Source organism: Mchenga conophoros, linkage group LG11 (genome assembly GCF_057382185.1).
Source record: "Mchenga conophoros isolate Kocher_MC1m ecotype Shallow Benthic linkage group LG11, M_conophoros_male_GT1.1, whole genome shotgun sequence".
Lineage (NCBI taxonomy): Eukaryota > Metazoa > Chordata > Actinopteri > Cichliformes > Cichlidae > Mchenga > Mchenga conophoros.
This window is the reverse complement of record NC_140536.1, coordinates 22,750,145-22,894,323: the sequence shown is the minus strand read 5'-3', so window position 1 is coordinate 22,894,323 and position 144,179 is coordinate 22,750,145. Positions and strand designations below refer to the sequence as shown.

Sequence of the window (144,179 nt, the reverse complement as noted above, 5' to 3'; positions counted from 1 at the left end):
AAGTGATGGGATATTTTCCTGGAGTACTGTCTCTTAGCCTCTCTGATGCCACGGGAAAGGTTGGCCCTAGCTGTGCTCAGGCTCGCCTCGTCTCCATCTCTGAAGGCAACATTCCGAGCTTTCAGCAGCCTGTAGACCTCTCCTGTCATCCATGGTTTTTGATTGGCCCGGACAGTTATGGTTTTCGTGACTGTTACATCCTCAATGCACTTGTTGATGTAGGCTGTAACAGTCTCTGCGTACTCCTGGAGGTCAGTGGTGTTGTTGTAGGTGGCAGCCTGCTTAAACATGTTCCAGTCTGTGGTGTTAAAGCAGTCCTGTAAAGCCTCTGAAGACCCTTCTGGCCACACTTGTATCTGCTTACGAACCGGTTTGGTGGTTTTAACGAGCGGTCTGTAAGCAGGCATTAGCATGACAGTGATGTGGTCTGAGGCGCCGAGGTGGGGGAGGGGAAAAGCTTTGTAAGCTCCTCTCTGGGTGGTGTAAACAAAGTCCAGTGTGTTATTTCCCCTTGTTGGAAAGTCTATGTGTTGTTGTATTTTTGGAAACACGCACTTTAAGTCTGCATGATTGAAATCCCCAGCCAGGATGAGAAAAGCATCAGGATGGGCTGTCTGCTGCTCACTGATGTGCTGGTACAGTTCATTCAGTGCCTCGCTCCTGTTGTTGACATTGGAGGAGGGAGGGATGTACACAGCGCACAGTAGTATGGCTGTATATTCCCTCGGTAGATAGAATGGCCGGCACTTAATAACCATAAACTCCAGCACTGGTGAGCAGTGTTTCCAGACCGCAACAGCATCGCGACACCAGGCGTCATTGATGTAAACACAAAGTCCTCCCCCGCGGGTCTTACCTCCCGCGACGATGACTCTGTCAGCACGGTAGCATGTTAGCTGGTCGAGCTGAATGGCGCGGTCCGGGACACTGTCGCTAAGCCATGTTTCCGTGAACACAAAAGCACAGCAGTCCTTTACATTCCTTTGAGATGAACGTAGCAGTCGGATGTCGTCCAGTTTATTTTCTAGCGAGCGTACGTTGGCCAGAACGATAGAGGGGATGGCGGGTTTGTGTGGGCTAGCCGCTAGCCTAGCTTGGATGCCACCGCGCTTACCCCTCTTCTGCTTCCTCTCACACCGCTTGAGGCGCATCCATTGTGGGCGACGTGCAGGAGTGGGGGTCGGTGATTGAGTAGGCCTTCGGAGCAAACCCAGATCTTTCAGCTTCTCGATGTCCACAGAGTTTAACTTAAAAAGTTTGTTTCTGCCGATGTCGAGAAGAAGTGTTCGGGCATATCCTCGCTTGCACACAGATAGACGCGACAAAGACTTACAAAAACACTGCAACTTACAGGACGAAAAACACGAAAAAGTAGTTTGTTCGGGAGAGAGAGAAGCCGCTGCGTGTGCACGCGCCGCCATCTGAGGCTTTCTGGGAGTTTGTTCCAGATATAAGGAGCATAAAAGCTGAATGCAGCTTCTCCGTGTCTGGTTCTGACTCTGGGAACTGATAAAAGACCGGATCCAGATGACCTGAGGGATCTGGAAGGTTCATACTGGGTCAGGAGGTCATTGATGTATTTTGGTCCTAAACCATTCAGAGCTTTATAGGCCAGCATCAGAACTTTAAAGTCTATCCTCTGACGGACAGGCAGCCAGTGTAAAGACCTCAGAGCAGGACTGATGTGGTCCACTTTTTTGGTCTTAGTGAGGACTCGAGCAGCAGAGTTCTGAATGAGCTGTAGTTGTCTGACTGATTTTTTAGGTAGACCTGTAAAGATGCTGTTACAGTAATCAAGCCTACTAAAAATGAATGCATGGACTAGTTTTTCCAGGTCCTGTTGAGACATCAGATCTTTTATCCTTCAAATATTCTTGAGGTGATAGTAAGCTGACTTTGTTATTGTCTTAATGTGTTTTTCTAAGTTTAGGTCTGCATCCATCACTACACCCAAATTTCTCGCCTGGTTTGTGGTTTTTAGATGTATAGATTGAAGTTCTCTGGTGACCTGTAATCGTTTTTCTTTGGCGCCAAAGACTATTACTTCAGTTTTGTTTTTGTTTAGTTGGAGAAAATTGTGGCACAACCAGTCATTAATTTCCTCAATGCATTTACCAAGAGCCTGTACAGGGCCTCGGTCTCCTGGTGACATTGTGATATATATTTGTGTGTCATCTGCATAGCTGTGGTAGTTTATTTTGTTGTTCTTTATAATCTGTGCCAGTGGGAGCATGTAAATGTTAAACAGAGGGGGTCCCAAGATGGAACCTTGGGGAACTCCACATGTGATACTTGTCTGCTCGGATGTGAAGTTACCTATTGATACAAAGTATTTCCTGTTTTCTAAGTATGTTTTGAACCAGTTTAGTACAGTTCCTGAAAGACCTGCCCAGTTCTCCAGTCGTTTGAGTAATATGTTGTGGTCAACTGTATCAAATGCTGCACTGAGATCCAGTAAAACTAGGACTGACATTTTTCCACTGTCTGTGTTCAGACATATGTCATTAAACACTTTTGTCAGAGCGGTTTCAGTGCTGTGGTTCTGTCTAAAACCTGACTGGAAGGCATCGTAGCAGTTATTCTGTTTTAAGAAGTAATTGAGCTGTTGAGAAACTGCTTTTTCAATGATCTTACTTAAAAATGGGAGATTTGAGATCGGCCTGTAGTTTTTCATTTGTGTCTTGTCAAGATTGTCATTTTTCAGTATAGGTTTGATTACAGCAGTTTTTAGTGATTCTGGAAACACACCTGACATTAAGGAAAAGTTGACGATCTGTATCAGGTCTGACTCCAAAGTCTTTGAGACCTTTTTGAAAAAACTTGTTGGCAGGACATCTAAACAGCAAGAGGAGGAGATCAGTTGACCTAAGATGTCCTCCAGGTCTTTGCTGTTAATCGGGTGAAACTGTTTGTGTTTAAACAGTTTTTCGGTGGACACAGTACATATCCTGGATCTGCTGTTGATGTACCATATGTAAATATGGTCACATTTCCTGTTATGCAGGTCCTGATGCTTTCTGGTGTGTAAGCTGTGTGTGTGTGTGTGTGTGTGTGTGTGTGTGTGTGTGTGTGTGTGTGTGTGTGTGTGTCAAGTCAATTTCTAAGAATAATAAAGATAATGCGAGTCAACTTCTGCGGATGTGTATTTCTGTGCTGATCTCTTGTGGTAAATGTCACAGGGTGAACTTTCTGTTTCTGCAGAGTTGGTACATTGTATCTGGTGAAATATGTGAACATAAGCAGAACATAACATTTGAAGCATAATCAAATAAAACAGTAAAAACTCTATAACATTACGTGTGCAATTGATAGATGACCTAAGGTACTATATTATCTTTCCTCTGTCTCTGATGTGAAACAAATATTTTGTTGTGGGAGTTGGCTGTGGATATGGATCTCAGTCGACTACTTCATCAAATCTTCTGTTTTCTTTTATTTGTAAAAATGTTTGAAAAGAGGACTGATCAATGAAATCTCTCACCTTTGACTGTTTTCAGTTGTATAACAAGGCTTTGTCTGTCAGGCTTGGATGCTGCGATATTGTTCCATAATGGCCAACTCATTTCCCTGATGATGATACTTGAATACAAAGTCTACAAAGATCTTTTCAGCTCCAGTTTTTGCTGACTTGTTGGGTGAAATGATTCATAGCAACTACAATGTACTTATATCCTCCATTACAAACTTCCAGATCCAGATCCAGTGATGCTCTATTCGACTTGTTTGGAGGTTTCTGTTCCAGGCAGCTAATGATCACCTAATAATCCATATCTCTTTGCATATGTGTTATTGATCACGCTGAGTGTCTGTTCTACTCTAAGATGACACTGTGGATTTTATTCGCTTGTGTTCTACATCCAGGGCTTCCAGAATATTACATCTCCTGGAAGTCACAATATACCAGTCACAATATTCAAAAATGGAAGTTAACAAAATTAATTATCAATATAATCCACAGTTGCTTGTTGTATTTAAAAGTTAAACTTTAAAGTGTTGATTGTGATCATGAGTTACTGCTATGATAAAGACTATTTAACTTAGACAGTAGGACGTTATTTCAAGGATTTTCCAGGATTGCTTACTATCATAATGTCACACTCCATTAAATCCAGGCCTGAAGGAAGATGCAGTATTACAATTGTACTACAACAACAACAACAACAACAACAACAACAACAAACTCTTGCTCCCGACTCTCAGTCTGATGCTTGGTCAGGAATCCCCCCCCCCCCCCCCCCCCCAAAAAAAAAAAAAAAAAAAAACCAAAACCAAAAAAACAACAACAAAACCTGATCACTTTTTGGTTTAAAATACACAGTATGTGATGATAAAAATGTTTAAGCAGTAATAGACAAAACCAGCTCATTTTTCTGATTTGTAATCTACTTCAAGCATGGCAAATTAACAGGGTGTAAAAAGTAAACAGTAAACGTTAGAGCAATCAGCACACAAAATAACTTGTTAATTATAGTCTGACAAAGATAATACAAGAAGTTTCCTTGTATGTTATGATAAAAGGATAAAACCATTTGCCACACACTGAGTAAGGACATGTTCAGCCTGGACAGTTGTTCTGTGAGGAAGCATTCAGAAATCGGCTGCTTTATCACAGTTCTGCTTTGTAAAATTGAAATGTGTCTAAAAGACAATCAAACACAATTTTTTTACTGCCAGATTCTGACTAATCTATTACTGGCAAGAATCTAAACCACAACTGGCTGTTGGCAAAAACAGAAAAACAGAAAAATTCAAGCAGTATTCTAACACTTTTTAGATTCAACAAATAACACGGTTAATAACAAGGCTTTTTTTTCTTCAAGAACTTGTAAAAAAGATACAAGTCTGTGCCTATAAATGTCCTGCTGACTAATGTACTGTGACACAATCTCTGTGCAGAAATGCAATGATAAACCAGAAATATTGGAAACTACAACGTAAAGGGTGCTTTTCTATTCTTTATGCCTGTAAGATGCTTACATAAATCCAAGAGCTGGCCAATCCCTTTTTTTCAGTCTGTATGCCTCAAGCCTTTTGCTTTGTTACATTATCGAGGACCCAAATGTGGTTCTAAACATTTGGAATCAGGACTCAAACATGTGCTTAGAAGTAAAGTATACATAGATCATAAAAAATGAACTTATATGTGACTGTGAATTTTCCCAAATACAAATAAAAATCCTTTGATTGTTTTTAATCAGATCTTTTGATTTGTCTTTACAAGTGTTTCCTGCTGGATTAAGAAGACTAACATAATGGTATAGCTTGAATACGTTTCACCTCTCATCCGAGAAGCTTCTTCAGTTCTAAGGTCAAATACCATTTGACCTTAGAACTGAAGAAGCTTCTCGGATGAGAGGTGAAACATCTTCAAGTAACTTAAAGAAGTCCAGACGCTTTTCTTTGCAAGCTCCTTTGACTACGATGACCTGGATGACTGAGAACCTTCAGAGACATAATGGTATAGTATTCACAGTAGCAGCTGCCATGACACCGTATAATAACAAAAACCAATGATGCGTGTGACAGTGGTCTGTTCAACTTTCTGACACCTAAAGGAAATAATTTTATCTTGTTTTGAAACCAAGCTGTTCCACATTCTTTGAAGCAACATCCTCATTTTCACTTGTTTTGTTTTTTGCTTTTTTTGTTGTTTTTCTTCCCTTTTAGTTAAGGCATTGTATGGTAAATGGCCTGCATTTGTATAGTGCTTTTCTAGTCCCTAAGGACCCCAAAGCGCTTCACACTACATTCAGTCATTCACCCATTCACACACACATTCACACACTGGCGATGGCAGCTACATTGTAGGCACAGCTGCCCTGGGGCGCACTGACAGAGGCGAGGCTGTATGTCTGTCTGCTTTAGAGCCACATGATTTAGACTATCCCACATGTTAATAGAGTTTAACATAGGTGCAAGTGCCTATGCTTGACCCCACTCCCCGAAAACAAACAGAATACAAGGACAGACCACTGGCTGTAAAAATGTGAAAGGAATGAGAGATGTGCATCAGAGATAAATAAAGGCTCATGTCCATATGTGGGTTCCTGGAAAGGGGGATAATGGTAAGTGTTAATGCTGGTAATTTGCACAAACATCTCTGATGTGGTGGATGATTGTCATTACCCAGAAAAACACTGTTGAAACACCCAGATAAAATTATTTCCCTTTGTTAGAGCAAAGATAGGCATTGTTCTAGAACAGAAAGAACCCATCTGCAAACATACAAAGAGGCGACCGACTTTATTGCTTAACACAGAATAGATCTAATAGGCAAGGCCTTATTCTGGCTTTTGGTATAATTTTGAATAATAGAAATTAGAGGTAATGTTGATATGGTGAACTACCATCATTGCAAGCATTGAAATAAGTTTTCTTTTTATTTGCTGCCATTTTATTTTGTCCGCACACATTCAGTTCCAATAATCTCTGCCTATTTTCTGTGCATTCAAAATGATGTTCAAAAGAAATTATTATTATCCACTGACAAAATGTTTTACTTTTTACTTTTTAATTAACATTACAGCTTTATTCTTTGTAAATTTGATAAATTTAACTTGTTGTACTTGTTATCATCTAACTTAGTACAGCAACATGTGTGTGCATCTTAACCTGACCTAACTGCAGTCCAGAAATTTGAACCACTAAAAACATTATTTTATTTACATTTTACAATAACAACAAATTTGTATAACATTTAGTAAATAATGGTTTATTTGCTCAATAAAATTATTAAAAGGATAAAATAAGCTTTTATTAATAATTATTAATGATCCAATAAAATAATGCTTCATATCAACATCATGTGCACTTATGGTGATGCAGCTTGACTCGGGCCTATTTTCCACTCTGAAGAATAAGGAAAAGATTTTTTTTGCAGTCAAACTACCAGCATTTACGCATTCTTTTGTTCAGCACAGTCCCCAACAGTGTTGCCAGCAAAGCACCCCCACAAATCATCACACCTCCTCCTCGATGCTTCACTGTGGGAGCCATGCATGTAGACCATCCATTCACCTTTTCTGCATCCCACAAAGACATGGCGGGTGGAACTAAAGATCTCAAATTTGGACTGATCAGACCAAAGTGCACATTTCCACTGGTCTAATGTCCATTTCTTGAGTTTTTTGGCTCAAACAAATATCTTCTGCTTGTTGCTTTTCCTTAGTAGTGGTTTCCTATCAGCTGACCATAAATGCCTGATTCACACAGTCTCCTCTGATCAGTTGATATAGAGATGTGTCTGCTACTAGAACTCTGTGTGGCATTTATCTGGGCACTGCTAACTTGTGATATCTGACGCTGGTGACTCTGATGAATTTATCCTCAGCAGCAGAGGTGATTCCTGGTGTTCCTTTCCTCGGGTGGTCCTCATTGTGAGCCAGTTTCGTCGTAGTGCTGAATGAATCTTAGGACTGCACTTGGGGACACATTCAAAGTTTTAGCAATTTTCTGGACTGACTGACCTTCAGTTCTTAAAGTAATGATGGACTGTTGTTTCTCGTTACTTAGCTGATTGGTTCTTACCATAATATGAATTCTAACAGTTGTCAAATAGGGCTGTCAGCTGTGTACCAACCTGACTTCTGCAAAACACAATTGATGGTCCCAAACCCATTAAGAAGACAAGAAATTCCACAAATGAACCCTGACAAGGCTGAGCTGTAAAGTTGAAACCATTTCAGGTGACTACATCATAAAGCTCATTGAGAGAAAGCCAAGGGTTTGCAGCAATGCCAAAAAAGCAAATGGCATCTACTTTGAGGAATCTAAAATATAAAACATATTTATAGTTATTTATAAATTTTTTCTTTGGTACAATTCATATAATTGATGTCATCAGTATGTATCTACAGTGTAGAAAGCAGTGAAAATAAAGAAAAAACATTATATGAGAACGTGTGTCCAAACCTTACCACTCGATGGCAGTGTAACCTTGTTTTAGGACAGAAAACCTTCATGTTTACAGTGTCACGTGGGGCATTGTAGTTGCTTGGAAAAGCTGTTGTTGTTGTTTTTTTCTTTTAGAATTCACAAATTAACATGACCTAAAAAAGTAATATGTAACAATGTAACAAAAGTATTAGACTTCAAAGTTTTTTAAGGAAAATGACCAAGTATGAGGTACATCTGTATGTATTTGAGTATTATATCTGTAGGCTAAGCATTTAAGCCTGTAGGAGTAATTTTAACAAATAGAATGACAGTCATGTAGAAAAGTTGTACTATTGATATTCATACATATTCTGATTTTAATAGCAGAAAATGAATTATGAACAAACCATGAACAAATAAGATTTATTACCATACCATAACAGCTTTATTTATAAAGCACTTTAACATAAAACCAGGGTTCACAAACTGCTGTACATATACAAATAGCATAAACACAATAAAAGAAAAATAAGATAAAATACAATAAATAACTAAATGAATAAAATGAAATAAAACATGTTAAAACAAATTGAGCCACCCCCTTAAAGATAGCCAAAGGCTTCAGCAAATTAATATGTTTTAAGAAGATTTTTAAAGTCAGAAAGATAAGTTTTCACAAATTACCTGAGGGGAGTCAACACCAACAGTCTGTACAGCATGAAGGACCATGTCAATAGTTTTAAATAAGGCTTGAGGCTTACAGGAATTAGCCTGCATAATAGCAGCAAAATGTTTTCTCTTAACAGTTTTCTGATATGAATTCCAGTAATACTGTAATATTTGGTATGAAAGCTGAAGTTTATCCTTCTTCCATTTACGTTCAGCTCTCCTACACTTTCTTCTGACAGCACGGGTGGCTTCATTCAGACCTGAACCCTTCAGCTTAAAGGGGGCCACCGACTGAGTAAAACCATGAGCTGAGCTCTTCTGGATCATTACATATAGAATCAGGAAGGCTGCTGTTCTGATGAAAAACAACAGAGAACTGACCAGCAGTGGATGGGTTAAAAATACCACCGCTCTGAGCAACAGCAGGAGGATTAACTTGAGTACAAGGAAGGGAAACCTCAAACAAGACAGGCTTATGGTCCAGCCATACAGCATCACAGACCTCTAAGTTAAAGACCGGTAAACCGCAAGTTAAAACAAAATCCCATATTTTTGTGTAGGCACAGACACAGGTTTTGCGAGTGTACACTAAAAGAGAGTAAACTCTAGCACACAAAAAATAGCACACTGGTGCCATCTTGGGCACAGGACCAAGATACTTGATAGCCATCACGTGGGAACGGCAAAGCTAGACTGTGTACAAAGGGAGGAAATTCAAGATAGAAAGTGGGCCATACAATAAGACAACATCCTCTTGGAGCAAAGAAAACTAAAAGTCAGTGCTTTGAAATGTTCTGGTCAAAACCATGACCTGAAGGGTTCTGGACGAGCTGCCCATGTCAGGAAAACACCAGCATGGCAGAATCGAATGTGTTCCTCTAGGCTGGTGACTAGGACTGGTCAATATAAATGTTTAGTTGCATTTACTGCTTCACAAAGTGGTAAATCAAATATTTAAATAATTGATCATTGCCTCAATTATTTAAAAAAAAATCCACATTTAGTTAGTTTTGCTTAATATACTATGAAAACTTGCAGAAAATGAAAAAGAAAACCCACAAAAACATACGAGGTTGTTTTATGATGTATTTATAGGGGACTCTGAAAACTTCCAGAGCTGTAACAAAACATTTCCAGTAGAGGTACAGTTGGAGGTTTAAACACTGGCATGGAAAATGTGAACATGATGATATGCTGCATACAACAGTTTTCTCATGGCAATTTCAAATTATTCTAAATTCCAAGTACTAGGTGAAATTGTTGTGTTACATTTTTCTTTCTTGTCAAGAACGTCTCTTCATAACAACCCTGCTCTAAAGCATGGCCATATTCATATGATTGAGAAACAAACGCCATGACCTGAGATCATTTCTAATGATCCAATGACATGCGATACTTATCTTATCACTGCTTGTCAAGCAGAGAAGAAAAGGTCTAGTAACAACCTGTTATCTACATCAAAACAAAATCAGATCGCCGTTTGCTTTCGTGGTGTGCAAGGCAAGATGTGTCTTGTTCGGGGGAAAAAAAGAAAAAAAGAACCTAGTGGACTGTGTTGTAGAGTTTAATGGCAGCAGATACCAGCAAAAGCTCCTTAACAATACCTTTTGGCCATTTGACTGATAAGAGAATCTGAATAGTCCTTTTTGCTTCCCACACAAGTGCTAATGAGGTATAAAGACAGGCTGAAACACAAACATTTGTAATCAGATTTGCATTTCAAAAGTCTCACAGAGCTTTTAGAGCAATTTGAGGAGCGTGTCTCTCATTGAATGCAATCCTTATCACTAACTGCATTTAGGGAAGAATGGATGCTAAGGATTTAGATTTATTTATGTAGGACAGACCTTTAGACATACAAGTAAATTACCCATTGAATCAGTCAAAAAAAAAAAGCAGAGCAGTAGTAAATAATCAGGAAACAGATGTTTTGTGTGTGTTGTGTGTGCATGTGAATGCGTTGTTATTGTTATTGGACTCTAACCCTCCACGTTGGATGCTGGCACTGTCAGTAGGGGCAAGATAAGAGGGATAAGACCAGGCGTTATACAGTTACAACAACAGGGGTGGGGGGTTCAATAAATGCAAAATATGTCAAATTTCATGACAATGTAAAATCCTAAATTCTTTGAATCGAAGGGATTAACTTCTTAGTCTCTTGGATTACATTGGTCAGCTTTTTTTTTCAGTTTTGCTGTTGATATATGTAATGTGTAGTTTTAATGGCAAGCACTGAGAAGAACAAAAGTGCCTCTGGAAAAACTACAAGCCGAAACTCTTGCAGAAGCCAGGACATGTTAAGACATTGGAGTCAAAATACTTTTTGCCTCCTGGGGGAAAAAAAGAAAGAAAGAAAAAGCAAACACATGCATGAACAGACACACACACACACACACACTACTGTTTCTTGTGACCCCGTGTGGTCCCTCCATCTATCTGTGCATCACTCAAACACATGGAAGAATTCACTGTTGTGTGCTTTCAGAACCACTTCTCATCATACTTTGTCATAGTTTGTGTTGAAACAAGATGTTTCGCGATGAGATTTCTTTCTAGAGTTTCACTTTATGTAAAAGAGAGAAGTCGATTCAAAAGTTAGCCAGATGAATAATTTCCAGATTTTTGTATTTATTTCAGATAACTTAGTGAAATTACAAAAGGGTCACAGTTTCAAACTTCACAACACAATAAAAATGGAATATTTACATTTTTGATAAGTGCAGGGATTTGTTTTAATATGTTTGCACTTATCCATAAATAATGCGGTGGAGGGTGGGGTGCAAACACAATATTGTTTACAGTACAAGACAGATATTCAATTATTGTATTTCTTCAAAACAGAGGTAGACCAGCAAGTCCGGTATCTTTGAAAATGATATAGTAGATGGAGGGTGACTTAGTTTGTGTTGACAAAGGACTGGTAGAGGGACATGAGTTGGGCCTGGAGGTCTTGGGCATAGGGGTCAAGCTTTTCCTTAAGGTCTTCTGCATAAGGGGCAACCATTTGTTTCACCAGGTGCGCTCTGTGAGTGAGCTCTACATGGACTTTTTCAGTCATAGGGGCAACACGTTTTTGGAAGTCCCGCAGGTGCTGGTCCACCTTCTGCTTCAGGTCATCTGTGTAGGGACCCAGTTGAGACTGCAGATCCTTTACACTCTGCTCCAAGCTGGTCTTTAGCTCCTCACTCTTCTGCATCAGGGTGGTCCTTAGGGCTTCAGAGTCCAGGGAATCTGCATAAGTAACCAACTCTTGCTTGAGCTGCTCCACTCTCTGATGAACCTGGGTCTGCATGTTCTCAGTGTAGGGCTGGAGCTTCTCCTTGACTGTGTTTAGTTCCTGCGTGACACGTTCTCTCAACACATCAGCCTCTGTGGTAACTTTGGTGATCAGGTCCTGGGCTGCAGGCTGAAGCTGTTCCTGGAGGGTGACTGCATACTTGCTGGCTAAGTCAGCGCTTTCTGTCAGCCGGGCACTAGAGGACAGATAGTGATTGCCAGATCATCAGTGGCTTGAATGACCCCATAACAGTCATGAGGCATATGCCCATCATAGGGCCAGTCATGCTAGTGCAGTGTGTCAAAGAACTTACTTGACTTCTTGTCCAATTGGAGAGTTTCTTATCATCTGGAGTGTATCATCAGCTGTCTGTGTGGCCTTGGCAATGTAATCCCAGAAAACATCGGTCAGCACTTCCAACTGTGGCTTGGGAGCATCAGCATAGAAAAGGTTGGCATGGCAGCCTGTTGGATGGAAACACGCGTGGTGTGAGAACAGTACAGATGTTCAGTTAATTATTGCCATTGCCATTAACGTTGAACTATAATCAGAAAGTCTTGATGCATGCTCAATCATCCAGGTAAGGAAATCACAAAAAGTTGATTCTGTTCATCTGGACGTAGCGTTTTCAGTGAGAAAAAGGTTTTGTCATTCATCCAAGTGACTTCTTTAGTCTCTGTGAGAGACTCATCCAACTGACTGACACTTGGATTCTTTCAGTGAAAATGCTACGTCCAGATCAACAGAATCACATTTTTGGGATATAATTAAGAAGCTTGGAAATTACCAGAGAGCGCTGCGACGACTAGTACCATAAACACCTTCATGACTGCAACTAGCTGAAAAACAATAACAGTCTGATTAAGTTTTAAGTAGTCTTAAAAAGGTCATAACTTTTAGATTTGCCTGTTAAAATATTGTTTAAAATGTAGTGAGATTCTCACCTGCTTTGGGCTTGTGTATCTCTTGAGGTTTAGTGTATGTGTGTTGGAACAGTGCTTCCGTGTATATATACTGATGTCAGATGACAGTAATAGTTAAGAGCACAAAGTCCAGAAGTCCTTGCCGTGTTGTAACACCACTCCCCCCCCCCCCCCGGTTACTATTGTGGTAGCACTTCTGGATTTTAGTATTCTCCTAATGTGAATACATTTATCACTCAACAATAAATCTTGTAGTAGTTCTTCTCTCACCCCTCTCTATAAAGTCTTTAGGGTATCATCGGCTTATTAACTGCCCACATTGCTGTTCAGCAGTACCAGCCTCTAGATAACTTCAGATAACTTTGGTATGCTAAGATTAGTGGACTTTGTATGAGGGTCAGTGTGACTTAAGTAGTATGAGATGCTTAAATGGTTTCTTAAATTGAAAACTGTGGTTTAAAAAGACCTCAAAATAATCATGTATAATAAGATTTTCTTTCACTTCTACTGAACACTTCATAGGTACATTATTTTTTAGCTACTGACATAGTGGTACCTTATTCCTTTGATTGGCATAGATACTAGGGCATGTTAAGTTATTAAAAGAAACTGTTAGAAGAAAGAGTAAGTAAATGTTATTTCCAACTCTCTGGAATGACTTAAAATTTTCATCATAACGACAAGCAATCATTAAGGGTGGAAGCATATCTGACATATTTACATGAAGCACGCAAAAAGCAATTTTCTGTAAATAAGACCTGTCTATGAGATGTATGCATAATGTTGTACATCATGAATTGTGCAAAATGAATTGACCTGCAGGAGTATTGAAAAACAATAAGGTTTAAAAAGAGAAATGTACTGCTTTTAGTGTCAAAAACAGGTAGAAACGGTTTGATATTTGAATTCCCTAATGGTATATTAAGGTAGAGGTTAAAAATCTACATTCAGTTACAATACAATATGCCAAATGTCACTATCCATAGTAAAAATGTTTTATTTTCTATAGCTTAGAAAAGTAAGTGACACCTGTGAAAGTAACTATTCTCCCACAGGTAGTTTCAGTTGATGCTGATATTGTTTATATTGTTGGTAAGACCTGAGCCCTTTATATCAGGCAGGGACAGCTCAGTAGGTAGCGTGGTGGCCCCATGATCAGAAGGTCAGTGGTTTGAATCCACTGAATGGCTAACCTGAGGTACCCCTGAGCAAGGTACCGTCCCTACACACTGCTCCCCGGGCGCCCAATGGCTGCCCACTGCTTCACAGCGTGAATGGGTTAAATGCAGAGAGGAATTTCTCCATTGGGATCAATAAAGTATACTTTCTTTCTATTACTATTATATGACTTCTCTGTGCAGACTTCTAGGTCTGCACAGATAAGACCTAGAAGACAATGACATAGGTATCACCAACAAATCACAATATACTGTTTAAGTAGCTGTTATACGTTCACCAGTAGTTTTATTGGTTACCCAATTTCTAGTACTAGATTGGATTCTATTGTACCTACAGAACTGTCTTAATTCCTCATGGCATATATTCAACTGCTGGAAACATTCCTCTGAGATTCTGGTCCATACTGACATGAAAGCATCACACAGTTTCTCCAGATTTGTTGGTTGTGCTTCCATGATGCAAATCTCATGTTTGACCATTTTCAAAAATTGATCTATTGGATTTTTGGACGGAAACGTTAATTTGTACTTTTGTCGGACAATTTTTTCAGCTTTATAAATAGTCAAACTGCACTCACAGTACTTTATAGAGGTACCATTTTCAAAAAAAAAAATTCTGGTAAAATTGAGATTCAAGTTTCATACACATACACTTGAGAAAAAGAGAAGAACAACAGGGAAAAATGAAATAATTAATACTCGGGACTCCAAAGTGGTTTCTGGCAATTGGACTATGGCATGTCTGACGTGAAACAGCAGTTACTTTGGCCTTCACAAGCTGACAGTGCTCAAGTCTGCTAACCTTTGGTCAGACTTACACATAGGCCTGCTGAACACTGCCCTGACACAGAAGCAGTGTTGCTGGCAAAATGTAAAACTAAGAGAGACAATAAAATACCTACTGTACACGTAATCAAGTAGGACAACAAAGACATTAAAGCAATAGACTCTATCTGTCTTGGCAGAGAGTTATCACTGACTTGGAAAAAACCTATCAGCTAAGTGATTACAGACTAGCCTGTGTGGGTCGGTTGAGGTTAGACTTATGGATTTTGTATCACTCTAACAGTGGTCAATCATCAAAATACAGCATTCGAGTAGTTTTTAAATTTAAGACAATAGGTGTTCTTGGTTTTTTCTTGTTTTTTAATGGACAACTCACAAATGATGACTAATGTGTACTTGTGTATATTGGGGTATACGCTCAGTGTGTATTTGTGTCAAAGAGGCGTGCTGCATGGATTATCTGGCACAAGATGTCAGCAAAGATAGCTGAGTGAGGCAAGGTGACAGCAAAGCACTAATGTTTGGACTTTGTGATCATTGCTGTCTGCCTTGCTATATAAGCCTCAGTTCCTCACCAGTTTAATACAAGCACTACCAAGTGGACTTACAGATACACTAACAAACTCAGGTAAGATGGAGAGCTAAAAGAATCTTTCTTTGACTGTTAACTGTGTTGTTAACATGCTGTGGTAACTAACTGGTCTTTTCTTGTTACAGTGTCTAAGAACCATGAAGGTCCTTGCTGTGCTCGTCCTAGCTGTTTTCACTGGTGAGTATAAGAAAAATCATTATTCTACTATAAATTTTGGCTCATGAGAACATATATACATAATTAGCAACTATTCCGCTCAAGATAAAGAAAAACGTTGGTGATCAGTGAATATGACCTGTATAAATGTCAAATCCCAGTGAATATACAAAGCTGAAATATCTGCACTACTCTGAATTTCTTCATGTCTCCATTAAACAGGCTGCAATGCCAACCTTTTTTATGCTGATGCACCCAAGCCACAGCTGGAGGTGGTGACTGATGCCTTCTGGGATTATGTTGCCAAAGCTACACAGACAGCTGAAGAAACCGTGAGGATGATTAGATCATCTCAGTTCGGACAGGATGTCAGGTAGATCATACAAAACTTGCTAATTATGTTAACAGACAACAAATTATAGTATTGCCTAAAATATTCAGGATAAGCTAGAAATATAACTGCGCTGCCTTGTATTCACTAGCTTTTTTTTTCTTCTTATTTTAATCTAGTGCCCGCCTGACAGAAAGTGTTGATGCTGCCAACAAGTATGCCGTCACCCTCCAGGAGCAGCTTCCACCTACAGCCCAGGACCTGATCACCAAAGTCACAACAGAGGCTGATGTGTTGAGAGATCGTGTGATCCAAGAGCTGAGCACAGTCAGAGAGAGGCTCGAGCCTTACACTGACAACATTCAGACACAGGTCCAGCAGAAGGTTGAGCAGCTCAAACAGGAGGTGGCCACCTACACAGATTCCCTGGACACTGAGGCCCTGAGGACCACCCTGACGCAGAAGAGCGAAGAGCTAAAGACCAGCCTGGAGCAGAGCATGAAAGACCTGCAGACTCAGCTTGGTCCCTACACTGATGACCTGAAGCAGAAGGTGGACCAGCATCTGCAAGACTTCAAGGAAAAAGTGGCCCCCTTGACTGAGCGGGTGCAGAGTCAGATTGCACAGAGAGCCCAGCAGGTGAAAGAAATGGCCACCCCCTACGTTGATGAGCTGAGGGAAAGGCTGGACCCATATGCTCAGGACCTCCAGTCTCGTCTCACCTCCCTTTATAAATCCTTTGTTAAAGCCAATTAAGTTAACATCCACCTCACATGAAACAGAAAAAAGTGCATCTAAAGTGCATCTAAAGAATTCCAAATACCAAGGACATGTTCCTGGTATCTGGAATTTAAAAAAAAATCAGATGTTGTTTGATATATTTACAGTTTTAAAAAAACAGTTGATACATACAAAAAATATGTGTTGGTCTGTGACCACAAACAGTTTTCATATGTTATAGAAAATAAAGTGAAAGCAAAACTATAATTTCTGAGCCTGTTGTCTTATTTGAGTCAAGGTGATGTTAGATAAGTGTGGGTACCTGGAAAATATATTTCTTTAAACTTTAACACAAGAAGTAACTAGACAAAATTAAAAAAAAAAAGATTTGTATCATGACCTAAGAGATTTGCGGTTTGTTCATGTTAGTTGGCTTTAAAAGCACTTTTTTCAGGACTGGTGATTTGATGACTCGTTAGTAGCTATTATAGAAAAGTTTTCATGCTATAAAGTACATAGATCTGTATGAGGTTTTACTTGTAGATTTGGGCAACTTGGACAGCTGGAAGGAAGCTTGTACATTGTCATTTAGCAAAAATCACTGGTTAAGCTTTCTTGTTTGTTCAGTAGCTGCTTGCAAAGGTTTGGCCCACCGGCACACCCCTGTTAGATAAAATTGTGGGTATTGGACAGGGCATGTTCAGGTTTGTTTCTGCAAGTCTGGAAGTTCATAAACATCTCCAGCTCCCACTTTGTTTTCGCTTTTGTGCCTCCATCCCCGCTGCCAGATTGCTCCCACGCTGCCTTACCCAGTGGCAAACAACATTCCTCTGCTCTGCCCCAAGCTGTCACAGACTCTCCACAATGTTACTCTCCAAGATCAGCTAAAGTTTACAATATTATTCTTACTATTATTAAAACATAATATCTTGGTTTAAGAAAAACTGTATGACAGTGGAAGAAAAAAATAGGAGAAAACAAAAAAATGTTTTGAGCTCCTGGCTCACTTTTAATTTTGTTCACTTTGACACAGAATTCGGTTGAAAAAAAAATACAACATAGACAAAAAAAAGGCTGTGTCATTCTGAAAAGCACATGCTGGTACATTTCACATGAAGTGCTTTCAGAATTAAATATGAGGGGGGGTTAACCCCTCTCTGAAGAACTGCACTGGCAAATTGTTCAAAAGTGCAAGAATGACTTTTCTCAGTGTAAAGCTCCAAGAATTACTTCAATAACTCATTTATTTAATCAGTAGAGGTAATTAGTGATTGGCAGCATGAAAGTATGAAAATGTAATTATCTTTCTAGTGATAAATAAATAAACAAATAAATAAATAAACCTATTTCCCAATAATATCAACTGACTTTGTTGGTGACCAAGGATGAACATGTTGCTGTATGATCTCTGTTGCTGGATCCACATATGAGGCTTTATTAATTTAACCTGAAACACTGAATGCAATGTTGGCTTACACTTTCACTCTCAGAAGTCTGCAGTGTAACTTTTGGTTATGGAAATTCTGCTGTTGCAAGCATTTGATTCGAGTCAGCATGCTACAGTCATGCCACTCCCCCTATCAGGGATTCAAACCACAGATGTTGAGGTTGTGTGGGTTGTGTGGTTTTATAGCTTTTAACGTGAAAACAGGCATTAACTGCAGTAACCTCACTGACTCATCTAAACAGATGACTGCCTATTTAATGGAGTGAGATCATCCCAACCAAAAAGTCAAATTCCTTAAACTTTATTCAAGTGAACAACATCAGGGTTACTTTTGTTCAAACTGTCTGTTGCTGTGAAACAAAAAAGGAGAAGCCGTTACAGTAGGGATGAATGTGCCAGATGTTTTATTGTATTACCTCATAGTTCCTCTTGTTTCTCTCTCTTTCACTTCTCCGTCTGTCTTGTTGATCTTTGTCCTGATGGCATGGCAAAGTTAGGATGAGACTGAGTTCCTGCAGTCTGGCCACTTGTTACACGCATAGTCAAGATGGTCTATTTTTTTCTGCAAGAATAGTCACAAAGCCTCTTGTCTGTATTTGTAATCACCAAGATGAAAATAAGTCTTAGTAGCTAATGTTGGAGACTGTTGCATACAAACTGTTGAACATGCTCCTCATGGAAATAAGATCCCAAATGTTGCATGACAATGTTTTTGGTAGTAAGTTGTAATTACTTTGTGTTTGAACAAATGAACTGTAGTTGAACATACAGTATTTTAGCTTGTGACTCCTGCAGTGACATACACTATACCCGTTTTTGTCTTGGAATAAGGATCAAAAGGTCTTTACTTTAGCACAGCTGTACCTAAACCTTGACTTCATGACTTCTTTCTTCTCATTGTTCTCCCCTTTTAAGGAGAACAAAGGATTTTTCAAATACCTCTATACAGACTGACCTCTTTGGGTTATCATGTTGTAATGTTATCACGTAAACATGTTAATTACCTGACCAAACCCATTTGAACTTTGGCCCTAATTACAAAAGAGAAAAACCAAATGGGCTGACAACAAAAAAGACAAGGCCCGAAGGGCAAATGTCATTATACGTGGGCAAGAGTGAACTCATCCTGCAACTTGTTCGGCAGAAATATGTGAATTTTATCAAATGTAACAATAATAATTCACAGCCAATGCAACAACAAACCTTTAAAGCTTTTAAAGCAATGTAAATGCAGGAAAAATATGCACAATGTCCCATGACTGTTCTGTCCTGCTGCTAAACAAATATTTGGTGTTTAACAAGCAGGGGTAAGTAACTTCTTTCTACACCAAACTTCCTCTGACTTACACCAGTTTCAAAATCCTGGAAATTTTCAGAATACAATTGGTTGTGAAAGCCTTCAACATAAAACCCATGTTTTATTTTTTTCCTCTGTCACATCTGTATAATTTAGATCTTTTGCTCAATATGTTCACTTTGTTCATTGGATTTATTACCTGTAATCCTTCTTTTGTACAGCGGGCATGTTGAGGGTTACCTAATGTGTCCCCGAGTCTGAACATGCTCATCATGTTGGGGTAACGCCTTCTGGCACTTACTGGATATTTGCTTTATTTTATGTCTGCACGAAAAAAAAAAAAAAAGATTTAGAAACTAGAAAGTGGAAAATACATGGAGGTGCATATGATATGCAAACAGTAAAACCACTCATACTATATTCAGTTGAATGTGAGAGCAGGATTGTCATGCAAATGTGCCATGTGTTTGGGGGTTGCATGTCTATATGGGGTGAAAAGGTGAGGTGTCAATACTGTCTGTGTATTTAGATTGAAATGCATCTGTGAAAGGCTGCTTTACATCCTGGAGCCGAAACATGAGGATTTGTATTCAGGGAGCACATGGTGATAACATCAAAGAAAACATGCAAAGTTGTGAACAGCCTCCTAAGTTATTCAAGCATCTGTAACAAACCTACAATGAGCACTAGAGGGGGGGGGGGACTATTTGCCAAATGGCAATACTGCAATAAAAAGGTTAGAAAAAGGAAAAACATACAAGTGATTTGCGAAATAAACTCCGATGACGCTATCTAAAACTTGTGTTTCTGCATGCTCACAAACGGTTTAATTGTTTTGGCAACTGTTCAAAACAATTAAAAACGTATACTTTAATAGATTGTGTAGGTTATGGCTTTATTTCTATTTCATTTTGCACTAATAATCTATACGTCAATAAGGGCATTAAATCTCTGACGGAGAAACTTTTACTCTAAAGTTTTTATTTTTTATTTCTTCAGATACTGCTTTTGCTAATAAATCTAAGAATAAAAACGTGAAAACTGAATAATGTGACGAATATTTGTCGTTGCGTTGAACGTGGAACTTTTACCCCGTTTGTTCTCGTGACAACCAGATTGCTCAATTCCCCCTCCAACAAAGCACACCGTTTAGGTTTCGGTGGCACGTTAGGCAGAAGAAAACATGATTATCTGCAGACAAATCAACATCATCATCACCATCGCGCGAGCGTGCCCGCGCGATCGCTCTCTGCGCAACACGCGCAGAGACAGCCTCCCAGGGCTATAAAAAACCCCAGTCACCAACTAAAGAGCACGGAGGAATCTCAACCTCACAGGTGAGTGAAAGACGATAGAAAGAACGGAGAAACACGCTGTCCTCTTTTGTTTGATGCCAAGTCTTAGAAATTATGAAGTTTCACTTTAGTTATTGGCTGAGTTTACTTTTGCACATATGTGTTAAACGTAAAACTCGCGTTGTTTTTTTTTTGTTTTTTTTTTTTGTTTTTTAATTTCCAGTCCATATCGTAGTTTATAAAAACACAGTAAATAGTGTGGAAGATGCAAATGTAAATGTTATTGTATTGCTGATTTTCTGAGCGTTCCTTATGCTTTTCATAGGTGTATCTGACTGTCTAACAACCATGAAGGCTGTAGCCCTGATCCTTGCTCTGGCAGTCATCACTGGTAGGTGGATTTACTTGCTGGTTTAGTATTTATCAGTCACACTTTATTATATTTGAGTTACTTTATTTATCCATGCTTTCTATGTGTGCCCATTATAGGCTGCAATGGCCGTGCTGTTCGCCAGGCTGAAGCCACTAAAAATCCATGGGAGGAAAGTGTGGATCGCTTCTGGGAGTACATTGCCAAGCTGGGCCAAAATGCTGATGGAGTTGTGGAGAACCTCAAGGCCTCTCAGCTCAGCAGGGAGTTAGAGTAAGTGAAGCTGAGCAATTAATCAGTACTTTCCTTTGTTTTTTCTTGCACTGAACTTACATTGATTAGTGTTTCTTGTTCTTCTGCTTCTAGCACTCTGATCACTGACACCATGGCAGAGCTTGAAACATACAAAAATAACATTCAGACCAAGCTGGTTCCCTACACTGAGACCTCCACTGCCCAGCTTTCTCAAGACGTTCAGCTTCTGATCAACAGACTGCAGAAGGACATGCTGGATGCCAAAGAGCGCGGCACTGAGTATCACAGTGAGCTCCAGGCTGTGGTGGACCATAACACTGGTGATCTCGAAAGCCGCATGAACAACTTCATCCATAAACTGCAGAAGCGCCTCAATAAGGACATTGAGGAGATTCGCAAGTAAGTTGGGCAGAAACTTTTAGAATTCTCTCTTGCGTTTAGAAATATAAACTTTAATCGAACCATTCCTTTCTTATTTTAGCACTGTGGCCACCTACATAGGTGAGATCCAGTCCCGTGCCTCCCAGAACCTGGATACAGTGAAGGAGCATGTTGAGCCCTATGTCCAGCAGGCCAATGACAACACCAATAAGAAGCTGAGTGACATCACTGCTATGTTGCAGACACAGGCTGAGGGCCTGGGTCAGCAGCTGGAGACCCAGGCTGAGGGCATCAGGACCCAGCTGGAGGCCACTGCAGAGGAACTGCGCACCTCAGTTCAGGGGAAGATTGAAGAGATGACAGAATTGTTCTCCCCCTATGCCACCAAGATCCGTGAGCAGTTTGAGGAGATTGTAGACAAGATCAAGGAGTCAACCACTGCCTAAAGAGAGACTCTGAAAGTGGTAGATGGTTGGTGAAATGGCTACACTGCTGATTTCTTTACACCCAGGTAAAATGAGAAAAGGAGAAAGTTGCTGATGATCTTTACACTGAGTGTTCTAGTGTTCAGGATATGGGGGTTGAATAGAGAGACAAGGGAGGATAAGGTGCAGAACAGTCAGCAGGTGTGTTCTTCCTTCTGCACAGTCACCCTTTCTTATTTTCTCATTGACTCCCTTAATCAGTGAACACAAGCACCACAGTCAATAACAACCTTTCTTATGCAAAAAGACAACAATTATTTGTAATATCCTTTGCTTTTCTACTTTGAATTAACTGTTATATCGGTCTATTCCCACAAGTTTTTGTATTCAATTTCTACATTTTGTTTGGTTATTACCGCAGAGTTTCAGCTTGAGCTTGAGATTTCATCCCGTTATCCTCCGATGCACATAACAACAATGTCTTTCATTTCAATAAATGCAGTGAACAACGATCTCGTTTCTTCTAGAAGTGATACCGAACCAACAAAAATGAGTCCTGTTTATTGTTGTTTCTGTGTTGCACTTCACAGAGAAATGGATCGTAAAATTACTTGATGCAAATAATCAGTGAGTAAAATGTAACACCTGTCTGTACTTCACAAGTGTGGTTAACATGTTGTATGCCCACCATGCTGCTCTCTGTAAGTGCACTTTCTTTAACTGCAGTGTGCTGAACAGTGCTGAGTAAATAAAGAACCTAGAAAAAAATAGTTCCTTTCACTGTTTTTCTTATCAAACATTAATGAGCAATCTATTATTTAACTTTGGGTTCAGTTACACCTGATGAGTGGAAACAGCTGATGCTGTTGGTGACTATTTTAAATAATTACATTACTGCTTTATAATGTAGATGAGATGCAATTAATGCTTGGAAACTGGATTATTTTGCATAATGATGCTATGGCATTATAAAGTATAACATGTCTAAAATCATCTATAAAAGAATAGCGGTCTTGATGGCTTTTACTAGTAAGATTATCAAGCCATTTAAAAAACGTAGCGCCCCTGTGCTGCTGTCACATTGTTACATTTGGCAGTGGTTACATAAGACCATGTGAGTATTTATATAATGGCTTATATAAAGCAGGGGTTAGCACTGTTGCCTCATGTTAAAAAGGTTCTGAGTTCAAAGACCAGCTGGGTCATACTGTGTTGCTTTTCCTTGTAGTTAAGTTTCTTCTGGGTGCTTCAGTTTCCTCCCACAGTGGAAAAACATGCTTATTAGGTTACTTGACTAATCTAAATTGCTCATTGGTGGAACGCATAAAACATGATGACTTATATGTCTCTACTTGTCCATTTTGTGATTGACAGGTGACTTCTTCCTGGTGTAAAAGTGTTAAAAGGGATGGGTTCAGTTCCAAATCCCCCCACCTACATCCTCCATAGCAATCATAATGGATAAGTGCAATAACAAGAACATTTGAAATTAAAGCCAGGCTCCCTGTCTGTTCCTCTACTCCACCATAAGCATCAGGATTCTTTTGGTTTGCCTTCCTTGTTCAGCCACCCCCTTACATCCCTTAGTTTACCCTTTTCTAGTCCAAACTTGTTAAAATCTCCCTTGAGATTCCTTTCTCTTGATCCCAGCAGGCATTTGGGAACATTCTGTGCCACAGATTAAATTACCATTGAGGTGATGGTTATCTTGCCTAAAATTTATTTTATAAGTAAACCACCACCAATATAGAATAAGAGACTTTGACATATATAGAAAACTGCTTATTTTTTCCCATCTTTCCCCGTATTTTGTCCAAAACCTTTTTCAACTAGCGGTTTTAGTAGTGTAAGAGGATTTTAAGAACAAAATTATGTTTTTTTAACTTCAGTTCAAAGGCACCATTCACAGGAAAAAAGGTGGCTTTGGCTGTCATACGCTGGAAATGGTCCTTTAAATGAAAAAGGGTAAAAATGGCTGTTTAAACACAGCATGATTTTCTCTTTGAAGTTTGAGCCCGAGGCCAGTAGGGGACACCATTTGTCCCCTGTTCAGATTTTCTTCTCCACTTGAATCCAGGAAACACAAAGATGCAGCTGTGTTTTCTTTATTGGGAGAATAAGTAAACTATATGTACCACATAAAGAAACATAAACGGTGCTTCGAGAGCACACATTTTTGAGGATTAAGTTTCTGCAGTCGCGACACAAAATGACTTTAGAAATTTCACATTATTTGATAAAAATACAAATTATTGTGAATACAACCTGAAATTAAAAGCAATACAAGAATAGTGAAACACAATAAAAGGATTCTTGATGAGAAGTATAAGACTTGTCCATGTTCCTGCCACACCAAACGTTGGATTCTAATGGAAAAACTTTGATAACACTCTACTTACTTTCCCTGACTTTCTACTTTACTTTTTTTTTTTTCAAAATAATCATCAGGTCTCTCTGATACAGAAAGTTATATCTATTTTATTCTGTGTTTTTTTCCCTGAATTGACTAGATTTAATCCGTTTCTTTTCTCTTCAAAACATGTTTACCCTTTCTACCAGTGCTAAAGGGCATTGAAGAGTGACTAATGATATGACTACGTGTTTATCCTCGGTGAAATCACTTCTTTCAGGAACCAGGGTTTATTTGGAACAGACAAGTGAAACTCCTACAGTACACAGTCAACTGTGTTAAAGGATCAGTCATGGATGGTAAAAACAGGAAAACCACAAGCATCCTGCTACCTCAGCAATTCGGCTCTGTCTGCACTCTAAGTGCTAAGAATTAAAGGAAAAGAAGAAGGGAAAAAAAGCAGGTGCTATCTAGCCCATGACTGCTAGTAACCCCAAAAACATCCCTGCAGAGATTTTACCTCCTTTTAAAACCCCCACTCTTCTCACCATCCTTTTCACCTTCTTCAGAGCTGGCACACAACATCAGTCACCACAGGGGCCTTGGCCAAACACAAAAACAGCCCTCCTGTAAGCTTGTTATTCCAAATTGTGAGCACACAAGACATGCACTTTCACGCCCTATGCCTCCTACAATTATTCAAGAGGAGTTTCTGTGCACGCAAGCTCAAGCTCATAAATAAGCCCACCAGCCACTCCATTACAAAAGAGATGGAGATGCTGAGGCATGTTAAGTCGTATTTAAGTCAATTAGACCAGTCATCATAGCAGTAACACCTTATAGGCCAAGTCATCAGCAACAAATGGACATTGGCCTTTTGCATCAGACTGCTTGCTGTGAAAATAAAATGTTAAGCAATGAGGTCTTTGAATTGGTAGATGCAGACTTCCTGGCTCTAACTCGGCTCATAATAGGGATTACTGCAGTTCATTCAACTGTACTGTTTTTCCGGTGCAAACTGACAAATTGGAGCATGTATAGTTTTGTCCACTTACTCCTCTTATAAGCAAGGGGAGGTTTGTATAAGACAGATATGAAAAGAAGAACTTTATCTGCTGCTTTTGACTTTCTAAAACCAAACAAATAACAAATGATGTCATGTTACATCAATGTTAATGTTCATTAGGGTTGAGCTATTATGACACTATCCGTAGGAGTAGAGGTGGAAAAAAAGTTGCTGAACAGTTATTTAATGATAGCAGTTAAGGTTTGCTCCAACCTCTAAAATATTATGTAATATGCAAGAAAAGAAAGAAAAAAGGACATTTCAGAGAAAGTTTGTGTTAAAAAACGTGCACCATGTATCAAAAGCAGGCAGATTTAACCAGTATTCATTGCAGTCTAGTCACCCCACATTAAAAAGTATTAAAGGCAAAGTGTTTGATACAATTAAACATTTAGCCAGAGCTTCAGGTCCAAAGGAGGTTCCAAATGGTCAGTTGGTGATGATTATATCACTATTGAACTATTGTTCTTCTACATCATATCTCACCTTATCTACTAAGCTGCTGTTTCTGCCATGAATGCACATATCTTCATATCCTTGTGATTTGATTTTTTCAAAAGTATATATACACATACTTATATTGTCTTTATGCTTTTCAATGTCTCTCATGCTTTTTTTCTGAGTACTACCTGTAAATAATAATTACACATAATACATCACTTCATGACTGTAATCTAGAGTCTCTCTCTCTCTCTCTCTTCCTCTCTCTCTCTTCCTCGCTCTCTCTCTTTTATCACCGTGGTGGATATCACACAATCTTGCTGCATAATAAATTTGAGCACGTCTCTATTACAATCAACATATCTTCATGTAACTCATGTGCTGGTCAATAAAAGGGGCAGAGACGACTCAAGGTCACCACTCGTACGTGTTGTCTGGTGTTTGCGTCACTCTCCTAAAACCAAGCGCTTATAAAGAGGGACGCACATAGGCTTTTAAAGGCACTTGATTTTTTTCTCTTCTGAGACAAAAAACAGGTATGTATATTTTTTTAATTTATATATATATATATATATATATATATATATATATATATATATATATATATATATATATATATATATATATATATATATATAGTATTTTATAGGACTAAAAAAGAATCTTTTGAAAGTTTATTAAAGATTGCAGAGACATGCACTTTAGTAGACAAAGAGCATGAAATAATTCAAAACCTTTGTTTGTTTGTTTGTGTTTTGCGTGTGTGTGTCTGTGGTTCTTTTTGTTTTGTTTTGTTTTCTTTAATAAAAATATCATGACCAAATGTGCTTTATCGGTAAAATGGTCAGTTTTTTAAACTCAAAGTAGAGAAATAACGGACGAAAAGTAAAAGGAGCTGTCCAGTCACCTTGGTGCTGACATGCAGAGGCGCAATTTTTAAAGAAAGATAAACGTTAACTGTTTTCCACTTTCATTAGTGATCCTCAGCAAATGTGTGAAAAAAGACAAAAATCTGTCCCTTTTATATTCTCAGTCATTTACAGCAAAAATGAGACTGTACCTTGCAGTTGCCGTGCTGATGCTGGCTTTTGTGGCATACACAGGTAGGCTACTTGGCCTTAAACATATCCTGTTCCAGTCATACTGTTCTTATTTCACATGATGCAAATTTCCCTCTCTTTGAATATGCCTCCATCTACAGAGGCCCAAGACGATACCAGCTTTACGGACAAATTTGACAGGTTTGGTCAGAAATTGACTGAAATTGGCCAGTCCATCGCTGAAAAAACTAAGACTGCCTTCGATGATATACACAACAGCGAATTTGGAACCAGCACCAGGTACTCTAACATACAGGGAATAAGAAGATTTATTCATATAGGCACACACACAATTCAACGTCATCTAACTCGTGTTTATTTTGCCCAGGAACTGGTTCTCAGATGCCTTTGAGAAGATGAAAGCCAAATTCGGGGAAATGAGTCAGTAGAAAAGCGGACAGGAACCTGTCGCTAGCCAGCAACCAGCCTAAGATACTCACTCTGCTCGTGGGTGGCCGATATTTCACGTCATGTTGCTCTACACAGACTAAATAATTATGTTACCTGTAAAGAGTGTAATCTTTTATTTTTTTTTTTTTTTGAAAAGTGCAATAAATAAATTGCAAATATTTTAAAACATAAATTGTGGGTGATCCTCAATTTGTGGCCATGCAAAGCAAGAAAACATGACATGACGTGTGTGTGTGAGTGTGTGTGTGTGTATGTATTGTTGTATTCACTGATTAAAAGAGTTCTTGATTGTACTGTGGCATGATAGCAGTAGCATCTTGTAGGTCAAGTCAACAGCAACAAATGGACATTGGCCTTTTGCATCAGACGGCTTGCTGTGAAAACAAAATGTTGAGAAATTAGATCTTTGACTTCCTGGCTCTAACTCAGGTCACAGTTACTATAGGTTATTGTTGTAGTTCATTCTCCTTTTTTCATTGCAACTATCTGACAAAATGGACCACATAAAGTTTTGCCCACTTACTCCTCTTTTAAATGAGGACAGGAATGTTTAAACCGCAAAGAAGGAATAAAAGTCTAAAGAAGGTAGGATGTGAAAAAAAGGGAAACAAGACAAAAAGGACAGTTTGAGCAAAGGAAACAAAAAAACATTCACGTCTGTTAGATAAACTGCTCAGCATTGTAGTAAGCACTCAGTTAATTTAAAAGCAATCATCTAACATGTAAGTAATGGGGATTGCATATTTCAGCAGAATGATTTTTTTTCCCATTAAAGTTTTACTGTTGCTGATGCATAAAAATAAAACTTACTTTCCCCTTTTATTAAGTATGTGTGTGGTACAATGAGACTTTTAAGTTAAAAAAAAAAAAATTATACAATTGCAAATGTTTTTAAGTCAGACTTCTCAATTCTTGAATCAATGAACAACAGAAGTTACAATAATGCAAACAAACAAACAAAAAAATATTTTCAGATACAGTCTGATCTTAACAATTTACATAATCTTTACAAAGACAAATTTTTATTCAGTATTCAGTGCAGTCTAGTCATTAATTATTCAAAAGCAGTAAATCACTTTTTCTTTTTACACAGTTTGAAATCTTGGCCACCACTCCAGATTTTAAGGAGCTCCCAAATAGCTTGCGTCAATTGTTAATAATTATATCACTACTGAAATATGTTATTTTACGTAATGAACTGATCCCTTAGGAAAGTACATATCTAAATATATTCAATATACAATTTAAATTTGATAAATATTTCTGTTTTTTTAATCAATGCATACATTAGAATACATTTCATTACAATTAATGTCGTTCAGAAAGTGCTGTAACTAAGTTCATAGATTTAATTCCTCCACTGTTGCCATGTGCCAACACAAGCTACGTAAACACTATTCCCAAAGACATTGATTATTTTATTAGTACAGTTACATCCTTGCTGCATATGACCCTGGATACTCTGGATACTCCTCTGAAAAAGAAAACCTAAAATCAGAAGTAAAATCAGAAGTAAAATCAGAAGTACTTGTCAGCCTTAAATGAGAACCCAAAGCTGAAGATGAAATTCTGTCTCATTAATGTAGATCCTCACTTATCCTGGAAAAAGAGTTTGTTGCTCTATAAGTAAGCACCTGTAAAGCTAGACCATCTTTCTGCTTGTCACTGATTGAAGACAATAAGGACAACCTTGGGTTTTTTGTTGTTAGGCTGACAAAAAGTCATAGCTCTGTTTAGCTAATGATCAATAAAGCCAGTAGTTAATTCCTCTAATGACTTCACGAATTCCCACACAAATACAATCCTAAAACTATTAGAAACACGGATTTAAGATCTTAGTTTTGTTTGGCTTTTCTCTTTATTATTGTTGTGTTTACCTCACAAGATAAAATATCTACAGCCAACAACTGTTGAGATTTTTTGACATACTTGTGACTATCACTTGTAAATGATAATTAAACAAGTAGTGGTTTTTGAATTCTCATCTAAGAGTTATTTTTCAGCACACAGTCTTGCTGAATAAAATTGAACTCGTCTCTATCCAGCATTCTGCATTTTGCATTCTTTGTCTAACATTTAGATTTGTGTGATGATCTGAAACATCTAAATGTGACAAACATAGAAAGAAATAGGACATCGGGAAGGGGCAAACACTTTTTCCACACTACTGTAACTACATCAGTGCTGACCACTAAAGTGGGCAGAGACGCCTCAAGGTCACCACTTGTCCATGTTGCATGGTGTTTGGGCCACCCTCCTGAAACGCAGCGTGCTTACAAAGTGAGATGCACATAGATTTTTTTAAAGACACTTCTAAGATTGAAAACAGGTATGTTTTTCATTTTTATGACTAATACTGATTTATTTTTATTAAAACAGATTTTGATTGATGATTGATTGGTTATTTATTTCAACATGTGAACAATTTACAGGTACATTTAGAAAATAAAATAAGAGAGAAAAAAAATACTATACAAAATACATACAAAAAAATGTTCTGATTAATTTACATGTTGAAAGGGAGTGGGAAGAAGTAAACACTTATTTAATCCCACCCCTTTGACATAAATTATAAAGCTGATTTTATTATTAAAGCTGAAAGCTTTTTAATTTATGTATTAGTTTATTAAAACTTTATATACTGGCATGGAGACTTGCAGGTCAATGATGAAGAGAATGAGCTTTTCTCAGGAAACTAATGTACTCAAAACATCAACTTTTGGTTTGTTTGTTTGTTTGCTTTACAATTATTCATATAGTAAACTTTGATATTTTAAAACTCAAAGTAAACATACACAGGTAGGCCACTCTTGGCTTTAAACATATCCTGTCTCAGGCGTTCCTTTCTTTGCACTCCTTGTAAATTTTCCTCTCTGTGATTATCAGATTATCACCTCCATCTGCAGAGGCTTTTCCAGTTAAAAGTTAAGAAATATCAATTTGGTTTGATTGAAAGTAGAAAAGATGACAAGATCCTATCACTAGCCTGCAGCTAGCCCTTCACCAACAAGATGCTCACTCTCACGCATGAAGGCTGATATTTCAGATAACATGTTGCTCTGCACACATAAGTCTGTAATCTTTGAAGATTTTTTTTTTCAAGTTTTATTTTTTTAAGTTATCCTCAGTTTTTAACCATACAATAATAATAACAATGTATATTTTATTGATCCATGTGGGGAAATTCCTCTATGCATTTAACCCATTCACTCAGTGAAGCAGTGGGCAGCCATTGGGCACCCGGGGAGCAGTGTGTAGGACGGTACCTCAGGGTAGCCGATTAGTGCATTTGATCCACCGATCTTCCGATTATGGGACCACCACTCAACTGAGCTATCCTTGCCCTAGGAAATTCTGTAATAAATTTAAGCACTAATTAAATGCTTCCTGTCTATTACAGAAGACCATCCATATGCTTTGCACACCTTTGGATCCTAACTGGATTGAAGTTTTTAAACTCTCACTTGTTGCTTAAACTCCATGGAAAATCAATAACAACCTGAGAGGTGTGATTCATTTTAACAGATGAAATTATTATTTATTATTATTATTATTATTATTACATTTTTAAAAATTTATTAGCAATTAAAACTTAAATCAAATAGCAATTTGTACGTATGATTTACAAATTAAATTGATTTCAGAGTTGTGATTTATTGCTCAGATTTACATACAAGCGGCAGAAATGAGCTTTTTCCCAAGGTTGGCTGTCCCCTCCATTAGTGATTGGGTAAGGATCTCTACTTCATTAGGGAGTGGATTCCGAGCTGCTACTCCTCCACATTAAAAGGAGTTGGTTGGGGTGTTTCGGGCATCTGACAAGAATTCCCCTTGGGTGCCTCCTGGGTGAGGTGTTCTGGGCATGTCCCACCGGCAGGAGGCCCCGGAGCCGACCCAGGACACGCTGGAGATTGTATCTTTTGGCTGGTCTGGGAACTGAGAACATTGTTCCTTGGTACTCCCCTGGACAAGCAAGGGAAGAGGGAGGTCTGGGCTTCTCTGCTTAGGCTGCTGCCCCCGGATAAGGAGAAGAAAATGGATGGATGGATGGATGGATACATAGATGGATTATTGCTCACACTCTATTTATTTTCCATCCATCTATCCATTCACTTCCGCTTATCCTTTTCAGGGTCGCGGGGGGCGCTGGAACCTATCCCAGCTGTCATAGGGCGAGAGGCGGGGTACACCCTGGACAGTTCGCCAGTCTTTCACAGGGTAACACAGAGACAGACAACCAGCCACGCTCACATTCACTCCCGCATTCACACCTATGGGCAATTTGGATTAATCAATTAACCGAACCCCACAAACTGCATGTCTTTGGACGGTGGGAGGATGCCGGAGTACCCGGAGGGAACCCAAGCAAACACAGGGAGAACATGCAAACTCCACACAGAAAGACCCCGGCCTGAGGGTGGAATTGAACTCAGGACCTTCTTGCTGTGCAGCAACAGTGCTAACCACCGTGCCCTGTTTATCTAAAATATATCTCAATCAAGTGCCAGAGACTGTCAACTTCATTAAAATAAATAAATAGATAAATGGAAAAAAAAACTGGTTGGAGTATCAAGTGACTAAAGGCAATATTGTTTTGATACATCATTTCAAAGTGTCTGCTCAGATTATTTTTGTTTTTTATAGAAACACATAACTACGCTATTCCAATTTTGTCCACTCTAAAAACAACAAAAGGTCTGTGAACCACCTTTGAAGTACTTCCAGAATCCAGGCCTAAACACTGTTATATGAACTTCTTTAATTACCTACTATTAACATATGTGGAATGTCTAAGTAAATTTGGAGAATTATGTATTTGTCTACCAATGGCCACTAAAAATCTGACTAGTTTTTTCAAAGGCTACCAAGTAACATCTAATAGATATTAATCCATTTGTGTCAGTAATTTGAAGCAAAGGTCAAGTGCCAACATGGCTTTGTGCATTTCACAACACCTGGGATAAAGCCACTGTTTATGATGAGTTAATAATCAGCAAGTTGTTCCAGTTCATTGATTTCTGTTTCCCTGAAGAGAACAACCTGACAGAGGTCAGCTGCTGGTGCAGACATGGGCACGCAATTGATATCACCTGTTTGAAATTGTTGTGAAATTAGTTTCACTTTAAGGTAATGTCAGGTAAAGTTTCAAAGCTTTGATGTTCTTGAAGGTGAGATCTTTTGCAATGCTGTTTATACATCACTTTTATCTTGGTGTACCTTATGAACAGGCATTTTCTGCATTGTAATAGTTTTTCTTCTGTTTTTTTGCTAAGTTGCAGCCTTTTCAGGGACACACATACACAATGTTTTCTTTGTACTGTCCAGATGTTTAACATAAAGCAGTTTAAAGACAAGGGCAACAGAATTTTGATCCAGCATATTTAGACAGCTGCAAGACCAGGTTTGTGAGTACAGTGCTCTTATGAAACATAATCTGAACATTAGTGCTGAGCTGTTTCCATATGGAAGAGCAGACTCTGAGGACTGCGACACAAAATCAATTTTATGGTGGACTCTGCCCACAGAAATGCTTCGCTTAGCTGAAAATGTTTGTCTATCGGAACCTTTTGCTCCAGATTTTTACTTAAAATCTGTGGTGCTGTAAGACAGACTTTGACTTCTCTGTAAATACAGCGCATATCAACGTCTGCCAAAAATAGAGATACCTAAACCAAAGTGTATTTGCTCAGTGGTGGAACTCAGCTTTGGTTGATTAGTAAAAGATCCCAAGAGTTTGGGACTTTATTTTAAAAAATTAGATTTTACTAACATTCATATTGTAACACAGTGATACTTAACATGAAAGACAAATCATAACACATTGTAAATGGTAGATCTGTGTTAAATGGATTAAACCAATTTTTCCTAAACAAGTAAAAGTTCCATCTTTCAAAAAGGTATAAAACTAACTACCTCAACTAAAACTTAACTCAAATGTCTTTGAATGCCCTGTCAGATGTGAGTGTTTTTTTTTTTAGCTAAGACAACAAAACTTTTCAAAGTCAAATTAGGGAGAAAATAAAACCACAATAAGACTTGTTGATTTGCTACCGGTGAATCAAAGAAAAAAAAAAAACCTGATGAATGATCATCCGATCAGGACCAATGTTCACATTGCCAAGGTTACCAAATACAAATAAAGTGGCTAGATAACATTTGGTTCATTTAACTCCTGCTGACCAGAGCCAGAGGAAATGGTAAAATATATTCTTTTGATCATGGTAGTTTTAATGACAATGCACAAACTGACAAATTTTATTTTGAAATCTGTGTTTTTCTTGTAGCTGTCAAAGACAAAGAACCAGTATGTTTTGATATAATCTGCTGAGAACTTTGTTGTTTTTGCATCCAATGTGAACTGCATATGGACTGTGCGGACAAAGAGTTCTGTTATATTAATAACAATATCATGAAGTGTTATGATGTATGTTTTTTTTTAATTCTCCATGACAGCCCCATACGAAAGCACTTCTTTTCAGTCTTTTCTTACTAATGCAAGGTATGACTTTATACTATCTTCAGTATTGATTCTGTCATTTCTGATCACGTTTTGTTTTGTTCTAATTGACTGACAAGCATCTTTCTTTGCAGCATGTGGGCCACTTCTGGCCCAAATAGAGCCCACAAAAGAACCTGACTCACCAGGACTGCTGCAGAAGCTGGCAGAGAGGGTCAGGTATTTCAGAAAAAAAAACCCTGTTGACCACTGAATGCAGTTCATTCATAAGTTCAGACTAGAACTCTTTGTAAATGATCAGTAAATTATCAGAATTGTTAAAATATTTAGTTTGATTTCACTTATTGTGTCAAAATGTTTGCACAATAACATATTTATTTGTGTATTATATGTACTTTGCTGCTTTTATCTCACAGGGCAGCCAAAAATAAAATCCTGGCGCTTGGGGCACTAACACAAGGCTTTGCTGGTGCTTATTATGAAGACCACATTCAACCGGTGACTGACAGCTATGTTGAATGGGCCTCTGGTGTCAAAAGCTCAGTGTGGGAGAGGATTCAGACTACCATCGGCCACTACACACCGTTTAACACAACTCAAGTTGATTAACTCACTCAACTGAGTAAATCAGTATTCTTACTAAACGTCATGGCTTTACTGCTGAAGTGATCATAATTTAATGTTTATCATTAGGCTTGTACTAATGTATGATGCATAAAAAAATCAAATGAGTTGTTAATAAATATCCGTACAACATATCTGTTTGCCTCTGCTGCAGGTTTTAGAGTTTTTGTATTTGTTTGGTTGTTATTAAACAAAGAGCACACCAACTGAATCCGATTAACCAACATTTTGGTTTTGGTTTTAATCGAAGCTGAAAAGCTTGTCTTCTTGATTACGTGAGTACAAGTCACACACAGGTGCATTAATCGACAAGTAAAACAAATCTCAAGCATTAAATGGATGCATGTGGATATGTGAAAAATAAGGTTAAAAAGAAAAAGAAAACAGTGAGATGAAGATATACAGAGGAGAAACCTTTTTAAAACACTATTGAAAAGAGAACTGATCACATTGCTGGCAGGGTATTAGGGTGAAAGGTGAGGGCAGAATGCCCAGCAGCCATTGCTCAGTACAATGCGTTGGGGCAGGTTCTGAATGTTTGACCTGTTGACCATTTGACACCAATATCTGAGTACACACTATAAAATCTGCTGTTAAAAAAGTGCTGATTATCAAGAGCCAATACAGTTAACATTATCTTTTGTCATAACAGATACAGACACACGAGCTGCTTTAGTTTTTTCTATAAAATGAGGTGTAATTGTTATGACATTCTGCAAACATGCAACTTCCACAGTGCCACAGTGCATCCTGCCATATGGATAAGGATAAACGTACATTTCAGAAAGATTACATAACAACTAAGCCATATTTCCACATTCTGTATTTAAAGAATGTCACATACACTGGACTTTGTGTAGGTGTATGTGTGTGTGTGTTTGCGTGCATGTGCATGCAAGCATGTGTGTGTATGCTCATCAGATGACGTTTGTTTGCAGTCCCCCCCTATATCTTCCTGTCCAGATGTGCGCTCTGAGTTACAGACAACTCGGTTTGAGAGAAGACTGTCACTTCTCGGATCTGTGCATCCAACGCAACAGCAGGTAATCCCTTTTTCTTCCTGCAGCTGCCCTTGCAGCTTCTCTTCTGCAACTACAGAGTAGATTTCACTAAAACAGCTTTTCGTGAAATATTTAGGAAATGCAGTTTTGCTTTAAATGTTAGCAATTTAATCACCTTGTTCATGATCTTAAGTTGATAAAATATGAAAACAATTCAATAAGTTGAAATGTGAATTTCATTTGCTTTTTCTTCTTTTGTCTTTCAGAAATGAATGCAAAATATGTTTTTGCACTGATCTTGGTGCTGCAGGGTAAGTCACCCTGTAAACCTTAAATGTTCTGTAACAGTTAAGTTAAATTGAGTTTGATGTGACTGTTTTTAATGATGTTTGATTGGCCCAGTCTAACATGCTTTTATTGCACTCAGGGATTTAATGAACACTGCGCCATGGATGAATATTGCGTGTATTTATATGTAGCTGACATGCAACACAAGTGCTTAATTTTATAATATAGTGAGCTGCTGTAGCAGAAAAATTTCAAATGTAAATACTGACCAAGGAACTCTGATACTGAGAGTGAGGTGCCAAGATATGTGGGACAGTTTTTATTTGGCTTTTAAATAAAAATTTACACACTAACCCCCAAACAGTTTAGTGAAATTTCCCAGTGCAACAATTAATCTTTTTTGTTGTCTCTTTTTAACATGTGTATACACCAGTAATTATTGAATTTACTTGCAACTGTTTTAATAGTACTAGTTCTCATCTCTCTCTCTAAAAATCTCAACTCTGTTGCCTTCCAGTCTCTATGAGCCTGTGTGCACTTCCCGAACCATCGCCAGAAATGGTTGAGTTATATAACACCCACAAAGCCACATTCATGAAGAGACTGATGAATTTTTACAACAAGGTGCACGCTGCTGCCACTCCCGTTGTGGAGGGCTTACGTGACAATGAGCGTTCACAGGATGTCAGGGAATTTGCTGAAAATCTGCAGAGCAAGCCTGAGTACCAAGCCTTTGTGAAAGTTGCCTCGTAAGTTTTCACCTATAACTATCCTAGTAACGCTTAATGTTTCACAGGCGGCTCCAAAAGAAAATAAACCTTTGTAAGCTGCTAATGTCATTACTTGAAACATAATTTGCTATTAGATGCTACTTAATTAACGTTTAGATTTCACAATTTCAGCACAAACACATACAGACAGTTTTTATGGTTTTGTTGATTTATTTGGTAAATTCTTTAATCATGGATACTTTTAAAATCATCCATTTTTCCTCTTTTCATCAGTGCTATCGGTCAGGAAGCAATTCCCTTAGTGGACAAGGCTCGTACAGCAGCACTGGGTGTCTATGAACACTACCTGCGCCCCCACATTGGCATCACCCTGGGCAGGGGCATTGACCACGCTAAATCAGTCCTGGACGAAGTCCTGCCCGCTGAGTAAAGAAGACCAACTGGAGCAAACTGCCTCTCAGCAGCCCTTGTTAGATGATAGGTCATAGTAACTACACCGGAGAAGAAGAATACAAATACTATTCTTTGCCTCTTTTAAATCAAAATACTTGTCCAAACATGCAGAGTTAAAACCATGAAAAACATGTCAACACCACATATGCAAATTGTGCATGTACAGTATTTTATGTTTGAAACACTAACCAGAGTTTGTGTGTGACTGTGTATGTAATGTGGGCGTGTTCAATAAAATGAAGTGAAAACTCTGTGAAATATGTTTCTTCATATACACTCAGATCCTCTCCTGTTATAATACAAGGAAAAAGTTCTAGGCTTTGATAATTCTGTTATTTCATAATCTTCTAATGTATCTTTTAAAGTATGTATAGAGTTTTTTCATACATTTCATACTTTTAATTATGAAGAAAACACATTATTTATTACAACATAAATTTAAAAAGAAAACTCAATTAAACACCATGGGTTTATTTTTTACTCACTGTGGTTTTGCAGTGAGCTGTCCCCTTGATAAAACTGGAAATATAATGAAAAGCTGGTGCTTTAAACACAAGCTAATAATATCATTAATACCCTGAAATAAGTCAAACTCTGTCCCCTGAGTAGTGAATTTGTATAATCCCATATGAAAACTTTTTTTAGTGCCAGAAATACTGAAAACACATTATTAATGTGTCTTTTGTATCTTTACATAAATTGATTGTTAACCTAAAATTACTAAAGAGAACTGTACAATAATCTCAGACGTTTTTATTTGAATTAACTTTCCATAATTTGAATATTGATACAGGTTTCCTGTTGAATAGCACTTTGCAAGAACATGTGGAATATCTGCCTTATTCTACTCATATGAGCAGCAAACAAATACTCTTCCTGCGTTCACGGCATGATAGCAGAAATCACTGATTGAATTTATAATGCAATGATACACCAACGTTATTTTCAGCTACAGCAATAACCATGCCGAGATGAGCCATCACAGCGTTTATTCAGTTGGATTGAATCAAAAGTGCAAATTCTCAAACAGTTTGAACCCCACTGCTGCCCACAGCTGCACTCAACTGACCTGAGTTCTTGGGGTCGCACACAACATGACATGTGAGACTGGAACACATGATTGGATTGAATGTTTACTTAGGCCTCCATCAACATGTAGACATCGCAGGAGACAGCTCTTAACTCAGTTTTTTTTTGTCACATTAACAATTATTCCCAGCACAAACTGAAATGTTTTTAAACCTGTCCCCTCGTGAATTCTGGCAAATTCTGTCTTCTCCAAAAAGAGATCTAAACATCTCACAAATATTTCCGTAGGTCAGAATTTTATTTGAAATTGTTTCCTCATAAAATTGTTTTTACTCTGGCTAAAAAAAAAAAAAAAAAAAAAAAAAAAAAGAAGCATGTGACTGATATTGACAAAGCTGTCTGGACTCTGAATTCTGTTCACCAAATGTTCACCGATGGCAAGCAAGAAACTGTCACTTATTACCCAGAGCCACAATATTTACTTTAATATATAACCACAGCCTCAAGGCTAAAAAGACAGATTTTGTCTCAAGAATGAATATTATAATTATGTTATAATTATTAGGGAAAATAGGAAATAAAGAGCACATGAGAACAAAACAACATAACATGAACAGCCGGCTTTAGACTTGTATTTTCATTTCAAATTGAGAAGAATCAAGACGGGGATTCAATGTTTTCCGCATGTAACTGTGACCAAACTTCTCCTTTCCTGAAGGTTTTTGAAGAGACGAGTGGAAAGAGATTGTTTTTTGTTCTAAAAAAAACCTAAAATAAATAAATTCTTAAGAGTTTTCAATGCAACACCATATATTCATTAATGCGGCCTAACTGTTTCATAACCAGAATCAGTGTGGGTGACGTGTTCAGCACACTTTAGACTTTGGACCATTTTAAAAGGACTTGGGACTGTTGCAGTGTGTCATGAATGACTGAGTCTTGTTATACAAATCTAAAGTGCCTCCTTATGTAGACTGTGAACAGCGCAAGGAGTAACAGTCTGCTGATACTGACCTTATCAATGGAAAAGAATTGACTGGGCCACATTTATTTGTCAGTATTCTTCTACAATGCTGTTTTCAGTCTATACTATGAAAGTCACTCCTAAGCACAGCTGTGCTACCACTGTTATAAGTACCTTGTCATGCTTTATTCACTATCCTTGTATTTGCATTATCCCAATATCTGCTTTATCAAGACACAATGATGAACCACTCCAAAAAAACGCACAGCTGACAGCAGTCCAGGTTTATCTCCCACAGAGTGCACTTTGGCTCTGAGAGCAACAAGTCACCACTTTTACACTCCTATATAAACAAGCTGGGCCGGCACTACCTCTTACTTTTTTTCTTTTCACAGTCACTTCTGAAGAGGAATAGAGTGAGTACCAACACTTTTGATTCATTTACTGAGCAGTTTTAAAATAGACGCATGCTGTTTCACTGTATATGAGAAAAAGCCAAAAGATGACCTAACCGTTTGGGAGATTTGGGGAGATCTTCTGTGTTTTAATGTTAGAAGTGGACTAAAACAACATATATGCACAGTTAATGTAACAAACACATCGGCTGGATGAGTGGGTAAATCTTGGACAATGTCTCACCCTAGTGGATGGAAAGAAGGAAGCTTCAAATGTTTTTTTTCCTCACAGATCCAAGGACCATGAATAAGCTGCTGGTCATCACTGTGCTTGTTGCACTTTTTGCACTCAGTAAGTTTGTCCTCAGAGAGTAAAACCAACAACACAAATATATAATATACCAGGAGGTTTTTATGAATCAGTGATAATAAAACTTTAAGCTTTTCAATCCTAACCTGTTTGTAACATAAGCGAGATCTCTACAGAGTAATAATGAGCACATTCAGTTCAAGAAAATGGATACAAACCAGATGACTAAATGATATGTTTTTGTTTTTCATTTTGGTTAAAACTGAAATTCACATCACATATTCTGATATAGAAAAGCTATTGAATGCATTGACATACCATCTTTAGCAGGAAATGAAGTTTTGTTTTAAGTGAAGACATTAGGGTGAAAGACTTTTCTTCTTCTCTGTCTTTTTTGCCTCTCGTGTCTTTAACCCTCTAACTAATGTGGCCTGTTTTTGCATAGGTGCTGAAAGCTTCCGTGTGCCGAGGCAGGTTGATGAGGAAGAGCAAGGGACCATCACAAAAATAACAGATACTGTCAAGTCCTATTATGCAGGTGCGGTCAACACTGCCAGTGATTACCTGGAACAGATCAAAGGCCTGAAGCTGGAGGAGAAGGCAAAGTAAGACATTTTGATATTAAGATGAATTCAAAAAAACTTTCATTTTAATCTATAACTGCTCTCATTCTGTGTTTTTACCACAGGAATCTTTACACTGAAACTTCCAACATTATGAGCACCTATCTTGGCATTGCACAGGACCAGCTTTACCATATTTTTCACCATTAATAGTGAAAAAAAAGTTATCCAATGACCTCCACAACGTTACATGGTTGTGTAAGGACTTTCAACCTACACAAGAAAGGTTCAGAATTCATTTTACATTCTGTCCTTGGCGATACTCTCCCCACACGCAAGTGTCAAACTCTCTAACACAATGGACGAGGTGCATTTTGTAGCACTTTCTCAATCCACTGCATTGGAGGTAAATAATGATAACCACCCAATGGGGACTTTAGCCCTTTGAAAAACAACTAAGAGCTTGGAATGAGAAAATGGACATGAGAATTTGGCAAGCACAAGAAAGGGAGCATTTTAAGATCTGCTACCACCTGCTGATATGCTGATATTTCCTCACAGTACCATGGCATCTCTGAATAAATTTCAGTTTGTTATATCTTGAAATAAAATATTTATACTGAAAAAAACATAAACAGGTGTCTGTGGTTGGTACATGGTATTTTTGTGAAGTGTTTGATGTAGTAAATTCAGCCCATTTTGCCCCCGTCTGTTTGTGTAAGATCGGTGTCATCTTTCAACTCAGTGATGCAAAAGGTCGTGATTTTGTCTGAACGAATCTGCAGTGAGACACGAGACTTTTATCGGCTCAGGCAGCACAAGAACAGAGGCTTCTGTTGTAATTAATAATGGATGAAAAGAAACAACATGCAAAATGTGAGCGGCGGGAAATTGACAGAGATGAATAAACAACAAAGACTCTGAAGTTTGTTTTATGGATACTGACAATCAGTGATGCAAGAGCAAGTGATTTTTAATTAATGCACAAATCTACAACATGCGGCTTCTTCTGAAGCTATTACCAACAGAAACAAACCAAGCAAAAAAAAATCTGCTTTAAAGAATCTTGTCTTGTGTAGTCGTTGCAAAGGATCTAAACTGCATCAGAGAAGCACAGAACAAATTACACATTTGTGTGGGTTTTAAGGACTACAGTGATCCAACACTACCACTCCTGGTTCATCTACAATGACTATAATCACTGGAACAAAAAGAATAGACAAATATTAATATTAAAATAATGGTTTCAGATCCTTGAGTTGCAACTGAACATGCATACAGAGTGGATGAGCTTGAAAGGAGCTGCATTCTGCAGTGTTTTCTCCCCTATCCATTAGTTTTCTTAACCTTCTTGTCCAATTGAGGCTCACATAATGGGAGCAGCCTATCATAGGTGACATAAGGTGAAGGCAGGTGACAGTCTGGACAGGTTGCCAGTCAATTGCAGGGTTATTAACACATAGAAACGAGCAGTGATTCCCAGCAGAATTTACAATCTCCAATTAGCCTAACACACATGTCTCTGGACTGTGCAAGGAAGCTGAAGTACTCAATGAGAATTCATGCAGGCACAGGCAGAACATGCAAACTCCTCACAGAAAGGCCCCGGCTGGCTGGTGGCTTCAAATGCAGGAACTTCAATTCCAGCTTTTATTTGGAAAAAATCTGTTTCCACTTGCTTTAAACATGTATTGATAATTAAAATGCATATCAAATGTTTGTATGTCAAACAAAAAAAAAAGTCAACTGTACCTATTAATTAAACATCAGACAGCTGAATAACACTGACCATATTGAATACCTCTAAAGCTGTTTTATAATGTCTGCAAAACATACATTCACATTTCATCAGTCAGTGATTTGCTTGCCTGGAATGTTGATTTTTTTCCACAAAACAAAGTTCATGAAACATTAACAAGCTGTGTGAGATCTCCATCTTTTAGATTTTTATAAATATCTACACATGATCATGTTATTAACTGATAAAACAAATCTGATATCTTTTTATAGACTTAAAGGACAAAATAAAATTATAAACACATTTTGTTTTCCCAAGAGGCCATGCAGTATTTTAAGGGTTTTGAAATGATATGATAAATATTCCATTTATAAACAGAAGCGGGAATCCAGTCATATTGTCTTTTTTTTTTTTTTTTACTTTTTCTTTTTTTATTACTTCTTGTACTATTGCAAAAGCTTTTCCCATTTATCTATGACACCACTGACCGCTATAGAGTCCACTTAGCATGGCCTAACCTTAAAAAATGGCTTTAATATTGCCCACTGAGCCAAAAGAGCCTGTCCTGCAGGTCTTGTATGTTATAAAAGATATTAACTTGACCAAAGAACACAAAAACTGTAACTAGAATCTGTTACATCTGAATAAAAAATGTGATAAACCACAGGCAAGAGTCTTTTTATGGTTTTCAGGAAAGCAACAAATTGGCACAGGAAGGAAAGTATATCACCCTAAATGAACTGATAACATTGTTACAAAGGTTACAGCTGAGCAGGAAGTGGTGCTGGAAAGTGATAAAGCAGTCTGTTCCTCCAACTGAACCCTAAAAAGCTTGCAGATATATAAAAAAATAAAATAAGGACTGATCAAAGTGCCTTTACAGACTATACAGGAGAAAACTGCAAAGAATATGTATAGCATGAATCTTCCCTTGTGGTCATTATATCCATATATTCAGGCTCACAGGTAGATATTTCCAATTTTGTGTCTATAATAAAGGGAATAAATATTATAAAGGACATTTCTATTTTCTCTTTGATCTTTTTGACGGGTTACAGAAGCTCCCCTGAGGGACAGCAAGATGTCCCAGCCTCTGTCTAGACCCTGCCATGTCTATTGATCTGACAAATATCCTGCATAGTAACCTTGGGTGATTGTGAAGCCACATATTTATTAGTGAATGATTTTGCCAAATAAAACCTTAAAATTAAAAAGATAATTTTTGGTTTATTGGTCGGATTTGTTAAGAAATTATCGTCACTAATCGAAGTCATTCATGGCAGTGAATGAATTCAGCGGCATTTCACCAAACAATTATATTTGATGAAATGGGAAAGTAATTTTAAGAGGACGTGTAATCTGTCTGTGTCAGATGAGTCAATCAGTCATTGTATTCAGCTTTGTCATTTTGGTTTTACGTAGTCAGTGTTAGAAAGCCTCAATAATGCTGACAGAACTGCTGCAAATCCCAATTGGGATTTTGCTTAATTAAATCACATTCATCAGCCTGCTGTTCATGTCTGATTAAAGCTCACTGTTCTTCAGTCACAGGCCTATTCCTGCCAGTGGCCTAAGAAGTCTGCCTGAGCATAATAAATTGGATTTTCTCTTCTGTCCTTTGCACATCCTACCAAACCGCTGCATGTCTTGGGGAACATGACAAAGGCACAGAGCAGAACATTTATGTTACTTTGGGATCATTCACAGTCCCTACCATTCAACTCTCCAGAGTCTAAGTTGTTGTACATCTGGCTGAACCTGCCTATTTGCAGCCTATTTCTCTGACCTGTTGCTTGCCTGGGGAGACTTGCCATGGCAGTGGTTAGGGCTCCACTATCGCAAATCAGTGTAAGTGGATTTAAAAGTGATACTGTTGCTTTTATCCCTCATTAAGAATTTAGCATAGCTGCAGATAAGCTGTTTTTTCCCCTTTTAATCTGGTCCTCAAATATGCTTTTTAGCTAAATGTCCCAGGAGTTTCCTTTTTTTAAACAATTTGGGAAATGAGCTTCTATATACTTTTTTACTGAGAGTGAGATAAGAACTCTTGATTAGGTAAACAAGACATATTAACTAATTGGTGTTTCTTTCTGTAATCAGACTATGAAGGGAAGCCAGCTGCTAGACCCCACTGGTCTATTCAGTGTCCAAATCTGACTCATATATATGGAACATGATCCTGATCTGTGAATGAATTAACAGTGTCAGTACTTTGTTTCAATCCAGCCTCCTCATACAATCGATGTGCAACAGTTTAATCCTCTCTGTAGCTGTATATTATGTTACATAGGGTTTCAGTTGGTTCAAAAGTAAACAGTACTCATTTTAGGCCCATGGCTTGTTACCATAAACTGTAGTGAAGAAAAACTGCCATAAACAGACACAGCAAGATATGAGACTGAGGAGCTCTCAGCCGCTGGTGTCTTTGATTTCAGACAAACAGGAAAATATTTGGGGAAATGTATTTTTTACCTTCTTGAAAAGATATACAGTAAAAGACTCTTAAGCTCCTAAGCGTGTCCACTTAGTATAAAGCAACAGCCAGCTTACATCAGCTTAGCATCAAATAAAGAAATAGCTTCTGTCTGAAGGTCACAAAAACCACCTACTGACACACTTAAAGCTTCCTAATCATCATGTGATTTCTTATCTGTCTATTTCATGCAAAAAGCTGAATTTTTAAAAAATGACGTATGCTTTTACAAGTGTAGAGCAAGTGATGTCCCTGTAACTTGTAACTCAGTGATTCTCTGAACTCTTTACTTTCTATTCTACTTGAGCTTTGTAAACCTGTCTTCAAAATAAGTACACCAGAGAACAAGCAGTACCTTCAGAGCAGAAAGCACAAAATTTGGGCTTAATCTGGAGAGATACACAATTCAGTGGGTATATTTTGGGGGAATGTTGGGTTCATCAGCAGGTGGGAATGTATGTGTTATGAAGCTCATTATTATTCTGGTCATCGCTGCTTTAACAAGGCATGAACATTCTATTTTAATCATGGCTTTCTTTAATCAGGGGAGTTTATAATTGCCTGCCAAAATGCCCAGTCAGTGATCAGGACTAATTAAAAGAGGTAGACCTTGAAAATAGTATTTACTCAAGGTTTAGACCTCATGCTTTTGTGAGAGAAGTGGCAATGCATAAAAATAGGAAGCAATCCGTAGACGTTCTGAATAAAATGAAGGAAGTTTTTGTCAAAAAATAGGTTGTTTGATAAGAGATGGCATAGATTATACCACAAATACTGCATTGTTATTGTTCACCCTGGTAGAAATCCAGGGTGTCCCTCTGAAACAGATGAGCCCACTCACCACATGAGGAGCATAACTGTACCTGTTGTGGATGATCAGACTTGCATGGACACTTTGCCTGAGTTTGTATACTGGGGCCCATTCATGGTCACAGATAACTGCTGGGTGAGCATGGCCAGAACCTCAGGAAGCTGCCACTCACACAGCTATGTTCATTCCCTTGACTTCTGTTGCACCACTTACTCTAATTTGTCATTTGTCTCTTGCAGTATCAGATAATTTGGATTTCATTTTAATTAAATTATTTGCATCTGTTTCCTGTAAAAAGCCCCAATAGAGAGTTGTGTTCTCTCCCCAGAAGAAAATGGGCAGTGTGATGGTGTGTGACCACCAGCTGCAGAGTGTGCAATGGTACAACCAAAGCTGCAGCAACCCGGTTGACCCCACTGTCAACTGGGTTGACACCAAGCTGTGCATGTACACTGTTTGGAACAAGCGTGTGATGGATGGCTACACATCACCTCTGCCAACTGAAACCACTCCAGGGATGATGGCATGAATGGGGAAGCAGAGCGACACATTTATCTGCAGATAAAAGCACTATTATAAATACAACTCCTGCTCTTAGGGATTGGATCAGTGACTGATCCAGTCCAGAAGCTCCCATTCCAGTCATTTCATATATATGTATTTGGTACAAATGATCACATATATTTCCTCAGCAACTTTTCCACAGCTAAGTGTTGTTCACCAGCATAAATCCACCTCTGTTGTTATGTAATAGCAGCAGTAAACTGGACCTGTGATTTATACAAATGACAGTGCGAGTTTGTTTTGGTCCATGAGGAGAACATTACCCTAAAATGAAAGTTATGTTGATGCTGTGAAAAACAAAAAACAGATTCAATATCATAAACTTAAAGCTGTGCTCGTCAATACTTATATCAATAATAGATCAAAGTAAATGACAGTTCTAATTCTGTAATGTGTAATATGAAAGATGGTGCCCATAGTGAAGCATCCAAAGAGAATTATAACCCAGTTCCGCTCCCTCGGATCAACATTTTTTTTTATTTATGTTTTTTACAGTCCATAGCATTTGATTCACTTTCCCATTGCTGTAGTTTTAAACTGAAGCACACAGCTTTTTTGATCTGATAAATTCACACTGCACTACCTTTCTTGTGCTAAACTGCAGGCAGACAAACCGACTGGTGATTATAGTGGAACATTTAGCAGCTAAAGAGCCATATATTTTTCTTACGGAGTTAAAAGAGGAGCAAATGTTAAAATTACATTTGTCAGGTGGTTGGGGACATGATTATACATGCATTATAATGTTCTTCCATTTGCTGGCTCTGTAACTGTACATATTGCACTGTTAGTCATAATAATGATACTCCATCCCACTGTTATATCTCACTGCTGGAGCTGTGGTGCCACAACTGACCAACAAACGTAATTTCATGCAATTGTACCAATTTAACACTTAATAATTTCCAACTATTAAGTAAACATAATGTCATTAAGAGCAAGCAGACATTTATGTTTTTGACTGAAATGTACTTTGTACTTTGAAAACAAACTGTACAGTTACATGTTAAAAACTCTGCAATTATATTTATGACACTAAAATCCAATTAAGTGAACCTTACTTTGCCTGATAATGAGGTGTGCAGCACATTATGCAACTGATCCAAAGGCAGTAACATGAAGCACCACTAGATGGGGGTAAAGCCCAGTAATAAAGAAGCACACACAGCAAGAGAGAGAGAGAGAGAGAGAGAGAGAGAGAGAGAGAGAGCTTGTCAAAGTGTGGACAGGTGACCTGAATCTTACATTCCTTGCAATGTTTTGCCTGAACTCTGATCTGGCATTTGAGCTCTGTCAAGACACCAATATCTCAGAAATATGTACAGCCATAAACACGCAGCTGCAATGCAACATTACCAAGACACACTGAGAACAAAGAAACTGGAGAACACATGGGGGAGTTACAGGCACACACACATACACACAAAATACACTCACAAAGACACAAGTACTGACACAAAATCAAACCCACACACGCACGCACACTTACATGTGAAGTGACTGACAGCTGTGTCCATAATCACCCAGGCAGTTGAACATAGGGGCCACTCTGCCATCTGTTCTTAAAATTTCCCTCCCGTTGCTCATCCCCCCCTTCCTTCTCTTTTCCCACCTCAGTGGGACACAGAAAGCAAACTGGGGGGCTGACTTTGGTAGCTGAGATGTCACTTTAGAAAGCAGTGTGATATTAATTGCATGGGGATTTGAAGCCGCTGTTTGTGTTTGCTTCTTTCTTTCAATTTGGATAGCCATTGTTCGTAATGTTGGGGGATTTGACTGAAACCAAATTGATGTAATAGCTGCTATGTCACTAATTGCCTTTGTAATTGATACAATAGAAACTTCACTTATTCCCTCAGGCTGGATACTCAATATAGCAAACCTCAAGCCCCATGGGATTTCACACCAAATATATTTTAGGTGGTTTTCTACACAGAATGCTAAATAACATGCAGTCTGTAGGCTTGGAGTCTACCTACCCCCAAACAAGGCGTGGTTTCTGGTGTGTTTTGAAGATCTGAAGCACCAAGCATCAATAATGATGCTACCTGAACTCTCTGTCAACTGAAACAGATTATCATATGTGCTTTTGCAAACACCCTGCGCCTTCTTTGTAAACTCCAGTTTCAACCTTCAATTTTCTCTTCAAATAAAGAGAATCAAGGTCTTTCAGTAAGATTTAACGGGCATATATACAGAGGGTTTACGTCATTAAAAGCAAACATTAGGCTTGGCTCGGTAAACTCATGCAACAGAAAAGATAATACAACATTTTTCATGAGCGTCTACTAACAAAACCTTTTGCATTAGAATATTTTCAGCTAATGACTACTTCACTGCACCCTAAATGTGGCAGGTCAAAAGTTAAAAAGTTAAAAGTGTGTTTTTTTAAAAAAAAAAAACATGTTGAGATATTACAAGGTCCATCCATCCATCCATTCGCTTCCGCTTATCCTTTTCAGGGTCGCGGGGGGCGCTGGAGCCTATCCCAGCTGTCATAGGGCGAGAGGCGGGGTACACCCTGGACAGGTCGCCAGTCTGTCGCAGGGCCAACACACAGGGACAGACAACCATTCGCACTCACATTCACTCGCACATTCACACAATGGCAATTTGGATTTTCCAATTAACCTATCCCCTCAAGCTGCATGTCTTTGGACGGTGGGAGGAAGCCGGAGTACCCGGAGGGAACCCACGCAAACACGGGGAGAACATGCAAACTCCACACAGAAAGACCCCGGCCTGATGTTGGAATTGAACTCAGGACCTTCTTGCTGTGCGGCAACAGTGCTAACCACCGTGCCACCGTGCTGCCATATATAAATGGCATATATTACAAGGTCAACCAGCTAAAAACAACATCAACCTTAACGTGACACAGATTTACTGTTAATGGGTCAAATAGCCTCAGGAAATGTACTTCCTTTAAACCACTTGCATATAAATCTCTAGTAGAGCAGGAATGCCTGAAATATTATGCTGGATAAGAGCCAAATGCATCTTTTAAGGTACAAATATCCATATTCTATCCAGAATTTAACAGTGCAGAGAATCCACAGCAATGCTAGCGACTATGGTAAGGGACAGGGACTATGGTAATTTATGCTAACTGCTAATGTAATTATGCTAACATCTTCACAGTCACAAAGCTAATGTTGTGATGTTTAGCATCCATCTATTCATTTTCTTCCGCTTATCCAGTTCAAGGACCATATTTACCATTTATGTTTAGGTTTAGCATTATTTTCATTAGTGAGTCGATGTGAATGCAGGTACCTGGTCAGAAACTAAAGGAAAAATTCAAATTTGGATCCAGCGAGGCAAAATAAAAAGTTGATGAATATCTGTAATTATGACATCGTTTCATTCCAGAGAGAATGCCTGTAAACTAAGCAGCCACTTGTCATCTATGTAGCTCTCAGTTTTGTTTGTATCACAATCACTGGGATTTGCAAAATCACACAAACAAACACACATACATAAATAAAACTGCATAACCAATTCCTACCATGGCATAATGCAACTAACTTTAAAAGTAGCAAAGTTGTTTGCTGTACAGAAACATACTTGAGATCTTGGAGTTTCCTGGCCTGAAGAGGTCAAATGCACCTTCCTGTTCTCCCACTTAGAATTTAATAGGCCAACACAATCAGAAGTTGTGCAGGTAACATAAATATCACTGACTGATTAACAGACTGTGGAATTGTTTCTCTAAGCCCAGTTAGCTCTAATATGCATACCTTTATTAATAGTTAACCATTACACTTGTCTTTCCTGCTATACTCCCTGCTACATTCTATAAATTATTTCCCAATTTCAAAAGGTCCTCCTTACCTCCTACTCTCTCTCGGGGCTTTCATAACTCATGCATGCAAGGCTGGCCCACATTGAAAACAAATATCATCTTCAACTGCCCAAACACTGTGGTATAAACTGATTAATGAGGGAATTAAAATGAACAATGATTCATATGGGGGAATCTTTTTCCTGGGGTGTGACAGAGTTTATCAGTGGTGGGTACAATATCTGTAGAGTAAAGGAAGACTTCTCTCTCCCTTGCACTGTTTCTCTGGCAAACTGTCACCATCACTCATCGCCAGCTTACATTCTCTGCATTCCCCTGTGGCACCTGGCTCCTGAGAAGCAAAAAGTGGCAAACATGCACTGAACTGCACATTCACAAACTGAGAGAAAGTGCACACTGCACACACACCTTCACACTCACATCCCTCCATCATGTAATTACGCTTCCTTACAACTGACAGGTCTTTTTCCCAGAGATGTAAATGAATATGGTAAGCTGACATGGAGTGCATTAGCACAAGCCTGTGTGTGTACATGTGTGTGTGTGTGTGTTTGTTTCCTTGCACTAGACTAATGGCTCATTGAGAAAAGCATAGGCCAAGTCAATCATGCTGGATCTCTCCCTGTCGCCCCATTGAGACCTTCGGCTCATCGGGGGAGATAATTAGTCTGAAGAGCTTTAATGATGCAGGCCTAATAGCTACAACGGCACACTAAGCGGCAGCAGTGTGTCTGTGTGTTCACATCCATGTGTGGGCTGTGGTGTGGGCAAAGGTGTGGGACGTGTCTCCAAGAGTGGATGAGTAAGCGAATAAGTGATTAAAATCATGTTTTGTTAATGCATATGTTTGTGTGTGTGAATGGTGCTACTAAGGGAGCTGATGGGATAATGAATGTTGTGGCTATCAGTCTCCAACCTGCTACACACACGCATACACAACATCCCTCACTCAGCTTTTCTCCCACTCCCTGCATCATTGTTAGCATGACAGTGAAGCAGGGAGTTCGCTTATAGCCTCTGAAAAACACAACCCTTACACACAAAACCACCACCCTGGTGTGTGTGTGCGTGTGTGTGTGTGTGTGTGTGTGTGTGTGTGTGTGTGTGTGTTTGTGTGTGTCCATGTGAGAGAGGCAGACAGACAGAAAGATACATAAACATTTATACTGGAATTTATTGTGAATTTAAATGAGCATGTGCACATGAGCAGTTTAGTAAATGCTGCTGCAAAGTGCTCTGCAAATAAATGAATGAATACATAAAAGCAGAGACTCAATATTCAGGCTAGAGTGCTAAAAGAATACTACTAAACACAAGACCTGACAATCTGAGTGTTCCTAATAATCATTTTTTAAATCTGTGTGCACCCTAATAACTTTAATCATTGTTTTTAAACAGTTTTATAGAAGGTAAAACCAATGCAGTAGGACCCAAAAACAGCAAATACACAACTCCTGACTAAACCCAGTTTAATGCTAAGTTTTAAGAATTCAGTAAAAGCTACAACATAGACAAACAAAAACAGTAAAATATACTTCCATCTCAAAGCCACTGTTTCTCTAAAATGATAGACAATGATATTTATTATTCACACTGTTATCGATTTGTTTTCCCCTAGAAAAGCAATAAAGTGCGACCAAATCTTGCCTCAAATAATCCAATTTAAGCTGCAGGGAAAACCTATTTAAAATTCTAAGATGGAGGGTATGACAAATCATTGAGCCAATGCTCCAGTGAAGAGGTTTCAGATGTATTCAAATAATAAAGTTTCTTTGCAAGCCGATATAAAACTGTTTCTAAGGAAAAACAATATCTCCATGTGTTGGATATGCTCAGCATGGGTTCAAGTTGCAATATTACATCACTGCTTTGGCAAAAAATTCAAAAACAATTCCTGCACTAAAAATTTACTTATTATTTTCACATTTGTTTATCAGAGCACAAGAGCACAAACAAAAGCCTCAATGTGGTTTTGTGTTATAAAAACCAACTTTTCTTCAGATGAAAAGAATAAAGCGAGCAATAACTGATCATATTTGTTTTTGTGCATGAGGCTGCAACTGCACATATGAAGTAATGGAAGTGCATCTAGTGATCACGTATTGTCTTAAACTGGGACGTGGAAGAAAGAGATCAAACAGTGATCACTCTGCTAATGCATTAGTACACCTATATAGGCCCACACATTCAGTGATATGACAGACATGGATTTCAGTAATTGCTTTTCTCAAAAAAGGAAGCACTGCATACAAAAAGGCAAACCCCGCAGGGACTGCATTTGAGTTCACTTGTAATCATCACACACTTCTGTAAAAAAAAACACAAAAAAACACATTGCACTAGACTGGTGCCGTTGCCATGGATACACAGCAATGCATTCAGCCTTTTTACGATCTTATACAGTGGGGCAAAAAAGTATTTAGTCAGCCACCGATTGTGCAAGTTCCCCCACCTAAAATGATGACAGAGGTCAGTAATTTGCACCAGAGGTACACTTCAACTGTGAGAGACAGAATGTGAAAAAAAAATCCATGAATCCACATGGTAGGATTTGTAAAGAATTTATTCGTAAATCAGGGTGGAAAATAAGTATTTGGTCAATAACAAAAATACAACTCAATACTTTGTAACATAACCTTTGTTGGCAATAACAGAGGTCAAACGTTTACTATAGGTCTTTACCAGGTTTGCACACACAGTAGCTGGTATTTTTGGCCCATTCCTCCATGCAGATCTTCTCGAGAGCAGTGATGTTTTGGGGCTGTCGCCGAGCAACACGGACTTTCAACTCCCGCCATAGATTTTCTATGGGGTTGAGGTCTGGAGACTGGCTAGGCCACTCCAGGACTTTCAAATGCTTCTTACGGAGCCACTCCTTTGTTGCCCGGGCGGTGTGTTTTGGATCATTGTCATGTTGGAAGACCCAGCCTCGTTTCATCTTCAAAGTTCTCACTGATGGAAGGAGGTTTTGGCTCAAAATCTCACGATACATGGCCCCATTCATTCTGTCCTTAACACGGATCAGTCGTCCTGTCCCCTTGGCAGAAAAACAGCCCCATAGCATGATGTTTCCACCCCCATGCTTCACAGTAGGTATGGTGTTCTTGGGATGCAACTCAGTATTTTTCTTCCTCCAAACACGACGAGTTGAGTTTATACCAAAAAGTTCTACTTTGGTTTCATCTGACCACATGACATTCTCCCAATCCTCTGCTGTATCATCCATGTGCTCTCTGGCAAACTTCAGACGGGCCTGGACATGCACTGGCTTCAGCAGCGGAACACGTCTGGCACTGCGGGATTTGATTCCCTGCCGTTGTAGTGTGTTACTGATGGTGACCTTTGTTACTTTGGTCCCAGCTCTCTGCAGGTCATTCACCAGGTCCCCCCGTGTGGTTCTGGGATCTTTGCTTACCGTTCTCATGATCATTTTGACCCCACGGGATGAGATCTTGTGTGGAGCCCCAGATCGAGGTAGATTATCAGTGGTCTTGTATGTCTTCCATTTTCTGATGATTGCTCCCACAGTTGATTTTTTCACACCAAGCTGCTTGCCTATTGTAGATTCACTCTTCCCAGTCTGGTGCAGGTCTACAATACTTTTCCTGGTGTCCTTCGAAAGCTCTTTGGTCTTGGCCATGGCGGAATTTGGAGTCTGACTGTTTGAGGCTGTGGACAGGTGTCTTTTATACAGATGATGAGTTCAAACAGGTGCCATTCATACAGGTAACGAATGGGGGACAGAAAAGCTTCTTACAGAAGACGTTACAGGTCTGTGAGAGCCAGAGACTTTCCTTGTTTGAGGTGATCAAATACTTATTTTCCACCCTGATTTACGAATAAATTCTTTACAAATCCTACCATGTGGATTCATGGATTTTTTTTTCACATTCTGTCTCTCACAGTTGAAGTGTACCTCTGGTGCAAATTACTGACCTCTGTCATCATTTGTCATAGCTCTGTGGTCGGCATGAAGCTGGACACTCTGGTGACAGTGGCAGAGAAAAGGACATTAAAGAAACTGCTGGACATTATGAACAATGCTGGGCATCCTCTGCACACGGCCATAAACAATCAGAAGAGTCTGTTCAGTGACAGGTTGCTCCTCCCCAAGACAAGAACTAACAGACTTAAAAACTCCTTTGTCCCACACGCCATCAGGCTGTTTAACTCCTCTCTGGAGGGGAGAGGGAGGGGAAACAGGAGGACAAAGGAGGGGGGAACAACTAAGCTGTAGTGCCTCTTCACCTCACTGTACAATACTTTTTGTAAATAGTCAACAGTGCAATAGACTCAATACTTGAAATGTGCAATTCACTTGTATTTTTATTTTTTATTCCTATTTATTCTATTTATCCCCTTTGTATATTTTATTTATATTTGTCTCTGTATTTATATGTGTGTGTGTGTATATGTATATATATAACAATTCTGTAACTGTAACTTCGGTCGTTGCTGTGCTTTTTTTGGAAGTCGAATTTCCCAGAGGAACCCACCCGAGGGATTATAAAAAGTTCTATATTATCTTATCTTATTTTAAGTGGGGGAACTTGCACAATCGGTGGCTGACTAAATACTTTTTTGCCCCACTGTATTTCTAATGCAACATTCTTTCTCTGGTAGGTTTGTTAACACTTCTGTAGAAAACCAGAACGTGTTGTTTCATGTTTGTAAGTGTGTCCCGAAGGGAAGAAAATGTACATGTGCCTTTGAAATACAGGGAAAAAAGCTTTACCTGAAGGCACGCTTTACATCAACAAGGCAGAAAATACATCCATCAACAAATATGCAACATGTTATTGTATGAGCTGCTGAATACCACAGCAATTAGGTAATTTCATACCTTCCACATACACAGACACACAAACTGTGTCACACGCACAGCACCACATACATAATGGTCCGATGGTTAACACCAGGTAAGCCCGACAAACTCCCCTGAGCTATGCTGCGGCTCTCTGAAAGGTCTGTCACAAAGAAGTCGACTCATATATCACCGCAAATCTGGAAAGTCCCGACCTGCAGAAAAAAAGACATCCACGGAGGACTGGAACTGCCACAAATTGTGTTCATTTTTGAAAGTTAACAAAAGACATGTTCGACAAATGATTGTTACTCGTGATTTCAGGAGTTTTTGAGGGGGGTGGTCCTGCTGTAAACAACATTAAGTTGACAGTTTGTTGGAGAAAGACACAGTTTCTGTAGTAAAATCCACAATGGGTTTTAAATCAAACACTCAATATGTAATTGAACACTTTGAGTTTTTATCCAATGGGTTTTTACAAAAAACCTCTAACTACTTAGGAATTATAACCACTGTTAAAAATAGTCTGCCATTCTCAGAGACTCATAAAAATGGATCTATTAACTGACAAGTTCCATGGCTTGGTGAGGCCTTTTCCCCAGTTATATGTGCTATATATTACTATTCATTCAGATGTCTTAATGTGCCATAATCCAGTCTGTAGCAGTTGATTTAAACAAATAACCAATAGGTGTAGACTATAAAAAGAATAAGAAAAGATGCCAATGTAAGAATAAATATAGTAAATCCTTTCCCAAATTATACAAGTTTACCAACTGCAAAACATCTCTCACAAAATGTAAAACAGCACGTTCCACAACATTTAAAATGAATTATCTGAGTGTGCATTCGGATTACATTTTTGCTGTTTTGATTTCTGATTAAAAAACAACAACAACAACAACAACAACAAAACAGGCATCTTGTGACAGCCAGATAAAAGATGAACATGCTGAATGAGATATTGTTGATTTGGGTTCTTTTTGCTGATAGGAAAAGATAGAAATTTACTCAGTTGGGCTGTTATTGTAGGCCAGTTCAAGCAAATTTCCTGTCACAGAATAACAATCACATCAGCATTATTTGTGTTTCACATCTATAATGCAGCATATTTGCAGCAGACTGCGTTTTCCTGTGATTTTATTGTACAACTGTGCCGCCATGTTATCACCGATAACAGCCGACTTCTATTTATTTGATATAAACTGCTACTGCTGTTGCCACAAGGGTAAATTGCACCCTTTCCTGTGCAACAATAGCTTTCCATTTGGAAAAGTCTGTTCCCCTGGGGGCTAAAACAGCAAATATAAAATCTTTCATGAGCTGGGCATAGATTGAATCAATAATGTGCCACATCTTTTGCCAGCAGAGCAAATGTTGCAAAGAATATACAGATTTATAGACACAGTGCCACATTCATGATGGGACAAACATCCAGGGATATGACCCTGACCTTTTTCATTACCGCAGCCAAAGGTCGGATGCTTTGTTGGCAATTTTCTAAATTATTTTGCACAATGAAGCATAAAGAAAAAACACGCATGCACACTCTGAGAGGAGGGTGGGGTGTTGGGCAAACACAATTAGCAAGGAATGTTAGACCCCACCCGGCAAGTGGTTAGAAAAATAGCTGACACTCATACAGTTTACAAAATTTAAGAAGAGACAGCTTCACAGAGCACAAAGGCTGTGACTAATATGTGTAGGAAGAAATATATACAGTGCATTTATATTCTGTGGCATGAGAAATGAGACGGCAAAGCAGTGCAAGGAGCAGGTAGGAGAAACTGTGGAATGCAAAGTTAAATAAATGACTCTAACTCACGCTTCTTATAATATTTGAGAATCTGCAAAATATCTCCCAAATCAAAAAAGAAGAAAAAACCCTCAGTCTTGCATTTATATACATTGCCCTTTCCCCCCTCTATATGTGAGCTTATGCAGAGCTGTGCCCTGTGATCCAGCATCAAATAAAGTAGAACGGTCTAGTAAGCTGATAAGGATGTAGCTGGGAGAAATACCAGTGACCTCACAGTGCACTTACATACAAACTGGAGATGGCGAGAAAAGAAACCTTAACAGTGGTAACACACTGACACAGGAGCTGCAAGTGATAAACACTCCTGTCTTTTCCATTGCTGGCAGAGACCCTCTGGCTCTGTAATAATAAGGGCTCTCTCTTCACTAGGAAGTGAGTATTTTTTTTTCTTTTCCATTGAGGTAAAGGTAGTGGGAAGGGTCACAGCTGTGAAAGAACATAAAACAGGCTGAGACTGAAAATGGAAAATAGGGTATAAATAATCCTATCCTCGTCTCGCTCAACACCGTTGCCCTTGCTTAAAAAAAAGTGACACACACACTAAATCCTTTTTTTGAATATGGTAGCAAGATACACAAGACAGAATACACGAGTGTAAGAAAAAGAGAACATGCTTGGATACGATTGCAAAGCTTCATCGGTAAGTCAGCAGAGCATATAGTAATTATAAGGTGTAAGTTACTCTGATTGTCACTGCTATTATTGTTTTACACACAAGAGCAGCAAGCAGTTTTCAGTGTGAGTGTGTGCATGTACATGTGTAATGGAAATGGAAAGAGGAGATATAGGAGAGTGATGGAGTGATATAAGCTGGCATTCTGCTGCTGGGTGATGCAAAAGCAATTACTTTTACTGCGTGTTTGGCCTCAGGAAAGTGTGTGTTTGTGTGTGTTCTATATGTATCTGCAGTGAGTGTTGAGCAACAAGGTCAAATGGGAGTCTTTCATTATGCTATACAGGTCCACCTCCCTCCAGGTGTGTATGCCATATCAGAAGCTCTGGTTTAGCACACACAAGTACAGTTTCTGTGTGCACTGATGTGTTTTTAAGTGCGCGTGTGTGTGCGTTACTCTCCAGACAGCTGCCGTGCTGTAATGTTAGCCGATGGGAGGAGCCTGTAGAATGTAAAGAAGTTCTCAGAGGAGAAACTCTCAACAGCTGCTCTTCAGTTCCTTCGGGCTGTTCTCCCTCTTTTGAACAGCAACTTTCTTCTCTGATCCTCTCTCTCGCTTTCTTTCTCTCACTCCCTCCTACTTTCTCTCTTTCTCTTGACTCTTTCCCAGGGGATTTTTTTTTTGCTCTCAGCAGTTCTTTAACCCCAGCAAGTATGTGTAAGAATATACTAACAGAGCTGCCTTTTAAGTATTTTAAAACATTACTCAGTATTTCAGTGTGTTGGAAAACTAGTCTTAGTGCAGTTTATTATGAGTTTTTACTCTAAAGATAATCTGTTTTATAGGTTTTAAAATGGAGGCTAACTGTGGGTTATTGGTGTGATGATAAAGATGTAATTATTAGGTCAACGAATATATACATATGCCAAAAAGATTAACCAAGTAATAGCCTTGTTTTAACAAAAAGTAAGTCTGGATGATTCATTCATGTTCTGCTTATCCAAATCCAAGACAGGACATGGTGGTAGGTGGGTAAGCAGGGTACTCCTGACATCCCTCTCCCCAGGTACATGTTTGCAGTTCATTCTGATGCATCCCAGGGTGCTTGCAAGCCAAGTGAAATATATCACCTCTCCACTGACTTGTAGGCCTAGCCTCAGATCTCCTTCCAGTTGGATGTGCCCAGAGATCCTCTGAAGCAGAGCTATCAAACAGAAGGCTCCCGGGCCAGAAACAGCCCAGCAAAGACTCCAATCTGGTCCATTGGATGGAAAATGTGAATGAAGGCATACATTATGGACTTTTAACTTTATTTTTATACATTTAACAACTTTTCCTGCTGATAAAGGCCTCCTCCTTGTGCATTTTGACAAGCTTTTGCTTCTTTGTTTGTTAATCAATCAGCTACAACTTTTATTTCTTACAATTTAAGCCCAAAGAGTCATGCTAACAGATTTTTCATTTATTACAGCAGCATTTTTAATCATGGAGGAAAAACTGAGACACAAAGTTGAAATTGTACTTTTTCTTATATTAAGATGTCTTAAACATTAAATATACAGTTCAGCTTCTTTACGCTGACAGCGATGGAAGTTTCGCTGGTGTGGCCCAATAAGATCAGAGTGGGATGTATGTGGCCCTGATGTAAAATGAATTTGACTTCCATGCTCTAAAGGGGGGATGATGCCCAAACGACCCCACCTGCTTCTTTTGACACAAACAAGCAGTGGCCCTTTTATGAGCTCACTTCCAGATACCAAGCTCCTAAGGCTGGGCCCAAGCACTCAACAGAGGAAACTCCTTTTGCCATCTTGTTTTTGTGTCCTTATTCTTTGGGTCACTACCAAAATCTCATGAATGTAGGGTGGGAACTAAGATTGACTGATAAATCGCCTTCCGGCTCAGCTCTCCCTTCACTACAAAGGTCTGGCCTACATTACTGTTAACACTGCGTCAATGCAGCACTCCACCCCACACTCCATCCTACCATCAGATCCTGAGATATCTGAACTTCTTTGCTTTTGGAATCCTCCCTCCTCCAACAGAGAGGGAGCAATACACCAGGTTAATCATTCATCTCACTAGTTGGCTAATACTAAGCCAAAATATGTGTAATAACAATAATAAGCAAGAATAGCAATAACACTAAGCTAAATACTAATACACCAAGTACTTAAATATGAGGTGACAACCAAAGTGATCAGAGAAAAAAAACAGTACAGTATGTATGATTTAAAAAGTAATATCATATTAATGGGGTCAGAACCTTATAATAATGAGATAACATGAGCACATGATTTTTCCTATTATGTGCAGCCTAATACCTCTATAAAGCACATACAAATTATCTGAGGTAAAAATGGGTTATTATCATATCATAGTAATGAGTTGTGTGCTCCTAACATTTGCTTTTATTTAAAGGTAATAATATAAAATTATGCTTAATGGTTCAAGTTGTTAAACTGAAAAATTGAGTGAAAAATGTGAATTGGGGCTGCAAAATGCATCCCAGACCCCAGGCTTTTAGACTCTAATGCTTATAGATTCAAAATATTTTTTTCCGAAGGAGGAAGAGTACATGACTATCTATCGCAGACCACCATTAGTTATTTCACATGAGGGATTTGTGTTGTCTCAGGGCGCTCCCTCTCGCTCCATTTTGGACCAATAGTTTAAGCAGTTCTGGTTAAAAATAGTCCTGACCTTCTGTCTAAATACTTGCACTAAATCGTGAAGTTGACTTAGGCTGTCATGGAAAAATGTAAGTGAACTTTGACCCTTATGGATTGATTCATGGAGCACAACATTCCATTAAAATAGATAAACATAGAGAAAGTGAAATTTTCAAAATAGACCTTTGTTTAAACACATCGATTCTACATATTTATTGTTTTCAGCTCATAAACTCAGCTGGAAATTCATCTCCGTCTATTGTACTTGTCCTTCATTCCCTCACACTAAACACAAAATTGCCAAACCAATTAAAATTAAAATACAACCAGCTGTGCCTTAATAACTAAACATCCCACAGGTGGTCCGGCTCTGCTGAGTGACACGTACTCACACGCTTGCTGAAACTCAAGCAGCGGGGGATCTGCCACTATTTGGCTTAATAGCACGCTCGCTGATACAATCAATGAAACAAATCTTTCTCTTGGTGAGATGCGTATCAGAAATACAACAAATAAATGCAAACTCACACAAGTATATGGACACACACGCACTTAATACACAGGTACCAGCTCTACGTTCTGTGACTCATCATTGCGTCGAGACAGTAAACAGAGTCAGGCCACACAGGATATTAAACCTTAGGACTGTGAGAGATAAACATTTAACACAAGCGCTTTCATTTTTATCATGCTTTTTCTCCATTCCTCCTCCTATCCCCCTTATTCCTTTAAAGCCCATATTTGTTTAAAGCCTGGAGCCAATGTAGATTTATGACCTCTTTACAAGGCATCCTGTTTTGTCCTTCATCACCAATCACTACTTTCATTTCCTCTCATCCTAGCAGTAACTGCCTACTACACCATCTCCTCCCTTCAATTCACTCTCCACCCCATCCTGCCTTTAAATCTATTTTCAGCTCACTACATCTACCTTTCTCCCCCCCTTTGTCCTCTTTGCTTTTTGAAGTCTCGCTATCAATTATCTTCTTCCCTTGGTGCAAGCAGTCCCCTATTAATCTTTACATACATGCTGATCTTATTCTTGTTTCATTGCTCTGGGGGGGTCATGTGTGCTGCTGATTATGCAGGATGATGGAGCACATATCGCCGGTGAGGTTGCCACTGGAGTCTTGTTCATCCTGGATTCATCTCAACAGTGCTGAATAACGCAGTGTATGTCTGTTTATGTCTTTGTATACCGTAACGGTATGGAGGACCAAACCTGCCAAAAAAAAGAAAGATTATGGCTATGCTGGTTCCATCTAGAACTGTCCAGTTTCTCAGCTGAACTATGACATATTTTGAATGGGTTATTGGTTATACAATAAATCAGAAAAGGGACTTTGTGGGGAAAGAAATGGGGGAAATAATGCAGGAGTTTTGCATAGATAAATAAAAATGAACATTAAACTGTAAATTTTACGGGAAGGTAAATAAATAAGGGAATTAATACAAAGGTAAATACAGGTAAAAAGAAAACACTGCAAGTTTACACTGTGTCTTTTTATGTCAATTTATTTAAAAAAATGAAGCCAATATGTAGAAAAATAGTACAATCTTACTGGACCCATAGGAATTAACAAAATAAATACCAGCAAATCAACTATACTTAATGAACTGATGATCAGCAAGTGTGAGCACCTCAGGAAATGCAGACGTTTTGGATGGAGGACTGCAGTATTTAGATGGGTCTTATCATAATACCAAGCAGGAAAGATGTCAGCAAGCACTCTAGAGAAGCTGCTGTTGTTGCCCATTAATCTGGGAAGGGTTATTTGGCCATTTATAGATAATCTGAAGTCCACCATTCTACAGTGAGAAAGATCATTCATAAGTTGAAAACATTCAAGACAGTCACCAATCTTCCCAGGACTGAACACCACAGCAAATACACTTCAAGATCAGGCTGTGCAAGGCTCAGAGAAACTGCAGAAATAAGTCAATAAATAAATAAAAATGAAACATAAAAAAGACCCAAAAATTATGGCTTGTTTGGAAAGGTTGTCAGGAGAAATTATTTCTTCTTTAAAAAGCACATAGCAGCACTGAGGCTAGGGTTTGCAAATATGCATCTGAACAAACCACAAGATAAGCCAAAGTGGAGATGTTTGACCACATTTGCACAAACACGAAAGTACTGGAGAGTCAAATCTAGGCCATTTGTTTGGCAGCTAAAGTTTGGCCCAAATGACACCATGCAACAGGACAATGATCACAAGGACAATGATCACAATGATCACAAGCACAGCATCAAATCTACAACAGAATGGCTGTTGTAGACCGAGTGCTCAACAGAAGTCCAGACCTCAACCCAAGTTTTTCCTGTTTACACACACATACACATATATATATATATATATATATTAGGGGTGCAACGATATTCGTATCGATATTGAACCGTTCGATACAGTGCTTTCGGTTCGGTACGCATATGTATCGAACAATACAACATTTGTAATTTATTTTATCAACTTTCCTTCTGATGATGCTGTCTGTGTTGAGCGCTCAGTGAATCTGCGTTCGACTACTCCGCCTAGGCAGCACTGTCGAGCGCAGATCCACTGAGCGCTCAACACAGACAGCATCGTTAGAAGGAAGAGTGCAGGGCAAGCTAGCAAGACAGAAGTTAAGCTCTCCTTGCAACATGGACCTCCCCCACCCTCATTCAGATCTGGCGTTTGGAATTATTTTGGTTTTCATGTGACGTATGACCCTGAAGGTAAGCGAGTCATGGACTAAAGTAAAACAGTATGTTGGATGTGCCGTGCAATGCTCAATTACATGGGTGTGAACTAGTGTGTTAGCGCAGTTAGCTCGTTAACGTGTTGGCCGTCTAGCCCCATGCACGGGGCGATCGGCGGAAGCTCGTTAACGGAGATTTGCCGTGTTGTGGCGTTAAGGTCATTTCAACGAGATTAACCTGAAAGCACTAGTGGGAACACAACGAATATGACTGCACATTTACGCCGACATCATCCTAGTGCAAAGACAAAAACAACAAGCATGCTACTAACTTTAGCCGAGTCATTTAGACAGCTGTTAGCACATGATTCTCCTTATGCTGCTGAGAATATAGCCCAGAAGAAGCGGATAGTATAGCTTTTATTTTGGAAAGAGACATTTCTCTGTAATAAACTCTCTTTTCCAAAGATGAGTGATTCCTCAATCAGATACAGGGCTCGCAAAATCGCTAGCCCGACGTCCCGGGGCTAGCGATTTTTCCAGTTGGGGTACCAAAATCTATCTCTGCCCTGTCCGTCGGGCTATTGTAGGAAGGAAAAATATATGTCAATGCTTTTGCATTCTTTCAGAAATGTAGCTGGGTAATTATGTCATTGGCATCAGTGAGCCACTGTCAATATGTGACATATTGAAATCGCGTTTGAATTTGCGCTTGTTTTTTTGCTTTCACTTTGCAATCGTGCAAACTGTGTATAGAGAGCGACAGCACTGATCTGTGAGTGATGATAATTTGTGCACCAATTCCTCTGACATCGTCTTATTAATCGTTAGCTTACTATGCAAACATGACAAGTGAAATCTCCCGCAGCAAGCTTAAACATGTGAGAGGTTGATCGCGCAGAGAATCGCTGAGCTTATGTGAGTGCTTGTGTAAAACCAGCAGCATATATATTTTAGTTCTGCTGAGCCAAATAAGACAGGTCAGGGAGAAGAAGTGACAGCCAAAGAAAAGCTTACCACAAAACGGAGAAGTTATGACAAATGAGACTATAAGGCAAAAAGAAAGTGCAGCTTTATGGTTTCATGGACAAAAGAATTTCTGTGGCTGCAATATGACGAGCTAAATAACCAGGGCTGCACATAAGTGGTCCGCAGGTGCGCATTCGCTGTCAAAATAAAAAACACGCACAAGGGTTAGGGTTAAATTTAAAAACTGTACTTTTGAGTTAAAATATATATTTATAATTTTAATAAATGACAAATTAAAAAGGCATGGACATTTTTTGTATCGAAAAAATATCGAACCGTGACACCAAAGTATCGAACCGAACCGAACCGTGAATTTTGTGTATCGTTGCACCCCTAATATATATATATATATATATATATATATATATATATATATATGTATCGTTGCACCCCTAATATATATATATATATATACATATATATATATATATATATATATATATATATATATATATATATATATATATATATATATATATATATTAGGGGTGCAACGATACACAAAATCGTTGCACGGTTCGATATTTTTTCGATACAAAAAAAATGTTCATGCCTTTTTAATTTGTCATTTATTAAAATTATAAATATATATTTTAACTCAAAAGTACAGTTTTTAAATGTAACCCTAACCCTTGTGCGTGTTTTTTATTTTGACAGCGAATGCGCACCTGCGGACCACTTATGTGCAGCCCTGGTTATTTAGCTCGTCATATTGCAGCCACAGAAATTCTTTTGTCCATGAAACCATAAAGCTGCACTTTCTTTTTGCCTTATAGTCTGATTTGTCATAACTTCTCAGTTTTGTGGTAAGCTTTTCTTTGGCTGTCACTTCTTCACCCTGAATGTCTTATTTGGCTCAGCAGAACTAAAATATATATCTGTCTGTGAAGGTCATCGTAGTCAAATATAAATCCTGCTGCTTTTACACACGCACTCACATAAGCTCAGCGATTCTCTGCGCGATCAACCTCTCACATGTTTAAGCTTGCTGCGGGAGATTTCACTTGTCATGTTTGCATAGTAAGCTAACAATTAATAAGACTATGTCAGAGGAATTGGTGCACAAATTATCATCACTCACAGATCAGTGCTGTCATTGCAAAGTGAAAGCAAAAAAACAAGCACAAATTCAAACGCGATTTCAATATGTCACATATTGACAGTGGCTCACCGATGCCAATGACATAATTACCCAGCTACATTTCTGAAAGAATGCAAAAGCATTGACATATATTTTTCCTTCCTACAATAGCCCGACGGGCAGGGCAGAGATAGATTTTGGTAGCCCGACTGAAAAGATCGCTAGCCCCGGGACGTCGGGCTAGCGATATTGCGAGCCCTGTATCTGATTGAGGAATCACTCATCTTTGGAAAAAGAGAGTTTATTACAGAGAAATGTCTCTTTCCAAAATAAAAGCTATACTATCCGCTTCTTCTGGGCTATATTCTCAGCAGCATAAGGAGAATCATGTGCTAACAGCTGTCTAAATGACTCGGCTAAAGTTAGTAGCATGCTTGCTTGTTTTTTTTCTGCTTCCACTTGTCTTTGCACTAGGATGATGTCGGCGTAAATGTGCAGTCATATTCGTTGTGTTCCCACTAGTGCTTTCAGGTTAATCTCGTTGAAATGACCTTAACGCCACAACACGGCAAATCTCCGTTAACGAGCAACCGCCGATCGCCCCGTGCATGGGGCTAGACGGCCAACATGTTAACGAGCTAACTGCGCTAACACACTAGCTCCCACCCATGTAATTGAGCATTGCATGGCACATCCAACATACTGTTTTACTTTAGTGCATGACTCGCTTACCTTCAGGGTCATACGTCACATGAAAACCAAAATAATTCCAAACGCCAGATCTGAATGAGGGTGCGGGAGGTCCATGTTGTAAGGAGAGCTTAACTTCTGTCTCGCTAGCTTGCCCTGCGCTCTTCCTTCTGATGATGCTGTCTGTGTTGAGCGCTCAGTGAATCTGCGTTCGACTACTCCGCCTAGGCTGCACTGTCGAGCCTAGGCGGAGTAGTCGAACGCAGATTCACTGAGCGCTCAACACAGACAGCATCGTCAGAAGGAAAGTTGATAAAATAAATTAAAAATTTTGTATTGTTCGATACATATGCGTACCGAACCGAAAGCACTGTATCGAACGGTTCAATATCGATACGAATATCGTTGCACCCCTAATATATATATATATGTATGTGTGTGTATATATATTAGAGATGGCACGATACCACTTTTTTATGTCCGATACCGATACCGATATCATAAATTTGGATATCTGCCGATACCGATATGAATCCGATATAGTGTTTTTTAATCAACAAAACTGTTTTTTAAAATATCTTGCTGCATTTTGCAAGTCTGCAAGTTCATACTCAAGTTTAAAACAACAACTACACTAAAGCTATTCTGTTATACCTGTATACAAAAAAAATATTTCATAGTTCAGCAATACTGATCAATCTAATAAACTTAGACCTACACCATCCTCCCTATTCTGGTATTTTAAAGAGTACTTAGCGTAAATATTAAGCAACCTAACTAATAGGGTTCCAACTCCCAGCAACAACAAAAATAAATAAATAAAAAATAGGGAACCACCCCTCACGCGCCACCTCATGATGCTTAATCGACGTAATCAACCTTAATTTGATGCAGTGTGAAAAAAAATGCACAGAAATCAATTATTTTTCAAGAAATATTAAATAGATTCAACATCTTTCTTCAACAAAATTGCAGACTGCACAGATGGTACCTTCCCAAAGTAAAAAGTACTATAGCTTACTAGGGTATATATTAGACTTAATAGTTACTATATACAGTAATTGACTTCTATTCATTTTACATCAAATTAAAACTTTGGGTGTCAGATAATTATTTATTAAAAGCTCGACATTTTAAATGAGAATAAGAAAGAAAAGTATGTCTTTGTGCCCCCTTTTCCCTGTTCATGCCCTATCGGCCCCCCTGGCTAAACTTTGCTAGATCCGCCCCTGCACAGTTACCAGCGTCAGCTACGTAGAAAAAGATCCTCGAGTAGAAAGTAATATTAAATAAATTCTAACAACAGCTTATCAAGCTTAAACGTTCTGCTGTTGTTCAGCCGCTGGTTTCCTCTTTCTGGTGCAAAGTGGGCCAAAAACAAACAAGAGACACGGACTCGCGACAGAAAAGCCGATCAGCTGATCATTTAAGCAGTTTCATGATTGAAGTAGCAGCCGGAGAGCGAGAGGCAGTCGCTTGTTAAGCTTAACGTGGGAATGCTTTACAAACATTCAGAGATGGACTTACACACTTGCTTTACTTCTCTCGGGGATAACTTTGTCGGAGATGAAATGCCAGGTTGCTAGCGAAGCTCCACATGCTATCCAGACCACCGACAGGTCCGGCATGCCACAGCTGCTCTATCACGTGATGCATACTGCTCCGACTGCTGACGTTCTGAGGCGAGTTACGGCGTGTTGCAAGTTTTGCGAGGTGCTTTCGTGATATTTAATGGATCGGATTACATTTTTTATTTTTCTCCGATATCCGATCCAGTAATTTAGGTCAGTATCGGACCGATACCGATACGTAATATCGGATCGGTCCATCTCTAATATATATATATATATATATACAATATATATCAACACGTACGCCCTGCCCGTGATCAGGTACCCTGCTGGGGTAATAGGCTGGCCAAAGGAGGAGATATAAGCCACTGACATAAAGACAAGAAAGCTCCTTACCATGCATGGAGGGTTTCACCCCAAGTCCAGCACCCTGAGGCTGTACGCTAAGCGGAAGGAAGGGGGCCGGGGACTGGTGAGTGTCAGCACCACAGTCCAGGATGAGACAAGGAACATGGCCCCAACTGACCGAGTGCTCAGTGAATACCTCAGGCAGCAGAAACCCAAGAAAGAAGGGGGAGACGAGGAACCATCATGGAAGGACAGGCCCCTGCACGGTATGTACCACCGGCAGATAGAGGAGGTGGCTGATATCCAGAAATCCTACCAGTGGCTGGACAAAGCTGGACTGAAAGACAGCACAGAGGCACTAATCATGGCAGCACAAGAACAAGCTCTGAGTACAAGATCCATAGAGGCTGGGGTCTATCACACCAGGCAAGACCCCAGTTGCAGGCTGTGTAAAGATGCCCCAGAGACAATCCAGCACATAACAGCAGGGTGCAAGATGCTAGCAGGCAAGGCATACATGGAACGCCATAACCAAGTGGCCGGCATAGTGTACAGGAACATCTGTGCCGAGTATAACCTGGAATTCCCGAGGTCAAAATGGGAGATGCCCCCAAGGGTGGTGGAGAATGACCAAGCTAAGATCCTGTGGGACTTCCAGATACAGACGGACAAAATGGTGGTGGCTAACCAACCGGACATAGTGGTGGTAGACAAACAGAAGAAGACGGCCGTAGTGATCGATGTAGCGGTTCCGAATGACAGCAATATCAGGAAGAAGGAACACGAGAAGCTGGAGAAATACCAAGGGCTCAGAGAAGAGCTCGAGAGGATGTGGAGGGTGAAGGTAATGGTGGTCCCCGTGGTAATCGGAGCACTAGGTGCGGTGACTCCCAAGCTAGGCGAGTGGCTCCAGCAGATCCCGGGAATAACATCGGAGATCTCTGTCCAGAAGAGCGCAGTCCTGGGAACAGCTAAGATACTGCGCAGGACCCTCAAGCTCCCAGGCCTCTGGTAGAGGACCCGAGCTTGAAGGATAAACCGCCCGCAGGGGCGTGCTGGTTTTTTTTTAAATTTTTTATATGTATATATATATATATACATGTATATGTCATTAAAAGTGAAAGTAGATATACGTTTTTGACTGAAAATACAGAAGCAACTTATAAAACAAAATATTTATGGAAGTAATGTAACAGCAGTGAATTATTTCCATAGTTTAAGTCCTCCAAAGTGCTAAGACCAACCCAATGCTACCGAGTGGCCATCAGATCCAGGCTGAGCAAGCAGAAGGGACAGACAGTGACTGTCATCCCTCAATAGGCCAACACTAAATTACTAAATCAGTTTAAAGCTACTGTAACCAAACCCAGTGAAGGGAGCATGAAGACTCTCAGCAGGCAGAGCAAGAGATAAGGGAAAAGGGAAAGGACACTGGGTGGAGTGACCGTAATCCCCCCTCATTGTTAGCAAGACTGAAAAGCACTGATCCACTTGTTCTTTGTAAAATAAAGCACAAGAAGATCTCAAAGTGCACACACAAACAGCACGGTAGAAAAATGTGCATTATGTCAATACTGTCAATCCATATCGGACCTTTAGAGCTTGTGATTACATCAGCACAAACTGACACTGACATCTTTACTTGCATTTTCTAATTCTCTCCTGTCGACCTGTGCTCTTATCCTGCTGGTCTCCATCTTCGCTACTTTGTATTCAAAGCACAGATGGATTTCAGCGGGTCACATTGATGGGAGACTTTTAATTTCCTAATGGAACACGAGTGGTGTAGTGGGTGCGTGTCAGAACAATGGCGCTAATAGGCCCACAAGCACAGAGGCTGTGTAGATGCACGGTGTTGGGCTAAACTGTCAAAAGGTAATACAAGGTTAGCATACACTATTACAAAAGCTAAGAGATGAGATTTTTAATGAAGAGAATGAACCAGCATTTTTTTTCCCCTCCTCACTCTTGATTAATGGTTGGTTTTGATATATCATTATAGCCGCTATTGATAAGAATCATCCTACTAAGTGCTACTGATCTATAAACAAAGCTGCACCGCAATTGGTTGATGATTGATGGATTCATTTAAACTGGTTCCCAAGTATAAAAGTGAGTCGACAGAATGCTGCATCGTGAAGTCGGCAGCAAGCTCATCCATAAAGCAGTTATTGATGCAAAACATGGGCTTCCTCGATTTGTCTGCTCTGTCACAACAAATCATGGAATCAATCAGTGTGGGGGAAATTTACATAATGCCGGTTATATCAAAGAGATTAAAATTGGGTGCAAGCTAGGAATCAATTTAGATGTCATCTTCTAGGAAGTGCAAGAAAAAACACACGGATGAATTACATCAAGAGCAATTAGATTTCTGGTGTGTGAATATTTTAGAGATGGTGTTCAATGCTGTGCAAGGATTTTAGCTGGCACGTTATATGGCCAGACCTGCGTCCTTCAAACATTTTCTTAGTTATTAGAACATATATACGTTTTTTTTTAAAAAAAAACAATTTTTATCTACTTTTGTCATAAAAGGTGATGAATCCAAATTCCAAAAATACCAGTGACCACCAGTGCTAGCCCTTAGCCTCCGTATAGACCAGGGGTGCACAATCCCGGTCCTCGAGAGCTACCGTCCTGCAGCTTTTAGATGCATCCTTGTTCCCACACACCCGAATCAAATGAATGGCTTGTTATCAGGCCTTTGCCAAACACGATGGCATGCTGAAGAGGTAATCAAACCATTTGATTCAGCTGTGTTGGAGTAGGGATGCATCTAAAAGCTGCAGGATAGTAGCTCTCAAGGACTGGGATTGGGCAGCCCTGGTATAGACACTACTGTATCAATTTCAAACTCCTATAGTTATTCCATCCCAGTTTTTCAGAAAACCTTTTTCAGACTTTTGAACCGATGATGCACCTCGCATTCACACACTTAGGTATTCACACTGCCCACCTGTCCAGCTGATGGCATACCCCATCAGCCTTTTACAGCTGAGGGGTAAAAGGGACTGGAAGACCTGGAAACATGTTGCAATGACAGGAATAACAACACAGGGAGGAGCCGTGCTGCTCTCTGGCAGGAAGCACCATGCCCTCCTGTGTTTTAAATGCACTGTAAAACAGCATGCAGCAACACTACATATGAGCGGGTGGAGGAAGGTTTGGGGTCTTCATTCACCCTGTTCTGTTAACCGTCAGGGGTGGGATGCGGGGCCTCCTTGCTACTGCAGATAAGGAGGCGGACTGCTTTCCTCCACCCCAGAGAGAAGGGTTACATCTCCTGGATCCGGGTATGGTTTGCCCCTCTGGGGGCGGGGGTACCCAGACCTGGGATATAGAGTATGTTTGGGGAGTGTGAATGTGTGTACAGTGCCTATCTGTGTTTGTCCCCATGTCAGATGAGTGCCGAGTATTTGTTTGTGTATATGGGGGTGGGAATGCACATTTGTGTCTCCGTGCGCCTGTTCGTCTGTGTCAGCTTGGGTCTTAGACTCCACCTCTCTGGGAACATCTCAGGCTCTCCAAGGTATGGAGGCCTTTCTCCCCTCACCACACTCCCTGCCAGTGGCTGATGCCGTCAGACGTTGGTGTGTTGGTGGTTCTTGGTGTCTGGGGCTGGGCGCTCATGTATGTCCCAACTCACCCCTGGTGGCCGATTGGCGGGGCCTGGCGCCTGTGGCCCGGCGCCTGTGGCCTGGCTGGGCCCCTTCCGGGGGGTGGGGTGCCCTCAGGCCTCTGGGCCCGAGGCCCGGTCCTCTCTGGCACAGCTGGCTGCTGGCAGATCCCTCGGGCACGTCACTGCAACCCCCTCTGGCCTCTGCTCCGTGGCTGCTGGGTGACCTCTCGTTTGGGGCTCTCCTCAGCTCTTCCTAGGAAGGTGGCACGGTTGCCCCTGTAGTGGTCCACCTTGGGCCCTCGTACACTGGGGCCTTTGGATGTCTGGGGCCTGGATCTCCTCCATACCTGCTTCATGCCCTGGGGGACGGGGCTATAGCGTCCACACTCCCTAGCAGATCGTTACATGGAGAAACCTTTTGAATACAAGCGTGCTGATCCACACAGGTGTGCAAACGGGTGTACACACGGGTGTTCACTGACACAAACTACACCCTTCCTGCCTGCTACCACGAAGCACATTGTGCGCTGTCGATCTTGCGTGCTGCACAATAACATGTAATATTTAGTATCTACTGTTATCTACTTTTGGCTAGTTTATTGTGATGGTGTTGTATTTATTATGTTGCTTTTTTATGTTTGTTTTCTCTTCTGTTTTTTTTTTTTTATCTCCATACAGGTGATCCACGTGTTTTGTTTGTTTTTCTTTTTTTTCTTCACCCTTTCTCACCATCTCTTCTCCCCTCTATTTTTCTTTCTCTCCCTCTCTTTTTTCATTCTCTCTCCCAGTCCTATCCCCCAGTCATGTCTGTCCCGTCTGTAACAACCGAAAATCAAATAAATACATAATTATAATAAAGGTCAATCAAATGGACCAATATGACAAGGCCATGATGATCCACTTGGTAAAGTAAATCCTCTGGGCATCTTTCTTGGCCTTCAGACAACAATTCTGATGGCTAAAGATCCAAACAGGACAGGCAAAAAAAAAGAAAGAAAAAGGAATAACAACACAGAGAATATTTGGGTGAATGGGGTAATTTTTCTTTTTTTTTCTTTTTTTTCATTATAAACTCTACATGGCTGGAGCAAAAATAAAAAGATACATCAACACGTCACAACAATGTACCACAAAATATACAGTATACAGTAAAGAGAGAAGAGTAAACCATTTAAATGGAATCTAAAAAAAAATTCTCTTCTCTCAGCGAGTGGAAACACATTGGAAAAAAACATCAGTAGTTCAAATATTGACAATCCCCTTTCTAAACAACTTTTATACTGTACCATATTATTTTGATATAAAACAAGTGGGAAAAAAAGAAATCAACTATCTATCTTCACCTGCCCCCACAGGGTTGCTAACACTCAACATGTTTTGGTAAGATCAGCAGACAGACAGTGAAAACACAATGAGCTTTGTGGGCACAGAGAGTGGTTTGAGGTGACCTTTTTAAAAAATATATAAATCAAGGCCAATACTTCCAGTGTAAAACAAAGTAAAAGGGCATGTACCCCTTTATCAAAGCTTTTGTTTTCCTTTTTTTGCCTGCCGACAGTGTAGGGGATAAACAAAAACATCGTACCTAAACACAGACACACTTGCTGTGACACTGAAAAGCTTTCATTTGGTAAAAAATAAAAGGTAGATACCCCAAGAACATCCCCAGTCTCTCCCACACCTCCCTCCCCTGCCTGTTTCAAACTAGAGTGAGCCTGTGCAAGTGATTACTCCCAACAGGTGAATCTGCGACTAGTGCACCGCAGCTGCTCAAAGTCCCAGTTTGTTGTCATGGGAAAACAACAGCACAGCGGGCTACTGTTTGAGATTGTCAACCATTTCACCAAATTACACCAATTTCTGGTGAAAACTGGGCTTTCTGAGCAAAACCACTGTGTGCTGTGCTGTTCCTCAGTTTTCACTTCACTGGCCCCAGCTTTCATCCTGAAGTAGGGGACCAAAACGCTGTGAAACACTGAGAAATAAATAGTAGCCATTACTGCTGGCAACTCAGTAACCACAAACACCTTGGACTCCACATCATGCACAGTACTCCTCCTGCTTGATAGGCAGAGTGAGCATTATTTGAATTTACAGAGGAAAACACAAGCACATAGGAAAACAAGTGAACAGTTGGTATACTGACATAATATACAAGTGCGCTGCAAATGGCAGGAACAAATTTGTACAACCTAATAGCTTGCTTGTTTGGTTGCTTTTCAGCTAGATTAAAAAAGGCAAGCAATTTTAGAGACAGAATTGGTGTTATTATAAGCCTGGATTGTTTCTACTGAAAGCTAATTAGAGATACTGAAAGACATACATATATAAATATATATATATATATGTATAAACAGTCACAGGTGGCAAAACTGCAATTAAACAACACTAATGCAAACACAGAGATTCTTTGAACAAAAACTCGACAGTTACGAGTGCCAAACAGTGTGCTCGGGGATTAAATGTGAGCGTAAATCATAGCTTGTTAGGGAGGTGAATCAAACAGAGTAACAGCCGGGTGTATTTTTGCCTAATGTTACCAGCAGAAAGGAAAGATATTTTAACTGCAGACTCCAAAACAGAAAAGCTGTTCAGTGTTATGCTTAAATGCAGACTAACACTAGAAGAAAATGAATTTGAGGTTTCCTTTGGGGCGAAAAAGAAGATTCTGTCACTGTGTTTAAGCATGTGCCAATCATACTTCTTAGTACAGCTCTTCTCTGCAGAGGAGTGAAAGACATGATTGGTAAATTAATGAATTATCCAGTGTTGTCAGAATATGATTTCGCACATGTATCGTTTTAAACCTGCGGCAGCACAAGTTGGATAGAGGTCTAAGAACTCTATCTTTAAAAAAAAGGCAAAGTAAAAAAAAACAAAAACTCCACCCAACTTGGCTATTGCAGGTTGTAAAACAAGAATAGCCAATGCTGAACATGCTGAGCAGCCACACCGCTCAACCTACACCCATGTCCCTGCTCCACCTCTCATTGCCCCCACAACTTTAATATCACCAGTCTAGTAAAAAAAAAAAAATTAGCCCTGTTGTCTTCATATCCTGTTGTCCTCTTCGCTTCATCCTTCTGGGAGCCTTTTTCATCATCTGGTTTTATCACTGTCAGAGAGAAATGACAAAACTTAATAAATATGACCAATATGCAAAAACAACAAGAAACAAACACGCCTATTTTTTTGACAACTTCCAGAAAATATGCATTTATTGTCCACATCAAATGCAATTAAATGGAAAAATAATCCATATTTTCCTAAATTCTTCATACATATTCTTTTTTTCTTCTTATTCAACAGTTAATTGCTGGTAAATTAATTCATTTAGATCACGGCACAACAACGACAATAGCGTAAAATCATTTGAATGTCGAATAAACGTTGTATCAGAAATATCTACAGCTAGGTGCCCAAAGGATCCAGCAGCTTTCCTGGTTTGTGGATGAAATCTAAATCTAAAGCATAAACCAAACCCATGGTTTTACAACACTCATTAAATTTGCTTCTGCATGGCATTGAATAGTGCTGTTCTGTCAGCAGAGATGCACACAAAGTATTCAATAGGAGGTTGGAGGGTTTGAAAGGATACTTCAGATTTCACCTGCTTTTACTTTTTGATTAAGTTTAGGTTAAAGATTGGGACTTGGGCTGAGGTCTGCAAATTAACAAGTTATTCTTACAAAGTGTACATGTGAGGCACTGGGAATGAAACCTCTGGTGCCACTGCCAAAACCACAGTCACAGCACTGGTGCCAAATAGACACCTTATGTTGTAATGTTTTCTTTTCATATCTTGCAGTATTTTCAGAGAACTTTATTACTTGGAGTTGACAGATAAATATAAGATACACAACATTTTATCACAAAATACCACTTTTTATGGACGAGATATCACTGCTGTGTTATTAAACTTTTACAGACTTGTGTTACTTTACTTGGCATTGTAAGAAAATCCTTTGTCAAATGTAGAAGTCGAGATTTACTTTCAGAATCCAGTGAAGTGCATCTGTGGCACGAAGGCTCTTTTCATATTTTAATAGCATCTCAGTAAAGAAATATTAACTTGATTATGTATGGAGAGACAGACTTTTACATCTTTCTTCTCTTCTTGTTATATCCATTTCAAAAGCAAAGGTAAATGTCCCTGATATCTCCTTGCAGTTATGAAATGTCATCCAGTTTGCTGTCAGCAGTTTCAAAAGTGACATAAAACAAGACTTTGAAATTCAAGTCACACATGCCACTACAGTAAATTTAAAGATGAAATGTTCTACATTTGTGATGACATTTCTAGATGACTCCCCGCAGCTTTCACACCACATCACGATGGAGGAACCACTTTTCCAAGCCAGCTTCCCTTGAACTAAAACTGACTTTAGACACTCAATCAGAATGACGGAGCTGTGTGAAGAGATTTCTGGTGACTGTATCGCTCATGGTCATGTCAACCAGGTATCAAGGATTCTTTTAGGTTAGTAAATGTCTGCAGGACTGTGCTCATCCTTGGTGATGCTAAAAATACAAAGAGGAATACTGGCACTACCCCGTTTAAATTACTATAAGAGGCTTTTACATCACTAACATTTCTTGATGTTTCCAGCAAAAAGTGAGGCCTGACCACAGACACTGGCTGAAAATAACCTTTATTTCTATGCAAACAGTCTCTCAAAATATGCAAAGGCTTTGTTTTTATCCACTGTGCTGAATTGTCCTTGACTTGCTCCTGCCCACTATTGTTCTGTTGTGTGACTCACACTCATGAATGCAGAATCAGACAAATTCACCTAAATTCTTAGAAAAGATAAAATGTAGAGGTCAAGTGTTTACTTGCTCAGCCATTATAACTGTCAGCTGTACCATTCTCAATTCACATTCATGGCTCTATAGGCCTAACCTGTTCTGTTGCATTTTTTTTGTTTAAGAGACCATCCTCTTCATTGAGCTTGTCTGTCTTCAGCTCCACCACAACGCTACTGTTCGTCATTCCAGAGTTCCTAGAAATAGAAATGGCATAGAGAAAAAACAGTGAAAACAAAAGAAAAAATCAGGGAGTTAAGTGTTTGTTGGGGCGAATATTTGCTTAGTTTTACAAATGGATGTAGACAAGAACAAATCAGTCCGACAACTTGTTTGCAAAATAAACCTGTGCAGTATTAATGCAGTTCTCCCAGTGGACCTGAAATGTATGTATCCTGTAACTCTATTCTGCAAACTTAACATTTACAAATCGTACTTTATTGTGTCAAATCTCCAAGCAAATAAAGAAAAAGAAACCCTGCTCTTGCTGCTAATCAGGATATTCTGATTATTTAAAAGAAAATTTATTCTTGCAGGACAGATGGCACATTTGCAATTAAAAAGGATTATGAAAACAAGCTTAGGAAAGTTGGTATTCTATATTGTAAAAACTTCAGATGTATTTTGCAATCAGCAACATCGTCAGTGCATACAAATAGATATCTATAGTCTTTTTAACAAATATTCTGGCATGAGCAAACCAAACACTTTTGTTTTTTTGTTACAGATTTTCCAACTTGTTAAGCACTTTGACTTTTAGTGTTTTTTGATTCATGTGATTATTAATCCCCCCTCCCATCCCTTTTGTCCCTGATCTCTACTCACACTTCCTTCGGGTCCTTCTTGCTGCAAGACAGCTTGTTGTTCTTGCTTAGGCAGTAGAGGAGGCCAACCAGCAACAGGAGGAGCAGAACACACACCACCACAGCTATCACCACCGCACTGGAGCCTCCCTGTCCAGCTACAGTGCCGCAATGGAAGTACATATGGGAGGAGGGATGGGGGGAGGGTCGGGGGGCAGGTGGGAGGTTTGCGAGGTGGAGGGTTGGTGGGAAAGTTTGGGGAAATTTGATTGGAGGGCAGATGTTTAGGGGAATCATGGAAGGATTGATCATGGTGGAGGAGGTGTGAGGATGGAATGGAGAGTTTTCGATTTTCAAAAAATCAGTGGTAGGGAGAGAGGCATCGTTAGGGGTGGTTGATTGGTGAGAGAAAGAGGAAGGAAATTGATTTGATTTGGTGTTATCATGGGAGGGAGAGAATGGGAAGATAGAGAGCGAGAGAATGAGATTTGATGGAGTCCAGGTGAAGACAGTTGATGGATGGGTAGTTGGAAAGGTGGAGGGCAGAGGATAAGGGGCGGGGATTGGGATGTGGGGTTAGTCTATCTTTTGAATGCAATGACTGAAATGTGATGCGACCCAAAAACAGGGCCTATGTCTACGCAGATAATACTAGACAGCTAATGAGAGCAATGAAACAACACTGAACATACTCACCCAACCACCTACACTTGTATTACTGTACTTGTGAAGACATGATGCTATAATAAGTTTTCTCAAGCTAACATTACTAACCCTACAAAGATTACTGAAGCCTATTAAGATCCAGTCATAATCGAAAACTATATTTGTTTCTGCTCCTGTCACTGTCCAAGGGATAAAAAAATCTGTCCACCTGCAACACATCATTAGCAAGTAAAATGTGAATTATTCATTGGTTTTACAGAGGGGCATTTGAAATGTTATTGTGTATTGGTTCTGAGTATTGATTTTCTGATATCCCCAGGAAAATGTTGGCAGGAGTACTTTTAGTACTTTTCTAACTTAAACTGCAGTGCTACAGTGTGAGCCTGATATTACAGTCTGTGGTGTCCTTACAGACAAGGTCAAAGATGCTTCCTTTCCTGTGTATGCTAAAAAAGGAAACCTGGAACATTTCCACCAAAATGTTGAAAATGAGTAGGATGCATGAAGTCTTCTCTGAATCCCGAAGTTATAAAATTCAATTGATGTTCCCAAAGAATACATTTTTTAACTAATTTGAATATTTTCATGACTATTTTGTTAAATTATCACTTTTTTAATTATTATTTTTACTCGCTTTTTCATAATGTGGGGGTTTGGGGCCTGTTTATTAGACAATGGCATTTGGATATGCTCGATAACATTTTGGCAGGCAGCTTTTTTAGTTTTTAACATTAAATTATTTAGGAAATAAGCAGGCTGATCAAAAAGGAAAATATTCATGATTGGTCTTTGAATTGTGTGATACTTCATACAGGACCTATCCATTCTCACTTCTCTAGAAGCATATCTTCTCAGCTACAGTAATACAAGTACAGATACACAAAAACTCTTGTAAACACAGATACATAAAACCTTTGTGTGTGTAAACAGCCATCAATACACACACAGCAACTTACATTTGTAGACGAACACCATACACATGTCAATAGGGTTAACGATACAGACCTGACGTTAGCACAGGGTTTCCAGAAAGCAGCACTTTAAGAGAAAAAGAGTTTCTCAGTCCCATAGCATAGCAAAGCAACAACCACAACACACACAATGCACACCACTAAAAAGATACTTAGCTAAAGTTACTTAATCTACACACAGCACCGGATGAGCGGAGAAAAGCAGAAAAAGCAAGGAATAAGAAGGCAGCTGGAAAGAAGAGGTGACCAAATAGACACAGTAAAGAGACGAAGAGAAGAGTGGAAGGAACAGAATAGAATAGAATCCTTTATTGTCCCCAAGGGGCCACAAAAGCTTTTGGTACCATCCACAAAATATAGGACAGACATTATACAAAGGTGACAAGAGAAGAAGAATAACAATGTACAATATCCACAGTGTTCGGTAGTTAAGAGGGTAAATATACAAGGTTACAGTACAGCAGAGGAGAGTGTGTGTGTGCGTGTGTGTGTGTGTGTGTGTGTGTGTGTGTGTGTGTGTGTGTGTGTGTGTGTGTGTGTGTGTGTGTGTGTGTGTGTGTGTGTGACATGGAAGGGCTGGGGCAATAGGAAGCGGATGGAGGGGAGTTTCTAAATTACAGGGTCTGTACAACAAAGAGTCCTGAGAGAAGAAGGGAGGAGAGGAAGAGGAGGAGGGAGAAGGTTCTACCTTCAGCTGAGCTGCCAACTGCAAAAAGAGAGGAGGAGAAAAAAAAACAAGAAAAGCGAGATCACGAAGATGTAAAACAGCAATTCAGGCACCAGCTACAGCTTTATTATCAATAACTTTAGTGAGAGCCCATTTTAAAAAGCAAACCATGAAAGAAGCAAGCTATAAAGGTGTAGATGCAGTTTACAAAAGGTGAAAGAAGATCAGACTGTAGTTGATGTTATTAGCAGGCTAAGAAGTTACTGGCATGGCATTAAGACACACTGTGTTACCTTAGAGACTTGTAATCATGAAATTATAAAAAAAGAAATTTGTCAGTTTAGATCATTATGTGTTATAATGTATTTTACAAGTTTTTCTTCACTCATAACTACTTGTGTTAGATCTTAAATGTTACTCCTAGACACTTCTATAGCAATGAAGATGACATACAAATGAGTTTTAGTGTTGTGGCTGCACGGATCGTTGCAATTTCTGGGCGTTATTCTGTGTGTTCCCTTTGTGTACACACACAATAAGACTAACCATTTGGTCACGTACACAAAATATATGTCATATCCACAACTGGCTAACTGTAAAAACATTTGGTTTTTTTGCCATAACTTTCATTTCAATAGTGAACAGCTTTTACAGAATTGAAGATGATATCCAGTTTTCCTCACTGCATCCATGTAAGTATTTATAAGAAGAACTAATGAGCAGTGCATTCCATTTTAATTTGGTAATATGCCAATCTCCAAACACTTATTTTTTAATTACTGAATATGTGATTATGCTATGCAACTTTTTTTTTTGTTGGTAAGTTTTAAAATATAATTTGACTAAAAACAGCGAACGCTGGTTTCATCTGTTCTGCATGTCCAACGCAACTTTTTAACTGAATCACATTTTCAGGTTAATGAGGAAAACCCAGTGGAGAAAGAGAGCTTGTTACACTGACCTTGTTCGAGAGAAAGTGGGAAGACCGTGATATCTTTTCCATGCTCATTTTCGACCTCGCAGGTCACCCCGCCATTTATCATATCAGCAGTGGTTTTCAGGGTCAAAGTGCTCACCCACTTGTTACCTTTCACTGTTATCGACTGGAGGGGAAGATAAAAAGGAAGGAAGAGAGATAAAGGAAAAAGGCCAAAGTAAATTAGTGTCGTTTGTCAAAATCCTTCTTTGCCTTTTGCCTATATGAGTTTGCAGTATAATTCTTCTTTTATTATTACTATCCACTTGTCTTATGAGTCCCATTCCTATTATTTTAAACAAACTTCTCATATGTGATATTTCTCTCTACCTCTCACTTACAAACAAAAAATCTGCTCGTGAAAATTATTAGTTGTGCTCTCATTTTTAATCTTCCAAACATCCCTACTAGTTTCTGACATTATCACATTTTTCAAAAAGATGATTAACGTTTTATCTTATTTTATCAGTTTATGTAATATTTAATAATGAAGGCGTACTCCCTCTACAAGTTTCTTAAAAGCTGTTTTCGCTTTTTTTTCCCCCTTTAGTAGAGCTTTTGAAGTTTTACACAGTACTCTACCAAGAGTGATCTTAATACGTTATGAAACATAACACTTTAATCTTCTCATATTGACTCTAATGGAAACACAAATAGTAGCAGGGCGCTTTTCATTTGAAATAAGCCTTACTATTATTTCCAAATGAGTTCCAATACATTCATTTTACTGATTCCTGTAAACTGTAAAGACTCATTTTTCTCTCAGCTTGACTCAGATGTCTACCTGTTCTCCTCCTGAGGGCTGCCAGGTGAAGTTAGGGGTAGGCACACCGTATGCTACGCACATAAGGGTCACCTTGTCTCCTTCCTTGCCCACCTTCACAGGAGCAGGAGGGTCAATCACTGGCTTTCCTGGACAGGGAATGAGAATGTCATGGGTAAACAAAGTGAACAATGCTGCATAACCTTAAACACATACAGTTATACCTCAGTTCTCCTTTCAACTTCTACTTCCAAGCTGCTCCCAATTCCTTCCTCTAACCAAAACAATACGCTGCACACTCTGGCACTGACCACTGTTATTATACTTTGTGTATTGGTATAGCGGTAGCAGTTCAGTGTGTAGTACATAGCAAGAGTTCATGAGTTAGTGAGCTATATCAAGCATAAAGTCAGAGTTTTCTGTCATTCTAAAGGCTCTATTTTCACCTCACTGAATCATCGTGGCAACTTTTGCTGAAGACATAACGTGGTTAGTACCAGAGTGTTCACAAATGTTTTTATTTACAGCATGCTTTACATACAATTCCCTGCTGGGGGAATGCGCTTAATATGTGCAAGCTGTTAAGCTGTACCTTAGATCAAGAAAGATGCCCAGTTGTAAAGTTACAGCAGTGAAAACATCTGTGTCACACTGTCACTAGAATGTAGATGTACTCAGAAAAGCCATACATGTATTTTTTGCCTACTGCTATGTCTCTTTTACACTGTTCAATTAACAAACTTTATTTCACTTTGATCTTCTGACAGACTGGTCTCCTTTTATGAGCTGTGAGACTCTAATCGGCACATCTAATTTGGCTGTTACATTAGCAATAAACATCAGCACCAAGAGCACACTTGGCATAAAATAATTAACTTGAATTAAAATGTTTGTTTTACTGCAGTGTGCAATAAATTCCAAGATTTAGCATTAATTTCTTGTCTTATGTGCGGAAGTATTACATTTTATTGTAATATTTTTTGCATTATTTATAGATTTTTATCACCGTTTTATCGTCATCATCTGATATTGGCTCTGACTTGAGTAGGTGGCACACATGCAGATCATTTTTTTAGGGAAAAAGAGTCATGTGACATGTGAAACACCCCGTTTCTCTGAGTGTGCAGAGAGAAGGAAACAGAGAAAGTTGATATATGACCATCTCGATACTACTCATTTTACCTGGAGTTTTTGGTTTTGTCAAGCCAAAGAGCTCAAAGAATGCCTGGCCTTGCTGAACATCCTTTATAGTATATAAACTCTTCTTACAATGAAGTTGGAATTCCACTTTTGTTTCCAAATAGTAGGCTCTAGAATGCTTACAGTTACCTTAACGGATTTAGCAGTGGAGAAACATGACAGCCTCTACAGCATGGCTTAAATTCTTCTATTTACTCTGAGATAAAGTTTTATAGTGTTCCTGTGAGTGTGGGTGTACTTGTTTCGTGCATGCACTTTTACCTTTGACTGTGAGGTTGACGCTAGCCTGGGACATCAGTCCTGGCACAGACGGAACAGCTCCAACACAAACATATTCTCCAGCATTTTGATAGGAAACATTTTGTATTGACAGAGTCCCGTTCTGAGACAGCACCTCAGAGCCCTGCAGAAACACAAGCACACTGAAGAAGAACTGGACTCATAATATTATGCTTCTGCTCTTTTTTTTTGTGAGTAGAACAGCGCTGTCAATATCTAATTTGATGGCACACCACTGTGATGGGAAAGCAGAAAAGGAATCTTCACACACACTGTTTGAAAGCGCAGTGATAACAAATCAAAGTCAGTCCTCCATGATGAACCTGTCTCTTGCAATTCTTCTCAACTTCTTCTCATAGGAATTCATCTTTCTAAGAACAAACACATTCTCTGCCCAGAAAACCAGCTGCCTGCGAGTTTCCATCACACCCAAGAGACACAACAATAGATACATAGGTTACAACAACAGACCTAACACTGGAGGAGCACTCTGCACATCACAAGTGGAGAAACAGGAATGAAGACTAAACACACCAAAGGTATATTTATGTGCAGTTTTACAGTATTAAATGTACCCAGATCCTTGAAATAGACAATCGAGAACAAATAATCTGTAAATAAAAAAATGTTTTTAAACATATTAAAGACAGAAAAGACGCTGTGCATGCTGTAGCTATCACTATGAATTTCTGTGTCAAGGAAGACAAGGTTTTTTTGCTACCGTAAAACTGAAAATATCCACAACAGAGTGAAACTGCATATGTAGTAGCAGTGTACTGCAGGCATAAGATTATGACCACTCAGATGTGACGCAGATAACACTGATTATCTCTCTGTCATAGCACCAGTGGGATATATTAGGGAGCATGTGAACATTTGGCACTCCTCTGACATCAACAAGGCATTTTCAGCCAAAGGACTGCCGCTGACTGGATATTTTTGTGAAAAAATCAGTATATCACCAGTTTCTGAAACACTTGAACCACCTTCCTTCCTTGTTCAGATGCTCAGTTTAAACTTCAGAAGGTAGTCTTAACCATGTCTACCTGTCTACATGCACTAATTTAAAGGAGTGCGATGGGCTAATTGGACACTTGCATTAACTGGTGTGTCTAATACAGTGGTCGGTGCATTGAGCCAAAATAAGGAATGAATTCTTGTTGACTTGGTGAATGTTGTTACTGTATGACACTGACAAGTTTTCATTTTAAAAACTGAGCATGCTTAGAAAGAACTTATTGGAAATGTGAGGATTTTATTTATTTATTGATTTCTTTTGTCCTAATGTTGACTCTGTACCTGTATCAAGCTTCAAGTCAGCTAAACAATCAATCATAGTGCCAGGCTGGTTGGTGTTTCTGATTTTATGTGAAAAACAGAAAGAATGCACACAAATACCACAACTCTTTTAAAGGGGGGGGGGATGGCACACTTATTTACAACAAAAAAGAAAGAAAAATTGAGAAAATGATGAAACACACCTTTTTCCACTGAACTGTATGATTACGAGAAGCCTTGATCCTACACTGCCATGCTGCTTTGTCTCCAAGCATGACAACTTTAGATACAGCTGGTGTCACTTTTACTGGGTCAATGTCTGACAGAGAGAAAACAGAGAGCAATTAAAGATAAGATGGGGGGGGGGGAGTCGACTGAAAACTATAGACCTTCTACACATTCTGAGGTGTTAAATAAGTGCCAATTCAAATTAAACAACAGTACAAAGCTAATGCACTTATTCTGAAGTCAAGCCCATTTTGAGCCCAAGTTAAGCCTATTCCATACACTTTCGAGGTTATCACTGCTTAATGTGTGTGATAAGATCAGATTAAACAGTGTGCTTGGGATAACATTAAAGTAACAGATGAAGTGTGAAAAATTGAATTGGATATCAGCCGGCTGACTGAACTTCATTAGAGCCTATTCCATGGAAACCTTTTAATTCTATGATTTACTGATGAAAAGAAAGGCTTCCTACATGGGAAGAACCACACAAACCGGAGATGCATTGTTCTTTCTGTGTGTTAACCCTCTTTAATTCAGCAATGTGTGTGTCTTTATGTGTATTTGGCTTACTCACAGTCGACAGTGAGGGCAATCGTCTTTTCCAAGGTAAAGTCAATCTCGAAATCTAATGCTGTGCACTTGTACTGTGCAGCATCAGAGCGCTTGACAGATTTCAGTATGAGAAGACCATCTTTACCTTGGGCCTCTTCTCCCTGAATATTAAAAAACAGGAATTACGAGTAAAAACCAAGCAAGAGGGTGACAGAGGTTGCAGTAGAGAAACAAATTTGCAACTAAATGTTGCCTTTTCTTTATCAAATGTGTGCATGAAATGATCTCATACATTTTTAGTGAACTCAAATGGAGGCTGGGGGTTCCCATCAGTCTCACATTTCATGGTTACAGTATCACCCTCTTTGACTGGTTGACTTGTGTTAAACAGCGAAAAGTAGATTTTGTCAGAAGGATCTAGACAGAGAAGAACAGACATGGAACAGATGAAAATTCCTTCAGTGGTTACATTTCACTGTTACACTATACATCATCAATCATAAATGAGTAATGCATTCCAGAAGAAATGCTTTCCCAGTGCCTCCTCCTGAGCCAACTGAGTCTTTTTCCTAAATGGGGTTTCTATCATATAATTCTCATCACCTTGATGTAGGTATAAGGACAGAAGTGAATATTTCTATATCTTTTGACTTTCTAACAGGGCATGTGGTGGATCGATTGATGCACAATAAAGATATATACAGAATCTAACATAATTAAATAAGAAATTGCAGAAACAATGTACTATTGACCTTCCTACACAAGAAGAATTATGAATTAATTTGTGTGTGAAGCAAATAAAAATTTATATGTGGTTAAAATATCTGATTTAAAATTTTCTTGCTAACTGGAATAAATTAATATGTCACCAAAGTTCATAAACCAAATGCAATTCCTCCCAACTACAAGAGGGAAGGGAAAGACCTCTGACTGGATACCCTCCCAAACGGCCTGCGCCCACCACTCACAGTTTAGGTTGATCTTGATGCGGTTAGAATCCATTGTTTCGATCTTGTTCCCCGGCATGCTGTACTCTACAGTACAGTAAAACTCCGAATCCTTGTCCTCTTTCATGGGCTGCATGTACAGGCTGCTCGTTACAGTGATGAGACCCGAAGTCTCCTTCACTTGTTTGGCAACCATGTATGTTTCTGACGGACAGGAAGGAAGGAAAAAGGGAAAACAGTTCTAAAATTAAAGGAATGCAGCAGATCAGGTTACAAATGAACGCAAACGGTGAAGATATATACATATCTATATATATCTATATATATATAAAGAACACATACTCTCTTGTTTGTCTTTGACCTCAGGAAGGGGTTTGGCATCTCTGAACCAGACAATTCTTGGAAGAGGAAACCCATTCTTCGTTTCACAGGTGCCGACCTGAAAAAACGACAATGGAAAAGCTATCAGAGAGTATGTATTTTTGGTCAGAATCGATAAATGTGCAAACAACGCATACAGACCTCTGAGCTAGAAGGAATTCCTGCAGTGATGGCCTGAGATGTTGTCAGTTTTGGGTGTTCGGGCGCAGCTGAGACAGAAAAAAGGACAACACAAGTTACAATTACAACACTATGATTCCCTTAATGAAAATCATTTTACAAACAGTATGTGCGCATAAACGCTCAACTTCCATATTTGTAATCCATCTCTCCTGACTTTCTGTAATTAAATTACACAGCAAACAGCCTTCTTCACATGATTTCATTTTGGCTTTCTTTGTGTTGGTTGAAGCGGGGTCAAATCACACATAAACACACACACATATACAGTAGGTTATGCTACACTATTTTGTCTGAGATAATATCGATATAACATTTTCCATTATATAATATAAGCGGAGATATATGCGGGGGCAAGTTTGGGCATGTCTAAGAGCAAGAGCTGTGTGTCAGCCTCCAGTGACGATGTAGTACCTGAAAAGGGAGCTGCTTTAACAGACTCCTGTGACGCATGATCCCTTGCAAAATACAAGAAAACTGTTCCCTCTGAAGGAGTGAACTACAAACTAGTTGCATCCCTACAGGCAAACACACACTGTCACATACAAGTAACTGAGTTACTTCAGTTAAATAAAGTAAGAAGGCATTGTTTTGTAGTTTTACTTAAAAATAAAAAAGACTATCTCTGTTACTTCTATGCTTACATTTGACTCCTGCTCCGTCACTACTCTTGCAATATAACGCTGCTGCTAATGGTTCTTGTTTTAGTACATTCACACTACAAATTAAGCAGTTTGTGGCTAACACTTGCTGATGTAAGCGTCAAACATCAACCAAACATCAACCAAATGTTGATGTTGGACACACACTGGTGCACACACGCAACCACAGGTGTGAGTATTCACTTACGTCAAGGTCAGCTTATCACTGCTTGCAACTGTTATCCACTTATATTAATAAACAGTAGATTTCTTTCTGTGTCTAAGTCATTACTCAGTATTTTTAAACTCTGGTCATTCCCACATGCCAGATGCACAGAAATGAATTTAGATCCACATTGACGACTTGATTCATTGTGTGGGAGCAACTCTGCCAATAAAAAATGTTTAGCTTGTAAGTTTCCTGAGAGAAAGACCCCAGGCTATTGCAGCTTAACCCACTGGAGACCTCATAACTCAGTCCCATTAAGTTAAGCCAGGGCAGCCACACTATAACTCAACCCCAATGAGTCAAATGGTCAAATGGGAACAAAGAATAATTGCTATTCTATAAGACAGCCTATTTTCTTAGTACTGTGGGCCTTAAGTACACCTCAAAGTCCTTTGTCAAATAACACTCTATTGAGGTATTGTTGAACACTGGTGTTCTCACAATTAATAGCTTATTTTATGAGATTCTTTTAAACTTTGGTGCCTCTGAGTGCATAAATGTTAATGGATAACCTGAAAGCTTCAAGCGGACTGATCACTAAACAAAAGGCTATTCTGTCACTCTCACAATGCATATTCTCCCCTTTTCTCCCTTTAATCCAGATACCAGTGAATCCTACTCATTTTGGTGCTTTGGAGGGGCAAAGACAGAGTAGTCTGCACCATGATTAGCTGGCGGCATGTTAGTGATAAATCTGGACTCTTAAAAAGGAGAGATATATTAGAAATGACACGTGTGATTGAACTATTCATCAGTAGTGTCAAGAGTGATTAGGTTGTGGTTAATTGAACTCTGGAGATCTTATCAAAAGGAAATGGTAATCTCAAGTATTGGAGAAAGCTCCAAAGAACTACATGCAGTGAAAGAAATAAGATATTCTTCAAGGACAATTTTGGTAAATTATACTATATGATAAAACTTTTCTAAAGATATATAGAATGGGCGTAATGTAAATATTTACAAATTCAAATCAGCAACATGCATGAGATACAATTAAGCTACCTCGTAATCAAAGTATGCATTAATGCAGATCTCATATATTAAAGTCATAAACATTAGTGGCAATGACAATTAAATGAAAACTTAACTTCAGGGAGTAACCTTGAGGTCAAGTAAAGGGCTAAAGGGCACTGGCAAACTTACAAAAGACCTTCAGAGAAGTGGTACCATCTGGAGACCCAGCAGGGTCAGTGACTTGACAGGTGAAGTTTAGCTCATCAGAGGGTTTAACAGAGGAAATGGTCAAAGTGAAGTCTTCTCCAATCTTGATCCGATCTGTCAGAGGGGTGCCAGGGTCAACCTTTTTCTCCTTACCCTGACAGAAAGCTATACGTGTTCTAGTTCCCAAATCCTGAATGGATGGTTCCAAGGAAGAACATAAGAAGATAGAAGTCAGATGAAACAAGAACAAGAAAATTGTATTTTTTCACAGAGCATTACTTTTAAACTTTGGGTGCAAAATAGCTCTAATGTCACTTTTTTTTCTTTTTGTTTTGTTTTTTGCTATTTAGAAATGTTAAAACTGTGGAAGAAAATGAACATCTAGAAATTACTTACAATGTACCATTCAACAATTGTGCCAGTTGTTAATGGGGTGACTGTGCAGGGCAGTGAGGCTTTCTCTTCCTTTAACACCTCCACTTTAGGCTTCACAACCACATTCACGTTTCCACTGCTTACGACTGAAAAGAACACACAAAAAAGAAAAAAGAACAAGGATCACTGCAAAATGCAACATGTAGCAGAATTTTACAAAATATATGGAGAGACACAATGTGATATTACGGCAATAATATTGTTGTATGATTGAAGAAAAAATCATTTTTTTGCATATAAATATTTCTTGTAATTTCTGCTGCCCTCTTGGTGAGGTCTGGTAATCCTCAAATACATATCAGTTACAGTAATTATTTATCCCTTGGACTGCTACACTACTGCACAGCAGTCATCTCAAAGATAGGCAACTATAAAACCACTATATGTTATTAGATTGAAGGCTTCTGTGTTTGTTTAAAACCCTCAGGGCTTCTGATTGTTCAAATTCTGTGTTACAAGAAACAGGCTCAGACGTGTAATGTCCGTGAGGGACACAGCACTAGAACAGACCTTTTCATGAAGCACCTTGGGCTTTTTGCACTCGTCAGCACTCACATAAACATCAGCAACAAAAAGCTGTAGTCTATGTTTACCACATGCCTAGTGGAAACACATAATGTAGCCACGAACAATTCCCTCATGCATTGATCCCCCTCTGCGGACAATATTATAAAGAGTTACACATAGTTGAATCCCTTCAGAGATGACAACTGACACCAAGAATTACACAATCTGCTACAGCAAAATATTATTATCTTAAGCGTATACGCTATATAAAACTGACATTAAAAGAAGTATTTAACTGATATCTCTTAACCACTTCCAATGTGTAAGCTTTAGGTGTATATCTCAACATCATTAAATCCGGACTACAGTAGCTAATGAATGCAGGACTTGCAAGCTACAAGTATCAGTCCTCCCATATAGGTGTATCAGCAGGAGTGGAAGCTGTTAAGGGACCAAGGGGGAAGCTATAAATCCCTGGTGACTGGCACTGTCAGTGTTCTACATTCAGTAGAGACATTAGGATACACACAGTGTCCCAGATTTTTATGCGAGAATATGCAGCTGGGAACAGAAGGACCCTGACTGGTTCCTGTGGGGATAAGGAATAGTACAGCTCTTTAAACTCTCTTCACATCCAGCTATGGACAAACAATGTGACAACTAGAACACATTCCTCAGAGGAGAGGCTAGAAAAAAGCACGGATATTAATGGAGAGCTGGAGAGGAAAGGAAAGTGTTAAGGTTCAAAAATTGAGAAAGGGTACAAGAGGTGATCGAAAAATAACCACACTGGTCCGGCCGGGTGAAGTCAAACGAAGATTTTAATTCACACGTGGGAAGATCACTGGAAACAGCAATTGATCTTCGACTTACTAAAGCACAAACAATTATTTTATAACATCAGGGTTTGTTTACTGACGCCCCTTCATACGTCACCGATACATTTTATACATACGTCAAATCAACACCACAATGACCTTTTACACAGAACATCATCTTCTATTTTCATGGCTGGCACTTCCTGTGTACCTTTCAGTTCTTGTCTTATTCCTCTTTCTTGCCGAGACACCAAGAAACGGTTCCTCTTTTACCGAGACAATTTTGCAGTTACAGCCAGACATGACTAACCTCTCCTCTAAATAAATCTAACTAAAAGTGTGTGTGTCACGACCTCACTCAGCCTCGATGTCACCTCTCGCACTTCTGACCTTTTACCAGACCAGAGGCTCACTGAGACTATGTATATGTCATCTACTAAATAAATGTTTTAATCAAGAACCCCTACTAAAAGCTTAATACAAGAATATGAACATATAAAAGATATTAAAATAAACTGATATAAGTGTTTTGTAAGCATGTATTGCAATTCCTTCTATGTTCTAGTTTTCCCTCAGCATGGATCATCTAGACACTCTCACTAGGTGAAGCTTTAGACCATTAATGAACCTGAACATCAACTCAAATAAGCACAGATATGCAATATGTATAAAATAGTTATAACTGCACCTGGAATACAAAATTAATATCATCATAAACATTTTAAGGCCATCTTAAAGCTATCTGTTACATTGTTAAAGCAATGATCATACTGCAGATTATATTATGCTGGTAAAATACTTTTTGTTCATCCCCACAAAAGGAAAGGTAAGGGAAGGAAAGGAAAGAACGAGAAAGGAAAGGAAAGGAGCTCAATTTCTGCTAATGAAGTCAGTGCAGCAAATACTTTATTATAAATCATATAGCGGTCGTCATACACATGCCAGCAGACTGCTGTGATTGTGAAGCTTTAATGCATTGAAACAAATGACAATGTCACTTGGGTGACACTCGGTGATTCATATCATATAAAAATATTTTGCCAAGAATAGTTATACGGATGACATTCCAAAAATCTAAATGTCTAGACTTTATCTGTTTAGCTACACTTCCTAAGAAACATTCCCATTTTTTTCTCACAGTACTGATGCTACAGATCTAGAGTCAAATTAATATTAAAATTGGAGGAATATATATGGCTAATGAACAACCAACCCCAATATTTTTTATGATATCATAAATTAATTATTGCATCCATTTCTGGACCAAAAAATCTACAGCTGAATAATTCATTTGTTGTGAGAAAGCACCAAGAGTGCAGAGTATGGACTGCTGGGGGATCAGAGCTGTTTGACAGCCTAGTTTTAATAACAGCGTGGAGAAATGCAGATGGAGAAGATGAAAGAGTGTTTGCTCAAAATGTCTGAAGAGAGATGAGAGCAGCTGAGCGATGGTCACCTTGTTAGGAGTCTACTGTGAGGAGAGAGGGGAAAGGATGCAAGGAAAGACGGAGAGCACATATAGATAAAGATAGTGGTGGAGTAAGTACTCAGACACAGAGTGTTTGCTCTTTGTTTTGCATGTCTGTTAGTGGGACACATTCCACTGGGGTCAAATACCATGATTCACCACATGGGTCAAAGGTCAGTTACGTGCTGACATTTTGATGAAATGACTCACTTCCTCTGCATTTCCTCTTTCACTTGCCTTAGATCTATTTTTATCCCCATGCTTGTTTTCATGTATATTTATCCTTTTTTTTCCTCTACAGTCCCATACAGCATCCCTCTCTCTCACTAAATATTTTGGTTGGTCAACTCAGCAGCTCTCAGATGAACCAACATTAGTTTTACAAACCAAGTCTCATGTTCTGAGCTTGTAAGAGGGATGTGGCCCAGAGAAATCCACTGTTTCTGCGCCAACACAAACAGCGAGGCAGACTAGCAAATGTACGAGAATGCGTGAGTAAATGAAGTGCAGCACTTTCAGACAGCACTCAGGATTTAAGAGTCCCGTCGAGTGGCGCATGGGAAAAACACACACTCAAACACACCACATTAAATCAAGTGACTTTCTGGCAGATCCACAGAGAGCCCAGGTCTTTAGCTGGTTGGACGATTTGGTTGGCTAATATCCACGTTAGTCTCATGGCTCAAAGGATGGTAACACTCATTGGCCTGGCCACCACTTTGGCGCAGACTGCAGTATCCCCGAAAATGTTTAAGTAAATTGTGATCTGGTGTGACCTGGTGTAAGGCAGCCTGTCCCTGTTGTCCAGCTTGGACTGACTAACTGCAACTAACTGCCATCTAATTTATAAATGCAGACTTGCCAACACTCTGCAAACAAGCTGAGTTCGTTTGTGTCAGCGAGCACAACTCATGTGTGACGTGCCTTCTCACAACAAGAGACTCAACTCAACTGTTTGCCATTTGGTTGTATTCTGGTTATAATGACAACTAACTGTCTTCTTAGCAGTTATAGACTTAGTCCCAGTCTCTAATGTAACCATTTTAAAGGCAGAGAAACTGCAAGTTTATTGCCCACAGTTTCAATAATTTTGGTTGTGTCATGGTCTCAAACTGCTGTTTTCCTTAATGTGATTGTAACATTACTGTGGACAATTTTATAGCACTATCATAAATTTGCTAGGCACAATGAAATAACCACTACTGAAGTCTTACTTCAAGTACTGTTAAAAGCCCTATTTGTTTATTTTATGCGACTATAATAGTCAGCTACTATCTGTCGAAACAACCTGTGTAAAAGCGTTAGCATAAAGCCCAGAACAAAAAAGTCCAGCCAGGATTACTGGAAGAGAAGAAGGAATATTATAGCTTAAAAGAGCTCATCGGTACCCTGCCCCTCTCCCTATGCCAACCTCTTTTTTTGCCTCCAACTATTTGTCACTTTACTCTCGGTCATGCTCTCTTTCAAATGCATCCTTTGGTGTCATTCACAGTATGTTTGAGTCCAGAGGGAGGTCTCCTGCTCTGTGTTTTACACACGAGGCAGCTGGACAGACAGAGATAGGCAATTAAAGCATAATTAGAGAGTCCTCTGTCCAATCTGAGCCTAGAGCAGCATCTGTGTGCGCGCAAGAGTGTTTGTGTTTTTAGAAACATAGGCAGTTGGCTGTCACTGTATGTGTGAGTGAGTGTGAGAGAGAGAAAGAGAGTGGTGGGGGCTGTCTGAGGGAGTACTAGCTGCATGGGGGTCTCGTTAACTGATGCGGGCTAGATAATCGGATTTAGCCAAAGAGAAGGAAAGTGTGTGTGTGAGGTGGTGTGCGATGGGGTGCATGACCGGATAGAAAGACAGATGGGAACAAGACCGTCAGACTGTGACCTGTACACACACTCTCACATGCACACACACACACAGTTACTCTTACAGTATATCTATAATGCATGTGATATGTATGAGCAACTGAACTGCCCCAAAAGCTACAGTTGAGCACATTGTGTGTAGAAAAAAAAAGAAATCAAGTCTGCAGTCAAAGTATCATGGTGGAGTGCAGCATATCCAGAGAGTCCCACATCTACTGAAAAGTTAATGTGAAACGCTATGTGTCTGCCTCGTTTTGCCCTTTTCTTCAACTTGTTTTTCTGCCTACTTCTTGTCTATACACTTGTTATTAACACACTGGCACACACACAAACACACACAAGTGGGTGCCCCTCATTATGAAAAGAACCAGCTGGATCCTCTTTCTCCTGTCCTCGTTTTCTCTGTTGTTTTTGCTTCACCTACTGCCGCATTCTGGACATCAAACCAGGAGCCTCTTTCTCTATTCGACACTCCTCTGCTTATCCCTCATTCTCAAAGAGCATTCTTTAATACCCAATGCACAATCTTGCCTATGTGTCTTTTCTGTGCATGAGAGCAAAAAGAATAGAAGAAAGAAAATAATGACAGGAGAAGAAAGGGAGAGTGGAGAAAAAGAAAGTGGAAGAAGAGACAGTATATGCTCAAAACTAGCCTAATCTACAGGGGAATCACTGGAATTTACTAACTAGCCTTACTATTTGATGACACTATACCCCTGTTGTTACTAGTAGCACCTGCTTGCCTACCTTTCTACTTGGGTAAGGACTGATGGATGATGCCAGTATTACATTTCACTTAACATGTGTCAGAGACATTAACTCTGGTGCCAACACTGTGATAAAATGTGCAGGAAGATCATCAGGAATCAAGTATAAAGTTGGAACAGGGGGAAAAAGGTGTGTGTGTTTGTGAAAATGTGTGTGGTCCAAAACATCCTTGGCCTCTAACAGGATTAGTGTGTTTGACTGTTGGCAAAGCAAACAGCATGCAGCAGGAGACACTGCCATCAATGTCATAAGAACAGAGTCACCTACAGCACAAGGTTACTAAAAAAACCCACATCTATAATTCTTCACTTTCCACTGAACAGCAGCTTTTACAATAGAAAGCAATATTTCTCCATCTCTTTACACTTTTCTTCTATTTTTTGTACAAACTGCAGCTGATTCTCTTCTTGTTCATATTCATGTACATAGAATGTACAGTACTGTAGCTACCAAGGAGACATGCATTTTTCATTAGCTAAGCTGTAGGCTACACAGTGGCTTGTGTTGTTGGGTCTTTGTGTATTTAGAGACTATTAATGTTCAACTGAACCTTCAGTCAAGAGTCTCATTTTCTATCACAAAGCGAAATAAGGAATGAAAGCAAAAAAATTACAACTTAAGACTGCACTTCTTTGTATCAGTGATGGAAATTAATTGTATTAAAAGAGGTAAAAAAAAATTGCTGCCAACACATAGTAGAATTGGACACTATCACCAGAAATACTGTGTGAGCAGCACACAGGCCAGAGTGTGTGGCAGGGTTCCCTCAGCTCAGTGATACTGATATTGGCTGTTAATGTTGCAGACTGGATCGTACTCAAATTGTGTGTTTACAGCGCCCTTCATGTTCGCTCACTTCTCACATTCATCTGCTACCAGGGAACAGTCGGCCCTGCTCTGGAAATTCACTTTGTTCGGTGAGTTTCATTTTGGCGGACAAATTCAATCCATGTCAGAAACTTACCCATGAGGGCCAGATATAAAAAAGCTAAAGTGAATACAAAGAGTTTAAATGTATTGTGACATGGGTACACAATATATATGTGTGTGGTAAGTGTTGGTGTGCGTGTCTGTTAGGGGTCTGGCTGGGTCACGCTGCCAGAGTCGGGGTGGGTCCTTGTATGGCCTGGAGTCGTCAACGCCTGACTGATGAGAGAAGAACAGGTGCAGCACGGGAGCAGCAGCTGCTGCAAAACACACACAGCAGACACACATCCCACACAGACGTCCCACACACCAACCATAAATGCCCCATAGACAGGGCAGGGAGAGAAAGGGGAAGTCTGCCAATCAAAAAAAAAGAAAAAAGCAACCCAAGGTTTGTGGAAGTAAAACTTTTAGCTACCAAGGTGATGAAAAATAGAAACTATTTTTTGTCAAACAGACAGAAACACAGCACAGATTCTCAGTCTGTCTCCTTGGTAACTGCTACTGATAAGTGTATCTATACTAGATCTGACTGAGTGCTGCAATGTATGTGGGATTTCTGTTAAGTGTTGACCTTTGAGAAAGACTTTCAGCTATGAATCTGATGGTGATTAGATTCCCACTGTGGTTTACTTTATTAATGAGGGAGAAGAAAAGAATGAATACAATAGAGTGAAGAAAAAATGTGAAGTCAGAGTCAATACTGGGGTCAAAGGACAGTTATTATATGAGCGATATGGCCATAAATGTTGCTGGTGTTTTTTTTCTCTCTCCAAGTGCTTTACATCCTATAACGCTAAAAAGTAAACATGTCTTGTTACTTTCCCTGCTCTCACCACAATATATGTAAATCAGTTTGGCAAAACATCTCATACTCTGATGTACTAACACAGATATTTTGCAGTGCATGCAGAGCAAGTAGCTCTTTTTGTGCTACTTGTGTTCGCCACTGTGTTGATACATACCACGAGAAAGACGTTTCCCCAAGTGGGAATGAAAGCATTTCAAGTGTCTTAACAGAAGATTCATGAGAGTCCCAGAAGAACTTGATGTTCTAAACAAATTCCTTTATGCCTGATTAATTTGCAACTGCAATTTGTAACTGTGCTTCGAAATTAAAATAGATGGTCTGTTAGTGAATATGCACCAAAGAATTGATAGAAATTCTTCAGCAGCTCCTAATAAAAAAGGAAGAAGAAAGAAAGAAAACACAAAAAGCCAGGGATTGACTGTAATGAACTTCACAAGAATTCCCAGGCAAAAAACTCTTCTTTGAGGATTGTTTCAAGCCAATGTTACACAGACAGCAGCACTCAAGTACCAATTACAGCAACCAGAGATTTACCTTCAGTCTTGTAAATCTCATCTCACCGTTCACAACCCAGTTTAAAGCCTCCTTAGTCATAACTCTGGGTCGATAGCAGAGGTCTATTGTACCTCGAAGATGATATCTGATCTAATTGGTGTCAAACACAATAATATGTTTAGTGCTCATATTTCATTGCTTGGTGCATCTGGGTGCTCGTGTTTTTTATCGATTGTTGTATCTGTACGGGTTTTCAAGTGGGTCTTGATTAAAAGGAAGATAGATGGATCCAGGATATTCAGATGCCATATATTAACATCCGGACATGCGGGATAGGAAGATGCCTTGCTGTCTTCCTGTCTGGGCTTGTACTGATGTACCACCTAAGAAGAAGTACAATTCACACCTGGGACCCTGCAGCAAAACATAACCCCCACACCCTCCCACACCCCAAGCACACACACACACACACACACACACACACACACACACACACACACACACACACACACACACACACACATTCAGGTTGCTACAACTTTTTTATGAGAGGGGAGGCAAAGGAGAGCCTGTAAAGGGAAGACAGATTTTAGATGTCAAATAAGATTTCTGTGACCTGTTATTAACTTTTTTCTTGCATTAGCTTAATTTGTTTCCTCTCTTGGGCTGCAGCATCAGCCTTCTTGCTTAAAATCTGTTTTATCTTTGGCGTCTGAAGTCCAAGGCATGCTCTCAATGACGCTGAAGTGATTAGCACTTAAAACACGTTTCACTTGATGTGGATTCAGAGGTCGAGCTTCATTTGAAATGAGTAAGGGAGACAGAGGACAGAGTAAGGAGGGAACATGGAAATTAGTTTAGGTCTGATCTTCCCGGGGACTTGATGTTGACGTAATGCAGCTGAGCCAAATACAAGGCTTATAGCAGTTAGCCTTGTTTGCATCATGGGTGCATCCAACTTAGTGCTGCAACATGCAGAGCCCCCAGTCATCACAAAGTCTGATTACTCTACATTCCAAGCTGCCTGTGTGTAGGAGAGGGTTGGAGTGGAGGGCAAAAAGGTAGCATCACAGTGGGTGCCGTTACGACAGATAAATCAAAGCTTTACTAGTGTGTGCGTCGTGTCATCTTGCGGCAGTTTAGGGGTTCAATACAAACAGTGTGAAGAGGGCTACAAGGTCGGCCCCTCACTCTCTCTTTTGTGTGCTGGAAGATTCCCTTTTGTCGGTCTTGCTGCTCCGGCAACGGGGTGAGAAGTCAGCCCCTTTCAAACACAGGAGTTTGGAGCTATGTGGTCAATAAGAGCATGTTTGTATGTGTGTGAGGTGGTGTGATTGTCCTCTTCGACATGAGCCTGTGAGTCAGAAGGAAAAAATCAGGATGAGGATAGAAGGTACAAGCCATGTTAGATATATATAAAAAAAATTACAAAAGACAGGGCATGAGCAGAATATGAATGTGCCGAGCTGACACTGCAGTCCTACGCCTCTTTCTGCAGAGGCAATTGTAAAAAAAAATATAAGAAAAAAATTAGAACAAAGCCAGTAAATCTTACAAAGAAATTATAAATAGAGCTATTATGCATGAGTCTTGTGAGTTTAAGTGCTGTGTAAGGGCTTCTGCAAAAGTAGGTTTGATACATCACCTCACTGATAAACCAAAGGATTCTCTGAGTGTCCTTCCCCATTAGAGTTAGCTGGGTAAAACCAAACTCATCTCTCATACAGACTAATTCTTTTATAAGGCTAATGTCTTTTAGCTGACACAATCTTGTACCATTATATCTGACTCCATTAAGAGTGAGTTAGCACAACAATGGCCAGTGTCTTGCTCCTAGCAGAATTTGCATTAGGGGTTTAATATCGGGGAAAAAAGCAATACGTGCAAGATTGGATAAAAATATCAAGTAGATTTCATTACTTTTTGAATCAAAGGGCACAAAACAGAGAGGGTCGCCAATTACAGCAGTATGTCTCCTCCTTGCTGCCTTTCATTTTCAGTGGGAACTCAATTTGGTGAAAGGGGTAAGGCAAGAGAGGGTGGGTGTGTATGTGTGTCCCGATCGACTCTGAGAGAACCCAATCAGTGGATGTCACTAAAAGGGCAAAGATGAGAAAAGGTGTTAATATTTAATGTTTCAGGGGCCTCCGAATCTGGGCATCCTTTCCATCTTCTCCCTCTTCCATCCATCCTGCCTCAGGCGTTCCAATTAACATACCCTGTCCCCCACCCACCACCCCCATCCCAACACCGTCTCCCAGTCTTTCCCGCTATTCCTGTCCTTTCTTGAAACACAGCCCGTGGCAAAAATAAAATGTATAAATAGGATGAGAGAGGAGGCAGGAATGGTGAGATATGCAGAAAAAAATGAGAAGAGGAGCTTGACTGCAGTGTGGTGCAAAGTTTGAATGAGAAGTTGAGAAAGCTAGAGGGTCTCGAGGAAGAGGGAAAGCAGGAGACGCAGGAGAAAAAGGAGGAGTTAAAAATGAAGTGCAGGAGAGGGAGAAAGACAAAGTGAGGGAAGGAGAAGCTCTCTTGTGTGTTTCCAATTCCACTCTGCCTCTACCTATTTATTAAGGTAAATGACTTGCTTTAATGGGCCAAAATGATATGCAGTGTTTGGCAGAAGCAATCTGCTTGCATATGTTGTCAGTAATGTCGCTGGCGTCCATAATAGGCTATCCTAATGAGGTGCATTCAGTGATGAGAGAGGCAGTAAAGATTATAAATTGCTCACAGGATCCCATAAAGGATGGGGCAGCCCTGGAAAGATGATGGATGAATGACAAGCGACTGACAATCATGAGGGGCAAACTGGAGTATTATAAATGTTCTGTTTGTGTATGTGCTTTTACAGATTTCAGCAAAAGCAGAGTGATGTACGGCTCTTATAGTGATTTAAGTGGGTGACTCACAGCAGGCTGATTTTATCCTGTGTCCTGAGTTTTAGTCTCTAGCAAGAGTCAAGCTCCAGCCCACATTTCCTCTGATGTAACCACTAGAATCTTTTATTAAATCTCAGTGCCTAATGCCTGCTTTGCCTCAGTTCCATAACAGAGAGCAGAGCTTTATCCGGAGCAAAAACATAACTGTTTGTACAAACTATGACTGGCCAACTATATATTTTTTTGTACAGTCACATGGCCATGAGTTGCAATGTGGTCTAAAATGATAAGTTCACATCTAAATGTGATACATTTACATATTTCAGAGAAAAGCCTCAACAAAAGGGGAGGTGCCACAACATTGTGTGCAGAACTACAGTTTAATACCATACTCTTAGAAGTAAGCTTTGTTTAAAACTACTCATGGTTTATCAGGTTTCCATTGTTCAGCATTTTGCAAATGTATTTTACAATTTATTCCTCCGTTTTCGTGAACAGTGCTGCCTTGGTAATCAAGGCTTTAAGTGAAAACCAAGGCTTCATTTTGTTCTTAAAGGGGACTTGTGGCCCATCATTTTCAGTGTTCCACTGAAAAAAATAATAAAATAACAGGTTAAAGGAAAACTCTTCCCAGGATTCGCCGTCCGTCCTTTTTTCTTTATTAAAGCCAAAACACACATGGATCCACACTGTTTGGAGCTAGCAGAAACAAAATGGTTGGATTATGTTAAGTTAAGCTACATCCTACATATGAACTATACCAATGGCACTAGGGGGAGCAATGGCTGAGGTTAACGACTGTGACACAGAGACATCGAGACTTCTGTCTGCAGCCCAGAAATGCACTTTAAGTTATAAGGTAGAGCTTTAAATATTGAATATGCTTTTCTAGGCCAACCTGAAGGGGCTAAGTGGTTAGGTTCCATACCACAAGCAGGTGCAACCCCCTACCTACCCACCCACCCAAAGTAGCTGAGACCCCAGCCAGGTAAGCTCTTACAGCATGTAGCTTCCCTCTTTCCCCACATTTTCTGTCCATATCTATGTCTAATAATATCTGTTTCTTCTAAACCTGGTTTCTTCATTACTTGTGTATAAATGTAGGATACACAAAGTAGAATAAGAACACACTCATGTCACACAACATGTCATACTCCAGATAAAGAAGCTGTTTCTCCAAAATGAAAACTTGCTGGCACCTCTGCCTTTTGCACTCAGGCCACATTGTGAGACAGAGGAGAGACGGAGGGCGGAGAGGCTGACTCAGTATAAATAAGGGGAGAGACATTAAGACTACAGTTAATCTCACTAAAAGGGTTAGGACAAAGTGCTGCTGCTTCTGCTGTCTCTCCCGTTTCCCCTCTCTCTCAATCCTTTAATCAATTCATTCTGCAAGTCATTTCCTAACATACTCTGCAGATAAATACTCTGCATAAAGTGGCTCTTATGCTCATTTACTGTAAGAAAAACCCCACCTGAACATTGCCATTACAGTGTTTATATATATGTGTGGGTCCTTGAAAATACAATGGCTTACAGTTTGACTAAGGTTAAAAAAACAAGAAAAAAGATACCAGAAGCCTGTGGTCGAGAGGGGAAGCAAGATAAGCTGTACGGTGAGGAAAAGGTGAAAGCCAACATGTCTCTTTGTGGGTCTTTCTCTTGTTGACCCTATTAACTAACACACACACACACACACACACACACACACACACACACACACACACACACACACACACACACAGTAAAGACTAAAACAGGTTGTCCTGAAAACCCATGTGTATATAATTACTTCTGAGCGCGGAGACGAATGTCTCACAGTCTATTTACAGAAGCCTATTTACGGTATCATACTGTAACATTCACAAACAGCGAAACAGACCCACATAAACACACCTGCCTGCCCTTCACATCTCAACAACTGACTTCCACAAACACTGCCTCCCTCCGTCACCTTTTTTTTCCACCTATCATTTCTTTCTGAATTGTAGTACCCAGGTGTTTTGTTGGTCTGACAAAGGCTCTGTTCCTGGGTGGATGGGTTATGCACACATTGCACAAGCTGAAGTCAACAAATAACACGGTGGGTATATAACAGCAAGACGCTAGAGCTCGCGTAGCAATCTTCTTTGTGAGCTTTCCTAACCTGAAAGCTGTTTTGGCAGTAATGTGAAGATGACAACACTCCTCTCTGATAATAAATTTTAACATCAGTTGAGGCTCCAGTGATTAATAAATATGTGCAACGTAATACGAGACAAACTAACGCTGCAAACAATGTGTTACTGCACAATGGGAACAACCATATTGTCTAAACGTAAACTCCAAATGACCTCACCAGTGGATAACAGAGGTTTTAAAATCATAGACTTAAACTGTCAGATTAAATGTCCAACTTGCTTACTAGGAGGAGTTTGCATGTTCTCCAGGTGTTTGCTTGGGTTCTCCCCAGGTACCCCTTAGATTCATTGGTAATTCTAAATTGCCCATAAGCATGAATGTGAGTTCTCTGTGAATTGTTGTCTGTCTCTCTGTGTTGGATTAGCGACTTGTCCAGTCTGTACCCCTCACACCCTATGGTAGTTGGGATATGCTTGAGCCCCCCTGTGACCCTGGATTGGATAAGCAGGAGAGGATGGATGGATGGATGGATGGATGGATGGATGGATGGATGGATGGATGGATGGATGGATGAATGATGGATGGATGGATGGATGGATGGATGGATGGATGGATGGATGGATGGATGGATGAATGATGGATGGATGGATGTGTGAACAGAAAACACCAGAGAGGAGTTTTCATTTTCACATGAAACTGGCATCTTGCAGTTAGCCTGTTTAGCACGATTTCTCCACATTTGCTTTTACTGATTAAATTCAGGGGGTGTTCATTTACCTTTTCTGCTCCACTTTAGGAGAACTGTCTAAGTCTTTCACATCTTTCACAGTCTTCTTCCCCAATCTCGCTCTGTCTGTTAGTAGGAGTGCTGAATAGCACTATATCCATTTCATTTTAGACACAGCCCTCCCTTCACTTCTAATGAGCCTTCATTTTGGCAGAAGAGATAGAAAAGCAAGAGAGAGGCACACCATTTCCACTACTTTAGCTGACAGCAGTTCCCTCTTGAATTCCTCTCCTAATACCCACATGGGACCAGACGAGAGGGCTGGAATAGGGAGAAAATGGTGGAACAAATGGATATCCACTCTCTCTATTAGCTTCCATTATCTGCAAGCATGATTTCATAACTGCCGACTAAAAGGCTGCTCTATGTGCCTGTGTTGTACGTTTGAATGTGTTCCTTGGCTAAGTCAGGATGCACAAATCTGGTGTGGATGGCTCAAAAACCAGAGAGAATTGCCCGTCTTTGTGTCCAAGCTGAAATACGAGTGCGCTTGCTGAATAAAGAGGGTCTTATAAGGGGGGTGAGAGTCTTCCTTAGGGGGTCAGTCAGTCGGGCATGACAAGAAAGGTACCGCTGTAATGAGATAACAGGCCGCTGGAGTACGCCTCGATTCATTCCTCTTTTCTTTTCTTTCTCTGCGTCCCTTATCCTTTTGCTGTTTTCTTATCCAGTCATTGCTCCGTGTTTTAAAAACAGGCCATCGTGCTCAGCAGGCTGGTTAAGTCTGCGTGTAAGGAGCAGATAGAGGGATAGAGAGGAATGGGTAAACCCACTGGAAGGCAGATAGGGTGAAGGTGAAAGAAAAGAGCCAAAAGTGTGGTAATGACAGCTTTAAAAGGCACATGCCTCTTTGTGCCTGGAAGCTGACTAAAGTGCACGATAACAGCTTGGAAATCTTAATTTCTAGAAGAACCACAAAAAAAATGAAAATGAGGAAATGCAGAAAGGCAGTGGTCAAGAGATAGTGAGAAACAGTATATAGAGAATGGACCACTGCTCAGAGACAGGCTGGGTAAAGCTTAACTCCACTCCTCAGCCATCACAAAATTACCCTTCACCTGCCCTTCAGCTCTTCCCTCTTCTTAGGTCTTCATGGTCTGGACAAACAGACTAATACAGTGTTGACAGTGAAAACACTCGGTGTTTAAGAGGTACTGCGAGTCTCGGCTAAAGGTGAGCTCATTCAATTCGTGCTCGGAATATATGACTCTCGACTCGGCACACTATATGTTTTGTTGTTTCCTTAAGAACGGCAAAATTCACTGCCACTGCTGACCTCCATGCAGTATATCAGCAAAACCACTAGACTCTAACTTGTCTTCCTCACCTCTACTTACTAGATCAATTAGTCACTTGAGAAAAAAAAACAATTTTTTTAGCATGTTTGGAGGGATTTATAGCTTTGATTTAGGGCAGCCAAAGTCATGATTTTATCTGAATGACGTGCTGTTTTCCTGACTGGCTTATCAACACTTGCTGTCCCAACAGCACATAAACCTGGGATTTAAAACGATGTGTCTAGCCCTGAATCTGCACTCTCCTGACTGACATACCTCACACATAGCAGACTGTTATGCATACACAGAGACAAAGAAACACACATTCACTATGTTTTAATGCCCTGCACCCACCCTCAACCCTACCTACCATGACCCCCACTTTCTGTTTTTTTGCCTATTATGGCGGATTAACTTATAATGCTTGGATGAACTTCAGTAAGTGTGGGGTACAAAGTCACACATCAATACACACACCAGCACTGGCTGGCTGGGTGGCTGGTAGATATGGTCACAAGCCCACTGGCACAGACACATGAAGCCTTCTGGACTACACCACGACACATGCGGGCATGCACACAGAAAATGTGTGCACACACAAACACGCATTTGCATACAGGAACCAGACTCCCATGGTGCAACAGAGGGAAAGGTGCAGAATCCAAACCAAAGCCTCGATTAATCCCCCTGATCCCTCAAAGATAGAATAATTCAGAGTTAATTACTATTCTCCATCATTTTCCTCCTCCTTCTTCTCCCTGATTTCTAAATCCACTAAATTCCCTCTTTTCCTTCATAAGGCAATCATTTGAATGTGCTGTCTACTGTAGATCCTTCTTTGTTTCTACTCCCACATTTCCATTTGTTCTTCCACTGGTCCTCCTGTGCCTTGGCACATTCTTCTACTACATCTTGACTAAGTAAAAAGAGAAGCAAATGTGCTTATAACACCACTCTTCCCTCTCCATTTTTCTCATTCTGACACACCCGTACATGCACGGGTTTTGGCAGCAGCTGACACAAAGTTTGGCATAGAGGTTGTGTCTTTGGAACCACGGTGAGTTTAATTAGAGTGGAGAGGGACCACATGGCTGACTGACTGGCTAGTGTTAGGCTGGCTGAGAGGCTGGGAACTGGAAAAACCCACTAACAACCACACTGTAAGACGTTAGGTGGTAGGAGAAAATATACACGGCCATGTGCACACATAGCTAACTGCAACATATTTATGGATGGAGACACAGTAGCTGCACACTCATTCGTATGCAGGCTGCTTTTCCAAATAGAATTCTGAGTCAAACTGATGCCAACAGTTTTCTCATGCAGATAACTCATTATAAAAATGAAAAAAGGCCTTACTGATAGTTAAAAGCATTCCACATCACTGTTCACATCCCACTGCATTACTTTTTTTTTCTTGCACGGTATTTTGCTGCATGTGAAGGACATATTTCAAACAAGGAAAGGAAAAAAGAATGAATTCCCACTAAGTAGTTTCTATTTTCTGCACCAACACTCCAAGACAGGCAAGCAGATAAGCTGGAGACTAGAAGATAGCGAGGTCCTAGCACTCAGCCACACATGGGTAGGGCAAGGAGACGGAAGAAAGATGTGGTATGCACACGCACACACATACATTTACACACCCAGTGAGCATATTTCAAATATCATTCAGCATATGGACAGGGCAAGCATACATATCATGACAAGCATTCAGATCATGTATTATACACACACACACACTGATTTTAATGCAATTCCAGAGGAATATGAGCTCGCACACAAATGCACATCTGAGTTAGGCAGACTGTTTTAACCTTCTAGCATTCTTTGCTAATCTGCAGTATAATGGCACACCTGTCTTCTCCCACTCTCTATTAGCTCTTCAGAAATACAGTGGGGGTTCAACAGAGGGAGAAAGAGTTGGGGTGGGTGGGGGTGGGAATATGGTGGGCTCGGCAAATATATTCATGAACAAGCAGCTGTTCATCTCTTGATTAGATTTTTTTCACTTTCTTTATGCTTCCCCGTGTCCATTCTTACTCTTCCAGACTTGATCTGTTTTCATTAGGAACAGACTATTTTTTAAACAAGAGAAGCAGGGGGTCGCTTTTGCTTTACAGGGCTGTATGTTACCACAGTAACAGACACATAGGTTATTGTCATAGCTAGACAGGCATTATTGGTAAAAGCAGTATTGGGAATATGGGGTTTCTTCAGGGGCAGGGGCAGGTCAGAGATTGGAACCGTGCAGCCAGTGGGGTGAATAACTTGAGCAGTGGGTAGTCAAGAGTAGATAGGTAGGTCACATTATTATTGATTGCCTGACATTATGTGGACAACAGGGGAATCCACAGAGACAGACGAATAAATTGTGGCTTGACATCAAAGTCGAGCTGCTGACACTGAGCCTATAGGGGACAGAAACTGCCCAAGGCTGGATTAGAGGTGGATATATACACGGTGGCACGCACAGGGACAGAAATAAACACACAATGAGAACACTGTCGGCCAGTTACCTGATAAAACCAAGGTTGTAACGACAGAGCCTGAAAATTAAAATGGCAGAATGAAACACGAGGAAATGTCAACCATGAATAATTTCAATTTCAAGCTCTGATTTTTTTATGAAGCCACTTCTCATAAATTGGACATTTTTCTGACTTAGGCACCACTGATGTCTTACTCATTTACACATCAAGGCTCGCCAGAGACTTTCAGAAGGTGCATTATTCCGGTCCTCATAAAATTCCAATCTGCTACCCCGTACATTTTTCACTTTCATTAATGCTTTATTAAATTATTATTCATAGCTTGGATGATGATGTGATTAGAAAAGAAATGGGAGACAACAGATGAAATAATTAGGCAAATGAAGCAAAGATTTAAATAATAATCATTCATTTTAATTTGAACGGATCTCGGGGACACTTTTCTGGTGAGTCTGCGAGATAAATCGGAAAGTAACCACAACAGGAGAGCAAAGTTATTTGAAATGTCCAACATGACAAGGCCACCCCTTCGGCAGGCCTTTCATCTGGAGTCATCAGGCTTGACTCAGAGGGCGCAATCTATCATTGTCTGTCAAATGATTGACCGCCTTTCCTTAGATAAGCTAACTGGAGCCTGGAGATAATATCTGGAATGTGTGAAACCCGAGAGAGACAAAACAACACGTGTCTCAACGTGCGCAGACCTGCAGGTCCAGGAGATGGAAAACAAAGATACTGCGGGACTAATGTGTGGACAGGGGGAGGGGGAGGTACAGGTGAGGGCTCTCGAGTTTGCTGGAAGAGTCAAAGAAAGAACAAATCAGCGGGGTGTTGTCATGGAAAGAGAATGCGACAGATGAATGTTGGTTGGTCAATGGGAAGTGAGTAGAGGCTGAGAGGGGAGAAGGTTAGACGGAATAATGTCAATGAAAAATGTCTAACCCAAACTCTGCTCCCCTACCATGCTTTTGAACCACAAAGCATTCGCAGTCCCTTTTTATAACCCAGACAACACAAAAACAGATTGGACCTATTCTATGCCAGTTCTCCGTGATAACACGGTGCCTGTGGCCTGCTTTTCGCAGAATAAAACACAGGACCATTAATCCTTTTCGTCTTTTTAATGGTGTACATATTCAAGGTCAAATGCTGATGTGTGATGTGTTTGGCTTCCCATGAGATCTTCACACCAGATGGATCTCTGACCCTTTGAGTTGTGCTTCTTTTCACAAAAACACAGCAAACACACACTACAAATCATCCTAACATGAATACACAATACATATAAATGTACAATTATGCAAGGCCTTTGTTTGCCACAGACATTTCATCAGTATAGTGGTCTTTAGTATGCTTTCTCTTTTGATAGAAAATGGCGTGCATGAGAGCAACATTAGCACATGAGTCATCATCTAAAATTAGGCTCATTTTTGAAAGGTTGAAACTAACTGGGGGGGAGGGGATTCATTTAATGTTAAAAGCTTAAGTGTGTTTGACTATTTTCAGATAATTAAAAATAAATCATTAGATTTTTGATCATTTTGATCATTTTTAGCTTTTTATCATGTCAGGATTTGTTACTTTTCTGTAATTTGTAGCAGTACAGACAACACGTATCTTTGGGTCACGAAGCACAGGAAATAAAGACGTGCAAACATGTGACAGCCATGCGACACTGTGTGACAGTAAATGATCGTTACCAACTATTCTTTCTTTCCATTTTGTTATCAGATGCAAACAAACATCCCATCTCTTCTTGCAACATCCACGTTTGTCTCAAATTCTCATGCAAGATACCATATCAAGGAAAACAAAACATTTATGAAGTTAGAATGACTCGAGTGATTTCATGAAGAGATTACAGAGATTACAGAGATGACAGACGCTGACAGGAAGGAAAAAAACACTAAAGTAAATACACCAGACTGGCCTGGAGATGTGAAGCTAATTTTCAGAGATACAAAGATCAAAGGAAAAATGAAGCATATGAAAGGAGTGTGTCAGGGTGTCCTTGTATCACTTTAATCATGGCTGCAGCATACCACAGAGGCTGACTGTGTGGAGAGTGATTTGTTCCTCTTCTTTAATTAAAGTGTGGAGAAAAGTCATATTAATGAACACTAACTTTCAGTGATTAAATATTGGTCTGAGAATCCTCAACAACACCAGAAAATATATTCTTGACTATCGTTGTTTTCCTTGAAAACACATTCTCTGTTAAATTACAATATAAAGCTCTTAGCCTGAAAGAAAATCCTGCTTTCTGACCCAGTAGGCTTGCTTTGGGTTTTTTACAGAAGCAGATGGTCCGTGTGGGCATCGTAAGTGCTGGTTGTTTAGCATAATGGAGGAAATAAAACATCATATGTTTGTAAGCCAAGGATTGCTGTGCACATCCAAGAGAAGGAGGTTTCTGTAAGTTTTCAGGGGTGTTGAAGAACAACTATCGACACCTCTACAACCCTGGCACCATCCATCCCCTCTAAGAATCAGGTGATGTAGTGACATGAACACATGTGATGCTAGAAGAAGGAAGATAGCATTGATGAATGGTTAAAGAACAAGGAGAAGAAAAGGGAGTCAAACAAAGGGTAAAGGACTGGAGATAACAACCACGATCAAGATGGAAAAAGATAAAAGTGCTTTTATGTTTTGCTAATTTTGAAAGCAACATATGGGAAATGAAAATCAGCGCAATGTATCACCCATTGCTAAACTGAAGTGAAAATTAAGAGAAGGGGGTGAAATGAAATACATCCTGAATATTACCAGACATCTGCGACCTTCTGGCTATATCCATAGCTGTTAGCTATTCCTTTCATTACGGGAATGGGGGTGGGGGAGGTGGAGAGCAGAGGGGAAAGCAGACGTAACGCAACTGAACTCATTTTAATAAAACAAACTCAAAGGTGATGACGCTGCCTTACCGGATCTCGACTCGTCATCATCCATACTTTACTGATAAAACTGCTTTCAAGATCACGAGGGAGCTATTCAATTTACATTTTCAGAATTGTTTTCATGATTATATTTTGAGTTAACAGTGTTGGGAGGTTTTCTGAAAGAATGTATCTTGAGTCCATATGTCAGAAAAAAACACAGAACTGCATGCTGTTGTAAAACCTATAATTAGATACATTCTGCAGTTATGTTGGGGGCTCTTGGGCAAATCTTGACATTTATGATGGGGTGTTTGAGAGAGGTTTTCACTGGCAAGTAAAAGCTTGTCCATACAGGTATAAGGCAGGGGTAGAATGAGGAGGAAAGAGGGGGGTATCTGTCAAATCCTTGAAGAAGCAAGTAATACTAACCAGGTGTGACCTAAGGAATGTGAAAGAGAGGTGAGCTAAGTTGATGGACAGGAGACGTGGAAGCTGTCTGTCATTAGACCTCCAGAATTTTCCATGACTTCAGCGATCCATCTCTAAGCAGAAATGCAGCTGGAAGGGAAGCGGGGCCAACCATGTGTCTCAATAATGAGCTGTGAGATACAGGCTGAGGTAGCAGGGAGACACATGGAGGTAACACTTTAGTTTAAGTTTTAGCCATGCACAAGTGAAGGCAGATGGCTCGAAAGATTGGGGACAGTGTGTTCCTAAGATTAAAGAGGTTTTATACTCAGAGTATACATTCAGCATACTAGCACCCAGATGCTCACCACCCTTTCCTGTCATGAATCACACCAACTGGTTGCTTCACCTCTAACATTTCACAAATACCAGGAAACATATGGAAGCTGAACAGAATATAGTTTATATACACGAATTAGAGCTGCAACGAATAGTCAATTAACAGAAAATTAAGGGACAGCTACTTGAAAAAGAGTTTATAGCAATTTGGGGAAACCTTTCTATTTAGTAAAGATGGAGGAGGTAAACATTTGCTGGACTCATTGGTGGCTAAATATGCCCTTATTAACTACTGAAAAAAAACCAGACTTCTTTCAGCTGCTCTCTTTAGGGGTCACCACAGCAGATCATCTTCCTCCATCTCACGCTTTCCCTACCATCCATCCCCTCATGTCACACAAGCCCACTGCATGTCCTCCTTCACTACATCCACAAAATCTCTTCTGTGTTCTCTGTCTTCCTCTTTCTTCCTTCCTGGCCATTACTGTAATTACTTTACATGAATTTCGCATAGTAAACTCTACCTTTCAGTAATACGCATTATAACTGCATGTAAAAGCAATCGATCACAGTTTCTATATTCATCTGATAATTTATTCCATTTTGGATTGTGCTACACCAGAAGCCAGTTGCAGCAAACAAAGAAAAACACTACAGTGTATCAGTGTTACAGCATAATGTGGTCTATGGGCAGACCTGTGGACCAAGCCTGGCTCAGCCTGATATGGCAGCTTGTTTCCATGGTCCAGAGCCAAGCAGCCAATCATTTGGATATTGTCTCATGTTTGTACTGGAGGCTTTAGCTGCCCTTTGTGAGTCAACTGACTGATAATCCACTGCAGGGGCTCTGACCACATAGTCGAGTGGGAATAGATGACGAGAAACAGCAGAAGAAGGCCCTGACACTGGGATGTGGTGTAAAAAGTCAAATGAGCGAAACAAAATTGAAGGACTACCAATGATGATAGCAGTAGCAAGAAAAGATATGAGGACATAAAAGTAGCTGAATGAAGGTGAAACAGGCAAAAAGGCCTGGGTGGCTAATAGGAGAGATAAAAAAAAAAAAGAGATAATGTGAAAGCGTAAGATACAGCCGGTGCAATTAAAATCTTAAGTCTATGACTGTACGGTTCTTTCTGCTTCACCTGTACCCACTGCCAGTTTCCTCCTTCCTGCTAAACTAGCTAACTGTGCATTGGGAGAAAGCCAAGAAAGAGTGGAAAACAGGAAGAAGTGGGTAGAAGGGGAGGATTATTCAGTGAAGGACAGTCAGTACTGCTTTGATACTTGGATATAACCAAGGCGGGAGAAGAGAGAGCAGGCTGATAGCAGCAGGAAGACAAGCATGACATTGTTTGGCTGGTAGCATCATAACCATAAGGTCTGGATCTCCTCAAACTGCTCCTAGCATGAAGCACCTCCAAGTGTATATAAGCAGAGAGTTAGCATTAGCTTTGCTTATTCCAGCACCCTGAGCCTTAACTATCTTTGCCCTGTCATGCCGATAGTGGGCCGGGCTTTGGTGCTCTTGTGAACCGTTACACCAACTGCCCCTTTATCTGTGCCAAATAGGCACACATACACACAAACACAAACAGATGGGGCGAGGTGGAGAGTTTGTATGTGGGTGAGGGGCTACAGAAAAGGGTGTATGTGATAGATGGTAGATTTTTGGCTAGCTTTAACCTGCTAACTTCCTTGCCAAGGAGAACAGGCTTTTTCTCTGACAGGCTGGATCATATACCACCAGCTGGTAAACTAGGAGCCACAACCATTGCAGCGTCGTATGATACACTGTAAATCAAAAAAAGACAGAGTCTAATAAAAGAAACTATCACTGATCAAAAAGAGAGAAGTTAAGCTAGCATCCTTAAGAGAGAAAAAAAGATTAAAGAAAATTTTTCCTTATGTTGAAGCAAATGGGGGGAAAGCCAGTAAGAGTTAAGAATGAAAATGAAAGAGAAAAGAAAAAGTGGGATTGTTCAAGCCGTTGAGGACCCTTTCTGCATTCTCGTGTGGGCTTGCCTACAAACTCACCACTGTCCCATCACAAGCTGGCACTGCCATTGACATGGGATTGAACACACACACACACCTATTTATAACTTCTGTTAAGTCCGGATTCTAAGTTATGTTGGGGTTGCAGTAATGTTCACATGCTTCTAACAGCTTTAGCTGCTTCAAGTGACGAGTGCCCACACACAGAGCAACGTCTGGCCCCACACCCAGCGCGAACTCTCCCCTTTGTGACATGTACACACATCTACTTGTTCTGTTAATGTGGTTTGCATTCTAGACATGAACTCCCACATAGTTACAACTATAATTCAGTAAGTACCATACTTCACTGGGCAACCCTGCTGCCTTCCTCTGCTCCCTTTACTCGGCACCTCCTCTCTTCGACATGCCTCCTTTCTTTCCTTGACTCTCTCCCTGTCTTTCTTTCTCTCTCTGCTATGTGTGTAATCTGCCCAGTATTAATACCTGCATTCCAACAGCCTACAGGAATGCCTTAACAATGTAGCACTGTTCAGGTGCAGAGAGTCCTTGTAAAATACATAACACAGTGAAGCTCTGAGGAGTCCCAAAGCTACAGCATGTGTGAACGGTTGAGTGGAATACACTTGTATCTTACCCTGCCTCATAGCTTCTGTCTCTGCTATTACTCTACTACTATCTACTACTACTGCCTAAAAACCTCTCATGTCACATAACCTCTAATCAGGACAATGTATGAAAAAAAGATGATTAAGTACACTTGTTCACATACAGAGGTCTACAAATCCAGGGTGTAGGAGAGATCACATAAAAAGCTGAGATATGCAGCTTCATTTGTATTCACTAGTATAATTATCATTCAAGTGATGATAAATTATGTCATCTTTTATGCACAGATCCAAATTAGAGATGCAATCATAACTTTTTTTTGTCTTTCTTCAATATTGCTATAGTTAAAATAGCAATTAAATGATTACAGCATCAATTCGTAGTTGCACTCCTAGTTTAAATCAATAATTCCAAGCAAAATAAGCCCTTATATGCTTAGCTCTGTGTATGCAGTCTGCTTTTGTTACGTGATTGATCATATTGTGATGAAGTTCAATGTGGGAGCATATTTTAGTTATCATAATATTGATTTCTAGCTGTAAGAAGAAGGGAGCGATGAAAATGAAAAGCACTGACATACCGAATGCTCCATCATCCTCCCATCCTCCCTCTATCCCTCCCTCTGCCTGTCCCTCTTTGTCAGGCCTTATTATTGAACATGTGTCCTCTCTGCCCCTGCCATTAACCAATCCCACCCTCACACACAGCTTTCAATGCACAGGCACACGCATACACACAAAGAGCAGTGCACACGCCTAGACTGCTAATCAACATGAAGAGTTGGCATATCTTTCATCATTCTCCGCGGAGACAAATCTCAAAGAGTATGAGTGTGTGAGGATGGTGTGAGTGGGAAATGGGATCAAAGCAGGTCCACCAAACTCCTATCCTAGACCTCTCAGCCTCTCTCAAAGACCAAATACCCAGTCTCATGATTCACAAGTGCTCCATCAAATTACTGCATCAGTGCATAGAACGCTTAGGTCCCAACCGCTTGATAATAATTCAGTAAGAATAATGGTTAAGTAAATGTAGTCTTAATGCTGCACTATGCCTGCTGGGGCAGAATGCGAGATGCTTTTGCGGCAAACTACTAGGAATATAATTACTTTAGTCCTTAATAACAAGAGACTAAATCAATTAGGCACTATGTTAGTCTGCCATTATACCCACAATAACTATCCATCATATCATGATTGTTGTTCCGAAGAATTCACAGACATGCAATTGGGGAGTCATTTAGCCGATGGAGTCATAACCCAATTGAACGCTATTGATTTTGGATGTAATATTCATATGGGCCAGGAACACATTTGGACATTTTTCTGTTAGACTAAATAAAAAATGAAAACATGAAAGTTGACTCCTCTTGTATTACCCAAATATGGAGGCAACCGGGGAACAAACCCACACGGTTCAGTTTCGGCGCTGCCAACAAAGACGGGCATGAATGCTCTCTGCTACTGCACCAAACTGATGCAACTTTACAAATACTGTTACAAAATCAGAAAGTTGCTGCTCAGCGAGTCAAACCCCTTCTGGTTTGAATATTGTCATTAGCTGAAATGTCAGTTATAGAAAAAATGACTCCTTTTCCTCACTGCACCGAAAACCCACGGATTTGAGAGATGCTGCTTCTATTGGCGCATTCTGCTTGAGCTGTGGTGATGTTTCGACAACACATGCTCAGGAGGATAAAGGATGCATGTATTAGGTCCTGATGGGGTTGATAGACAGATAATGGATGAAATATTAAAAAAAAAGAGGTTACTGGATCAGAAACACTAATGAGTTTGAGAGACGTAGAGAAGTTAAAGTCGAGAGCAGCAAAGAGACTGACAACCAAATTCCAGAGAGAAATGCAACAGAGCAAAAGAGACTTCCACAAGATGGGACTTGCGGAGAACATTAACAGTCAGGACATTGAAACGTTACTCCTCCACTCTTCTCTTTCAAACTCAAGTTCACACAGGCAGAGAGGAGCAAAGAAAACTTAAGTGTTATGGTCGATGCTTCAGCTTCGCTCTAGTAAAGTAAAGCCTCCATAAAACAAAGGCCAACTATGTCCTCAGGTGAATTCTTTAACTCAAAGCCTCTGAAACTGACACTGGAGCTGTTCAGTGACTATATTATGGACTTGCTCTCAGGTAACATGCTCTCACACATAAAGGCATGAAGTCATAGAAAACATCCAATTCAAAGAACCAAACACCCACAAAGGTGTTTGCTAGAGGTGTAACACAAACACCGCCTCTGAGCCTAACCCACAGATGCCTCCACAAGCCCCCTCCCCCTCCTCCGCATTCTGCTTTACCTCTTCCTTCCCATTGCAAAGGATTAATGTTCACTACTCCAGTCTCCCAGGTCCCCATGGCCTAGTTAAAGCAATAAGATCTCATTGTCAAACAGTGACCAATCATACTGGAGAGGTTAACCACTGGTGTTTAACCATTAACTAGATTAAACTCAAGGGGCACAAGAATGTTCTGACAGATGCAACAGGGTGATAGGGCATGAAATGTGGCTTAAAAGACAGATTACTCATTGAGGTTTGGGAAAACCACCGGAGAAGTTTGAGTAAATAGAAAAAACTCAGTTACCTACTGAACTTCAAGTCACCCTCATCTCCTTCTTATCATTATGTGATACAGATAAAAGAAGTAAAAATCCCTCGAGGCTCCACTATAGTGCAGCCCCACCCTCGAAACAATTCCTGGGAGAGGGGTCCATTCAGGTCTCTGTCCACATTTAGAAAACTATACTTTAGTGGCACATGAAGTGTGTAAAATTTCACCCTCATTTTTCAGTAGCCTTTATTAAAATGTTTGATAAATACACAATGAACCACAGACCAACCAAGTTTAGTTCCGAGTGCATTCACAGCACCAGTTCTACAATTTTACTCTCGCCTTTCGCCATACCAGACAAAGCCAGTGGTATGGAAAGACACAAGGTGGTAATGGACCCCAAGTGTTAGTGTGTGAAGGAAGGGGGGTGACAGGGCTTTTTTGGAGGGGTTGCATTCAACAACTGCTGCTGAGGCAACTGTTGATGTCTGAAAAGCAACAGCTTGCGGGGCTCCCTGAGGACCTTCTGCCAGCCAACAGTCAGATGGAGGCTTTAAGGTTGGAGGGGCACAGGGGTTAGGATTTCTTCTCCACTGCCAAGAAAATGATCTTCTTGGCCACAGATGCAGGCTTTCTCCGTGACATTCCCCGTTCCTAATTGGCATTCGTCAATCCAGACACACTCAGCCTGACTGATCTTACTCCCGCTATCTCTGCCTTTATCACTTTTGTCAGTTTTATCTGTCTCTTGGCTGCTATTTGATTGCCGAAAACTACTGCACAGGACAGGATTTGCGAATCCATGTTGTGTGGCAGAAACAAATGACTGTAGCTCGTTTTTGTTTTATGGCACAGATTAAAACACTGGATATATAAAAGAGCTCAAGCCATTGCTCCTATTTTGTACCTTCCTCCCCCAAACACAGTGAGACATAACGGTTTTTATCTGCATGTTGCTCCGGCACTCTCGTGCTAAATGGACTGGTAGCACTTAACCTCGTCTCTTGAAAAAGCTTTGTGTGAATTTTCAATTTTGCTGCAACCCTGAATTGCAACCGCCAGCCCCAATTTGCCACCACATATACACATTTTGAGGCAAGGACGCACAATTAAGGAAGTGCTTCTTTTCAAGGTTGTATTTGAAATTACCCACTGCTGTCAACTTCCTCCCCTGGGGTAAGAAGAACAAGACTACACAGTGGCAAGACAATAGTGAGCTGTAATCATCTCTCATCCCATCCCTTGATCTGTCTCCATCCTACCCTTCCTCTCCGCTTCCTTCCTTCATTCTTTACACATCCACTAATGGCAAGCCTTAAAACAAACAGGCCAAACCATATGATTACATTGGTTACTGCTTAATATTTGTGGCATTATTATAAAGTAGTAGCTTTAATATTTTTCTACTAAAACAAATCGAAATAAATATTCAAATGCAAACTGTGACAGAGACAGACATGATTACTGAAATGAGTGCACTGGAAAGTGCAAAACAAGGACGTGTCTAGTGGCCAAAAATCTGTCATATAACAGCTCTAGAGATGGGTGTAAAAGCAACCAGAAGCCTCACCAACAAAATAAAGAAAAAAGAAACATTAAATCTTTATAAGTCATAATGCAGGGACTTAGATATATAAAGATCAAGATATAAAGACCAACCAGACCAAGACAGCATGTAAAGCAGACAGAGGAATACAAAGATGAGACAAGTAATAAGAAACATGATTATAGAGTGAGAGAGATGGGAACATAGACAAAGCAAATCTGGAGAAACAGACCTTTTGTTTGTTTGTTTGCGTGTGTGTGTGTGTGTGTGTGTGTGTGTGTAATCACAGTTTTGCCTTGCCATTCTGACACTCTTGTTATATATGAGAGTGACAAAAAACTTTTCCATTACATTTGCGAGCCACATCCTTCTCTCGTTCTTACTGACTGATTTTTCCAAGATTAACCACACAGTCTACCATCTGTAGATTCCCAGTAGACTATCAGGGCTGAGTGCCAGCTCACGAGCTAACATTAGCGCCCTATCGAACTGCTGCAAAGGCCTTTAACGTTTTACTCACTGCGAATTATAAACACTAGCGGGCATGCTAAAATTCCCTTCTCTAAACCCAGTGATTACTAAATGGACTTCCAACCACAAGTCAAACCTGAATGTGCCCTTTACTTTTACTGAATAATGTTCAATTTGTGGCCAGAGGTTGTTCGACTGAGTCAAATCCATTTAAAGCACAAGAATGCAACCTGGCAGTGAAGAGTCTCCAGCTTTTCACCTATAAAACTGTCTCGAGATGGTGAGGTGAAAAGTGCATTTTAACTGTTTGTTTATATGTGGATTACTGCCCGTGAATTGTGGTCAGAGGGGGCTTTAAAGTGAGAAAGGAAGTCCTCCATAGAATTTGAGGTGAAGACAAACAAACACACACATCGCAGGGCAAGCTATGACGCGTCCACAGGTATGCCTCTCATTCCATCAGTGATTTATTTCGTTACTGTTACACAGACACATATATTCCCAAACATCATAATTACAGCCTTCCAACTCCAAACCCACCACCCCTAGAGGCTTAAATAACACTGAGATACGTATGTTGCTTCTTCCCAGTATTGAACATCAGACTCCAGTGCAGTGCACATTAACTAGGTATCTATGTTTTTGGGTTCTTTCAGTGCAAACATATCCATTGTAGGATTCACAAATTTAAGAATGGATACAAGCGTGTGGTTCCTCAAAATTCAAACCAAGTGACCCAGGACAGCCGTGAAAAAGGTCTTCTAGATTCTACCTCCTTGCGGCTAAATGGCTCTTTTTCTGACCTAATACCATAATAATTACACATCACTGCAGGGGGTGCACTTTTGAAGCTGGTCTGGCAGGGGGCACAGAAATTAAACGTGAGGAAATGACTGTGGGAATTAGGGCGGTGTTAGACAAAGAGGCTGACCGTACATGTTAAGGGATAACACCTTGAACTCAGCTGATGCTTGTCACAATGATTCTCTTCACTTGTTCGTAACCATCTTGACTATCTTTAGTAGTTTTTACCATAATCCCACAGTACTTTTCATTAGGATAAAAAAAAAACCTTTACAGTCACTTTAATGTGTGTGTTTTACAACACAAACAACACAAAAACACTGACAACAGAACTTTAAGAAACGTTTTCTCCAAAAAAGGAAGCACAGCATGAGAAAGGATGAAAAGAGTATGGGCACCACGACCACATGTTCCTTTAAATTACCACTGGCTGATCATAGCTATGGTGTTAACACAACTTATGCAAATACCCACTAACAAATTTTGATAAACTTATTTTTGACATATACAAAACAACTAAGAAGCCACTGTTGACTATAAATATACTGTATTACAGGGCACTTTTTGAGGCGTGAAGGGTCCAATTGGAAATAAAATATCCATTAAAGTAAGTGAACTTAAGAAAACACAAGGTAAAAAGCTTAATGTTTGGTTAAAAATGACAGATTCTGATTTTTTTTTTTTAATTCATGAAAACTGCATTTGTTTCTATTAGGGATGCCAGAGAAAGACATTGCAGGAAGCATAGTGTGAGAAAGTCAACCACCATCTTTCTAACACCAACACCACAGGCTCTTTCTAACACCACAGGTTGGTCACAGATAAAAAGTTGAGACAAACATTTACAGTAAATTCCCACAAAAAATACTCTTATCATTTTTGTCATACACACAACCACAAAGAACGCACTGTTGACTTAAACTCTGCTTTTCTTTACTCTGCATCACAGAGTGTGTCTTCTAGAGGTATTGGGGGGTGTGGGAGGCGATAACCTGTAAGTATACTTAAAACAGCCTTAAACTTCAGCAACTTTACTGTTTATATTTTACAAAAGCAATAACACAAAACACTAACTTCACCAATTAAATTTTTTCTAATTGCTTTTTTTTTTGTCTCAGCTGTAAATATTGTGTTGCTAATTTCCAACAGACTTACAAATTTTTTCAATGCTGATTCCTACGGGAGGAATGTGTGAGTGAACGGGTCAGTGGGTCAGTATGACTCAGGGCGTCAGCATGCTGAGCACCTAAGGGTGATCCAGGCTGCCATAGTACACATACACATGTGTCACTTAAATAATTACTGGCATGCCCATACATACGGCCTTTTTCCTTTTGAGTAAACTAAGAGCATGTGCATCCAACACATCCAATGCAGAGGTGCCTGTTGGCTCCAGTACACATAGATGGTAAGACCTAAAATAAATAAATAAATAAATCCTAAGCCTCTATAAACTGTATCCGTCTTTAGCACTCAGACTGTGATAGAAAAAAAGTAGAAATAAATATCATTACCAAAAGAATAATTTTACTGTCCTTTTACATTTTAACCTCAGAAATAATTATGATATCTTTTAATAGTCCAACTTTTCCAGTGACTGTAATCCTCTCTGACCTTCTTCGTTGCACACTTTGAAGTTCTGTAACTCCTCACTTCCTTCACTGTTCCTGTCAAAATGTTTACAGTCAGTAGAGGGTGCTGTCATGGTATCTGTGGCTATCATGAGTGGTTGTACCATTTGTAGATAACTTTTTTTCCCATGCCCGAACAGTCTCAAACAAACTATAAAATATGACTACCGGGTGGTTTATATTTGTGCATCTGTTCTATTTAGCTCAGGTCCATGTTCACCACTGACACAGTTGGAGCTTGCACTGCTTGCATGTAGAAAATGGAAATGCAAGTGGAAGTGAAATGCCCTGACTGGCATTAAAGTTTAACTTCTCCTATGTGCACAATCTCTACTTAAGAGACAGCAGACTTGAGAATGTAGGTCTGTATGAAACAATCCCAAGATAACAAGATGGTATTATTAGACAAAGCCAAGCCAAAAGAAAGACAAAGAAAAAGAGAACTTCGACAAACTTTACCTCCAAGGAAAAAAGGAAAGGAAAGATTTATCCTCAGACTTAAGCAGACCTTCCAGCAGCAACTCTAGGGCGTGGCACAGAGGGAACGGGGCAGGCGGGTAGGGGGGAGCACAGCACCTGGAGCCAAGCCTTTAAATCAATGCGGCACAGCTGCCTGATGCGTGATGCACTACTTACTTCATTAATTACAGGGCACTTTTTTTGTAGGTACCTGTTTGAAGCTCAATAAAGGGCAAACAGACAGCAAAGCACAACTGTTGTGATGTGATGCAGGAAACAGAGTGTAAGAAAAGACAAAAAGATAACCATCATCCTTCAGGTCATCTTAAGTGCTGAACCCACAATGTCTATTATTGCCATAGACAACCAAAAAGCTACCACTCTTGACTACACCTCTACCTTTCTCATGCATGTGGTAAATGCCAAAAAAAAATCATGATGTAGTCGATGTTTTAAGGAAATTAAGCAATGAAATATTACAGTGATATTATGAGGAGAGATCGCCTCAGCCACACTTAGAACAGCTATAAACCTGATGCAGCTCCACATCATCTCTCTGAAATATGGGCTTTGATCACAATCCTAAACTTTTCTCTGACAAAGAACATGCAAGGCTAAAATCAAGTTGCATTTAAACTGGCTTAGTTTCCCTGGCAGCACCTAGGGGTGCTTAGGGTAAGGCTCACTGCCAACACAGGAGACAGAAAATCCCGCAGATCAGACATCAAAGCGCTGGAAACTGCACCGCAGCAGCCAGACGTGAATGAGACAGAATAAGAGAGGAGCAACATGGTCTTCACAATAAAAGCTTATGACTTTCACTCCAGGGTAAGAGATTCACTGAAGTGATCAGAGGATTTAAAGCTTTTTGTAGATTCTCTTCCAGCTACAGGCTACTTTATCTGAACTTGGACATCTTTTTTTCTTGTTGGGGGGCGTTTTGTTTGTTTGTTTGTGTGTTGTTGTTGCTGTTGTCGGGTTTCGGGGGTTTTTTTTTTGGGGGGGGGGGGGGGGTAGCACATCAAACTAACGTACCGCAGTCAAAAAGTGCATTTAGCTGCAGAAATGCAACTCCCGCACATCCACACAAAGCCAAAGGTGCAACACGCAACATCCCGTTAGTGAACAACTCATCGAGACTGCGCGACCTGTGTCTGGTGCAAAGCTGAACCGGGAATAAATCCGGTTTCCACTAGATTCGGTTTGTCCTGCTTCACTCATTTGTAAATACGTCGGTTACGGTTTCTCAGGAAAAAAACAATAAATTACAGACACGGCAAACTTAATGAAATAGCTCAGAACTTAATAAGCCGCTGCGGCACGCAGCCGACAGACAGGTTTGTGGCTTAAGCGGCGGACATCTCAAAGTCGGACTCCCCTACTAAAAAAAAGAAAGTATACATTTTCAGCCCGAAGGCATAGAAATCCTGTCAGCACGCTGTCATCAGCATGGGAAAGTTAATCAAGAGTGAGTCCGTTTAAAATATAACGGAAAGTACTAAAGACACTTACCTTGAAATACCCAGAGGAGCAAGGTGCACAAGAGCAGCGTGCGTCCGTATGTTATCCCGTCCATGGCCGCGTTTCCAACTTTTTCGGGAAAATGTATTTACGGTGTCTTTTAAGGGTGAACAGAGTGGAAATGTTGCACAGCAGCAAGTCGTTTCTTCTTTAAACGCTCCAAAGCTTTCTGAACCTCTCTCACTCTCTGTCGCTCGCTCACTCTGGAAAATGAGTCCAGCGCACTCTTCGTGTCTCTCTCTCTCTCACACACACACGGAAATTTGATGCTGGTGGCAGTCTACTTGGCTGATATATTTGCACAAAAGGTGACCCCCTCTCCGCTCAAAACAACCCCCTCCTTCCTCTCTCTCTCTCTCTCTCTCTCTCTCTCTCCCTCTCTCTCTCTCTCTCTCTCCCTTGAAATGAAAAGACTTGCCTGACTAATCGTGGGCCTATATGTCCATGGGGGCCCGCAGGATCTCTTAAAGGGAAGTTAAAAGTGATTTTATCATGAGCCTCACTGACTCTCAGCTCAAAAAGAGTACCCCTTACGTAAAAATCTAACTAAGCTTATAAGGAACACGCTATGAAATGCATAAGGTTGAATCACAGTCATAATTAATAGTTTGGTTTGTCTAGGAACCTTTGAATTCAATCTAGACATGGGCCAAAGCTCAAAGTATGTGTTTGACCAGGACATTGAGAAGGTAATGACTTAGCTAAATAAATAAATAAATGGCCTTAATAAAATAGGCTTTAGAACAACCCATGCCCATCCATAATATTCTTCTTAAATTTCCTGCCCTGCTTAGACCCTTAACGTGGAACATCCCCAACTTGCATATATTGCAAATAATGTTTTTCATTTTCAAAGCAACTGGAGGCCATTTCTTGGAGCAAGATAAGCTGTCTGTCATTGACAGACATACCATTCATTCTTAGACATGAAATCTCTTCAGAATCTCTTTGGGTTTTTAAAGGGTGTGCCACAGCCTATTTTGGTATTTACTGCTCACATAAACAATTATCATGAGGATCTAAGTGGCTTATCCACAGTATAGTCATACAAGTCTTTGTGCTGGGAGTGGATCTTGCCTGACCGATGAAACCGATTGATGTCAAATCCCATAAGCTTGGAACTGAAAAACAAAAACCACCATGGGTTTACGATCTGAAGACAACATAAACATCTACCCAGCTGCAGTTTCTTTCTAGCGGGGGACTTGATGACCATGAGCAGCTCTAAACAATCGACACTCCCTGCAGGTAATAATAGCCCCCTTGTGGAGCAGTTGCACTCAAAGAAACGCATTCCAAACATAGTTGGCTCAAAAGTGCTCGTTAATATTTTTTCAGTCCTGTTCAAAGAGGAAAGGCGATAGGATCCTTGCAAACTTGCTCTACTTTAACACAGACTTATTTATAGATCTACACTAGCCATGGATGTGATTTGTTGATGGGGTTGGCTGGATCCCAAACAGCTCTCTCTACACTTGACAGGGTTCCTGGGAAGTAGCTAAGACTAAGGCAGCTTGTGCACACTTAGACACTTTGATTCTTCTAAACTCTCTTTTCTTCACTGTGTTTCTGGCTATGAAGGAGGGAGGGAAGAAATTCTTCCCATCAGCTATCTAACATCAATACAGCCACTCGTCCCTGATATCGACCCAGCCATAATCATCTCTCCATGCTGTAGAGATTTACTAACAAGACGTCTGTCATATGGTGGAAGAAGTAATCAGTCTTGCACCAACTTAAATACGACTTATCATCCTGCATAGCTGTGGATTACGTTGACTTATCCAAGAATAGGGCATTTTTACAAAAGGCTTTTAGTCATAGATACAGTAGCTGTATTGACTCATTACCTAATGGAGCTGCAGCTGAAGGGAGAAGTGATTTGGATGAAAGAGGACAAAGTATGAGACTGAAGTGGATTATACAAGTCTGTGCAATTGAGGAATGAAGGAAACAAAGTAATAAGCAGGTGGCAACGAGAGAGATAAGTACTGTAGAGGTGAGGAATATGCAGGAAGAAAATAGTGGAAGTGGATGTACCCAGTCCATTAATACATAAAGTGATTAGTGTGGTTACTATTTGCTGAAGCCAGCAGAATGGTCGATTTGTTCCAGGTGACACAAAAGTGAAACATATTAAAAATGAAACCAGTTTTTGTTAAAACCGCGTAAGATGAGTGGTTCAATGAAATGAATGTACTTGTGCTTGTTTAAACAATTACTATTTCATCCACTGTAAGCCAACTAATTACAGAATTGTATATTCAAATGTTACTCAAGAATTACAGCTGTCATAATTAGTATAAATATAAACATGTGTTCAAAAGCCAAGCCCCGTGAAAATATAAATGATCGTGCTGGTGCTGGTCTCAGCATAGCATTGAAATGACCCAATATAACACCAACAGCCCACACTTTTTGAGAAGGCCATTGCTTCATTTGCAGCCTTTAATCAAGACGATTTCTGCTTGCCTCTAAATATTGCCATTATGCTGATTTGTGTCTTAATAGCTGACTTAAAAAAATTAAATGCACTCCATTAACCCATTTATTGCAGCTCCCTGGGACCTATTTCATAACTAGCGCAGAGCAAGAAAGGTAACCCATATGCCTGCTGTCTTCCAGCTTCATACAAGATCCTTGGTATGTTTCCAATCTAGGTGGGATTAAACATCCACAGAATCCCTCCAAAAGGACATCCATTAATAAATTAATAATGCCACAATGCAACTCGGTCCATCTAAAGAGTCTTACTTCAAGCACTGGATGTCCAGGCACCTTGCTCTGCAAAGGAAACGTATGCTAGCTGCATGAGTCAGCTAACTGTTTTGGTCACTATCCAAAGTTCATACACTTAGACTAGGACTGGAATGCAGTTTGGCCAATAATTTAAAAGCACTGTTTTCAGACTCAAGTGTCTCTTTAACATCACATCCTGGGTAGATTTTATCTCTCCTGATTCCATCACTAACAAATATCAGAGAGTGCTGAATAGGACACTTCCTAATCCTAGTCTGCACTGAGATTCATTTCATAAACAAAAGAACAGGTGCCCAGGTACAAGTTTTCAGTGACGACAGACAGTAGATGGGGATGCTGGATGGTGCTCTTTGGTTATACAACCAGTTTTCTTGTATCAACAGCCTTGTCGCACATCTCGTACTCCCACCCCCAGCTCGTGACAAGAAACAGACACATCAGCCATCTTCGAGTTCAGGGAACAAAGACTGGTTGAAGTAGCCTCCGGTGTCTTTGCAAGAAAACAAAGACGGTCGACCAAGATGACTGGAAAAGTGGAAAGTATGTTTACTGACCCATTGTTCACCATATTCAGATCATATGATAACATTTGCCAAGCGCAAAACGTTCATTCTCTTAACTGCACCAGTAAAGTGGCCAGTTTTTAATTTTGATTTTCCTTTTGTATTTTTTTCATTAGCATGCAAAAGGATTTTTAAACAAGTATCTTTAAAACAACTTGCAAAATTTGTATTATTGTCACAACTTGTAGGAATTCTGCAAGCACCAACACTTGTCAGCATTTTTAGACACTCATTGAACTTCCGTATAAGACACTGACACACCTTCAAAAACTAAATCCGACAGACTACTTTATAGTCCCTTGTTTTATGTGATTTCCCACCCTTACCCCATGTCAAAAATTAAGCTACCTGACAGAGAGAATATTTGACACATCAGCCTAAAGCAAAGGGATAAAGAGGAACTGAGACACAGAGACACTACAAAGGAAACAGAGATGTGTAATGAAAGAATAATGAAGGGAACAGATTAGAAGTGGAAGAGGAGGGAAGAACTGTAATTCCAAAGTCAAGGGATGGGTAACATATAGCCCTGGGGAATTATAGCAAAGTATAGGCAGAGAAAAAAAGAGGGGAAAAGATAAAAAGTGAAGGTAGCTGTAATCTTGCATTAATTCTCATGCCTCCACAATGCAGGAAAGAAAGAATGATGTGCTGTAGCGCCATCTTTCACATCCCACCATGATTCTTTGATCTATCCTTTTGTCTCACTCTTGGCCTCTCTTTCCATATGTGCCTTCCATCTCTGTCCACTCCAGTGTCTCTATGTGTCTCTATTACCCCCTTTCAACCGTTCTTCTTTTGGCCTCTTTCTTCTTGGCTGAGCAATAGATGATCACATAGCTATTTTCCAAGCAATCATACATAGTGGCGTGTGAGTCACAGTGCAGGATTTGCACAGTGATGAAGCATTTCTGAGTGAAATGGAAACTCGGGATGCTGCAGTCTCATATCACTCACATTTCTTCCAAGTGGCTCTGTTGATCAATAGAGCACCATCACCATGATTCACCAGGCATCATTTCTGTTTTCTGTTCCAGTCATTTACCTAAATGAGCCCAACAAAAGTACTTTGTTACAAAACATCTCCGGGTGGTGTGAATACAGTGTTGGTTAAAACCAGACAAAGTGAAATCCAGCACTTTGTTAATTTTCCCTAATGGGTGTCATTGGGACAACCCCTTTCAGTATATGTTTCTGGCTTTCACAGTGGATTCTGCCTGACTCGGAGCCAGGCACCATACATTATACTAAACACTCTAACAGTAACTCTGTGGGAGGGAAATCTGTTATGCTCACTTTAAACAGGGCCAAGTTCCAGGAAATGATGCCGAAGAATATAGTGGTCACATACCCGCCTCTGTGCCTACTGAGCAGGAAACTGCATCATAAAGTTCATCTCTGTGGTCAACTGCTGGCAGCGTCTTTGACAATAAATTGGTCACACAAGAACAAGGAGCAAGGGACAAGGAACAAATGTCCTTTATGATAGCATTCTACAGTACCGTTTTAATGCACAAGGTTGGAATTATACCGCCCACTGCAGCAGCAGAGAGTGATGACATAATGTACAGTCAAATGTTGGAGCCACTCCATATACAGTCCATCAATTTTCTTCCACTTTTCCCAAGTTGGGCCTGGCGGTATCAGGCTAAAAACTGTAATCCAAGCAGCTTTCTGCCCAGCAATGTTTTCCACTCCTCCCCCTTTCCTTGTCATGGCATGGATTAAACAAGGTGCAGGAAAAATCTCTCAGAGATTTTGGTACATATAGCATCACAGTTATTGCAGCTTTGTCAGCCGCACAATCATGAGCCAAATCTCCAGTTCTACCACATCCCAAATGTGCTCTATTAGAGGTTGTGGAGGCTATTTTCACTGTAATGTTTAAGAAATCAGTTTGAGATGATCTGAGCTTTGTCACGTCAGAAGATGTCTACACTGTGGTTATAAATGGATGAGCAACAATAGTCAAGTATTCTGTGGTGTTTGAATACTGCTCAGTTGCTACTTAGGGGGCTAAAGTATCCCAATAAAAATATCCCCCACTCCATTACACCAACACCACCAACAACAACCTGAGCCATTGATACAAAGCAGGATGCATGCTGTCATATTGTTTACACCAAATTGTCAAAACAACAACTAAAAAAAACTATAATTAAGACACAAACATCTGTTTTTCAGCTTTCACAGTTATTTTCAACAGAACAATGATAAACATAATGCAATGTATTTAATTCTATACATAATATCATATGAAATTAAACCAATACCATTTGATCTCCCTGTTATAGCACACTAATTAATGCACTGTATTTCTGCTCATCACAAAAAGGTTATAAAGCAATAAATAGAAGCTCATGGTTTTGAAAAGAAATTAAGTCTGGGTGCAGAAAGGATGAACAACAGAATGAACCGAAAGGGTTTTACAAGCAAGACCATATAAATGTGGCTCTGCAAAATAATGTATTTTTAGGCTTTTCATGCAGCTTAATCTTTTATACTCTTGAACGCCGTCTTTTTCTGCAATGCATGTAAATGTAGCTTTCAGAGGGAAATTAATTAGGAATCAGCTCTTATGCCTTCAAAGTCTCTGCATTGCACTTTAAGTTGCTTACAAATACACACTCATAATCCTCCATGCCTGCTGGGCAGCGTGGACTTTATCATGCCTATCCAACTCTACGTTGGCGTTGTCTCTGCATTCAAACCCTGAAGCTTTGAACATGAATACATAAACCATTTTGAAGAATATTAATCATCCACTCAATGAATTGTGGGCAATTGCAATTTCTCTGTGTCCTCCCCGGGGTTACAACAGCAGTATGAAAGCCTTAGCATCCCTGTCAAGCCTAAATGGTGTATTTATGAAGACACTTTATTTGCATCTTTAGCTGTTTTGGTGGTTTTTCCTGATAGGACCCAAAGCATTGTTATCTTGCAATTTAAATGCTATTTTGCTGTGTACATTCCCAAATGAACACACAAGTGTTTGTGCAAACATGCTGTGCTTTGAGCTCAATTCTAGGAGGTATCGCTATCCGAAGTAAGATGCTCAACACCGGAAAAATTCCACCCTGACAGAAGTTGATGTTCTATCCATTATGTTATAACTGCCTCTACAGATAATATAAATTATATATATTTCAGCTGTGTTCTATAATTCAGCTGCTTATAAATTCTAAATCACCAAAAGAAGATGTTTGATCAGGGCAAGTTTTCTGATTTAGTATTTGGGGGTTTAGTAGGAAGTAGGTGGAATATTGATGCTTTTAACTCCAGAACTTTTGTGTTTACATGGCCTTTTAATTGCAATCTGATGACGAGCTTATGATTTGAGATAAACTATATCTGACTCCATGTTTCTCTTGTGCTCCTTGATTTTTTTTCTTCCACCTACATGTCCATGTGTTTGTTTTCTGTGTTTAAAGGGAGTGGCCCATCCATGTGTGTCCAACGAAGCTTAAGATATTGCATCTCTACTAATGTCACTCTTCACAACAGGGGTGGGACTGTCCCCTGAGACACACCAGCTCCAAGACTGTGTCCATTGTGATTTATCTATTGACCACCATATTAATCCCCAAACGTCTTTCACTGTTTTTCTCACTATTTCTGACACACTCCAGCATTTTCACCCTCACTCATCCCTCCGTTCAGCTGATCTGTACCCCCACCTCCATCTCTCATCACATCGAACCCCCCGTCTCTCCCTGTATCTTTCGCTTTGAACATACCTCTCTCTCAATCTCTGTTGCCCGTAATGGGGGGTAATTATGGCATTACTGCCACAAAGACTGTGCAGTGGGGTTGGAGAACCATGACACACGCTCACAGACTGTGGCCAAGTGTTGTCTTCAATACAGACTTCTGTGGCTCCACAGGAGGGCATTAAGGGAGAGGAGAGGTAGGCTAGAAAGGAAAGGAAGGGAAATGATGGTTTGTGGAGAGGTGTTGTAAAGAATTAAGTAGTGCAAGGGAACAGAAAGATGAAGGCAAAAAGAAGTGCGGGAGCAGGTTAGTTAGATCTTTTTAAGGGCAGAGATAGTGTGAAAAAAGAGAGAAGATTCAAGACAGCCTGGATCATAAGATATCGACTGAATGAAGGGAAACAGTAGGGGAGAGTTATGTGCTTCAGACTGCATTAAATCAACTTGGGGCAGAAGATGTAGAGAGTGGAAAAGAAGAACAAGAATAGCTGAAAGAGGCTTCTGTCAATAAAAGAAACAGTGAGTGCTTTGCAGGCTGGTAGGTCCCCACTGATCAGCAGTGCAGTTTGTCTAACCTGACTTGCTGTGCTGGGCAGACCGTTTGGCATGATGAGATTTAATGCAACTCTGTTGCGGGTTGCCAACAGGAATGAGGCTAGTAGCAAGGCTGTATATTACACTGCTGTGACAGAACAAGAGGAGGCAGAATGTATGTGTGTGTCTGTGTGTGTCAGGGTGTGGGGGTTACTTTCCATTCCATTAATTTCTATTTGAATGATGTGCACAGAGAAACAGCATGTCTTTTACATTTTTCTGAATTTAGGAAGTTTTTTTTTTCAGAGATCTTGTAATTCAAGAATATTCAATATGACAATAAAGATTTAATAGCTATATTAAGTGGTCAGTATGTTTTGTCATACCTCATTGCCTTCTTATAACAAAATTACTTCTGCTGCTGAGGCTGCCTGTTCAAATCAATATTTGTTATTTTAATCAACTGACAGCAGATGGTTTTTTACCATAAGTGGGATTCAACTGACATCTGAGTGGCCCTCTGTAAAGCAATTGAGCAGAGTGAATTAGGGGCCCTGTTCCTCAACAATAAGATCTATGAGTGTTTATGTGTTTGTATCTGAGCCCTCTACAGTGGGCGATGATGGAAGATCATATGACAGCCAAAAAGTTCTCTGTGTGCAGTCAGCCAAAAACAATACTGCACATTATCATTAATAACTTCACCAACATGACTCGTGTTGTTCTTCTGTTAATTAACCAAAGTCTGATGTCATGGACATGGTCCCGCTTGTTAAGACTCATTCTTAGCGGTGACCTAGTGGTCTTGTGTCATCATTGCCGGGATGTGAGGGATGGTGACACAGCACTCAACTATGCATAGAGATGAGCAAAATTCTCTGATCATGAGGTGTCATATGGTCATGAGGTGTCTATGGTCATAAGGCAGGGGGCATGAAAGTGTATCTTTGTGTTTGGTTTATTGAGTTTTGTGATGTAGTGTGTGAATCAGCTTTGTGTAAATTCTGTAAGAAATCAATTATTCAAAAGAAATCAGTTTGAAGGTTTCTATTCTTGCAGTCTTTCCAGTTACAAAGAACACAGGGAATAATTTAGATTTTCTAAGTCTTAGCTGAAGTAGCAGATCCATAATTAACACAAGGCCATATGGAAACTGTTTTGTTTTTTTTCCAATAAAACACAAGCCCAGAGACCAACATGTTATTCAAATTTCAAGGTGCACTTTTCTCTTACCTTAAAATATACACCTCTGAATGGTGAATCCTCATTGCTGTTCTCAAAGTAAAAAGACAATCACCTTTTTTTTTTGTTTGTTTTTTTGATGGGCTTCACTATTTTGCTTTTTACATTTGATTTTATTCTAACCTAGAGTTTGATGGATGGACTTGATTTTCCTGTCACTTTGTTGTGTTGTTCTTATTTGGAGATGCTGTGACCTGCAAAAACATGTCATCTTCCTCTGTGCATTTCTCTAAGGCTGAATGACAATGAGTTTGAATTGAACGATTTCCCCCCCATCAGTAACTGTTGCTTTTCTTTATGACTGAATCTTCTAACTTCAGTTGTCCCTCTCTCTCTCTTTATCCACCCCTCCTCCCCCTCATCTCCTGCCCATCTTGTGTCTGAATATACTTTCTGGAAAAAGTCAACTCTTACTCATCTGCATGCAGAGTGCCTTGGTTCCAGCTGTGAACGGAGGATTGAAATGGAAATGGGAATGAGAGAAAAAGCAGATTACGCTCCTCAAATGCATGCACAGCCTCCTGGCTGGCCCACCAGCTGAGTAGAGGGAGTGGGTGGGTGGATAATGGGGGTAAAGGAAACAGAGTTAAACAGCAACAAAGTGAAGGGTGAGGAAATGTCGGGAGAAAGGTGAAAGAGCAAATAAAGATGTTTTGGGGAAATGTAGAAAATCGAAATGGCAGACCTAAAATTGTGTAAAACTCAATCAAGACTATCTCAAAGACACCAAATGTTCCCACACAGACAGGAAAGTGCCCCCACACACAAACTCTAATAGGCGAGACAAGGTTCATGTGAATAAACTCAGACTGGCCTCAGAGATGACCAGACCTTGAACCTTAGAAGCTGATTTGAAAAATGCAGACAGAGGCAGAAAGGGATGATCAGCTGTGTGTGTGAATGCATGTAAAACGATACACTGTGTTGCAAAGAGAAAAGACGCACGTCTTTCTCTTCTGATAAATATGCAACAACCAGGTTTGTCTAAATGACACACAAAATAAAAAGATGATTTAACTTTCATTTCCCAGATTGGAAAAGGCCAAAAATAAAAGAGAAGCATTCATTGGCAGACACTTTAACTTGCAATCAAAATCTTGAAATGATCTTTAGTTTAACACACACTTTTTAAATGTCAGGGTGCCTGTCAGTTTGATACATTGCTATTCATGAGATTTCCATGTGCCCTGTGTTACAGGACCTTCAGCTGGAACAGTCAGATGGGGGAAAGGGAGAGCAGCAGAGACCAGGAGGGTGAGAAAAACTGCATAATGGAGAGTGAAAAAATATGAAATAATGAGAAGAGAAATTGAGACAGAGAGAAACCAGGAGAACAGTTTCTCTATCAGGGCCCAGAGAAGCGTGACCCTGCCTGCCCATTTTGGGCAGGCCCAGAGGCTAGTGCACGATGTTAACTGAATGTTCTAGCAAACGTCTGCCACAGCAGGACCCGGCTGTCAAATTAAATTCTCTCTCAGAAGATGGGTCCCCGTGGTGTGCCTGAATTTCCACGGAGGAAGAGTACTATTTCGATGATTGTTGTGAGTAGTCTAATGCAGCTTTTGGTATCCGCTTCTTTCTCACCCCGTAGTCATGAATCCAACGGGTCCCAAACGGCACCCAATCTCGTCTCACAAACTAGCAGCTGCAAAAGACCAGAGTCATTATGTGCTTTTGGAGAAGAATTCAATTTTGTGGAAATGTGCAGAAATATGCCCAATCTGCATCCGCAGCTAGTTTCAAAAGAGTAAATGAAGTGCAGAGCCGAGGAGTTTCTCAGGAACTGTTTTAAAGAATTAACGAGAGGGGCAGCTCGGTAGTTAATAAGATTTCTGCTAACACAATCGCATGTCTGTCTGTCAGTTTTTGCATGCACACATTTACGCAGGCAGTGTCCACAGATTTTCACTCACACGGGACCTGCCTAGCCTCTCTTTGACATGCACTTGCACGCGCACAAGAGTCGGCAACACAATCACAACACATATTTTACATATTTGTTTGTCTGGCCTGAGTTGCAAAAGCAGCCAGAATCAGGTAAGAAAAACCAACACAAAAAAATATGACTGCAAACTCTATATTAGGGCACAAGTGCTTGATGGAAAACAATAATATTCGCAGAAAACAGTTTGGAACAGATACAGGTATGAGGGGAAAAATGTGGGCATGTTGGGATTTGCACAAAGGGAGGCAGAGGACACTGAGACAAGGAGGTCACTGTGTGAAATAGACACACTGGGCATGCAGCAGTGTAACAAAAGTCTGAAACTACAGTTCTCTAACCTCTGCAACCCTCCCTGCACAATATATATTCTCCACTCACATGTGCCCACATAAAGCACACACACAGCACACTGTGTTGGGCGTTGTGAATACATCTGGCAAATGTGTCCATGGACAGTAAGTAAAGTCAGTCCTGGTTAAGGTATTGGAAAACTGGTAAAAATTTTAGAACTGTAGATCTACTTCCCTCACTAACATCACTGCATCATTATTTTCACATCTGAAAATAATGTAAAAGTAAAAGTGTTTCTTAAACAATAGTTTATAGATCTATATACTTGATAAACCACAAGTTTCATAGTAGGAAACACAGTTTTGATGTCCAATAATGTATGTTATTACCACATTTCATTGAACTTTAAACCATATAAAGTGATTTTTTAAAACATATATATAAATGAATATTATACAACTAAACAAGGCAGTGGTGGAGGAATTATTTAAAACTTAGCTCTAACTAAAAATACTCTGTTACAAGTCAAACTCTTACAGTATTATGAGAAAAAATGACTTGAAAATAGGAGAAGTAGAACCATGCAACTGGCACCACTAAAAATAAAAACAAAAAACATAGCAACAACATAAAACAATGAAAGTACATTTAACAGCTAAAGCAATTTCATTCGCCACTTTCATGAATTCCCTTCTGAGAAACTGCAATTCAGTTTCAAGTTATGTACTGAAAATTATTTTTCATGATTATTTATTCATTTCTTTTGAAGAGGTGAAGAGACTTTTAGCAAACCTTTTTTTTAAGAAGAGGTAAAGCACGGCACAATGTCAAATCATAAAGCTGGTGAGCTTTCAGTCCTGATAGGGAAGGGGGAACACCGGGGGAAGGGCTAATGGGGTGCTAATGGCACTGAGGGATAAAAGGGAGAAGAGGAAAGAGGATAGCAGAAGGGGAAAACAGCCAAACAATATAAAAAAAAAGTGGAAGATCATTAGAGCAATGAAGAGGTAGCTGGAAGGATTTGTTAAGACTTTAGAGGGAGTAGGAGAAAGGGTGATGATTAAGAGAGAAAAAAGGAAGGAATGAAGGCGAGAAGCCAGAAATGGACTTTGATAAAAATTATTTTAAGAGCTGTGTTTACAACTGATAATTTTTATTTCTTTTATATAATTTGGATATTTAATACCCATTTATAATCTTTAACAGTTTGCCACAGCTGGGATGTTTCTCCCCATAATTTTCATTGGAAAACTCAGACTGTTTTTCAGTCTAGTGTTCATGTTCACAGTAAACCAGCATGAAGTAAGATGTGGCAAAAAAAAAAAAAAAAGTACAGTGGGAGCTCAGCCAATCAGGAGGATCTCAGATATCATCTTATGCATGTCAAAATTCTAATAAACATTTCCACACAGACATATTTTTCAAAAGATATTAATAAATATCTTACAGAGCTGTGTGTGAGAGAGCTGTGGAGTTTTAGATACTGGCCCTGAGAAGCTAGTGGAAGCCGCAGTGTTGGTTGGGTTCTTACATGGTTTGGTCACTTTTGACACCTCTGCTTGGCATTTCTTTGGAGATTTTTCCCTCCCTGCTACACTTAGAAAGATAGTGAGGGAGATAGAGGGATGATGAAGCACAGGACTCCAAACACACACACACACTTCGTCCTATCTCAGTCTGTCACTGTGTCAACTATCTCCACAGCCGTTCAGTGTCACACTGGTGTCTAGCTGTCTCCCTCTGTCAGTCTTTTGTTCTGTGCTGAAGAAAGCGCAGGGCCGCAGCATCAAAGTATGAATGACTTGAAAGCTCTGATCTCAATGTGAGCACACACAAGCATGGGCACAGCTTAGAAAATAATATGGTCTGCATACACACATGTACAGAGAGCACACTGTGCAATTCAGTCGGTTCGGCTGGCTTTGTAGACAGCATCTGTTCTGCACCCCGTCATCTTCCCTTTGCACCCCACCCTCTGTGACAGGTGGAAGGGATTCAGACTCAAAAGCTGAGGAGACACACACTAAACTCCACTGACACATGGTTAGTGTTTCGCCTACACACACACACTCATATATACACACCTGCTGTGGTGCAGAGCTACAGTGCCCCATGGTGCCAGGCAGGCTGAGCAGTGCGTCGCGTGTTTATACCACCTGCTCTTAGGCCAAACAGAGGATGAGGGATTAGACCTGACAGCCCACAGAAGAACAGCAACATACAGTAGACAGATGTAGCTCTATATACCACCCTTAAACTACCCAGGAAGTCAACCAGGTCAAACTAATTCTTTCTTCCATACGCACACACAACAAAACAGCAGGGCCATCCATCAATCAGCCGCTCATGCCCACTGGGAGATAAGTTTGTAAACCAGTCTTCTTATAGCTCAGGAGTTTTCTTACTCACGGATTTGTAACACACAGGGCAGCAGCTCATCTCTTCACCAAAACAACACTGACCTTTTGGCCTCAGACTAATTTCTATAAACAAGCTCTTGCAGACGAGGCCTGACCCTCACCACAGCACATGAACACACTCTGCACCCAACCTGCTGTGCTTCTTTAACCAGTGGAATTTATAGTAAGATATAAATAAATCAATAACACAGCATTAAAACATCAAGATGTAAGCAACGAGAATGAAAGAATATCTCAGCTCCCAGAAAATAAATAAATGAAAGTGAAACAACCTCAAACACGCATATAAAGCCTGCATGACACTGTGAATTTTAACTCCATAACAACTAATAAATCTGTGTGGTTTATGAGATAAATGGAAAAAAGTTGTTATCTTAACCAATCCAGTAGCATCTGGGTCAACTTTCCCAAGAAAACTATTATGGAGGAGATAGGAATGCTGGGAAAAATTCAGAGGAATGTCTTGTCTTCTGGGGAAAACATGCCACAGGGCATAGAGCTGTGCACTGACAATGTGTGTGTACATGTGTATGTGCAGGAGCTCTCCTGATAGCTGTTCTATTTTGGAAAGACTTGTGCAGAGGATTCATTTCTTAGTTATCGGCTGTTTCCAACCCCGCAGAGGTGAGAGGCAGGTCTGCATCCATTCTCAGTGTGATCAAGCCGAGCTGCCAAAGAATTGGGAGCGCAAGTAGGTGCAGCCACCTCCACACAAACACACACACAAGGCTCAAAAATCCACTTGGTTGTGCATTTGTTAAAGTGGTAATTGTTCCACAGCAGTAATTGCCATAGTGAAGCCTGCTGATAATGACACTGCACACAATGAAAAATTGTTGCACAAACAAGTTGACTGACGGCAGCTGAAATTGTTTGGGGAGAGAGGCACACATCACCAAATGTGGTTGCAGGAACTACACATACATGAACAAGCACGCACACACAGGAACAGTAACAAGTGAACAAACATAAGATGTCCTCGGATAGATTCCATACATTTCTCTCTACCACTCAAGGACATGTTGAGCCTCTCCCATCTTCTAAATTGCAGGGTAGAACAAAAAGCAGGATCATGAAAAGGGGAGGAAGGGATGATGGGTTCAGGTGTTCAGGAACAGCTGGTCGTCAAATAAAAACAGGAAGGAGGGGGCGGACAGGGGACAGGGAGATGGAGGGGATGGCAGAGACAGTGGGATAGGTGTATGAAATGATTAATATTTCTCAAGAAAAGCACTGAGTAATTGATGGAGACTGCTTATTATGAATGGCATTATGAAAAGATGAGAAAAACACACAGTCAGTTGGATGGAGCGACACACAATGCTTTGTGTGTGCTGCACAGTGTGGACAGTACACACAGATACAGTGGATGATAGACTGGCAAACACAGCAGGCTTACTGTCCATGGATCAACAACATGCTATCTTTCAAACACAGGACCATCTATAAGCTCACTCAAACACACACAGCAGGCTGTGTACATGAGCTCAGCTGTGCGAGCACACAAAGCCTGCAGTATTTTTTTCCTCCTTTAAATACAGACATAATTGACATGAAATAAATCTATATTCTCAAAAAGAGGACATAGATGTGTACTGCGCTGCACCGTGACTAACGACCCACGCACTCTTCATTTGGTTGTGCTTGTAATTTTTTGTTGCCCCAAGCCTTGTGGAGACATGAAATGAGATTAAAGCATGAAAATTAAAATGCAGATGCGATGATTTTCAGTTACTTGCCTGAATATTACATCCTGAAGCTGTTGTAATAAACATTTGAGAAGTTTTGTATAATGTTCTAGTTTAATTACTTTGGGGAAATTCGTGGCTGCAGAAAATAACGAACACTAAAAACTAATAAACCAATTTCACATTTAATAGGATACTGAAATGTAACTATATTACTGCACCTCTGGATGTGAATGAGGTTGTTTTTGTATTTGAAAATAACTAATGCTTAACACTTAATACTTATAAAAATCACCTCATGGCCTATTAATTCAAACTATATGTATAGACAGATTCTATTGACTTTGGCACCCTCTGCAGGATTTTAGTGTCACTGACAAATTACGCATGTGACCCAGGATGCTGCTGGTCTGCCTTCATTTTTATGCAACGGAACATTCAACTGCAGATGTATTTTGAATACCACATTTTTCATATATACACACACTTACATAACTGCTTTAGATGGGGATTGAGACAATATGCCTTTTAAAACATCAAGTTAAGCATACATGAATTTGTTTACTTAAAATACAGATCACGTATCCTTCATGGAAATACCTCATGGTTAGTTTTCCCAAGTTTTGCGTCTGGGGTGGAAGTCATATGAAAAACATGTCCGATATTTTCCCCATTCTGCTGAAATTGTCAAGCATTCCTATTAAATTTGGTTTTAATCTGTAGATGGCACTGTGGCCCTGAATGAGGCTGTTAAACCATGACATCATTCTTTACAACTGAAATGTTAACTAGGTTCCTTATGGAAATGTAATCATCTGCCTTTGTTAAGTGAACCATTTCCAGCGGTTGTCATGGTATCAGCGATCAATTTGTACAAAGCACATCTGATAGATGAACAAAGTGGCAAAAACAAAAGATTAATATGGATGGGAAAAGGGGCAATGTGACAGCAGTGTCTGGCCAGTGATGAGAAGCTGCATTGGCTTAGTGATGGATCAGCTCCCCGGAAGCCTTTTCAAACTGCCCGATGAAACAGTTCCCAGTCATCAAGCTTTTAGTAGCAAGAGGATATGAGGATGTGAACAGAGCCCACGACCAATGGTCATTCACTGCCCTTTAGACAAAATGACATTTAGACCAGAGTGCCAGACATCAGCTAGGGATGAATTACTACAAAGACTTCCCTTCTTTTAGAAAGCGTGGTTCATAATATTCAGGGAAACGGGCTTATCAGCAGTTCATCTATAAAACTCATTCCAGTTCATTAGCTTGAAGACACTGATTGAATGGGTTCAAACAAATTGTTCATGCAAGTCAAAAATCACAAGACACAATTTGACTTTTCCAAAAAAGATTTATTAAACAGATTTCTTGTTTGCAGCTGCAACCTGTGGAGAAAAGAGAGAGAGAAAACATTATGAGATATAGCCAGTGAGTGACATCCTGCATCAAATGAAAATCTCACACCTTTGAAAACATCCCTTCAATTCAGAATAAAATTACCAGCAGTGTTAGTGGGGGGGTATTTAATCAATTCATTAGGCTGCCATGGATGAAGAAGATGATCTCAACTATTTAAACTAATTTTATTCTAAAGCAATCAAATGAAAACACATTTAATTCATTTATTTTTAAATGTCACTCCACTGCGTTAATAGTCAGTCCACAACTTGAGGGAGCAAGATGCTATCAAAAATGTAATTTCACAGGGACTTGAGAGCAAACACAGTCTGGAAGAGAAACTGTTACTGCTGCTGCCAAAACCCACCATGAATAGTCTGATAATACATGGCAGAAACCTCACTTGCCAGGGAAAAGCCTCTCACATAAAAAGTCATCAGAAAGTACAACACACACAAGAGATTCTAGAGGTGGTAAGGGAGCCACACCAACAAGCTTCCTGCCAGTTTTTGTGCAGCAGGCAGGGCCCAGCCCAGGTCTGCTCATCTACATACTGCTCATTAGCATGGATAAACAAGGAGAAAACTGGTGCCATACGGCGGACTTGCCAAGCATGAAATTCCCTCCTCATGTTTACCCCTTTTACCCTTGGATTATCACAACATTGCTGACTCTCTCTTGATTTTTGACAAGGCCCAAGTGTGATTTGTTTTTTAGCGAAGGCTAACAAACAATTCCAGGAGTGTGCCACACAAGAAACATAACTCAACTGGCTGGCAGAGGGGAAAAATTTGCCCAAGGACAAGTGCTTTAAAAAAAACCAAAAACCTTGCATGCCAAAGTGATGGGGGCAATGTACTCCCACAACAGACAAGGTGTCGCATCAAAGCAGAGGATGATATTTCTGTGGTGATCACACAAGGCACCACCCTGAGTCTGTCAGAACGTCACATAAAATGACAGAGAGCATCATACAAAATCAGTCACAGGAAACAACCTTTGCCTGGCCAGCATGAGGTCGTATGACATTTAACAGCTGGGGAGCCTGATAGTGGTCCGCTTCTTTTCTACCAATTCCATCAGGCTGGAACTAGAGCTGGCTGACATATAGCGTAGCATGTTAGATTCCATGTGATTTTAAGCATAGGCTTAATATTGAAGCTTGGTACATAACACGGGTTACTATCAAAATGTGTTTTGTGACAAACATTTTACATCCGATTTCAGTACCTACAGATCACTTTCAGATTATACTTCAGTGGCTGCAGCTTTTTACATTTGCAGCTGAGACTCATTCCCTACAAGAGACACCAAAGTTGTCTCAAAGGGGTATGGCTCACTAGGAACGCCATTTTCAGACTTGCACGCGGTTGACATCTTTCATTATAAAATACACGGTTAAGTGAAATTCTTCTCAACAGTGCAGAATCTTACTTCTATAAATAGCTGCACCTTTGTTTACAAGTGGTCACCCATAGGTACCTTCGCATAGTCGATTTGGATTTCCTTCCTGAATTAACTCCCAAAGGGATGCGTCTCCCCTCCTTGTCTCACACTGGGGATTCTTTTGCATGTTACACAAATGTCTCTACAAATAATCAAAACTTACCCATCTCAATTTAGATGGTTTTCTTTGGTTTACTATGTGTAAACATTCTCAACCATTAATGATACTTACTTTCATTGTGCTAAGCCTATTTTACAGTACTACATTTATGTCTATTTGCACAGGTATTTGAAAAATACCTGCCATACTGCTAAAGCCCAATAGCATGGGCCTCAAAATGGATAATCCTCTGAGTAAGGCAAGTGCTGACTGGTTGAGAGTTGGACCAGAAAACGGAAAAGCCATACCACAAATATATATATGTGAAAAATCAAAAAAGGAGGATAACAGCAGAAGGTGACTATGAAAGTGGACACTGGTTCTTGACTCAGTTTCATTTTAACTCTTTATACGTTACAACTGCCCTTCTCTACGGTTTGCTGCCGAACCAACAGCAGCACAAGAGTTGCCCAAAGACCCATGGGTTGTGACACTGCCCCCAGGTGACAGAAAACAGCTACAACAAAACAGCCAGCAAAGCTGTAGCTTCTGCACAAAAGTGTGGACATACAAAAAACAAAAAGCCATCAGGAGTTCAGCAGGATCTTCTTAAACTGAAAACATCAAGTCGAATACCTATAATAACTGCAGCATTTTAGCAATACTCTCACTAGCTGCTGCCACTTAATGTTGCAGAGCACCTGAATATATTTAGTAAATGATTTCATCCAGCTGGAAGATGACAATTTGATACACATTCAAGCCAAAAAACACTACATGTATCGTAAAAAAAAATAATTAATAAATAAAAACAATTGAATGCCTGATACAACGCATACAACTGAGTTGAACAGTTTAACAAAACAGCAAAAAGGTAGCAGAGAAAGGGAGACATGGTCATGGTGTTTAACAGCAGACAGGTTGTCATGTTAAAACATCAAACACAATAATTGGTGTACTGACTAGTGACAGATACAGTGCAAATTATATCATCTGAGATCATTAAGGACCATTAGTCCATCTCCCAATCTATGTGTATGGTCTTAATTTATTGAGGGGAAATGCTGCACTGGACATTGTAACCAAGAGCATTAATATTACTTAACATTAGCAAATTAATTTGTCCATTTTAGATACTTAATTGTCCTCAGAATATTTAGCTACAACCCATTTATGCCCCTCTCTAGGTTTTGTGCAGACCTAATGATTTTCAGTTTGCATAGGTTTTAGACCCCTTGAATATGTCAAGCCTCCACTGTACCGTATAAGAAGGTAAAGACCACGACGCCATCTCTGAATAAAGTTTTATTAGGATCATTTAATCAGTTGAGTTATTGGTAAGTGTATGCAAACTTCTTAGCATTTAGACAGTTTGGTGTGTTTTTAAAAAATAAAATAAAATTTAAAAAAAAAATCACCAAATGAGTTTCTCACCTGGCCAGCAATTCTGTCCAGATCTCTGGTTCCCTGGGAAGTCAGTCTGCGACCACTGATTTTAAAAAAGCAAGAAAAAGCAGAAATTAGCTGATACAACAGAATACCATTCACCGCTAGAAAAATGCTTAACACTACAATAATGAGTTTATGCCACACTAACCACAGCATTACAGTGAAGAAGCCACTGAACAATTTTTCTCCACAGAACTTAATTTTCTTGCTCACTTCTATCCCAAGCCAATCAATTAGCCCTGTTGTTACAGAGTGATTAAATCTTTACTGCAGTCTCAAAAAAATGATTTCTACCTTATGCATTTACAGATTTCAGTTATCCACATCACATAAGCTGGCCCATTTCACATCAGCAAATGCAATAAACAGAAAGCTGAGACACTGTTACTAAGTTCTGCAAGAATGAGTAACAGCATGCGTAGAGGCATTGGCGTAGGTGTGTACCTCTGTGCCCATGTTTCCCATAAAATAAAACAAGAAAAAAAAATCAATTCAAAACAATATTGTGGCATTTTCTTGAGCTCACCAAGTATCAAAATATCAACTGTCAGTTAGCTGGCATCTCCATGTTTTATCAGCAATAGAAAGCTGTGCAAAAGTATGCTACTTGGGGGATTTAAGCTTCATACTCCAATGCTGCATCCAATTGCTTACTGTGTGTGCACTGAGGTTTTGTGTGGAGAGCCATGACTCATCTGGTAGCGTTGGTCATCTGACTCCTCTAGCCATGTGCCAAAGTATACTTAGGCAAACTACTGAGCCCCGAGTTATCCTCAAAGGCATCCATCGCAGTGTGCAAGTATCCGCGATGGTTACAAAGCAAATAAATAAAAAGTCTGTATGATTGTGTGAATGAGTGCTACGAATAATCAATTAAAGGTGGCGTACAGCTTTGTAAGTCCATTTACCATGATGTCCACTAATATTGGTATGCAGAGTTACAAATTAATATCTTTTTAATATCCCCAACTAAAGACCAAGTTTTTAGTGGAAATACACATTATGAAACTGTACTGTGGAGTTCAAGTAATGTACTGTGACTAAAAACAAGAAACAATTGTAGAGAATTTAAAAATGTTTAATGACCAAATTAGCCGGAAAAGGGTGGAGTGCCCACTCCGGGTCGGGGATGAGTTCCTGCCCCAAGTGGAGGAGTTCAAGTATCTCGGGGTCTTGTTCGCGAGTGATGGGAGAAGGGAGCCGGAGATCGACAGACGGATTGGGGCTGCAGCTGCAGTAATGCGGACGCTGCACCGGTCCGTCGTGGTGAAGAGGGAGCTGAGTGTAAAAGCAAAGCTCTCAATTTACCGGTCGATCTACGTCCCTACCCTCACCTATGGCCACGAGCTGTGGGTAGTGACCGAAAGAACGAGATCGCGGATACAAGCGGCAGAAATGAGCTTCCTCCGAAGGGTGGCTGGCCTCTCCCTTAGAGATAGGGTGAGAAGTTCGGCCATCTGGGAGGGGCTCAGAGTAGAGCAGCTGCTGCTCCACATCGAAAGGAGCCAGCTGAGGTGGTTCGGGCATCCGACAAGGATGCCTCCTGGGCGAGGTGTTCCAGGCATGTCCCACCGGGAGGAGGCCCCGGGGCAGACCCAGGACACACTGGAGAGATTATATCTCTCGGCTGGCCTGGGAACGCCTTGGTGTTCCCCCGGATAAGCTGGAGGAGGAGGTGGCTGGGGAGAGGGAGGTCTGGGCCTCTTTGCTTAGGCTGCTGCCCCCGCGACGCGGTCTCGGATAAAGCGGATGAAGATGGATGGATGGATGGACCAAATTAAGTTAATACCGAGTCAACATTTTCAATATTTGAACAGATGTAGTGTAATACTGGATAATGGTGCTGGGGTGGGAGTTATCAACTAAAGCAGTTCACTCAAGGTTGGTCAGCATGCTCCATTCCAACCAAACCTTACTGCACAGCATTAAGGGGACACGCTTCATCAATAGCATTGCAGAACTTAACACTTAGGCTACCAAGCAACTCCAAGTAAACATACGTATAATGGACAACTAGAGACGCATGCATTTTAAAGCTTTGACAGTTCAAGCTACACTTACACTCACTCTAACTGAATGTGAGTGCTCTTGAAACCCCTTCTGGACACAACAGAAAAAAGATGACTGACACGGGCACTGTTATCAGCTATAGATATCGAGTCGTAAGGCTTACAATTTGCAAATAAAATCAGATGTATAAAATATAAAAACTATTCCTCAGTGAGTCAATTATTTCACCCATCTCTAAGCATCATGCACATGCCAACTTATACATGCAATCAGCTTTCTTGACTGGCTCTAAACGTTAGGTGATTTCCACACATGAAGGAAGAGATGCCCCATACCATGCTTTCTTGGTAGGGCAACCAGGAGGCAGGCCATATTATGGTGACTTGCTCACCAAAGGATTCCTTGTGTCACATATATTCAGACATCACACGTACGGGTAAGTCTATCAGACAGCGTTTTTGCATTCACAGCTTTCTGTGTCTAATATTTTAAAAGGTCTGGGGCTGAAGTGTATGATGAAGAAAAAAAAAAATGCTTTTAAGTTCCAACCAATAAAAACAGTAAGAACCGGCACTTACCCATTGGGATCCTTCTCAATCATCTTGAGCAACTCAAGAGCCTGCAGCACCTTGCGAGCCACATTCTTTGATCCAACACTGTAGTGGGCAGGGCACACGCCGTTCCTCTTGCGACTGCCATAGATCTTGGTCATGGAGCCAACACCTGCACCACCACGGAGGTAAAGGTGGCGAACAGTGGATGCTGCGGAAGCATGAGAGATGACAGTGTTGTCATATAATATTTAGAACCTGAAACACTAAGCATTGTACAATGTGAATATTAAGTTTTTGATAAAGTGGGCTTACTGTGTCAATGGTTATAAATTTGGAAAGAATTTAAAATGATCAGTATGTGTAGTCTGTTGCATTCAAAAACCTTTTACTAATTAAAAGCACATTTGCATGTAAAATTGTCCCATCTCAAAGCACCATTTAAACATGTAAATGGAAATGTCTTGTGGTAATACAAGCCTGAAGCTGTAATAAGTCTCAGGAGAACTTCTGAAAACCTTAGTAATTAAAAAAAAAAAAAAAAAAAAAAAAAAAAAACTTGCAAGACTTACCAGCTCTGATGTAGAACCAGTTCTCATCACTGGGGGCCAGCTCCTTGTGCTTACCCAGCTTGACAAGGTCCACCCAGTCAGGCACCTTCAGTTTTCCTGACCTGGTAACAGAAAAGGTACATCAGTATGAAGTACATCAGAGGACTATATCAATAATTTATTCGAGTGGGCCATTAGCATCTGTTAAGTTAAACAGCGTCACAAAATTTGATTAAAAATATGTTCAATGAAAAGTAAAGCTGCTCAGTGGAGCATACTATATAAAATATATTAACAAGCTTTGAATATGTAGAGGAGAAAATAAAACTCACTTCTTCAGGAAGGCCGCCAGGGCACGGACAAACTCCTGCTGGTTAACGTCTTTCACTGTGACACCTGGCATCTGAATGCGATTAAAATATGAATAAATACACACAAACTAACGTTTATCTACCAAAAAAAGCAACACACCAGACAAGCATCTCTCATAATTGCTCTAAGATTTCGCTGCTCACCGCCTCAAACCAGGAGAACTCTTAAACATCAATCCCAATTAGCTTCAAAGAATACGGAGCTTAGGTTAATTATTAAAATGCATCAAGAAAACAAATACTAAATAATGCTATGCAGCAAGACAAATTGGACAGGATACATGTGTACGACTCTTGGCGAAATTGCACGTTTCACCCGGTGTTTTAGCTTCATGTGCGCTAACTGACCATACACTCAACCACACTTCGTTTTCAATTGTTATCCTTACGACCTAAAAATCGACAAATAAAGAAATATCTGCCCAACCGATACACGATATCACTTCTCGTAATATGAATATTCATATATTATAGCACAGAACACAAAATGAAATCAGTACAACTAGCCAGTTGAGCAGGCCTCAACGAGGTAGCATGGGGGCAGCCATTACTAGCAGATATGATATGAGCGCAACATTCAAACAAAATTCTCGCAAAAACTTATTAATACGTCAAAATACCTCGTGTAAAGCCTAACCACTGTAATTATCTGTACTTTATACTTTAACAGACCACGTTTGAAGAACAATTGTTTGAATTTTGAATACATTTATTGCTAAATAAGCGAGGAGTGAAAAATGCGGCGTTACCTTGCTTATGGACAGCCAAGGGAAGAGGGTGGAACGGGGTTTCCAACCCATGATAGAACGGGCACATCTCGTTTTTTAACGCGAGACCAGCGCGTTGTTTTTTCCAGCGATGCCGCTCATCACAAGTGTCGACCGTCCCAATCTAATCTATCTATCCGTTTTCGACTCTCTTTTGTTCGTCATTTGGGCTATTTTATTATCATCTACATAAATAGATTAGGGTTAGGGAAATTGCATACTAGTGCTACAAGTTGTACTTTACATAGTATTTAATCGGTTTTTGGTCATTTATTTTCATCTGT

At 39.9% G+C, this 144,179-nt stretch overlaps 9 protein-coding genes across 11 annotated transcripts; 6 read left to right on the top strand and 3 right to left on the bottom strand.

Moving 5' to 3' along the window:
- Positions 1-11,152: 11,152 nt before the first annotated feature.
- Positions 11,153-12,839, bottom strand: LOC146564070 (uncharacterized). The gene is made up of 4 exons (XM_085291537.1): positions 12,766-12,839; positions 12,609-12,660; positions 12,135-12,285; positions 11,153-12,017 (listed from the first exon to the last, which is right to left on the bottom strand). The coding sequence occupies exons 2-4, from the start codon at positions 12,646-12,648 to the stop codon at positions 11,441-11,443; spliced, it is 768 nt and encodes a 255-aa protein (XP_085147663.1). The 5' UTR covers positions 12,649-12,660; positions 12,766-12,839; the 3' UTR covers positions 11,153-11,440.
- A 2,405-nt stretch (positions 12,840-15,244) lies between these two features.
- On the top strand, positions 15,245-16,774 carry apoa4b.2 (apolipoprotein A-IV b, tandem duplicate 2). The gene is made up of 4 exons (XM_085291536.1): positions 15,245-15,336; positions 15,426-15,477; positions 15,679-15,829; positions 15,967-16,774. Exons 2-4 carry the CDS (start codon positions 15,438-15,440, stop codon positions 16,541-16,543), a joined length of 768 nt encoding a protein of 255 aa, XP_085147662.1. The 5' UTR covers positions 15,245-15,336; positions 15,426-15,437; the 3' UTR covers positions 16,544-16,774.
- Positions 16,775-20,498: 3,724 nt separating this feature from the next.
- On the top strand, positions 20,499-22,745 carry apoeb (apolipoprotein Eb). The gene is made up of 5 exons (XM_085291535.1): positions 20,499-20,588; positions 20,872-20,937; positions 21,036-21,189; positions 21,283-21,570; positions 21,653-22,745. The coding sequence occupies exons 2-5, from the start codon at positions 20,895-20,897 to the stop codon at positions 21,996-21,998; spliced, it is 831 nt and encodes a 276-aa protein (XP_085147661.1). The 5' UTR covers positions 20,499-20,588; positions 20,872-20,894; the 3' UTR covers positions 21,999-22,745.
- Positions 22,746-26,284: 3,539 nt separating this feature from the next.
- On the top strand, positions 26,285-27,517 carry apoc1 (apolipoprotein C-I). The gene is made up of 4 exons (XM_085291533.1): positions 26,285-26,370; positions 26,868-26,937; positions 27,036-27,174; positions 27,263-27,517. Exons 2-4 carry the CDS (start codon positions 26,883-26,885, stop codon positions 27,321-27,323), a joined length of 255 nt encoding a protein of 84 aa, XP_085147659.1. The 5' UTR covers positions 26,285-26,370; positions 26,868-26,882; the 3' UTR covers positions 27,324-27,517.
- A 5,932-nt stretch (positions 27,518-33,449) lies between these two features.
- Positions 33,450-34,560, top strand: apoc4 (apolipoprotein C-IV). The gene is made up of 4 exons (XM_085291531.1): positions 33,450-33,542; positions 33,799-33,844; positions 33,937-34,021; positions 34,219-34,560. The coding sequence occupies exons 1-4, from the start codon at positions 33,540-33,542 to the stop codon at positions 34,409-34,411; spliced, it is 327 nt and encodes a 108-aa protein (XP_085147657.1). The 5' UTR covers positions 33,450-33,539; the 3' UTR covers positions 34,412-34,560.
- A 796-nt stretch (positions 34,561-35,356) lies between these two features.
- apoa2 (apolipoprotein A-II) lies at positions 35,357-37,150 on the top strand. Its single transcript, XM_085291530.1, has 4 exons — positions 35,357-35,469; positions 35,694-35,738; positions 36,233-36,464; positions 36,720-37,150. The coding sequence occupies exons 2-4, from the start codon at positions 35,696-35,698 to the stop codon at positions 36,874-36,876; spliced, it is 432 nt and encodes a 143-aa protein (XP_085147656.1). The 5' UTR covers positions 35,357-35,469; positions 35,694-35,695; the 3' UTR covers positions 36,877-37,150.
- A 2,064-nt stretch (positions 37,151-39,214) lies between these two features.
- On the top strand, positions 39,215-40,795 carry apoc2 (apolipoprotein C-II). The gene is made up of 4 exons (XM_085291532.1): positions 39,215-39,308; positions 39,580-39,639; positions 40,043-40,202; positions 40,286-40,795. The coding sequence occupies exons 2-4, from the start codon at positions 39,591-39,593 to the stop codon at positions 40,368-40,370; spliced, it is 294 nt and encodes a 97-aa protein (XP_085147658.1). The 5' UTR covers positions 39,215-39,308; positions 39,580-39,590; the 3' UTR covers positions 40,371-40,795.
- A 30,709-nt stretch (positions 40,796-71,504) lies between these two features.
- On the bottom strand, positions 71,505-120,368 carry bcam (basal cell adhesion molecule (Lutheran blood group)). Of its 3 annotated transcripts, XM_085291527.1 has the most exons (17): positions 120,088-120,368; positions 87,608-87,732; positions 87,194-87,401; positions 85,142-85,209; positions 84,962-85,058; positions 84,641-84,823; positions 83,965-84,089; positions 83,695-83,833; positions 83,096-83,211; positions 81,597-81,738; positions 80,157-80,284; positions 79,358-79,499; positions 78,418-78,435; positions 77,764-77,796; positions 76,115-76,250; positions 75,387-75,486; positions 71,505-73,598 (listed from the first exon to the last, which is right to left on the bottom strand). In XM_085291527.1, the coding sequence occupies exons 1-17, from the start codon at positions 120,149-120,151 to the stop codon at positions 73,596-73,598; spliced, it is 1,827 nt and encodes a 608-aa protein (XP_085147653.1). In that variant the 5' UTR covers positions 120,152-120,368; the 3' UTR covers positions 71,505-73,595. The 3 variants fall into 3 exon arrangements, with proteins under 3 accessions (XP_085147653.1, XP_085147654.1, XP_085147655.1); XM_085291528.1 differs by lacking the exon at positions 77,764-77,796 and having other exon boundaries at positions 120,088-120,367; XM_085291529.1 differs by lacking the exons at positions 77,764-77,796; positions 78,418-78,435 and having other exon boundaries at positions 120,088-120,367.
- A 16,215-nt stretch (positions 120,369-136,583) lies between these two features.
- Positions 136,584-143,930, bottom strand: rps19 (ribosomal protein S19). The gene is made up of 6 exons (XM_085291526.1): positions 143,878-143,930; positions 143,090-143,160; positions 142,779-142,879; positions 142,234-142,417; positions 139,631-139,685; positions 136,584-136,637 (listed from the first exon to the last, which is right to left on the bottom strand). Exons 1-6 carry the CDS (start codon positions 143,926-143,928, stop codon positions 136,608-136,610), a joined length of 492 nt encoding a protein of 163 aa, XP_085147652.1. The 5' UTR covers positions 143,929-143,930; the 3' UTR covers positions 136,584-136,607.
- Between the last annotated feature and the right edge of the window lie 249 nt (positions 143,931-144,179).

Bases quoted from the DNA above. Each gene is read 5' to 3' on its own strand.
- LOC146564070 (XM_085291537.1), bottom strand. From the start codon at position 12,648: ATGAAGGTGTTTATGGTACTAGTCGTCGCAGCGCTCTCTG. The intron at 12,286-12,608 runs GTAATTTCCAAG...TCCATCCAACAG, and splicing joins AGTCGTCGCAGCGCTCTCTG to GCTGCCATGCCAACCTTTTC. The intron at 12,018-12,134 runs GTAAGTTCTTTG...TCTGTCCTCTAG, and splicing joins CCAATTGGACAAGAAGTCAA to TGCCCGGCTGACAGAAAGCG.
- rps19 (XM_085291526.1), bottom strand. From the start codon at position 143,928: ATGGGTTGGAAACCCCGTTCCACCCTCTTCCCTTGGCTGTCCATAAGC. The intron at 142,880-143,089 runs GTGAGTTTTATT...TTCTGTTACCAG, and splicing joins CTGGCGGCCTTCCTGAAGAA to GTCAGGAAAACTGAAGGTGC. The intron at 142,418-142,778 runs GTAAGTCTTGCA...ATGCTTCCGCAG, and splicing joins CTGGTTCTACATCAGAGCTG to CATCCACTGTTCGCCACCTT.
- bcam (XM_085291527.1), bottom strand. From the start codon at position 120,151: ATGGACGGGATAACATACGGACGCACGCTGCTCTTGTGCACCTTGCTC. The intron at 87,733-120,087 runs GTAAGTGTCTTT...TGTTCTTTTCAG, and splicing joins GCTCCTCTGGGTATTTCAAG to TCGTAAGCAGTGGAAACGTG. The intron at 87,402-87,607 runs GTAAGTAATTTC...CCATCCATTCAG, and splicing joins CAATTGTTGAATGGTACATT to GATTTGGGAACTAGAACACG.
- apoa2 (XM_085291530.1), top strand. From the start codon at position 35,696: ATGAATGCAAAATATGTTTTTGCACTGATCTTGGTGCTGCAGG. The intron at 35,739-36,232 runs GTAAGTCACCCT...GTTGCCTTCCAG, and splicing joins ACTGATCTTGGTGCTGCAGG to TCTCTATGAGCCTGTGTGCA. The intron at 36,465-36,719 runs GTAAGTTTTCAC...TCTTTTCATCAG, and splicing joins GCCTTTGTGAAAGTTGCCTC to TGCTATCGGTCAGGAAGCAA.
- apoc4 (XM_085291531.1), top strand. The intron at 33,845-33,936 runs GTATGACTTTAT...CTTTCTTTGCAG, and splicing joins TCTTTTCTTACTAATGCAAG to CATGTGGGCCACTTCTGGCC. The intron at 34,022-34,218 runs GTATTTCAGAAA...TTTATCTCACAG, and splicing joins AAGCTGGCAGAGAGGGTCAG to GGCAGCCAAAAATAAAATCC.
- apoeb (XM_085291535.1), top strand. From the start codon at position 20,895: ATGAAGGCTGTAGCCCTGATCCTTGCTCTGGCAGTCATCACTG. The intron at 20,938-21,035 runs GTAGGTGGATTT...TGCCCATTATAG, and splicing joins TGCTCTGGCAGTCATCACTG to GCTGCAATGGCCGTGCTGTT. The intron at 21,571-21,652 runs GTAAGTTGGGCA...TTCTTATTTTAG, and splicing joins GACATTGAGGAGATTCGCAA to CACTGTGGCCACCTACATAG.
- apoa4b.2 (XM_085291536.1), top strand. From the start codon at position 15,438: ATGAAGGTCCTTGCTGTGCTCGTCCTAGCTGTTTTCACTG. The intron at 15,478-15,678 runs GTGAGTATAAGA...TCCATTAAACAG, and splicing joins CGTCCTAGCTGTTTTCACTG to GCTGCAATGCCAACCTTTTT. The intron at 15,830-15,966 runs GTAGATCATACA...ATTTTAATCTAG, and splicing joins CAGTTCGGACAGGATGTCAG to TGCCCGCCTGACAGAAAGTG.
- apoc1 (XM_085291533.1), top strand. From the start codon at position 26,883: ATGAGACTGTACCTTGCAGTTGCCGTGCTGATGCTGGCTTTTGTGGCA. The intron at 26,938-27,035 runs GTAGGCTACTTG...CTCCATCTACAG, and splicing joins GGCTTTTGTGGCATACACAG to AGGCCCAAGACGATACCAGC. The intron at 27,175-27,262 runs GTACTCTAACAT...TATTTTGCCCAG, and splicing joins GAATTTGGAACCAGCACCAG to GAACTGGTTCTCAGATGCCT.
- apoc2 (XM_085291532.1), top strand. From the start codon at position 39,591: ATGAATAAGCTGCTGGTCATCACTGTGCTTGTTGCACTTTTTGCACTC. The intron at 39,640-40,042 runs GTAAGTTTGTCC...GTTTTTGCATAG, and splicing joins TGTTGCACTTTTTGCACTCA to GTGCTGAAAGCTTCCGTGTG. The intron at 40,203-40,285 runs GTAAGACATTTT...TTTTTACCACAG, and splicing joins AAGCTGGAGGAGAAGGCAAA to GAATCTTTACACTGAAACTT.